The sequence below is a fragment of the Vigna angularis genome, chromosome 7, assembly GCF_016808095.1.
Source record: "Vigna angularis cultivar LongXiaoDou No.4 chromosome 7, ASM1680809v1, whole genome shotgun sequence".
NCBI lineage: Eukaryota > Viridiplantae > Streptophyta > Magnoliopsida > Fabales > Fabaceae > Vigna > Vigna angularis.
In genome coordinates, this window is record NC_068976.1 from 21503732 (window position 1) to 21647910 (window position 144179).

At 31.6% G+C, this 144179-nt stretch overlaps 10 protein-coding genes and 2 non-coding genes across 33 annotated transcripts; 6 read left to right on the forward strand and 6 right to left on the reverse strand.

The window, feature by feature from the left end:
* Positions 1–4100: 4100 nt before the first annotated feature.
* Positions 4101–22811, forward strand: LOC108337997 (protein CHROMATIN REMODELING 5). The gene is made up of 31 exons (XM_017574602.2): positions 4101–4505; positions 5400–6268; positions 6390–6448; positions 6595–7032; positions 8785–9009; positions 9224–9307; positions 9483–9542; positions 9629–9732; positions 9949–10000; positions 10919–10985; positions 11836–11929; positions 12011–12098; positions 12175–12309; positions 14157–14348; positions 14438–14505; positions 15033–15126; positions 15223–15347; positions 15447–15510; positions 15966–16178; positions 17137–17379; positions 17452–17562; positions 17760–17849; positions 17987–18169; positions 18318–18398; positions 18527–18763; positions 19648–19803; positions 19908–20085; positions 20172–20353; positions 21082–21423; positions 21502–21595; positions 21771–22811. Exons 2-31 carry the CDS (start codon positions 5521–5523, stop codon positions 22244–22246), a joined length of 5283 nt encoding a protein of 1760 aa, XP_017430091.1. The 5' UTR covers positions 4101–4505; positions 5400–5520; the 3' UTR covers positions 22247–22811.
* A 1754-nt stretch (positions 22812–24565) lies between these two features.
* On the forward strand, positions 24566–30074 carry LOC108338098 (probable magnesium transporter NIPA6). 3 transcript variants are annotated; one of them, XM_052880023.1, is made up of 9 exons: positions 24567–24850; positions 24957–25013; positions 25342–25423; positions 25529–25689; positions 25768–25895; positions 26187–26324; positions 28981–29073; positions 29180–29300; positions 29401–30074. In XM_052880023.1, the coding sequence occupies exons 1-9, from the start codon at positions 24718–24720 to the stop codon at positions 29529–29531; spliced, it is 1044 nt and encodes a 347-aa protein (XP_052735983.1). In that variant the 5' UTR covers positions 24567–24717; the 3' UTR covers positions 29532–30074. The 3 variants fall into 3 exon arrangements, with proteins under 3 accessions (XP_052735984.1, XP_052735983.1, XP_017430290.1); XM_017574801.2 differs by having other exon boundaries at positions 24568–24850; positions 25333–25423; XM_052880024.1 differs by lacking the exon at positions 28981–29073 and having other exon boundaries at positions 24566–24850; positions 25333–25423.
* A 770-nt stretch (positions 30075–30844) lies between these two features.
* LOC108338099 (mitochondrial fission 1 protein A-like) lies at positions 30845–33043 on the forward strand. 2 transcript variants are annotated; one of them, XM_017574802.2, is made up of 5 exons: positions 30845–31146; positions 31258–31396; positions 31753–31874; positions 32438–32501; positions 32623–33043. In XM_017574802.2, exons 1-5 carry the CDS (start codon positions 31045–31047, stop codon positions 32706–32708), a joined length of 513 nt encoding a protein of 170 aa, XP_017430291.1. In that variant the 5' UTR covers positions 30845–31044; the 3' UTR covers positions 32709–33043. The 2 variants fall into 2 exon arrangements, with proteins under 2 accessions (XP_017430291.1, XP_052735985.1); XM_052880025.1 differs by lacking the exon at positions 32623–33043 and having other exon boundaries at positions 30851–31146; positions 32438–32615.
* Positions 33044–34523: 1480 nt separating this feature from the next.
* LOC108338444 (protein PATRONUS 2) lies at positions 34524–39151 on the reverse strand. Of its 2 annotated transcripts, XM_017575331.2 has the most exons (7): positions 39055–39151; positions 37434–37475; positions 37180–37248; positions 36274–36387; positions 35859–36110; positions 35049–35077; positions 34524–34874 (listed from the first exon to the last, which is right to left on the reverse strand). In XM_017575331.2, exons 4-7 carry the CDS (start codon positions 36338–36340, stop codon positions 34677–34679), a joined length of 546 nt encoding a protein of 181 aa, XP_017430820.1. In that variant the 5' UTR covers positions 36341–36387; positions 37180–37248; positions 37434–37475; positions 39055–39151; the 3' UTR covers positions 34524–34676. The 2 variants fall into 2 exon arrangements, with proteins under 2 accessions (XP_017430820.1, XP_017430822.1); XM_017575333.2 differs by lacking the exon at positions 39055–39151 and having other exon boundaries at positions 36274–36399; positions 37434–37624.
* LOC108338443 (GTP-binding protein At3g49725, chloroplastic) lies at positions 39114–44543 on the forward strand. Its single transcript, XM_017575330.2, has 12 exons — positions 39114–39473; positions 39547–39609; positions 39694–39783; positions 39880–39992; positions 41895–41963; positions 42329–42473; positions 42556–42611; positions 42724–42774; positions 42889–42943; positions 43065–43121; positions 43536–43655; positions 43753–44543. Exons 1-12 carry the CDS (start codon positions 39114–39116, stop codon positions 44185–44187), a joined length of 1614 nt encoding a protein of 537 aa, XP_017430819.1. The 3' UTR covers positions 44188–44543.
* Positions 44544–44770: 227 nt separating this feature from the next.
* Positions 44771–44842, reverse strand: TRNAE-UUC (transfer RNA glutamic acid (anticodon UUC)). The gene has a single exon. It is a non-coding gene; the product is annotated as a tRNA-Glu (tRNA).
* A 712-nt stretch (positions 44843–45554) lies between these two features.
* On the reverse strand, positions 45555–45715 carry LOC128193410 (U1 spliceosomal RNA). The gene has a single exon (XR_008244631.1). It is a non-coding gene; the product is annotated as a U1 spliceosomal RNA (small nuclear RNA).
* Positions 45716–47838: 2123 nt separating this feature from the next.
* LOC108338093 (PH, RCC1 and FYVE domains-containing protein 1) lies at positions 47839–56128 on the reverse strand. 4 transcript variants are annotated; one of them, XM_017574796.2, is made up of 10 exons: positions 56051–56128; positions 55409–55924; positions 54433–54519; positions 53470–53559; positions 52905–52985; positions 52572–52766; positions 50345–52477; positions 49450–49596; positions 48741–49129; positions 47839–48392 (listed from the first exon to the last, which is right to left on the reverse strand). In XM_017574796.2, exons 2-10 carry the CDS (start codon positions 55475–55477, stop codon positions 48260–48262), a joined length of 3324 nt encoding a protein of 1107 aa, XP_017430285.1. In that variant the 5' UTR covers positions 55478–55924; positions 56051–56128; the 3' UTR covers positions 47839–48259. The 4 variants fall into 4 exon arrangements, with proteins under 4 accessions (XP_017430285.1, XP_017430286.1, XP_017430284.1 ...); XM_017574797.2 differs by having other exon boundaries at positions 55409–55460; positions 55599–56104; XM_017574795.2 differs by having other exon boundaries at positions 55409–56104.
* A 22964-nt stretch (positions 56129–79092) lies between these two features.
* On the reverse strand, positions 79093–84460 carry LOC108337065 (homeobox-DDT domain protein RLT1). 4 transcript variants are annotated; one of them, XM_017573503.2, is made up of 8 exons: positions 84149–84460; positions 83098–83205; positions 82354–83013; positions 81746–81822; positions 79942–80334; positions 79766–79849; positions 79578–79666; positions 79093–79391 (listed from the first exon to the last, which is right to left on the reverse strand). In XM_017573503.2, exons 1-8 carry the CDS (start codon positions 84153–84155, stop codon positions 79319–79321), a joined length of 1491 nt encoding a protein of 496 aa, XP_017428992.1. In that variant the 5' UTR covers positions 84156–84460; the 3' UTR covers positions 79093–79318. The 4 variants fall into 4 exon arrangements, with proteins under 4 accessions (XP_017428992.1, XP_017428991.1, XP_052735987.1 ...); XM_017573502.2 differs by having other exon boundaries at positions 79942–80424; XM_052880027.1 differs by having other exon boundaries at positions 79942–80424; positions 83098–83266.
* Positions 84461–86355: 1895 nt separating this feature from the next.
* Positions 86356–92319, forward strand: LOC108338611 (pentatricopeptide repeat-containing protein At5g01110). Of its 12 annotated transcripts, none has more exons than XM_052880365.1 (4): positions 86356–88469; positions 88807–89410; positions 90695–90787; positions 91295–92314. In XM_052880365.1, the coding sequence occupies exon 1, from the start codon at positions 86382–86384 to the stop codon at positions 88317–88319; it is 1938 nt and encodes a 645-aa protein (XP_052736325.1). In that variant the 5' UTR covers positions 86356–86381; the 3' UTR covers positions 88320–88469; positions 88807–89410; positions 90695–90787; positions 91295–92314. The 12 variants fall into 12 exon arrangements, with proteins under 12 accessions (XP_052736325.1, XP_052736323.1, XP_052736324.1 ...); XM_052880363.1 differs by having other exon boundaries at positions 88807–89119; positions 89318–89410; positions 90695–92314; XM_052880364.1 differs by having other exon boundaries at positions 91286–92313.
* Positions 92320–104186: 11867 nt separating this feature from the next.
* On the forward strand, positions 104187–104937 carry LOC108337849 (uncharacterized). Its single transcript, XM_017574449.2, has one exon. The coding sequence runs from the start codon at positions 104223–104225 to the stop codon at positions 104847–104849; it is 627 nt and encodes a 208-aa protein (XP_017429938.1). The 5' UTR covers positions 104187–104222; the 3' UTR covers positions 104850–104937.
* Positions 104938–125479: 20542 nt separating this feature from the next.
* LOC128197857 (uncharacterized) lies at positions 125480–133769 on the reverse strand. The gene is made up of 7 exons (XM_052880688.1): positions 133577–133769; positions 128024–128435; positions 127814–127940; positions 127458–127736; positions 126091–126195; positions 125884–126004; positions 125480–125826 (listed from the first exon to the last, which is right to left on the reverse strand). Exons 1-7 carry the CDS (start codon positions 133767–133769, stop codon positions 125480–125482), a joined length of 1584 nt encoding a protein of 527 aa, XP_052736648.1.
* Between the last annotated feature and the right edge of the window lie 10410 nt (positions 133770–144179).

Genomic DNA, 144179 nt, shown 5'->3' on the forward strand with positions numbered 1-144179 from the left:
TTGATACACTTATCAACACAATAAAATGAATAATAAAAATAAATTTATTGTATTTTTTTATACCATAATATATTTTCATTTAATTGTCGTAATTTTTTTAAAAATTTAATTAAATAAAATCATGTATAAAGAATGACATGTTGACTCGAAGATACCAAACACAAAATCTATTGAAAGGTAATAAGTGAACTTTACTTATTGTTTGAATTATATAGAGTAGGATATTAGGTGGTAAAAAATTAATGAAGAATTTGACATCGTTTAAATACGATTTTGATGTATAATTATTTATGCAGTGAACTCATTTTAACCAATTAAATCAAGTTTTATAGATCAAGTGTTCTTAAAACTGAGATATTATTATTTAGTAAAACATGTTTAATAAATATGTTTTGGAAAACTTCCATTCAAAATTTCCCTATTGTATTTATTTGAAGCTCAGCTTTGGATATGGATAAAAGTTATATCAAATGAATCAGGTTAAACAAGTTTTTTTTTACTACAATGTTTTAGTTGTTGTTTCTCATTGTATATATATTTGTAACCTTCAATATTTTAAATTTAGTGTTTTTTTTTCTTATATATTCTTTTATTATGATTGTATAAGAACAAAATATGTTTAAGATTTCACCTATATTCATGTATTTGAAGGGATAAGTATTTTTCTCTTAAATATATATGAAGTATATATAATATAGATGTGTTCCAATTAGTATATAAATAAATAAAATAAAAGATTTTAATCTCTCGTATTATAAGATGAATTTCTAAATTTAATATTTTTATACGAGGGGGATCATTGGATGATAAATTATAATTATCATGACTAATTGATTTATGTTATAATAATGTATAGTGTAAATCAATTAATATATTTAATTATATTTTTAGATGATTGTTATCACCTAAGACTAAATTAAAAACACATTTTGAAGAATATAAAACATTTCATCTATATCTATATACAAAAGAATTTTTTTTGTGTTGTACACGTTTCTCTTCCAAATTTACTTTTTCATTTTTTTAAAATAATCACTTTATCAAATTTATCATTTCTTTAAATGTTACCTTTTTCTTTTCAATTTAACAATATTTTAGAACTTCAAAATTTTCTCATGAAATGATAATATTAGAATATCATATAAGGTTATATAACGAACAAATGGTTTGTTTAACAAGATTACCACTAGGTCTCACATGCTTAAAATGTCTTGAAAAATTATTCAATAAGATTTGTCTTGTTCACCATTATTAAGTTAGGGAATTTTGTGCCTTTAGTCACGCTAATGAAATTATTCTCGCTCAGTGATCACCAGGTCAGTAAATTTCATTATATAATGACTGAAAATTATGTGCTCGTCAATGTTAACTTTGCATTTTTTTATAGATTGAGTGAAATCAATGCTAGAGCATATTATCATTCAGTGATAGCCAAGTCAGTATCTCTTTGATTTTGAGCTCATCTATTGAACATATGCTCGTCCAACAAGTGTGCATAATTTTACAAAAAAAAGACTCTACAACTTTATATTAGATACACATCTTAAATTCAATCTAACACTAATTATAGATGCTAAAACAATCAACAATCATATATCATTCAATTACTTTATTCACTTCAATATAATATCAACCATCCAATATATCAAAATTTCAATGGCATCATGGCTAAAGATAATTCAAAACTCTTAATTCTAAACATGTCATATTTCATCAAACAACTCATTTATAAAAAATCTATTTATACTTTGAACTAATAGAATTCTATAATTCTAAACACTCATTAAATTTTAAAACACATGTTTTTAGACCTTCACACATCAATTTTTTTTTTTATTTCTAGACCTAAAATTTTCAAATACCTATTTGAAGACAATATTAGCTGTCTTTAATTTCCATACCATGTTTTTTTTTTTACTTTACAGATTGTTATGTAAAGTTGATTATAATTAAACATTGGTGTAAGTATATATAATTTGATGTTTTCTAACAATTGAATTTAGTATGAAGTTGTCTCATTGTAAATTAAAATGAATATATACATTGAGAAAGAGACACAAATATTTTAAACAATATTGACTTATTATCAATCTTTAAACTTATAATTATTACTTCGATAAAAAGTCATTAACAATCATGCTATTAATATTATTGTTTTAAAGCTTAATAATATTTTTATCCTTATATTTATAGTAATATTTTTTTATTTAAAGTGATCTTGTAATTTTTAAAAGTGATCCTTTTCTTAGATTAACATTAAAGATATGAACTAATATACGTTAATACAATATCATACTCTTTTTTATGCAGTTATTCTAATATTAAAGATAAAAATGAAAAAAAATAAATAAAAGCTTCATCTAAGTGAAATAACACACTGATTTTTTTATAAATTATATTGAATCAGATATAAATAAAAGAAAAACATAGAAAATAAAAGATGTTAAACTTTTAAATTTCTTAACAACATTATCAATGTTTCAGTTTGACTAAGTGTTACTAGATAGTTAAGAATTATTTTTTAAATATTTCACCAATTACAATTTGACTGAAAATTATGTGTACACATCTTTTTTATAGATTGAGTGAAATCAATGCTAGAACACTGTCATTAATTTGATCAGTTGTTTCGATGATTAATTAATGTCATAATAGAATGCAAAATATCTATCATTCTTTTATTGGTGCATAAAATAAAGAAATATATGGTTTTCATAGTTTGTTATTAAAAGGTTTTGTATAATATCATAGAAAGTGCATATACTCTATCGTTTCGTGTATGTAAAGGATATATTTTGGAATTTCATTTTCAAATTTTGCACTTATCTATATCTAAACAATTGAATTTGAGATATATATTTCAACAATGACAATTATATGATCTTAAAAGTTTGTTATTATAAAATTATGTATATCAATAGAAAGTGGTTATAACATTTTATCATTGAGTATATAAAGATATATCGTGAAAATTCATTCAATTTTGTGCAAAATATATATCTAAACAAATACATTATTTTTTAATATTTAATACTTAACAACAATACCAAATATACGATGCATTACATGAATAATCTCAAAACTACTTCCTCTTAAATTAATTAGTTTATTTTGTGTGAAATCTTCTAGCCAAATCTCTCTCTAAAAATGGAAGAAATATTATGATATAGCTTTACAATATGCTTTATAACTATGATACATATTTTAATAACTTTTCCTGTGATCTTTTAGGAAGAAAATTTAAAAAGAAAAACTATTGTAAATTTTGTATTTACTATCAAAGCCCTCATTTTAATTTGTAAGATGTACATTTATTTTTATAGAATTAAATGACACAATAAATGGTCTAAATTGTATTATAATTAATTTTTTAAAATTATAATTTTATTTATTGATAATTTTATTCATTGATATCTTTTACAATACAATAATTTTACAATCATATAATGCTATTTTTATTTATTGATATATTATTTTAAATAACATTAAAATTTATTTAAAAATAAAGAAAAAATGATAAACAAAAATGATTTCACAACTTAAAAAAAAATTTAGAAAAGCTAGTAATAAGTAAAAAATATATTGATTTCTGATGATTACAAAATAAATCGTAGATTGATTTTGTTAAAATTATTAGATAACAAATTATAATGGTGACTATTAGATCAATTGATTTATATAATAATAATAATAACAATAATATATTGTGAATTGATTTATGTATTTAGTAGTATTTTGAGTTAGATATTATCACCTAAAAATAAATTAAAATATATGAAAAACAATAATTCTTAGAAGTATTTTAATTTTAAGTGTTGTTGTAATTTTTTTGGTGATACATTCTTATTCTTATTCAAATAAAGATTTATTCTTAGAATATTTCATGATTTTATAAATACAAATAAAAAGATAATTATTAATTTAAAATAAATAGTGTAGGCTGATTTACCTCAACCGTTACCTTCAATCAATAAGCAATGCTTTGACACATGGAATAATGTGGTTGGTTGTATGCCATGAAGTCAAATTAAAATAAAAAGCGTAAATAAATAATAAAAAAATTACAAATTTTTCCCTCACATTATTATTAATATCCTTTTCTTTTCTCCGTGTGTCTCTCTCTGAGGAAAAAAAAAGGGCTAACAAAAAGACTCTCTCGTCTTTCATCTGCACACCATCGTCGTTTAATCCCAATTGCTTTGTCGTTTTACTCTCTAAATCGGAAGTTACCACCCGCCGCGGACGCCCCGGCGAATCTCTCCGCCGCCGCTCCATCATTCGAATCTCGCTCGTGATTCCTCCAACACCAATCGATTCCCTTCTTCTTTTTCTTTTGTTTCTTTTCCTTTGATATTCGAAGACGGCGATTCCGTTTCCGGCGTGTCCTTATCGGAGGAGGAGTGCGCACGATTATTAACCTGCGCACTGTCGCACTGTCGCTCGTCGCGGTTCCTTCCGCTTGAACCAAATTGCCGGAACTCCCTTCCGCTCTACCAGGTGGAAAGGTGAGAGTCGCTTGCTCTTGCTTGCATCATCGACGAATGGATTCGGTCATTGCATAGTGATTGGGTTTCGGAATAAGGGTTCTGATTTCGGATTTAGGTAGTTTTTTGTTTGCGAGGTCGCGTTCTCCAAGCCTTAAGGGTTTTAGCGACGAGCTTCGTGGTGTTTGCTTCTCGATCCGTTGCTTTCTCCCTTTAGATTCGGTTATACCGTTTCTGTTTGTAGATTAACTTGTTTTTGATTTGGTGATGATCATTTTGTGCATTGAAGGGTGTTGAAATTCGATTCTGGCTAAATACGAGTCTTAACGGTATTCAGTTTTGACCGTTACACTAGACACTCGTTTTGAAGCAGTGCTTTCACCCCTTGATCAATGTGGTTCGTCCGCGAACTTAGAATAATACATATATGACTGTTTTTAACCTAGAATTTGAAGTTTGAATCGAATTTACCTCACCTTGGTCAAGTTCCACTTGAATTCAACCCGAAACGAGGTTTTCTTTTTCATTTCTATTTGCCCATTACTTGATTGCCAGAAAATCTTTGGAACTAATAATATGTGAATTTTTAACTCACTAATTAACGAGCGGTCTGTGAAGGACTTGCAACTCTATGGAGTCACCACTGGATGAACCCCTGAATCTAACTTGACTACTTAAGAGCTAAGCATGCTTGGTGGTTCTATCAGCATGTATTTGTAAAAGTCTTTCAGAAGATGTAAACTGGTCCTACTATTTTCCTCTACGGACCTTTTTATCATGCTGGGTTGTTGTAATACGGGTTTTCTATTTTGTTATTTAATTCAACTTGCATTCTTCAGTATTATATTTACATTATGTCTGCGCCAACCATCATTAGGTTCCTTCTGACCATAAATCGTTTTCTCTGTTGTTCAGGTTTTGTGGAGTCAGAAGATAACTGAAGGAGCACGTGATATTATTTTTTTATTATGATTAATCACACTTACAGTAAGGAGACTGGAGTAAAGATAATTGTAGGTTAGTCATATGTTATAGGATGGCTTTCTTCAGGAACTTTACAAATGATACAGTCTCACATGGTGTCATGGAAGATAAAAGCCAAGGACAGAATGCAAATAGAACTCATAGATCAGTAGGTAATGAGTGTATTGATGCAACTTCTAGCGAGAAAGAATTTGATATGAACATGGAGGCACAGTATGAGAGTGAAGGCGAACCAAATGGTTCCGGGAGACTGCAAACTGAGGCAACAATGGATGACGGAGATGCTGTGAAAGACTCAAACTTGCAGACTGCTGGTAGTAAAACAGCTACTATGGGAAGGTGGGGTTCAACTTTTTGGAAGGACTGTGGGCAAATGGGCCCTCAAAATGGTTCTGAATCTGGGCAGGAATCAAAAAGTGGTTCAGATTATAGAAATGCTGATGGGTCTGAAGATAATTCATTGGATGGAAGAGCAGAAAGATTAGACTCAGATGATGATGATGGACAAAAGGAGGCAGGAAAAGGTCCCAGAGGTCTCTCAGATGTTCCTGCAGAAGAGATGCTGTCGGATGAGTATTATGAGCAGGATGGGGAAGATCAAAGTGATTCACTGCATTACCGGGGTATGAAAAAGCCATCTGAATCAAATTCATGGCCACAACGGATGTCAACCACTGCAAATAGAACTTTGCATAGGAATTCAAGGTTTTCAGACGATGCTGAAGAAGATGACTATGATGATGGAGATAATGATAACGATGGTGATGACGCTGATTATGAAGAAGAGGATGAAGCAGATGGTGTGTTAAACATTCTCTTGAGTGTGGAATACTGTTTCAAATTAGCCAATATATGGCTCTTGTTATCTAGTTCTAATTTGTGATGAACTTCTGTGATTTTTTTAATTTTAACATCTTGCAGAAGATGACCCTGATGATGCAGACTTTGAGCCTGCCACAATTGGTCATGCTGGAAATAAGGTAATTTATGTGTGCTTGTTGTTGCAATTTATGTAGTCAGGGGTTGCATAAGTCTATTAGAAGCTAAATTTTTCTTTACTGTTAGTTTTGAAGTTAATGTGTCTGGTGGATGTTTCTGAATATCAAATGCTTTAACTGTTACACAGGATAAAGATTGGGAAGGTGAAGGCTCGGATGAAGATGATGACAGTGATGAAAATATAGTTGTCTCAGATGATGATGAGTCTTTCTTTGCAAAACGGCCTAAAGGAAGGCAACGAGGTAAGATTGGACAAAGCATAAAATCTACCAGAGATCGCAAAGCGTATGCTCCATCTGGTCGGCAAAGAAGACTTAAATCATCTTTTGAGGACAATGAGTCAACAACTGAGGATTCTGACAATGACAGTGATGAGGATTTCAAAAGCTCAAAAAAGCGGGGTGTTCATGCTCGCAAAAATAATGGTCGTTCTTCTTCAGTAACAGGTCTTTCTATGCGCAACAGTGAGGTTCGGACATCTAGTAGGACTGTTAGGAAGGTATCATATGTGGAAAGTGAAGAAAGTGAAGAAGTCGATGAAGGGAAAAAGAAAAAATCCCAAAAGGTACAATCTTTACTATACACATCTGAGCATGATTTCTATCTCCTTCTTTTGGGGTGTCTGTAGTTTGGTGTAAATGTCTTGTGGTTTATTTATCTACTAAAATTCCGTAAATGTTGATTGTAATATATGTAAGACTCAAATAATCATGTCACTTCGTATAATGTAAATTCCAAGGGCTGTTTTACTTGCATAGTAAATGACTACTGATTAGACACATTTTTTCTTATTTGAGTAAATAATTTTGGCAGGGTATTCTGAGGAAGTTGTGGGTTTATTTAACAAGGATATGTTTTACATATATTTGACGACAAAACAAGATTTATTAGAAAGAAGACATGGAAATCACATCTCCTTTGAAACAACCATTAGTAGATCTGAGTAATCTATAGAGGAGCCAAAAGCACAATCCTAAATGAAATTAATCTGCAAAGTAGTGAAATACCACTAAAGTTGCAGTGTACATCAGTACATGAATGGGTTGCATAACCTGTACAGGCCTGCAGAATTTTCTCTTACTTTTAACCTTTCTCATTTTGAACCTGACCAAATAAAACTGTTCCAAATTAGGAAAGACCAACAACTACAAAACCTTATTCACTAGGCGAGTTTGGCTACAAATAGATACATAAACAAATAAAAAAAATTATCCCAATAATTTTCGTATCTGTTACTAGTATCTTCTGTCCTTCTAAGATGTTTGTTTTATCATTTTTGAGGGCGGGTGGATGTGGCATTGCATGATTTCTTGTTCAGATTAATATGTTTTGTAGGAAGTTGAAGGTCTGATTGATTCTTGTTGAAATCAGAAAATAATGTATTTCTATTCCTCAGTTTCAGTGTGATATGGAATAAAGTTAGGAAATGGAATTACATGTGTGATGAACTGGTGATTATGAATTTATCTATTATTTTTCTGTTTCTTTTAATTTTCATTATTTTTAGAATGAAATATTGTGCATAAGAGGTAGGATTATTTTATAAGGTGTTTTACTAAGGCGAATTGGTGCAAATCCAATGCTTGTTTTAACTTGGCATTTAGAAAAAAAATTGAGAATTTTTTAGGGATATAGGTAAGGAAGTGACATTTTTAAGTGGGGATTTGGAGAATGTATACTGGCTTGAAATATTGTGCATAAGAGGTAGGATTATTAAATTTATAGGGTGTTTTACTAAGAAGAATTGGTTCAAACCCTGGGCTTGTTTTAATGTGGCATTCAGACAAATTGATGATTTTTTAAGGATATAGGTAAGGAAGTGAAATTTTTAAGTGGGAAATCAGAGAATGAATACTGGTTTGAAGAAAGCTTGTGAATTTGAATATTTTGTCTAAATAGAGTGGTATACAACCACTTCCTTGGTGGAAGATCATTGGTGTTTGTTAGTAATTTGTGTCAGCTGTTTTATTCCTTACATTTGGTGTGGTGGTTGTGGAGAGACCTCAGGTATGAGGTTTTCCGATTGCTTGACAGGATTTATTCCCAAGTGGCAAGATGGTAATTTCAGTAGCATTTGTTTTGACATTTGAGATTTCTCCAAGCTCTCCTTTTCAAGGATAATAGTTTTGTTTGAGTACAGCATAGAAATATGCTGGATCTGTGTGATTTAATCTAGAAATGAGGATTTTGTAATCTAATAACATTTTTATTTATATAGGAAAGGCTTGTTTGTGGGGATTTTATTTAGTTTTGTTATTATGATGCATCCTATTGACTTAACATGTGCTTATATTATGTGATTCTTTGTGTTCTTCAGGAAGAAATTGATGAGGAAGATAGTGACTCCATTGAAAAGGTGCTTTGGCATCAACCAAAGGGCACAGCTGAAGATGCCGAAAGGAATAACCGATCGACAGAGCCTGTTTTAATGAGTCACTTGTTTGATTCGGAAATTGATTGGAATGAGATGGAATTTTTGATAAAATGGAAAGGGCAATCACATTTGCACTGTCAATGGAAATCTTTTGCGGAGCTGCAAAACGTATGATATTTATTGTTATTGTTTATTATGAATTATAATAATTATGCTGTCACTACTTTCTTCTTTCTGTCTCTGTTTTTATCACAATAAACCTGCTTTCTATCGTTTGGTTATTTTAGTCTTCCATGCATTTTTTAGTTTTTTATTTTTATTTTTTATTTTTTTAATTTCTTTCTGGCTGAAATGTAAATCCTGTCTATACGAGAGATTGCAGCTCAGTGGTTTTAAGAAGGTTTTGAATTATACAAAGAAAATAATGGAAGACATGAGGTATAGGAGGTCAATCTCAAGAGAGGAGGTAAATATTTTAGTTCAGCCAGTCAATTTAAATGCTCTGATTCATTTAATAGGGCTGCAGGATATAATTACTGCAGAACTGGAAATTTATTTGGAGTAAATGGTTTATCTGTTAACGAACTTTGATATTATTTGTGTTTTTCAATATTTTTTTGTTTGTCTGATCCTTTATGCAGATTGAGGTCAATGATGTTAGTAAGGAGATGGATTTAGATATTATAAAACAGAACAGTCAGGTTGGCTTTCATTAAGTGCAATATTTTCATTACTCTGTTCTTGTTTGTGTGTTGTATTGTTAATTGAATTGTTATTGTATTTTTAGGTGGAAAGGATAATTGCAGATAGAATCAGCAAAGATAATTCTGGCGATGTTATTCCAGAATACTTGGTCAAGTGGCACGGACTATCTTATGCTGAAGCGACTTGGTAGATTTCTCTAAAAATTTAGCAATGGTGTACTTTATTTTTTATTGATTTTTTATGAATTGTTTTGCTTCATGTTAGAAGCAGGGTGGATTGATCTAGATGAATTGTTGTACACTGCTTTAAACTTTTAGATCTTATAGACATTGTTTTTAACTGTTAATAGACATCTATTGTTTTATTGATACTATGTAAATTGTCACTCTTAATGTACTCTAGGGAAAAGGACACTGATATTGCTTTTGCCCAAAATGCTATTGACGAGTATAAGGTAAGTCTCCTTTTCACTCTATTCCCGTTACAATATTAGTTTTGAAAAGTTCATTACTTGGGTTTAGTAATTCTTGTGGAAGTTATCATCCGACTATCTGTCTTGTATTTGGGCTTGTGCAAATTACGATGGCATGGCTAAAGAGAGATTTTTTGTTGAACGTGAGTATACCTGTAGTTTAGGTATGATACAAAATGGATACCAGGACTTGATTGATTTACAAAAATGGGATAGTATGTGGCAGGGATACAACTAAGTGAACAATTAGACGTTCTTGGTGTTTTTTCATGCCTTGGATATCGGATTTGACTGTTTGCTTTTTTTTATTTTTATGGTCTTGTCATTTGCCATTACTGAGCCAAGTTAAACTATCTTAGCCTGGCAGTGTCCAAAATAAGGAGCTTCAGAAATACAGGGAACATTAACTGTACTACTAGACAACATTTGTATGTGCTGGTTTTGCTCAAGTATCCATGCTTCTTTATATTGACCACTTAATGGCACGTCATCTTGAAATGAATAGATAATTTGGTTAAAACATAGGATACTGTAGAAAAATTTAGTTGGATTTGGATCACTATAGATGTTCCCTTTTTTTTCATTTGATTGAAACTTTCCGTTTTCCTTTTCTGACCTCTGATGTTGGATTTTCCTTTTAATGTTCCTGTCGAATGTGCATTTGTGCCTTCAGTTGGATTAAACTTGTGGTTTTTTGCATGCTTGAGTTTTAGACTTGCAGTAGCCTTAGGAGTTTCACATATCAACCCACTAGAAACAGGACTAGGCTTTGTTGTTGCATTTATGTTTATAAGTGCTGGGTAATGCATGCACGTGGATGAGATTTATATACACTGTTATATGATAATTTGGACACTATCTGTTTATCTTACTAAAACCTTTCTGTTCTGGCATAAACAGGCTCGTGAGGCTGCTATGGCAGCAGTTCAAGGAAAGATGGTGGATTCTCAGCGTAAGAAAAGTAAAGGTTGGTAGACTCAATAAAATTCAGAAGTTTTCCACAAATTCTGTGTATGCACTTGACATGGTTGCTGGTGTGGAAGATTTATGTTATTGTCATTTATCCACCATTATTTTCTATGTTCTAGGCATTTGTAATTTAAATTGCAAATCAAAAGACCTACAATATTTTGAACAATTTTACCAATTTGTCCAGTGTTCCAGAAGTGAATGACAGTTTTGGTAATATCACTAGGAGCTTGTCAGTCTTGGTTTGCTTAATTCTATTTAGTAGAATGTCTTTTCTATTAAACATGGTTGTGAGGAAAATTATTACTTTTTTGGTTTTTCTTCTACTTAGTATATTATTGGCATACTTTTAAATATGCAAAACCTCATTTTTTACTTGTTTACGTTTAGATAAACTGTTTAGTCAGGAAAATTCCCAAGATATAGGTCTAATTTTTTTTTTACTGTTTTATGTGTCACCATTTATTTTACATATATTCTTAATATGTAATTTTAACATTATATTATATTTGCTTAGTGAATTTAACTGATTTTTTTCCCATTTTTTTTCTGTTTCTGGGCAAAACTTATATGGTGTCTGTAGTTTTAACAATAATCAGAAGATCTTTAACAATGGTGCACTTTATCACCACTTAGGCTTAAATTAGAGAAAGTTGGTTAAAGGGGGTTATTTGATTGTTTACTATTTTTTTTGTATTTCCTTACTTCTGAAGCCTATTTCCTTTTATTAGTTCTTTGGTTATTTTAATGCCATACGTAGATGTTTTTGTTCATTATGACATTACAGAATAACATATGCTATATTATCTATGTAAATTCTGATTTTAATATTTGGTTCTGATGCTTAGCAAGTTTGCGGAAGCTTGAGGAACAACCTGAGTGGTTGAAGGGTGGAAAGCTCCGTGATTATCAACTTGAGGGTCTGAATTTTCTTGTTAACAGGTATGCATGCTTGTATTTGTTTGTCTCTCACGTTTTGTTTTAAATTTTTGATGTTCTAAATCTGTCTCTTGCATTTTGCAGTTGGAGAAATGATACAAATGTCATTTTAGCTGATGAAATGGGCCTTGGAAAAACTGTTCAGTCAGTCTCGATGCTTGGTTTTCTACAGGTGTAATATCAGTTGTCTATTTGATTACAATTGCCTTTGCAATTTAATAATACATGCTTTTTTGTTCCTTACACAGAATGCCCAGCAAATCCATGGTCCTTTTCTTGTAGTTGTTCCGCTCTCCACTCTATCAAATTGGGCCAAAGAATTCAGGAAGTGGCTTCCTGATATGAATATTATCATATATGTTGGTACTCGAGCTAGTCGAGAGGTGAGTCATATTGGTTCATGTGCAAATGAAGATCTAAATCTGTTGATATGTAGTACATTTTCAGCGGATTGTCTTACTAGATTGCAGATATGTATGCTGAGTGAGATAAATGCAGGATGTAGTCCGTAATTAGTTACTGCATTAATGCTTAAAATGTTAACCCAGCTTATATGCACAGCATCTCTATGTTTTTTTTATGCTGATGGTAACAGGGTTCTTTTCCATTGTTCATGAACATGTATTGTACCATACAATTAGGTGAATAAATGAATTATTAAAGTATGTAGGGGGGGGGGGGGGGGGGGGGGGGGGTAGTTTAGTTTGGGGTTGTTCTGTGGAAAGCTCTAACTGAATTTTATTTGCTTGTTTAGCTGTGATGATTTTATAATGGTAGAGGGTGTGGGTAATACTTGTTTGGAACGTAGTTGTCATTTTTGGTAATAGAGCGGAGTGTCCTACCCCATAATTGGTATAGCGGGATGACTTCTGTTCTAATCCTAGTCACCATTAATAATAATAACTCAGTACTTGAACAGATATAAAAGTCAAGGAAACAAAGTTTTCATGGCCTTGATTCTGCTAGGCGGAATATAGAAGTGTAAAATCAAAGAATTCATATTGCTGCAGCCAGTGATGAAGGAGAAAATGGAAGAAGGAAAGACAACAGGGAAAACGAAGAAAGGGGGCATAAGATCAAAGAAAGGGGATCATAATATATATATATATAGGCTATAAAGGTTGAGACTTCATTTTCAAAATAAAGGAAAAATGAAGAAAGGATGAGAATATTAAAAGAAGAAAAAGTGATTTTGGCTGGTTGCTGGAAAATGAAGATCACTGGCGAAGAAAGGAAGAAGGTGGAATTGTTGGTTGGGCAGTTGGGGAATAGGACTTGTGCTTGCGTTCTGTTGGGAGAGAGCACTAACTAAAGCTAAAATATAAGAACTATAAAATTCAAAATTACCCTCACTAAATGAAATAGCAAGGGCATTTTTTGGGGTTTCCTCTGAATTGCCGATTGTGAACCCTAAACCACTCCAGAAGTGCAATCATACCACTCCACTCTGATGGGAGAGCGGCTGTGATGGCCATGATTTCAAAGTGACTTAATGATGTCACTGGCGTGCTATATTGTCTCCATGATGACTATTGACGTCCTAGGTTTGTAATATGGACATTAATTCATGGTTGCCCTTGCCCTTTTTCTTCATCTTTGTTATTGTGATTGTTATGAGTTGTTGTCAACTGTGATGATGACTATATTCGTTTTTCATTATTATAACTGTTTTTAATGTTGAACCACCTTTTCTCTTGATGGATATAGAAGTTTTTCTCATGCTCCTTTTCAATTTTTAGGTGTATGTTCATGGTTAACTTTGTTCCGGTATTGTTATTTTTTCAATTTTGTTAGGCACATTGTATTTTTTGTCTTGCATATATTGAAATTACAACTTTGTTTCGTGGAACATATGCTTAAGAAATAGAGATCTGTATGTCTAATTATGAGCAATTAATGGTTGTGATTTTGCTAAAGCTGTCAAGCTTTTTTAATTACTTCTTTCAATGCTTAAACATGTGTTGAGAAACCATGCATCCATTTTTTAGGACCTTTTTGCTTGTCTTTGTTTTGCTCGGTTATTTCTTGCGAAGCTGAATGAATACATAGTGTATGTGGTTTTGATAGTTTTATTTCAATTGAAATTAACTATTTTAAAAAGCCTAGACTCGAATAGTTCTGTATGGTATGCTACCTGCAACGGTGTAACACTCAATGAATGTTGATAACTTCAATCTCTTAATTTTATTTATTTTACATATGGTTTTTTCCTGTTTTTCATTTGTGACAGGTTTGTCAACTGTATGAATTTTATAATGAAAAAAGACCAGGGAAGCCATTAAAATTCAATGCACTTTTGACGACATATGAAGTAGTTTTGAAGGATAAGGCTGTTCTGTCCAAAATCAAATGGAGTTACCTGATGGTGGATGAGGCTCATAGGCTAAAAAATAGTGAGGCACAGTTGTATACGACACTTTCAGTATGTAACATTTCTCTTATTTTATTTTTGTGCAATTATTTATGGTAGAGTTTTAATTTTTATGGTTTGTTTTTATGCTAATCTCCTAGGAATTTAGCACCAAGAACAAGTTGCTTATCACTGGTACTCCTCTACAGAACAGTGTGGAAGAACTATGGTATCATTAACATTTCCGTTCATATTTGACTTGTGAAAAAATAAACTTGTATCTTTTGTGGATATGTTGGATTTCTTAATATTATTGCATGGACAAGTGCTAATAAATTTTATCATAGAAGATTCCTCCTATCTATTGGTGAAGATGCCCAAGAAATTCTTGTAAGGATATACTTAGGTGCTCGATGCATGATGTAGTGAATGATATGTATATCATTGATGTTAACCATTTAAAGTACATTTTACAACATTATGTTCCCCCAGTCTTTATGGTGCTTCTTGTCTTGTTTTTTTTTCTGTCATTAACGTATAATTAGTATGTATATGCATTTTCACAAATACATATTTTTGGGAGACATCCCTGATTGATTGTTTCTTTTCACATAGAATTCCTGGATGTGTGCATAACATGTCCAATAAATTGATTTCTATTTAGGTTATGTGTATGTTGTCTGTTATTTTATTTGCTTTGTTTTTCCTGGTTTGTTTGACAATTCCCCAACCCCATCCTTCCCCCCTGTTTTGTAGGGCCTTGCTTCATTTCCTTGATCCTGATAAGTTCAGGAGCAAAGATGAATTTGTTCAAAACTATAAGAATCTGAGTTCTTTTAATGAAAATGAGGTATAAGTTTTTATTGATACCCTCTGCTTTTTTCTCTACTAATTGATTTTTTTTTTCTGAACTGTAAGTTGAAGTGCATACATTATTTTTTGTTAGCTTGCAAATCTTCACACAGAACTGAGACCTCACATACTTCGAAGAGTTATCAAAGATGTGGAGAAATCATTACCTCCCAAAATTGAGCGTATCCTTCGGGTTGAAATGTCTCCTCTTCAGAAACAGTAAGTGCAATTTTAGGTTCTGAAGTATTTTTCTTTTGAAAAAATGATGTTCTTGTAAGTTCACTTTCTTAATTCCTGTTAATGTATTCCATCATGTAGGTATTATAAGTGGATTTTGGAACGTAATTTTCACAATTTGAACAAAGGAGTTCGTGGGAATCAGGTTAAATTTCTATTCTGTGTTCCTAACAGTCAGTTTTCATAATTACATGGATTGCAAGCTTCCTTCATCATGATTGTTGAAATAGAAATGCCAATAATTGGCTATGAAACTTGGTTTCTTCCCACCTTGCAAACTAAACTTCTTTGTTTGTCAAGAGTAGGAAGCCAGAGATAGTGTGGTTTGTCGTTGGTATTTAAGATTTAATTATTTTTTATTTAGGGGAAAAAATACATTGAGGTAAATTTATGTGCATATCATGAAGCAGAGTTGCATTTCTTTTTCGGTTTTGGTGTGATATTAAATTAGAGGGAGAAGATATTAATAGGAAATGTTGCGTCTGATGAATATCACCTGGACTGACAATTTTGAGAAGTTTGATTTCATAATGTATATTTCTATGTCTTTTGAGTTTTCTTTCAAAAGATGATCACTAATAATTTTGTGCTAATTTTCAGGTTTCTCTTCTAAATATTGTGGTGGAATTAAAGAAGTGCTGCAACCATCCCTTCTTGTTTGAAAGTGCTGATCATGGCTATGGTGGGGACTCGGGGAGTAGTGATAACAGTAAACTAGAGAGAATTGTTTTTAGCAGCGGCAAGCTTGTCATACTTGATAAGCTGCTTGTTAGATTGCATGAAACCAAGCATCGGGTTTTGATTTTCTCTCAGGTTTGTTCTTGAAAATTAAAACTGATATACTGAATGTGCTTCTTAGTGTTTCTTAGTATAATTGGAAGCTTTTAGCTCAAAAATATTTCATCATACTTTTTCTTGAGTAGTGTTGTTTCTTGTTTTAACTCATCCTTGCATGTTTCTATTTAGGGTTACTTATAGCCTTTAAAAATGAAGTTTACTTTTTGGTTGGTTTAAATACTATTTACTTGATGGTAATGTGTTCTTTAGTTGTTTTAAATATTATTCACTTAAATTTATGAATTTTAGTAGACTAGATAATGTAAACTCAGTTTTTGATCTCTTGGTGTTATTAGGCATACTCATTTAGCTGGTATTGTTAGCATATGGTCATATTTCAATTTTCAACAACCCGAACCCCCCAACTAATTGACAAGATGTAATAATAGATATTATGGTTCTTCCCAGTCACCAGATACCCATTAAATATGGTCAGGCTTGGCCTGAGCATGTGTTAGGTACTTTCTTTTTGTTTGATGAAGTATGGGTTTTTGGAGATGAAGATTGAAAAGTAGTGTGGAAAACATTCTAAAACAGCCCAGTGATTTTGTACAATAATTAAAGAAAACAGAAACAAAATTTTGATCAGTATTTTCCTTTAAGATCTCAAATCCCTTTAAGAATCTATGAACTGAAACAAAAAATTCGTTTAATTGATTAGGATAAAATCACTGCTCATGAAAATACTAATTGATCTTTACTGATTTCTGGTTAACAAAGATGATTGCTGATCTCTTTGAAGTCTTAAATCTTTCGCTATTGATTTAGGACTGTGCTTATTGTACAAAGTTCATAAACAGGTGGATGTTAAGATCATAAATAGCTTATTGATGTTGCTTGTGTAAGCATCCTAGTCTGCTTTGATTTTTGTTTGATTGTAATATGCTGTAAGGATTAGTTTATGATATACTAACTTGTCAGAGGTGTATTGCAGATGGTTAGGATGTTGGATATACTGGGAGAATATATGTCACTTCGAGGATTTCAATTTCAGAGGCTTGATGGCAGTACAAAAGCTGAGCTGCGACAGCAGGCAATGGATCATTTCAATGCACCTGGTAGTGATGATTTTTGCTTTCTTCTTTCAACACGGGCAGGAGGTTTGGGTATCAACCTTGCCACAGCCGACACTGTTATAATATTTGATTCTGATTGGAATCCTCAAAATGACCTGCAGGTATTATGCTGATTTAATTTTACTATTAAGCAACAGAATATTTGGTACTTACTGTCACTTCTATGTTTTTAGGCAATGAGTAGAGCTCATAGAATTGGGCAACAAGAAGTTGTTAACATATATAGATTTGTGACAAGTAAAAGTGTTGAGGAAGATATTCTGGAACGTGCTAAGAAGAAAATGGTATGTTATAAGTCACTGGATATCCAGTGACTGTTTTTGTTTCATCCCTTTCTCTCTCTAACTTTGTCGTCTTATATTTTGTATGTATGTTATATGTGTATATATTCTAGAATGTTCGTAATAGACCTTCAATGTCTTAATGACTTGGCTTGAGGTCAATAATTTCTTGTCCTTTTTCATGTGAGTATGTTCCATAGGTTCTGGACCACTTGGTGATTCAAAAATTGAATGCAGAGGGTAGATTGGAGAAGAAAGAAGCCAAAAAAGGAGGCAGTTATTTTGACAAAGTAAGGACATTAGTTTACTTTCATCATACTATATCACGTTTTTGTAGATACTAAAACTCGATTTAGGTTCTGCATACTTTACTTTTTTTACTTAATTGCACAATTACTATACCAATAATTTGCTTCTGAAATGACAGAATGAGCTGTCTGCAATCTTACGATTTGGAGCTGAGGAGCTTTTTAAGGAAGAAAGAAATGATGAAGAAAGCAAGAAACGACTCTTAAGTATGGATATAGATGAAATTCTTGAAAGAGCAGAGAAGGTTGAAGAGAAGGAAGCTGATGGGGAACAGGGAAATGAGTTATTAAGTGCCTTTAAGGTAAGATTGTGCAGATTACCATGAATTTTGTTGTTTATTTTTTTAATCTGCTATTTTGGTAATGTTATTTTTATTTTGGGTTGGCTAAGATATAGTTTTGGATATGATGAGGAAATGCTAATAATTCTCTTTACCTTTTAAATTGTAGGTTGCCAATTTTTGCAATGATGAAGATGATGGGAGTTTCTGGAGCCGATGGATAAAACCTGATTCTGTGTTCCAAGCAGAGGTTTGAACCTGTACTTTATAGATATATTCTTAAATAATTTTCTCTAATGCTGTTGAGTTTCTAAGAATTATGTGTATGTAATGTCTGTTTTAATTGATGCTTTACCTGGCTTATCTTGGTTCTTTTAGGAAGCTCTTGCTCCTCGTTCTGCTAGAAATATAAAAAGCTATGCAGAAGTTGATCCATCTGAAAAAACTAATAAAAGAAAAAAGAAGGAACCTGAACCACCTGAACGAGTTCAGAAACGTCGGAAACCAGATTATTCTGCTCCTGCAGTACCGATGATTGAAGGAGCATGTGTTCAAGTGAGAAGTTGGTCATATGGCAATTTATCTAAAAGAGACGCTCTTCGATTTTCTCGTTCTGTAAGATTCTATTACTTCTAATGATTTTTTTTTTGTTATCTTCCTATACTGGAAACTTTCTAAGCGTTTCCTAGATCAGTATATTGATAGTCTTCATCCCAACCATTCTCATGCTATTTCTCACTTCCGTTCCTGAAAAGTTTAGCTAAATAGGTGATATAGGATCTGTATTTGAACTTTTACTTGTAGTTGGGCAGAAATAAAACAGAGTAGTTAAACATTCATATTGTACTTAGTCTATTATATAGGGTAAATTTTTGGTAAATTTTTCATTTATACATGGACGAATGAAGCCATAAGCTTGAGGTCGCACCAAATTACTAACCGATTTTAAACTTTCTTTTTAACCAATTACGATTTAATATCAAATTATAATTTGTTTCCACATGACTAAAGCAATTAATATTTTTGCATTCTTCAACAACTGTATAAAGCCTAATATGGGCATTTGTGCGCACATTATGGTCTTTGGCTAAGCTTGACTTGCTCTAAAGCTGGCTCAAAGTGGATAGTGGCCTGGAAAAGTGTTTGCTTTATGAAATTTCTCTTTTTTGTTTTAGAAATGACATACTTCTTTTATGGTTTTTTATTTTCTGTTGAAGTAGGGAGTGATCTACTCCTTGCCAGCATCTAATCTCTTCCTTGCTCCTTTTGTTGGATGAAGTTAATTGTTGTACTTCACTTTTGGTCCTAATAGTAAATGGGTGTGTAAACGTTGCATTTTCATCTCTTTTGAGTTCATGTATGACCTATTCTTTTTATTTTTGTTCTTTGGACTTTTCTACTATTATGCCTTGTCAGTTTGTGTGTGGTGTTTGTGCAATGGGTCTTATGTATGCTTCATTTTGTTATTCTATTTGGTAGTAAATAATTTTCTTTACCAGGTTATGAAATATGGCAATGAGAGCCAAATTGACTTAATTGCTGCCGAGGTGGGTGGTGCTGTTGGTGCGGCTCCAACTGGAGCACAGGTTGAACTTTTCAATGCTTTTATTGATGGCTGTACAGAGGCAGTGGAACTTGGAAATTTAGATGTGAAGGTTGGTATAACATTAAGTTCCCTAGAGTATGGGATGAAATGGTTATTAGTATTCTTTTTTCCTTATAATCCTTAGAAGCTTTTCACATTTAATATTGCATCCAGGGGCCTCTGCTGGATTTTTTTGGTGTCCCTGTGAAGGCAAATGATCTACTTACCCGTGTCCAACAACTTCAACTTCTGGCAAGGCGCATTGATCGATATGATGATCCTATTGCACAATTTCGTGTTCTGTCATATCTCAAACCATCAAACTGGTCCAAAGGTTGTGGATGGAATCAAAGTAGGTTTATCCTCTTGTACATTTTGTGTTTATATATTCCTTTTACTTAATTTCTGCTTTGCTAATTTTATTTTACTTTTTTACAGTTGATGATGCTAGATTGCTTCTTGGAATATATTTCCATGGTTTTGGTAATTGGGAAAAGATAAGATTAGATGAAAGACTTGGCCTCACGAAAAAAATTGCACCAGTAGAACTTCAACATCATGAAACTTTCTTACCACGAGCTCCAAATTTAAAAGACCGTGCTAATGCCCTTTTGGAGCAAGTATGCAATTACTTAAATTTTAATTTCATTATGCCTTTTGTTTCTTCTGTATTTACAATTTACAATTCTACTAATGGATCTTTAATCCCTTCTTTTTTCTCTGTTTTTTTTAATGCTTTTACATGCTACCTATTCTTCTACAATTTGTTAATTAGCCTTCATGAGTTTGTTTGGTATTGAATGCTACACACTTATATCCCCAATTACCAAGGTTTTTACTAGCAAGAAGAGAAGAGTTGGAGAAGTTACCGGTAGTAGTTGGGTGGTCATAATGTGAACTGAGGGTAACATACATGCTTATAGTCTGTAGCATAACAAGATATTGAGTTGACAGAGTTATGGGAGAAGGTAGTTTTGTTAAGTGAATGAACAAGGGTGTCATCTCAGACTGATGTAAATAGTAGATTTATGAATTGTTGGCTTTATTTGTCCTTCACCTGATTTTCATTTTAGACTTACATTCACGATGTCCATATTTCTATGGCATGCTGCGTGACGTATGTTGGCATCTTTTTTAACTCTAATTTTGTGTATTCCAGTAGTTTAAGATTATTTGAATTTTGAAGTAATGCCCTGATCCTTTTCATGTTCATGCTAAAATCCCCCCTAGAGCAATTTAAGATCTACTTCGTACTAATTTTATTTTATTTTAACTCTGGGACCCTTATTTGTTGAATCTGTTTTCACTATTTGTCCCTTACCATGGTGTCTTGATTTTTGTTGTGTAGGAACTTGCTGTTCTTGGTGTGAAAAATGCCAATAGCAAAGTCGGACGGAAGCCTTCAAAGAAAGAGCGAGATAATATCATCTCATTGGTACGTGGGCAGGAGAAAAAGAAAAAATCAGGTTCTGTTAATGTCCAAATGAGAAAGGAAAGATTTCAAAAACCCCAGAAGGTTGAATCTATAGTAAAGGAAGAGGGTGAAATGTCTGACAACGAGGAAGTATATGAACAGTTTAAGGAGGTGAAATGGATGGAATGGTGTCAAGATGTAATGGTCGAAGAAATGAAGACTTTGAAACGTCTTCACAGGTTGCAGCAAACTAGTGCCAATCTTCCCAAGGAGAAGGTATGTCTTTTGGCTTTTTTCCTTGTAGTTTGTCTCTTCTTTTTCATGGTTGCATTATTTATATTCCTCCGTGCTCAGGTGCTTTCAAAAATACGCAACTATTTGCAACTTCTCGGGCGAAGGATAGATCAAATTGTGTTGGAACATGAAGAGGAGCCCTATAAGCAAGATAGTAAGTTTTCATTCCACTTGGGAAGGTTTCTGCTTTGTTTGTGTATGGAATTCTTTTGTTTTTGTTGTTTGGCTCATTTTCTTAAAAGGATATGTCAACATTTGTTTTGGTTAATCATTTTTAGGATTCTCTTGTCTCTAGTTCATATTGATTTATTTTGTTTGCTTATTTACAGGAATGACTGTGCGACTGTGGAAATACGTCTCCACTTTTTCCCATCTTTCAGGGGAAAGGCTTCATCAAATATATTCCAAACTTAGACAGGAGCAAGATGAGGCAGGTGTTGGCCCTTCTCACGGCAATGGATCGGTATCTGCTTCATTTACCAGAAATGGAAACCCATTCCGTCGGCATATGGAGAGGCAAAGAGGATTAAAAAATATGAGTACCTATCAAACGCCAGAACCAGTTGATAATAGTGGGAAATCTGAGGCATGGAAACGAAGAAGAAGAGCTGAAAGTGATAATCAATTCCAGGGTCAGCCGCCACCTCAAAGGACCGTAAGTAATGGACTCAGGATTACTGATCCTAACTCACTTGGGATCCTTGGTGCCGGTCCCTCGGATAAACGCTTTGCTAATGAGAAACCTTACAGGACACAACCTGGTGGGTTTGCGTCAAGACAGGGCTTCTCTTCAGGTATAAAGTAACCAGGTTGGTGGAATTTGAGTGGCTGATTATAAGTGTTGGTGGATGGATTTCCCTCTGCATTTATACAGCTTCAGCTATTGTACATTCTGTGGAAATTTTTTCTTCCACCCATGGGAATAAGATCTTGCGGATCCCTTTTTGGTGTCTTTTGGCGGATATGAGACATATCCCTACACTGGGATTCACATCCTTGAACAAAATGGCTGAAGCCGAAAAGATCTATAATGCAAGATGAAAAGCTAGTCTTGCCAATTGTTTCTTTTTCCCTTTTGATTTCTACCCCTTTCTTTGAAGATGACCAAGAAAAGTGACATGGCGAAAATCTTGAAAAGCGAAGAGTTTTACCCACTTGCTATAGACATACTTAGGAAAGTGTACATTGTCAATTCTGCAATTTTATTGGATTTTACTGCTCACTCCATAAAGTATGTTAGCTGATGTAGACAAATGTATTTCATTTTTTGTGGTAATTATAGCTATAATTTCCAAGATTTTGTAGCTCGTTCAACTGAGTTTCATTAGTGAATAGTGAATGGAAAGCGATTTCTCGCCTTCTTGCCCAAAGTTTCTTGCATTTGGTTTAAGTTTTAATTAGGATTCTTAATACGTTTCAAGTAATGCATTTTCCATTAGTATTTTTAATTATTCCCTCACCTTTATATTTTAAGGTTAAATATTTGATTCTAGTGATTCATGTATGGCTTCTGTTCTGCCCTTGATTAGGGTTTTGTGTTGTAGTTAGTCGGACTTTTCTTCTTAAAGTTTTAAGTTATTTTCGTGAATTAAGTATTGTTGAATGATTTTGTATTTGTAAGTAAATCTAATCTACCAAAATAATTATATTTTTAATCAGTTAAGGTTATTGTAAAAAAAATGTTACTATTTGTTAATTTTTTCCCAATCATGCTTCTACATGAATGCTATTTTGCCTTGTTTAATATATTTTTCCATTTTCCGCTCTTTTGTTGGAAAATACAATTGAAGGCTTTATCTGGGTATCAGTAACTCGAACTGAGTTTAGTTTAATCTGGTTTAAGTTTAAGATTCAATGAAATACAGTTAAATTAGGTTGAATTGAACCTAACCTGAAAATGATTTGATTTTAATTGCATTAGTTCGGGTTAGGTAATTCTAAAAACTGTATAAAAAAGAAAAAAGAAAAAGAAAAGGGGAGAAGATCACACGGGAAAGTGAAGTCTTGAGGAAAAATAACAAGATTAAAATAGCTTCTAAAACTTAAAATCCATTTATTTTCAAATTGATTTAAAATGGTGTGAAATTAATTTCAAACTATTTAAACTCCAGTTTATTTAAACAAATATTGTTTTCAAATTTAAATCGGAAATGATAAACTAGAAAAGCACTGGATACTGACTTTCCCTAATTTAATTAAAAAAATTGTCGTATTAAAATTAAAATGATTGGATTTCACTTCCTTAGTTGGTTGCCGACATTGTGCTACGCGACGTTAGGCGCAAGGTATGTGATATCTACATTGAACAAAGCCTCGCCCACCACCCAAAACCAAACACGTGTCCCCACTATTCAAAACGTTGACCCCACCTTCCATTTGGATACATTCATATACTCACATGTGCTTCTTCAACCTTCTCTCTTGCCCATCTCACAACTCAACACGTGTACCCTTCTTTCCATTCCATGCACCACTCCTCACGGTAGCTTCATGTGCACCACTATTGCACTTGTTCAACTCAACAACCCGCAAAAAAAATTCAACGCGCTCTCTTTTTTATATTTTAAACTCTTTTTCCTATAAATAAATGGCACCACTTGTGTAATTTTTTAAAACATAGTTTTATTTTGATGATGTATACCAGGTTGTAAGGGGCCCACTTGTTTTTTCCATTTTGAAATAAAACTTTTATTTTATTGAAAATACTTAAGCCTATACAAAATATTATTACGAAAACAATTTCTCACACAAGAAATGAAAAATCGTGAGGAAAGTAAAAGACAAATGTCAATCATTGTTCGATGGAATAGGATAAAACATTAAAAATGAGCACTTTAAATTAGATTAAAAATGTTTTACTGCATTAATTATTATTTTTGTTAAATAGGAAAGATTACAAGTATTAAACAATGTGACATGTATTTGTGAAAAAGTATAGTAAAATATATACTTAACATTTTGGAATTAGTTTATATGGTTAAATAAATGAGTTGAATTGTCGGAAGGAGAATTGATAGTCAGAACTTGTAAGCGTTATTGTCGGCAATAAATGCATAAGGGTTAAAAATAACAAGTGGGGCCCTCACGGAGGTGTAGGATAATAAGTTTGTGGTTGTTCGCACTCTATCTTTTCCTGCTTTCCATGCCACAATCATGAAACAGGTAATGATGATGATCTGAGGAACCGTGTTTGTCTCGTGTCTCATCCATGAAGAGAAGGAGAAGACGAAGACGAAGAAGAGATTCAAAATCTGAAGAGAACCACGATTTTTCGTGATGATGGGTCTGTCCAAGGAGAATCTGAAAGGTCTCATACTGGCTTTGGTGTCAAGTGGGTTCATTGGGGCAAGTTTCATCATTAAGAAGCAAGGTCTCAGAAGAGCTGCAGCAGCTTCTGGTGTCAGGGCTGGTCAGGGAATTTCTTATTTTTCTTATTTTTCCTTTAACAATTAGAATTTCTATTTGGAAGCTTGTATTTGGTTATGCATGATTTTGTTTTCTTTGTCATTTTGCAGGTTTTGGTGGGTATTATTATCTCTTGGAGCCACTCTGGTGGGTGGGAATGATCACAAGTAAGCTTTCAGTGTTGTTTTAATTTTGTTTTTAACGGGGCTGCTAGATTCTAGATTTTCTTTTACCTTTTGTCTTGTATTAATAATTGGTTTTGATTTTATCAATTAATTGTCTGGAGTTAATTGGATTTTATTTTTAATAAATTTTTTGAATCTGGTAAGTTAGGATCAACTGACTCGTTTTACATTGTGTAGTGGAACCCGGATTTCATGTTTTACATGCTTTATTATTAGCTAGATGCAAATATTTGTTTGTCATGGTCATTTTTTCTTTATCTGATTTCTTGCAGAACCTGTTTCTGTATGGTTTAATGTACAGTGATTGCAGGAGAGGTTGCAAATTTTGTTGCATATGCGTTTGCCCCAGCGGTTCTAGTTACCCCTCTTGGCGCATTAAGTATTATAGTGAGGTATTCCGCTTTGTTTTCTTTCTCAAGTGGGAGTTAAGGCTATATTAACTTCTAACATTGGCAACATGGTTTCTTTTTCAATGATCTTTGCACGGTATTCTCCAGTGCTGTGTTGGCTGACATTATTCTGAAAGAGAAGCTACACCATCTTGGGATATTGGGCTGTGTAATGTGCATTGCTGGTAGTATCATTATTGTTATTCATGCTCCTAAGGAACAACCCATTAAGTCAGTTCAGGAAATATGGGATATGGCTACTCAACCTGGTTAGAATGCACTTTCTTTTCTTAATAATGTTATTCATAGTAGCTCCTTCATTACGAAGGTCTTCTCCGTGCTTGCAGCTTTTCTGGCATATGGGGGCTCAGTAATAGTATTGGTATTCATTCTGGTCTTCCATTTTGCACCAAAATGTGGGCATACAAATGTGCTAGTTTATACTGGCATTTGTTCATTGATGGGTTCCCTCTCTGTAAGTAAATTAAATGTTTTCTCTCCTGTTAAATCTTATGTTTGATGATTGATCTACACTTCATAGTATACAATCCGAGGAACATGATTTCATGTTCAAAGTAATCTGGTCTTTACTATTCACTACTGTGTTCTAGTAATGAATTTCATAAATAGACTTTCAGCTTCCATACGGTTTTTATATATTTTTTACTTGCATAATTATTTCTATAATAATACTTACTGAAAAATGTTTGCTTTTCACTACAATAATACTGAGGCTGATCTACGTTGGATTGCTATAATTTTACAGGTGATGAGTGTTAAGGCCCTCGGGACTTCGTTGAAGTTAACTTTTGAAGGGAAAAATCAGTTAATCTACCCAGAGACATGGTTTTTTATGTTAGTTGTGGCTATATGTGTCATCATGCAAATGAATTATCTTAATAAGGTTTGTTACTTAATGTCTCAAAATTGTCATACTGGCGTTGTCTGTCGTACTCATATTTTTATCAATGACCTCTTGGTGGTAGTTCAAACCTTTGATAAATTCTTAAGCTGGAATATAATACCTTCTCGTTATAATATGTTCATATATAAGGAAAAATTATCTCTTCTCTATTTTTTGTGTTGTATCTATGATATATTGATCCATATGTATTCCACTCGAACTGCTCTTTTTTCGAAAGGGTGGTTAAAAGAAAGATTTATTAAGTGTTAAATATATTATTTGAAAAGACGAAACATATTACAGATTGATTATTACTTTGACAAAGACAAAGTCATTTTCACAAAATATTTACTAGCTTTTGTCATTATTTACATAGTTAGCTTCCACAAACTACTGACTAACATGTTTATTACATCTCTCAAAGGATTTCACACTAATGATATTTGTAACAAGCTTGTCTCATATGATATGTATACTCTATGATTCGATTATGTTACATATATGATTTAATTACAATAAATAAGGATATATGATATGATTTGATAGGGAAATATCTTACCCAATATTTTTCCATTATTGTTGCACCTTTTTTTATTATAAATAAGAATATTTGTGTGTATACATAATACAAGGAATTCATTATATTCCTTCTGGGATTCCTTCTTCTTAACATGGTACCAGGTACGAGGTACCATCTTTCCTGACCTGTTGTGTAACTAATCCTATCAACAGAAAGCATGGGGAAACATTACTATGGAGGAGGATATCATTGGGCCTAAGTTTCAAAAATGAAAATTGCAGCAAAGTTGTCTTTTGTTTGTATATATGAAGGAGAACGCCTTACAAACTCTATATGGGGGTATGGTAGTGACAAGGATGTGAAATTAGGCTCATGAACAAGGGTCTGAGAGATTATGGAAGAAGAAATATACATGTTGTACAGGAGGCAGAACAGGCGAGGAGTGAAACATGGGGATGTGGTGGAAGAAGAGAGAGAAAGAATAACAAAATGTCAAGTGGCAAGAGGATAGAGTGAGGAGAGTGAGAAGGATTATATGAAGGGTGCTGTAATTGAATCCGGGAATGGCGAAATCAGTATCAATATTGGGTAGCCTTGGTGAGGAAGTTGGTTCTTCCTCAGGAAAGGGGTTCTCTAATTTCTTCTATTTGCTTGGTTTCTATTGTCCATCTTGTAAGGAGGTAGTCTCCAGCCATTACCCTAAATTTCTTTTTCATTTTCTTGGGTTAGGTTTATATATCTGATATAGGAGTAGTGGAGTATCAATATTAATTTATACCCAGTGTTCTCGAAAGAAAGTTGGATTGTTGGAGTGAGAACTACAAGTTGGCTAAATGAATCAAAAGTGAGCAAAATAAAGCATCGTAAATCAATTCATGTCTATGGTTTCACATGTATTAGTATAGTTTTTTTTGGTGTCTTGCGATTAAGGATAATGTTGTAGCAATAAGTATTAGGGATAATGTGACGGAAACTTGCCTATGTTGGTTTGCTATCGTGTCGTAAGACTAATAGAAGATCCAAAGTGAAAATGGTATCATGAGGTGGTCTAAGGTCATAAAAATACCTAGAGAAGTGTTTTAAAAACCAATAAGAAAATTATTCTTCTATAAGATTGTACTGAAAACTTAGTTTTTAATAGAGCCTATAGACGTTGATTGATTCATGTAAATGAGCCTAGCTAATGGGATAAGATGGTCTTTGTTTCCTGACCCCTTTGAATTGGTATGCTACAACTTATTAAACTGAAGACAGATGAATATAAATCAGAATGAAAAATCTTAGGAACTGAAATTCCGTTAAAAGATCTGGAATTCTTTTCATGCATCTTTTCATGATTTCTTGAGTTAATCGTATCAGTAAGAGGGGAATCACATTCCATTGGAGGACTCTTTCGGATAAGGTTTGATATCAATAATTCCTGCTATTATTTTACTAGTTTCATTTTCAATCCTCGATCCAATATACAATATTACAACATGCAAATTCCTATGGAACCAGAGCATCGAACAAACCTCAGAACTAAGATTAGTCAATAAAACAAAAGTGAAATCAAGAAAAACAGAAGTAAATGGCTTTGCACCATGCAACAATTAAAGGTTTAGTCTTTGGTACTCTATCATTGCTTACTGATAATCTTATCGGAAACAGTCCTCTATCATTCCTCCATACAGCGTGCAACGTGATTTTACTTCTATTTTATTATGTGATCTCTTCTGAGTTCTGAGGTTTACTGTTATGTTCTCTATGATTTCATATACAAAAGAGATTGGATACAGGAGAATATTAGGCTGACTAAGGTGGCTATGTTTCTGTATCTTTACTTCTGTTAGCTTCTTAGTCAGTTTGAATGAGCTGTTTCTTGATGTAGTGATATGACCTTTTAGAAGTTAGAAATGAAAGAAATATTTAATTTGAAAATGCTGGCATCCCCATTGCTAAATTGCTGGTATTGATAGCTCCTTCCAGTGACGTAGTGATCAATTATATATTTTACGTTTTCTATTCTTATTTCTTCGTTAAATTTATATCAAAATGATGTTCAACTTAAATTCAATTGAAAAAGAAAGCAATTACAGATAATTCAGATTTGAAAATATGAATACATGCATCACTGACATGATGGTAATGTTCCAGGCTCTTGACACCTTCAACACAGCAATTGTATCTCCTATATACTATGTCATGTTCACAACACTTACAATACTAGCCAGTGTAATAATGTTTAAGGTATAATCAACTAGCTTTGGCTTTTAATGGTGAATGCAGTATAAGATGTTTCTGTTGTCTATGAATTGTACAAGAAACTATTTACATTTAAAAACAATGCTTACAGGACTGGGATGGCCAAAGTGGTGGAACTATAGTATCAGAAATCTGTGGCTTCATCGTTGTGCTCTCTGGAACAGTAATGTTACATGCAACCAAGGACTTTGAGAGATGCCCTTCTTTTAGAGGTGTGTGGTAAATTTGATCATACAGCTGAAATCTGCTGCCACTGACTAACCAGATGAATGATGATATTTCATATTTGCATTTGTGTTGAAACAATTGCAGGTACTGGCCCTTCCTCGCCTACACTCTCTACCCGGCTTTATAGTGGAAATGCGGACTTTTTAGTTAAGCAAGATGAGGAAAGTGGATCTCCTGACAGTAATTTCTGCTCAAGAAGGCAAGAATCCTATTAGATGGTTAAAGATCTTAATTCATTTAGCTGTAGAGTGAAGGGTACATTCCCTGAAGAATCTGAATGAGAAGTACATCAGGTACCAATGAAAGCATAGAATGATGGGGGATTTGTGAAACCACTCTTTTATCCTCATAGATTTTAGTTTTGTGAAGCCTTGCAGGGTACATAATGTACATCTTGTGTCATGAATGGTTTGGTTTTGTTCACTTTTTCCAAGTTACTAATCTGCTACAAGTAGTCATTAGATTCATATCAGTAGTTTGTGTGAGGCTCTCTTTACACGAACCAAGAAAGTGAATGGGGATAGAGATAATTAGTTTTTGTGAAAACCATAAGATGGAGATTTTTGTTTTGTTTTTTTTTTTTTTTATTTATTTATTTTGTATGACAATTTGGCTTAGCACTCAGGATTATTTGTGGTTTGTAAGTAATGAAAATGTACAGGGAGCTAAGCATGTTCCTTCAGAATTGTAGTTTGTTATGAACAAGAAATAAATATGTTATCATTCTTAAATGGACAAATACCAACATGTTTGTGTAAGCTCTCAACCTTGTACTTGCATAAGTGAAGTGTTAATAACACATTCTTCATAACCAGAACTTATTAATCCAAATTTTCAGTCAAAAAAAGGGTTTTCAGGAAAATATGTTCCCAAAATTTTTCTTAAGGTTAAACTTCTTTCGAAGAAGCCAAGAAGAGAAGCTCACCTCAAAAAGTTGGTTGTATGTTACCAAGGCACCTTGCAATTTCCCATGCCGACTCTTTAGTCCTTGTCTTGAGAACGATGTTTAAAACGTGTTTTTGCGTGTAAAATAAATAACTATAATAATAAACATCATCTTCTAGTATTTCTAGTATGTAAAAGGAAAACCTTAATGTGCATTTTTAAAAGAAAAATTCTAGATCGTTTCTTGGATTCATAAGCCATTTAGTCAAGGATGACAAATCAATTTGTTTTTTGTAAATATTGTTAGAATTTGTTTTTGTTTTTGAGGAGTTCGGATTGATTGGATATGTGTAATACTAATTTTTTTAATTAGGAATGAAAATGAATATGTATATATATCTCATCATTATCTGTTCTAATATTCATCATATTCTTGTCTTCATCTTCCTTTAAATTATTAAAATATCTGATACCATGAACCCCGTTGGTCAGTTTCCCATCCCTAAAGAAGAGGTGTGAAATTTTAGCAAGTGGATTATTTACTGGCCCCACAAGACACGTGTATGACGTTATCTAGACTTAATTCTTAAGTTTTCAAAACGGGACAATAAATATACATTATTGTACACCAATTGTTTCAATTAAATAGAAAATAAATAATAACTATTATTATTAATATTATAATAATAAATAATAATATATTTATGGGAATAACATACTACTACCAGAAGGCGGTGTTAGCGTGAAATCCAAATGGTCTGAGTTTATCTGAAGAAGGAGCGAGTTTTTGAAGTCAAATAGAGTGAGTTGAATTCGGTTTGAACTCGGTCAGTGTTGCATTCGATGGCAAAGATTGAAGCGAAGCTAGGGATGATCATGGATTCGGTGGGTCAGTTCTTCTCGGGCAAAGACCATCTTCCCTATTGCGATTCTGACATCGTCGCTGTATGTATCTTCTTCTCTCTTAGGGTTTTCATTCCCAATCTCAAAGTTGTTCAATTTGTTCAATTTCATTATATGTTTCTGTGTGTTAAGTGTTTGAGATTGCACTTGCAGGGGTGTGAAAAGGAGGTACTGGAGGCAGAGAAACTATCTTCTGATGAGCATATGCAAGATTGTCTATTGCGTTTATCATGGGCTCTTGTGCACTCCAAACATCCTCAAGATGTGCACCGTGGGATAGCCATGCTTGAAGGTCTCTCTCTTTTACTCTTTTATAATGCTATGCAATTATATTATCTGTATGTATCCGGTACCCGGATCCTTAGGATATTTTACTCTAATATATAAACTGGTAATACTGATTTTAATTTGGATTCACATTATATTAAACATATATTTATTCTGATTTTAAGAATTTTTGTACAATGTTCAATATGCCTAAATATCGTGTTCTATTATTTTAAATAAACATATGGCATATCAGATCACGTATTATATGTGATGCAGGTATGTATATCTGTGCATTATAGATATGTATGTTCTATGTTGATTGATAGTAAAATAATATGTATGTATGCATGCATGTATGTGTTTACATGAAAATGGCAGCATCTTTGCCTTCTACAAAGGACCCACTGCAGCAAAGGGAGAAGCTTTATCTTCTGGCTGTTGGATACTTTAGAAATGGTGACTATTCAAGGAGTAGGGATCTTGTCGACAGGTGCCTCACGGTATGTGTCTGTCCATCCGTCTTATTTATGTTTGTCTGTGTGTTATTTCGTATTTGGCTTCTCTAAAGCAAGTATGGATAAAGTAAGGAATCTCAATCTTGACATTTTAGTCTCCTCTGTAATTTCTTATGCATGAGTTTCACATATCGACTGATATTGCTTACTTTATCTTTGCAAATATTAGAGGAGTCAAATCCTAACTATACAGCATAATGATTTAACCCTTTTTTTTTTGTGTGAAGAACAAACATCACTGACCTGTGTTTTCTGCTATTGATTTCCCTTAATCAGTGTGAGAGAGAGGTTGTGTGTTGTTTTACACTGAAGGAGGTTGTTCTTGACTTGTGTCCGTAGCATAATATCTAACCATGTTTTCTAATGTTGTTTTACCACTTATACTTTTTGAGTTTTGGGAGTTTTATGATATCCCTCTCCAAATCCAACAACAAATTCCAAGCAAGGACAAAACGCATCCTCAAATTTTTATATATGACCGATGATGCAGCATTTTTGCATGTATAGTTTAATGTGACATCGTGGTAATGTTTTGTTTTTTTCCTTAGATTGCACCCGACTGGAGGCAGGCAGTGACACTCAAGAAGGCAATCGAGGATAAGATCACAAAAGGTCACCATCAATTGTTCATGATCTACTTAATTTTTGTGCTGCATTTTCCTCTCTATGCAAGAGGAAATCAGTTTGGTCTTGACTCTCTGATAAAACAATGACACTTTTTTTTTTCATGCAGATGGTGTAATTGGCTTAGGCATTGCTGCTACTGCTGTAGGACTTATAGCAGGTGGGATTGCAGCAGCTGTGTCTAGAAAAAAGTGACAATACTTTCTCTCAAACACATAATCTGATATGTAAGAGGCAAACATATATCATACTGGGAATTTGCTGCATCTTACTGCTTTTATGAAAAAGAATAATGTGTACAAAGCGGTGGATATGATATCTAAGTGCTAGATGAGATTGAGAGATCTAATGCATGTTTTGGCATTGAAAAAATATTGTCATAGTTATAATTTGCTCCTGTTTTTTTTTTATGATTTCGTATCTGTTCATGCCCTCTCCCTTATAATGCAGTCCTGCATTTTAATTACTTTGAATCACGCATTAGAAAATGTATCCAGAATTACCATTGTTAAAGGCTTCACTCATTCAACAAGATAAAGAATGACCAGAATGAAAGTAAGTCTTGTGAGGGATTTGGTGTATTTTTTTGGATTACAGCTAAGAGAGAGACTCAAACTATTTGTACTTCTAAAGCAACCAGAAGATTGTATCAATTTTGGGAGAAATACAGTCCAACAATTCAATTTAAATTTAGTTATCTAAGTCAACATTAGTGAATACTTTGCAAAAAAATGATCATAAATATAGTTATAAGGGCAGAATTCAAATTGCTACTGCAGGATAAATAAGGCGTATTTGACCGTTTTTTCACTCTTTTTTAAGTGTCTTTTGTCTTTTAAAGCATTGTTGTATTTTATTTTTGTCTGTGAAAAATTCTGCTTAACTTTTGATCTTTTGTAAAATTTAATTTTATGGTTGTGATTTGTTTTTTTAGTCTATAAAATGTCCGATATTTTTGTTTTTAATCTCTGTTTCTGTTTATTTAAATTAGTTTTCAAAAAATATAAAATTGACAGGTCCAAAAGCAAATGTTTTACAAATTTTTAGAACAAAAACAAAAAGGACATTTTATGAGGACTAGAATAAAATAATGGAAATCAAAATATGAAAGTGATAAGAACCAAAAAGCGCATATACTTTAGAGGTTAAAAGTAAATATAACTATATTTCAAGATTAAAAACATTTTAATTTTCTTAATTTTTTAAAATAATTCTACAATATTTTCTTAGAAATTGTTTTTTAAACAATTAACAATAAATGTATCATGTATCTATTAAAAGATTCGAATGTTACTTTGAATAGGCAAGTATTTTGAAATGCAAAAGCTAAAATTAGATAGAACAAATATTTTCATCTTCTTAATTTATCATGTTTTAGCTTTCCTTTTATAAAATATTATCAGTTGTTCCTTCAGTTCTTATTTAAGTACAACAAAATAATATTTTTTTTTCTTTGGTTTAACAGTCTGTCTCAGTCTACTATTTAAGATATTTCAACATCATCCCATTATTTTTTAATTAGCTTTCATTTTTCAAAAACAAAATAATCTAGTCGATTTCATCGAACATGATTAAAAAGGTAACAAATGTATTATTGATATGTTATTGTAGGTTGGTTAAACTATGGGTCGTTCATAGTTTGGAGAACAAAATTTAACTCAAAAACAAAATAAACTATGGGTCTTTCATAGAAGTAGAAAGTAGTAGTTTGGCAGAAACAAAGGAAAGAATGAAGGAAACTTACAGGCAACTTCCTACCCCGACAAGGGTAATTAAATGAAGGAAAATTCCCTGCAACTTCCTCCTCACTGAAGAGTACAGACAAACCACAGGAAACAACTATTTCATATTTGGTTGTGTTTAAATATAAAGAGTTTGATTCTTAAGTCAAATAATAAATAAAAATAAGCTTTAGTATACGTTTCTTATTTAATTTTGATAGGCTATGGTATTCTATGTTTTCTATTCAGCACCAAAATCAGGTAACTAATATTGGCTTTGGAGATGGTAGAACTAAGAATTGGTTTGACCCTTGTTTTTTTGTCACTTGTGGAACAAAACTTCTTAAACTGACTTTTCTCCAAGGTTGAGAAGAGAATTAAAAAAAACATGAGGTTTAAACGGTGGAGTTCCATTTGTTCTATTAGATGAAGAAATATTAGGTTACATTTTGGCATCGATTTCTTCCTTCAGAACAAATTCAAATGCTTTATTTTGCCACGCAAGGGGAGATGGTGGAGAGTCCCACCGTGATGGAGACGATGGAGGAGAGCTCCACTGCATCGAATAGTCCAACCAATCAGAAAAATCTGACATTGGCAATTCTACTGGTTCTGGGTAGCATCGAGGGGATTCAGGAACCTAAACAGAGAAGATCACGAAAATGTTAGACAAGGGAAAGATAACAGTAAAGTGTAATCAAACAAATGCGTAAATTTATATAAACTTCTAGTGATAGATTACTGACTGTTGTGTGTGTGACAGTGAAGTAGTTCTCAAAGTATCCTTTCAGCTTATGAAAGATAGCAATAATACCTTTATCTGCTCTAGAATAAACATGGAATCTGCAGACATAAAAGTCGGTTAGGAATTTTATCAATATAATCTCTTAATAATAATAACCATCAACATGATAGACAGGGAGTGGCATCCAAATTTAATTCACCAAAAGTTTGAGTAGGAATGTATTCGGGTATATTAAGGGAACTCAATTTACAAGAAATATTTTTTGTCAAAACTTCCTCGTGCCAAACTTATCTTCATTGTATTCTCCCATAGTGTTATGGATTGGAAGTTGCAGAAAATGGCAAAAAGCCCATAATTTGCTATCATACAGTGGACGGTTGACATACAGTTGAAATCACTAATGGTTTAAATATACGTATAAAAAATTACGTTCTTATGCAAATTATGAACTTGAAAGTTCAAATGGTGGAGGCTCGTCAGAGATGAGAAGAGGACGCAAAACACATGCTGCAACTACAATAACGACAGTGGTCACAATAGCCGAAGGAACGGCAGATCTGAGAAGTTCCACTATGTAGTGCCGAAGGGCTTCTATGGTGGCCATTCAACTACTCTGGTATTCTCTAATACAAGAGAGCTAGAAAATATTTACTTCACTTAAGAACGTATTCATGCCAATATTACCGCACATACAATCTCATCCTAAAACTCAAAACAACAGTTTACTTGTTACTTTAAAGCTAAAACCTAAGACATTGATTTAGTTGATATCAAAATTAGAAGGTAACTGAAAATAAAAAATAATAAATTCTGAATTGCTAAGCACACAATACATTCACCCATTGAATGCTGAAGTAAAATCAAGGTATGAAGGATTACCATCTTTTGGAAGAACTGTCTCCAGATCGAAATTTCTCATTGCAGCTTTTTGGGCCTCAATGCACTTCTTGTGATCATGCAAAAACATTTCCTCCTTTACATTAATATCTTCCTTAGGTAAATTCTTTTTCTTAATTGAGGTTTCAGGGTGCAATGATGCTTTGTTTGTTATATCGTTTAAAGCTTTTCGACTTGCAATCCCTGAACCACCTTTCTTTCCACCTGTCTTGGAATTCTTCGACTTGACACTCTCTACCCAAGCAAACAAAGGATAAACAAAACCCATAATGTTACAGAATGCAAAGACAAATTCTAAACTAGTTGATTCGTTGAAAACTTTTTCATCGGTAATCAATAGAATCCACTCTAGTTGCTGGGAATTGTTATTACAAGCAACATAACATAAAAGGCTTACTTTTGGAATGAATATCCAAGTTTTCATCTTTGATCATCAAGTTTCCAGGGGCAACAAATTTAGCCATTATCCTGATTCACCTCCTTTAGAAAGCAAAGCCTTTGTTACTGGACACTGTAACACAAACTTAAAAAATAAAGTTTATGACGTATGAACGCATGAGTGAACAATGCAATATCGTACATAAGGAGTAAAGGATGAGGCATAAGAATCTAAAAGGAATGAGTTGTGAAAATCTCTTTTAATTGAATAGGGTATGAAAGTCTTTTAACTCAAGCAAGCACTGACTAGTTAGATCGATGTCACCAACATCAAATTTGAATAACTTTTTCAAATGAAACCAGGGATAAAATATTAGTAGCAGTAACAGAGATTTGCATAACTAGGAAGATTTGCATAATGGTTACAGATTGATCAATTTCAAATTCAAATAAGTGCACGGGTTCTTTGGTGAAATGAGAACAAAACAAGAAGTCGAAAAAAGAGCTGTTGAATAACCCACACTTCCCGAAAATGACTTTTAGTCAAATTTCCCACAAAAACATTCCAATGGAGGAGGCAGAAATCTGACTTTTCTGAGTTAAAATAAAACAAAATTATTAAAAAATATCGTATTACTCTTACTAACTCATTTAATGTGATGAAAAAAATAAAGATTTTAGTATAAATAATACATCACTCCAAAGGAACATAATACCTATACTACTGCTAATACTTTCTTTCCCATAGTCAACCCCATGAGGCTTCTAGGTTTACTTGTATGGTTTGAAATTCCATGTATGAATCAAGTACACCAACTCAAGGAAAACAAATTCAAATTCAAAATCATTAAAGAAATCGAATTCAAAAACATTAAAGATATTAAATTCAAACTATAGAGAAGGAAAGCGGAAGCGATAGCCCTACCCCAAAATCGCAGGAAGAAAGGTGAATGAGATGCTGCGGTATCAATTGCGAATAAATTTGAGAAACCAGCTATCAAAAGCAAAAGCAACAATTTAGTGAGATCGATAGCAAGACCAAAAGCCACAAAATAAAAGCAAGATGCAAACGAAAGCGAAAAAACGCAGTAATGAAAAGTGATTAATATTTGCAATTAGGTTTACTAATTATTAAGTTAAATGAAGAAAAATAAATAAAAATATGTAACAGAACAGTACCTGAGAGAATGAGGAGAGGAAGAAGAAGAAAGGCAACGTCACCTATTGTTTTGAAATTCTAGTTAGAGCGCGTTATAATAATAATAATTTCAAGGACAATTACACACATCAAATTTCTTATGCATACTTAAAGGAGAAAATTTCTATAGTCATGACTGATCATTCTACTTCAATTTTGTTAAAATATTTATATTATTCTAAATTTGATTTATTTAATAATTTTCATTATGTAGTAGCGTGTAAATACCAAAGTTTTCTCAGTATATACTATTTTCTGCATTGAACGGAGTTATACTTGGATAAGATAAATAAATTTGATCACTATACATCGATTAAAAAAAAGTGATAGAAATATTATGTTGTTATAAATATAAACATTAAAGATAATAAATATATATATATATATATATTGTTTTTTGTCATTGGGATGTTTTAAGGTTTTTAGTTTGTCCAATTTTATTACTTGTAATGAACTTTTATTTATCACCAATCTAATTATAGTTTAATATGATTACTTGCTGATTTATGTTAATTTGTTTTTAAATTGGTTAGTTTTATTGGGCATTCAAGTGATTCAATTGCGCGCGCTAAACACGACGGATTGACCTATGCATGTTCAAAGAGTATTTTTAGTGTTTAAAGTAATGATGAAATTTCTGAAACAATAAATGATTTACATAAGTGAACAAAGGATTAACACAAACATCAATGACATCTGAGTCAAATCATATAAAGGATTAACACCACTTTGTACAAAAAAACTTTAAGACAATAGATATATGGGTTTTTTCATATTTATATAGTGCTCAACTTTTTCATTTATATCCAACATGAGACTTAGATTTTCAACACTATATTTATATCGATCAATTTTTTTTAAGGTAATAATGTTTACCATTAACATTTCTTCGTCTCAAAAATTTTCTGATTGAGAGTATGTTGATGATGCTAACTCGTCATCATCATTACTCAGGTTATTGTTGGATAATCAGGAATCAATCAAATAGAATGTATCGACAATCAATAACTCAACAAATGTAAATATAGAAGTTGATAACAAGGATAAGATACCAAAGGAATTATATTAATAAAATTTTACCAAGTTCGTATTGATATATTATGATATCTTTCTCTTGCTTTTAGGTCTTATATAATTCTACCAACCAACATGATTCAATATAACATATCGACCTCTATGTATTCAGAACATTTTGTGAGCTTTACCTATCTATGATCATCCTTATTTTATATACATACATATATATAATTGGAATACTAAGCAATAATTACTATGAACAATTTTTGGAATCAACGTAAAAATGTTGAATTTGTGAATGATTCTAATTATTTTGCAATGAATGATTCTGATTAAATAATAGAATACAATTGATGCTGAATAGTTGTTTACCAATTAAAAAATCAACTTTTATATATTATATATGCAATAAAATTAAAAAACGTATTAGTAAATGCAATTTATCTGTCACTTATTATAGTGTCAGAAAAGTCTGTCGTTAAATATGAATTCTGAATTAATAAAATAAAAAAACCACCAAATTATTTTCTTGTACCACATCATAATTTAATTTTAGTTAATTCGAATTAAGGCAGTTTCACATACCAAAAACCCTTATTGGGTTAAGCGAACGTTGAAGAACAAGTTCAGACGGAGAGACAGAAATGTTGAGAAGCTTCTCTTCTGCACTGCGGGGATGTTCCAGAAAGTTCCAAACCTCAATCTCTTGCAAGAAGCTGTACACGAGCGAAGGAGAGGGTGCACGTGAGAGGCCTCCGAAGCTTCTAGTGGTTCAGCCACGCATGCGGCCGGAGAAGCTGTTGCAGGCCAAGCTGAACGAAGCTCTGTGCCTGGCAAACTCCCTCGAGGACCAGCGCGATGGCTATTTCCACACCGATTTCTTCGACAAGCCGTTGCCACCTCACGTGCTCGTTCAGAACCGCGTCCCACGCGTCGACTCCTATTTTGGCCACGGAACGGTCGATAACATCAAGTGTCACGTCAATGCTGCTGCGGAGTCTAAGGTTGTCTTGTCTATTTCGTGTGACTGTTATTCGATCTCAAAATACTGTGAAGTGTGTAACTCGTGTGTTACAGGATGAGGTGGATGCAGTTTTTGTAAATGCGATACTGTCTGGGATTCAGCAACGGAATCTTGAGGTAAGTCTGTGTTGCTTGGTTTGACGTGATTTTTGAGGCATTTTGTTGCATTAAAATGGTGATTGAGGTTTGCGTACATGGCAGAGGGCTTGGGGGAAACCCGTGTTGGACCGTGTGGGACTTATCATTGAGATTTTCAATGCCCATGCGTTTACCAAGGAAGCGAAACTTCAGGTAGGTGATCTTTGATGTGCCCTTCTTCTCCAGGTAAAATGGATTGAATGTTGTGTTGCATTGTTACTGTGTGTTGTATGGCATCTGTGAGTGCAGGCTGAACTCGCTGCTCTGTCCTACAAGAAGACCAGACTTGTTCGTGTTCGTGGCCCTGATGGTCGCTACACGTTTGGTGCTTCTGGAGACGCTGAAGTTGTTAGCGCCCGAGGGTGAGTTTATTTCTTAATTTTCTGCTGTAAGGAGTGCTGCCAATGCTCTCTAACACACTCAATTGTTGCTTAACATTTATTAAGAACTACAAAAAGATGATAGATGCTTATCAAATAAGAGATGAGACCTACACAATCTTGTTATTTTCAACGAATTCCAACCAATTTTAGAGAGTTTCTTCAAAAGAACCTGTTACAGATGTGTTGCTCGGATTTCTCGCTATGCTCTTTGATAACGATGATATACTTTGAATTGGACCGTTTTTTTCTTTATGCATAAGTGATTATAAAAATTTGGGGCCTGGCAGAATGTTGACGCATTTCATAAGTGAGTGATGTTGGCTATGGGCAACACTTCCTGGAATTTGGTGAATTTCTTAGTGGGACAGGCACAGGCACATAGTACATCAGTTAAACATACCTCATTCTTGCATATTATTATATAATGACTTTTGAAACTTAAATTGTTCACAGGAATCCATCTTTTTCTATTTTACATGTTGTTTTAGATCTCCAAATTTTTATTTTCCTTGCTGTTACGAATTATGAACAAGGTTGAAACTGAATTTAGTTTTTCTTTCCACTAATTTATGAACATATACCTGTATGCAGTTGTTGTTCTCTGAATTTGTGTATCCTTTGGCCTAGTCTATTGTATTTGTTGCAGTTGACTCTTCATTACAGTTTTATTTTTTTTTTCTTGTGCATCGCTAGTCGAATTCTTGGAGTAGATATCTTCAGAGATAAGCTGCAAGGTACTTTATTTTTGTCTCAAAAGATTTATATGAAAAAGATTGTGGAAAGGTTTAGAATGTATAAAGCTAAATCAGTGAGCACACCTCTAGCCCATCACATGAAACTCTCAAGGAGTCAAGACATCATGTCTGATGATGATAGGAAGAAGATGGAACCTATTCCTTATGCTTGTGGAGTAGGCAGCATTATGTATGGAATGATTTGCACTAGACCAGATCTTGCACATGATGTTAGTGTTATGAGTAAGTTCATGGCAGAACCTGCACATGCTCATTGAAAAGCTCTGAAGTGGATTCTCAGATATGTGCATGGAACTCTAAACTCACGTCTTCTATATAAGAGAAAGAGTCACTTTAAATCCATCATTGAAGGTTTTGTTGATGCTGACTATGTTGGATGTCCTGATACTAGAAAATCTCTCTCAGGTTATGTGTTTACTCTGTTTGGAACAGCTGTGAGTTGGAAGGCAAATCTCCAATCTGTTGTAGCTTTGTCCACCACAGAAGCAGTATATAATGCTTTGGTTGAAGGGGTAAAAGAAGGTTTATGGCTAAAGGGAATGCTCTTTGAACTTGGATTCAAACAAAATAGTGTACAGATCTTTTGTGATAGCCAAAGTGCTATTCATCTAGCCAATTATCAAATGTATCATTCAAAGACCAAGCATATTGATGTTAAACTTCGTTAGAGATGTGATTGATTCAGGTGCTATTGAAGTGGTGAAGATTGACTCTAGTGACAATCCAGCAAATATGTTAACTATAGTGTTACCTAGAAATAAGTTTGAAAAATGCTTAAGCATGGTGGGTTTTAGTCATGTTTGATTTCATGGGAGTAGTTGTACAAACTGTATTGAAGTGTCAAGGTGGAAAAATGTTGCAGTTGACTCTTCATTACAGTTTTATTTTTTTTCTTGTGCATAACTGCTCAACATTTATGGTTGGTTATTTTCTTTTGTTATGTTTACTGTAATGTAAATGATGTAAGGTGTAGGTTGTTGTGGACAGAATTATAGACATTATTCTGCTTTCCTTTTGTTCTCTCTGCTTTGTATATCTTGTTTAGACTTGTTTGAACCAACGGTATTGTAGTAGTAAACTGATAGCTAGAGTAACATTTTCTAAATTCAATACTTATCAATTTCAGGAGAGGCAGTGGGGGACAAGGTTTTATGAGTGGTGCCGGAGAAACTGAGCTTCAGCTTCAGCGACGAAGGTATGACTGTCATATTAATTTTTTTGCATACTATACTCTTAAGGATGTATTTCTTGTTTTCCCAGTAAATCTCATGGTTTCCTGGTGTTATTTGCATAGGTATTTTTCAATTTCTCATTGCATCACGCCATTACAAATTGTCACTGTAATTTTCTTGATCCAAATAACATTTCAAAGGGGTGAATTATGAGACTTTAATTTACATTGAATTAAAGTTCAATTCTGCTAAGCACAGTTCAAACTGAGTGTCACTATATATATAAATCACAAGTATGGAATATGATCTCTTTATGTGAAATCTAATAGTTTTTATGATGATTTTATGTTGTGCATAATTGAATCACTAAAGTGTAAAATACCTTCAGAATATTAGAGAGGAGAAATTATTTATTATCTCAAATTGAAGAGGTACGCCGCACCAGGGCTTTGCAGCGTGCTGGTCGCAGGAGGCGTGGAGGTTCATCTGGACAAGGCTTAGCCACTGTTGCTGTTGTTGGGTATACAAATGCTGTAAGTGGTCTCAATATTATGTATTTGGTTCTTATTTTAACCAGAAGCTTAACTGCTATGCCTTTCTACATGTTTTTATCAGGGAAAATCTACATTAGTAAGTAGGTTATCAGGCAGTGATCTCTATAGTGACTGTAGGTAAAATAACCTTCACCACTACCCTTGTGCACTTACATCGACTAATTCTAATATAATTTTTAATGCTTTTATTTTCACATTAAATACTTTAATGGCATTACATGAATTGCAGATTGTTTGCCACAGTTGATCCTAGAGTAAGAAGTGCAGTTCTTCCGTCGGGGTAATTTTACCATTTTTTTCTAATCTCAGCTGCAGTACCCTCCATTTTGTACATTGGCTAGTAGTGTTGAATACATATGCTTAACTATCCTAAATTCTTAATTTTTTCTTTCAGAAAGAAAGTGCTTTTCAGTGACACAGTAGGATTCATATCTGACTTGCCTGTACAGGTAACGTCGAAACATGAGCAAATTGTCGTATCAGCCCTGATTATTTTTGTCAATAATATTCTTCGACACTCTTCTGTGACAATATTCTAATTTAACCTTTTTTCTCCTTTAATTTTTGTAGTTGGTGGAAGCATTTCATGCAACTCTAGAAGAAGTGGTGGAAGCAGACCTGCTTGTGGTATGATTTTCAATTCCTTTTAGTTTCTTGAGAACAGAAGTGGTATTAAGCGTGTTTTGCAACTCGTCTGATTTTATTTCTGATACCAGTCTCAAAATTTCACAAATCTCTTCTTTTATCCCTTAAATAAACAAATAGGAGAAAAAGAAAAGGCAAACATTAAAAATGAACGGTAATAAAAAGATGGTGATTGCATTAAAGATTTTCATATTATGAGTTCTTTTTCTACAAGTATCGCTGATATTCATATTCATGGACTGTTACTTTCTGTACAGTGAATGAGTGTGCATTTAAGACTCGTTTTTTGTCTTTATAGTAACTATTGCTCTGAAAATTACAAAAGCAAACTATTTAGAATTTAGTCTTTTATTTAGTAATTGACAAGTCAACTGTTAAATTTATTGTTCCTTGAAGCATGTTGTAGATTCAAGTGCTCCCAATCTTGATGAGCATCGCACAACAGTGTTACAAGTTCTTCGACAAATAGGAGTGTCAGAAGAGAAGCTTCGGAATATGATTGAAGTTTGGAACAAGGTGATACAAGTATATAACTCGTCTACTCATTTACCAAATTGCAAGAAACAACTGTTGACTTTATATCTCTTTTCACTCAATCTCTGAAAATGTTCAGATTGATATGGAAGAAGAATGCATGGACGTTGATGAATATGTTGTTGATGAAGATGAAGAAGGCGTCGAGGTAGAAGATGATGTGAAATCTGAATTATTAGCAGAAAATGAAGGCATGAAGGAGGTTGGTTTTGAGGCCATGGAAGAAAAAGAATATTCTGATGGTTGGTTATATGATGATGATGATGATTTGGGCGATGAAGGGGACCGACAAAATCAGTCCATTGAAAAGCACAGTGGTCTGGACAAAGAATCTGGTCCACATGTGAAAACATCTGCTATCACAGGAGTTGGGTTGCAAGAATTGCTCGAATTAATAGATCAGAAACTTTGTGTTCAGAACAATAAGGGTGCACAGGTGGTTGGAAGAAGCATCTATGAACGAAAATGGAGGCCTTCCCACAATCAGGAGTCTGGCATAGCAGTGGAACAGTAGATAGGATTCTGTACTGTCTTTCCTTGCTTCCTTCCCATGTCCAAGTTTGATCATCAAAAACTAGTGAATTGTGATCGAGGGACACAATATTGCCTCTACAATCCAGATGCTGCTCATGCCACAATCTTCCATTAATTTAGCACTTCAAATTTCAATAAAGTTGATGTAATGAGTTACACAAGTTATACACTTCCTGCCAAAAAGGAAAAATAGGTCCATTGGTGTATAATTGAAGTAATAATAGCAGAATAGTGGTACACAATTAACCATAGTTTCATTCATTTTTTGAAAGGATTGTTACACTGCAATTTTGTATACACAACAGAATCACTGATGTAAACGTCATTGCTTATCACCTTTCGATTAGCTCGATGTCATTTATCTCTGTTTAAAATTCAATTATATTATATTTGATTACGCAATAATAGCAAAGAATGATGGAACAAAAAAAAAAACTGATATATCATTAAAGATTTTTTCATGAAATTAACTGTGATATATATCCTGCAAATTCTGGTATATAAGAGGAATTGACTCTACAAAACACAATGCAATTAAAATATAAAATGAAAAATGAAAAATTTTCCGTTGCCGGGAATCGAACCCGGGTCTCCTGGGTGAAAGCCAGATATCCTAACCGCTGGACGACAACGGATTTTTTATTAAAGTTTGTCCATTAATTTATTTGACCAAGCTGACTATCTTTCAGGATAAATTAAATTTTTTGATAATAAAAATCAATACTAGAGTGAATTTGATATTCATTAATTGACACTAAAATATCCTATTATGATAAAGAACTATATATTAATATAAAGTATAACCTCCCAATTTAATGCCTTATTATTTAAATTTACTACTAACCTAGTAGGATTAGTAGTATAACTAGGTATATGAACACGTTATCAGCAGCATATCAAGATAGAATTACTTTTAAAATTAAATGAAAATATAAGAAACTACACTTAAGCAAATCAGTACGTAGTGAAATTCATATATACGAAATAAAATTTATAATAATTTTAAACTTCATAAAGCACATAAAAGATAATTTTAAACTCTAGAAAAGCACAGAAAAAATAATTTTAAAATTTAGAAAGCACACTAATAATTAATTTTAAACTTCAGAAAGCACACAAAAATAATTTTAAACTTCAAAAAACACATAATAAAATAATTTTAAAATTCACAAAGCACACAAAAAATAATAATTCCATACTTTAGAAAGCACACCAGAAAGAACTTAATCTTCCAGAAAAGTCTTACACTTAGTGAGAGCAGACAAAAAAATTAATTTGAAAACTTGTAAACTAAACTGGGTGTAAAGAAGAAACGGTATCATAAGCAAAAAATTTCAAACTGCACTGGAAGGGGCCGCGCGGACGCAGGCCCCCACTGCCACAAATTATGACGTAGGCTCTGCCACTTGGGCAGACCTTAGACAGGCACCCTTCCTAAGTGCAATGGAAGTCACATGTCTAGGCCATAGACCTTCTTGATCATCCATTGACCCCGTCCAGGTAAGTATGTTGCTACATACCATATGCCTTTGTTTTATAACCCATCAGTGCCACAACTCCAATAGAACTTATCGATGTGGGATATCTTTCTTCTCACTTGCAAACTGAGGAAGGAACACTCTAGTCATAAAACAACATTAACACGAAACTAGAAGTATGCCATATTAAGAGGCATAGCCAGAATGAGGTTCAAAGTGTGAACTCCATAACTTCTGCTTCACCCTGTACTGAGAAAACCTGAAGAAATTAACTTGAGCTTTACATAAATTGAATTAGCACAAAACTGATAGTGAGAAGCTGAATAACACCCTTAAAAGTTTTCTGCCTTAGCAATTGTATTACCAGCCAAAATCAAACAGCACTTTAGCAATCATATCAGAATAGTTAAACTTTTCATTTCATTCTTTTACATCTGATGCATCAAAAAGTTTTCATTTAGCATACATAACATGAAGAATACGAACTCAATTCTAGATTACTATTGAAGCCCAAAGAGAGACTGAAAGAAACAACTTGGGAGGAATTAAAAAACTAATCATCGGTGAATAGTTATTGTGTAATTCATTATGTTGGTCAGTAGTTATTTCCTTTTCTTCTTTCAAACTTTTATGCTCTGTAATAAAATGTGCATTGGTACAAAACTTTACGCTGTGTAAACTATTTGGTGATATATGGCCAATAAGATAAACTCAGAAAGTGCTTATGTACACAAGAAGATGAGGCAAGGAGACAGAATTTGACCCTGACATGATCATCTATGTGGAGTAAACTCTTTACACAGTTGACAGTTCTGAGATATAGAAAAATATACCATAATTAAACACCTTATTATTAAACGAATCCACATATAGATAACCAGTATGAAGGACCACTACACTGTCATATGCCTTGAACATGTCTAATTTTTTCATTTGGAACGTGTATAAATTGATGGCCATAGATTCTAGCCTACCCTTATTTTTTCTATGTAATGGAAACATATGAATGTTACCAGTGTGTTATCTGCAATAAGACTGTTATGAACGAAAGCACTAAATGTCTCTTTCACCTCAGAAAGGGGGGACTTTTTTAGTCTATTTGCTATATACACCGTGGCTAGGTTTAAGAAATATTGCACAAGATAATTGGTCGAAATTCCTTTGTATGTATTGCCTTACTGACTTACGGGATTAATGCACTGAGGGTTTTGTTAACAGGGCTTGGATCTCCTTCTTCATTCAAAATTTGGTTGTCATTTGAATAACTACAGTTTCACAGAACCAGTGATGAAGGAGATGCATTTGCTTCCTCTATCTAAATTATTTTTATGAAAAGTAGGAGAAAAGATGCTTCAGCATCCTAATTCATTTTGTTTCCGACTTCACGAACCACAGTATCTTAAAATAGTGGATCAGAAGATGTGTGAAAAGTCGATAAATAACTTGAAAGTGAAGAAGCCATGGCCTCCTCTAGACTATCTTGGATTCAGACAATTATCTTCCTTTGATTTCTGACATGTTTTCCTATGGAAAAGCTTGGTGTTATTATCTCTTGTACTTGGCCAACCCATTACCTTGTGCCTAGAACATTTCTTCTGTCTCACTGTTCCTGAGCATCATTTATACAGTGAGAATGTAGTCTGAAAATGAAGAACAACAAATCTTTTGTTTACACACAATGAATAACAAGCTTACACATTGACCATGATATTTCGTATCAATGATTACTTCTCAAATATTTTACAACAAATTGAATATTATTTACGTCGAGTGATGGAGAGAGGAATCAAGTTACTGGACATTTCATAACTTCTTCTGAAGTGATAGAAGTTATTATTAAATAAATCAATTCCTGAACTGTTATATTCTATAAAAATTAAACAATGCTCCATGGCACTTATCTAGTTTGACATGTCATGTGAAATTAAAAATGTAGACAAATTTGTGCAGTGTGATATGTCTGCAAAAACCTGGATTACTTAATTCTTCTCATATTCATCGAGAGAAATTGACAATTAAATTTATAAAAATGAACAGGATTTGGCTTCTGATGTTAGCTGATAATACACACACAGGATTAAAAATTGATGAGAAAAAAAAGTGGTGCAAGTGTCTCCGACTTGGAATAACTGCAAGAAGAGGAAAATGAAAAGTAGGCAAATGGCAGGGCCATGTAAATATATTTAGCTAATTAGTGCCGGTGTTCCCATGGCTTAAGGAATTTATATCCCGTGTAGAAGAAAAATTTGCAAATGCATTCGCTTATGAAATTTACACTGCCGCTCCTTTCAACCAGAGCCTGCAACCTACTAAGAATTTACATTTCTCACCCTCAACCCCCACACAAGGTACATATAGGGAAAAAATGGAAAGTGAAATCAAAGAGGAAAAGATGAAGAAGAAAACCAAGAGGAATTACAAATCACAATCAATCCCTATTCTCTCTCCTACTATGCCAAACCCCAGCTTCCCTCGTCGTTTATATTAGATGGAAGCCAAATGAAATTGATCAGTGTGGTCTTGCTCTAATCCCAACCAAAATGATGAAAAACATCTCATTTACAGGTTGTCGTGTCAATGAGCCAGGTCCTCACTCCCAACACCGACAGAAGACTTGTCAATCATGAGCACATTGTACTGTTCATATACTCTTGCACGATTCTCAGCCCACCATTGCTCTGCTTGCTTCTCACTGAACCTCTTCCGACTACATTCACCAATGTTAAGGATAAAAATCAGGTTATAAAATTGCTAATCGTGAAATGCAGTACAGTTATCTGGTTTGTCCCACCAATACCAACTACAGACATTATAGCGGAAAGTAAATCAGAGAAAATATGTAATTGATCACAGGTATATGCAATTAAATTACCATTAGAATGAAAATGTCACTGACGTATGAATAATGCTCGTCAAGGCTTTTAACACCATGTATATTGTATCCTACTTTTTCTTCTATAAAAGTATATCATATTTAACATTAACAAATTTCTCACGTTTAAGTTATGTAAAACGTAAAATGGCGGGAAAACAACGTCTAAAAAACATTGCATACCTGAAGCGAACTCTCTTAAGCTCTATTTTACCTCCTGGAAGGGAGGTGAGCGTAATATAAACACCAGGTTCATCTTGCTCAACCCATTCACTTTCACTACGGGATTCACAGTCTTTTGTTCTGCTCCCATTTCTATTTGTTGAATCAGACTGGCTCATTTTATTGTGACCTGCACTTCGGTTACTAACAGTGCCTGATCCATTTGAAAGTAACTGGTTGTTTGATGCAGTTAATTCTGCCTCTGGACTTAATGCTTGAATATTTAATCGGTCAATGGAAGCATAGTTAACATCATTGGAACAAGGATTAGAACCAAAAGAAGAAGCAAGAGACGGTGATTTCACACTCCTAGCAGGTCCTACAGGTAGCCTCTCAGCCATGTCCTTCAACTGCTCAGGAAAAAAAAGAAATAAATGTTGGATCAATTAGCCTTGCTATCATACATCCAGTGCAAATCTAGAACAGAGCTATAGAAGCTTAAAGATTTTAAGAGATCCGCTATGTTGGGGCATAAAATTGATTCAGGCTTGACTGTAACTCTGCAAATGTAACATTTCATGGCTTTACACTTTTATTTTCCGGTCAGCGATGAGAGCATATTTATTCCCTTATTTAACCTTTAATGTAAAGATTCTTTTTTCGCTTTCTTCATGATTAAGTTTTTTGCGGTAATAGTCTAGTTAGTAATTTAAGAGATTAAAGTTTCAACCTGAGCAGTGAGTGACTTTATTACTTCCTTTGCTGCTTTGCATTTGGCAGTTTCTTCCCCAGCAATTGCTATTGCATCTTTTAGCTGTTTAGTTGTTCTTTCCAGCTCAACTTCTTGAAGTTGGGCCTTCCGAGTCAGGTTTTCCACCTACAGAGGAAAAAATTTATAAGGCACAAACAGACAACCAAGTGATTAAACATCTTTGATGGAAGTTTAGAAAAGTAAATGGGAGAAAGGAATGTGGAAAGAATCAGTTCAAGCCCACCAAAGTATGTTATAGAGATGGGGTATCCTCTATATCAAACAGTCAACCACTTATGAAAGAATAATACTAGATAGGTGAAAAGAAGCTCTCTGTAATTCCAAAACACAAATGGGAAAGAAAGAAAGAAAAAAAAACAGTGTAAAACAATCTACTAATACTAACTGTTAACCTTTCTATGAGATAGAAGTATCACAAACCCTGACTACCTTCAACAGTGAATTGTCACATGTTCTGCATTGGAATAATACATTAAAACTTATATGGAAATGTTTCATATCTAACACACGGAAATTTTATGATCTCCTGGATCTCAAATTGCAATTTATCTCTAGATCATTATAATAAAATACAGAAAGTAATTGGGCAACTCACTGACTTGAATTGAATAAGAATCTTTTTACATGTGTCCGGCCATAATACTATAATATCATAATAGCATGTAAATTCATTCTTGTCTTCATTGTCACACATGTCTAGCTCATTTCATCGGACAAATTCACAAAAATTAGAATAAAAGCAAATGACTAGTTTTAATACAAATACAGAGCCACTGGAATCCATTTTGTCAGAATTATATTACATTTACAGCAAGAAAGTGAATACTGACAGTGAGTGCATAAAGTAAGATACCTGTGATCTTAATTTAATAACCTCCTGACTGAGGCTATCGTTAGTCCTCTTAGCATCATCCACAACTATCTTTGGTGATGTAAGACCTCCTAGCGTTGGGGTCGGTGTAGTTGAACGAGGTGGACTAGGTCGTCTAGATATCGGGGATGTTGCTCGGGAAACAATTCTAGATCCAGGAACAGAAGCTGAGAAAAATTTCTTTGATGATCCAAAAACAGGATTGAAAGATTTAGAAATATTCAATGCTCCCCATTGTGAACCCCCATTTGGAACAGGCGAGACACGACTGCTGTTGAATTCCAATTTCTTGTTTTTCTTTGAAGATCTGCTTTCCACTTGTTTGAAGGATTCAATTGAAGAAAACCTGGCAAGCTGATTTCGAGATCTAGAATCTAATTTGTCATCCTTATCAATTAACTCCAGAGATCCATTATTGACACTTCCTCTTCTGCTCACAGAAGAATGAGACGAAGAATCAGTTTCTACTGTTTTCCTAAGTTTGTTAAAACAATTATCACAGACACGATAAGGTTTGTTCGGGTTTGGTGCCATTGAAGCCTTAAGAGACTTCTTACTGCTACATGAATGGCAAAAAACAAGTCCACAATTATAACAATTGTGGCGTTTTCTTTTGAAATTAAATGGCATTCGACAGCCAGAACACATAGACTGGTCAATACCAGAAACCCACTTATGCAGACATATAGCTGCAGTGAAATTAGTTCCACAAGCAATACTTTTGACATCTTTGTCCTTCAGAGCTTCTACTAATGTTGGGGAATTTCTATCATCTGTATCCCCATGGCCTAAACGGCCATTTGCACCCTTTCCCCATGTGTAAACTTCAGTCCTTGAAGTTAAAACTGCAACGTGATATGCACCACAAGCTATCTCCTCCACAAAACTTTTTGACAATTTCCCTTCAACACGAATTGGTAGCTTCCCATCAGCCTGAGGATTGCCTAATTGGCCATAGACAGGACTGCCCATTGTATAGACATGGCCAGAGGTGGTAAGTGCAACAGTGAGACTATGTCCACAAGCAACTTGGCAAAAATTGTGTTCAATGAGCGCAACACAGGTAGGGACAAGTTTTTCTTCCTTACTACCATGCCCAAGTCGACCTTTGTCTCCATCACCCCAAGTAAACAGCTTCCCTGAAGAGCAGTTGCTGGAACTTGAATTTCCAACCATGACTTCCACAACTGCAGCTGTGTGCCAAACACCACACGCAGCCCGCACAGTACGAAGACCCTTGAGGGATTCTACTTCCCTTGGTAATGAAACACTTTTTCGGTCTCCATGACCCAAAGCACCAAATGTTCCATCACCAAAAGTAAATAATTGACCAGCAGATGTCACAACAGCAGTGTGCCATGGTCCACAGGAAATATATGAAACATGTATGCCTTCCAAGGGACCATTTACTCTCTTTGGTACCCAGTGGCTCACTTGATTTCCATGTCCAAGAAGGCCATAATTGTATGCACCATTACCCCACGTGTAAAGATCACCAGAAAGTGTCACAGCACATGTGTGATATTCCCCACAAGCTACAAGTTCAATATTTGTATTGCTTAGAGCATCAATAAGCTTTGGATGGAGCACATCAGAGTCAACACCATGCCCAAGTCTGCCACCTGATTCCTCCCCCCACGAGAAAATTTCACCTTGTTTGGTCACTAGGGCCGCATGCCGTCCACCACAAGCAATATTCTGCACATCAAGAACTACAGCAGACTCCAAAGCTTTTGGAAATAGAGAATCCATTTTCACACCCGAACAACTCCCAACTCGATGATTCCCACCACCCAGAACACCATCACCTGTGCCTTCCCCCCAAATGAAAACATCCCCTAGAGCATCACCATCATCATGACCAGAACCTTGGCTAGATGTGCTAACGGCACTTGATAGACTAACTCTAAAAGCATCCATCCCCATTGTCTTCATGTGACCATGCATACTGTCTGATCCTCCAGACGACACAGAATGTACTGAAGCACTGGCAGAATCTGGAGGATAGAAAGCCTTTTGAGGGACGGCATATAAAACCACATCCAATGCTTTATCCAAACCATTCTTAGGGGGACTCTCGTATGGGCTATGAAGGCGAAGGTGATCCCCACTATCCTGAATAGAACAAAGAAATATTCTATAAATAAACAATTTCAACTGCCATTGAGAGGGTCAGAAAAGAGAAAGGACATAAACAATATGTTAACACCTTTTTCAGGCTTTCGTTACTGCCAAAGGGAGAATTTAACGGAGAACTTCTTCTTGTGTAGGTTCGAGGACTATTAGCCTCAGATGGAATACCTTCACTTCTTGACTCTGTTCTCCACTTCCGGTGATGGCTACGGGAAATCAATGCTTTCAAACCACTGAACCAGACTTCAGCTTCATCTTTATCCTTGCATATCTAGTAGAAAATAATCAAACCATCAGACTGTTATATAAAATTTATTGATACTGTTCACAAAATCAATAATATCTGTACAAGCAACAGGACTGCTGCAGAAAAAAAATCCAAATGGGAGAGAAATGAAGAAACTCATACCAAGTCCAGTGACCTATCATTGTAGATAAGAGAGAATGACTGGTATTCTTTCTCAGGTCGTGGATATCTTTGAAAGATAGGCTGAAAAGAGTAGGGCCATCTTTTATCAATCATAACAGAGAACCTTATCACTTGAAAAGAATTCACGGTAGACGCTGAAAGTCAAAAAGGCATGAGTAATGTCTTTGGATTTAAATGCCAACTTATTAGAATAGGACACTGAAACGGCAAACATCATGTTCCTCAAAGCAAAACACAATCTAATAGTTACCCCAAACATGTATATTGTAAACTATTCATAATACTAAAGAAACAAAGCATTTTACTGTAGATGGATAATGAAATATATCATATTTAGAAATCTTGACTTCCAGCATATGGTGGTCACTCACACTCACACCACAAGTGCATATAGATATAGGTGACAAACTGTATTAGTCATACAAACATCAAATTGAACAGAAATATCTTATAACTGGTTATCTCAGCATGTTAAGGCACTGTTGGCTAAATCTAAAGAAGCAAAAAGATAAAATGGTTTTTCTTGTCAATTTTGAAATCTTACTGTGCGTTGTCCAGATATAATTCTAGAGACATGACTCAGTTTAAGGTGTTTCTCTTCTTTCCCTGAGAACCATATCAAAACAGATTCATCCTGAAAAAAAAAATAGAGGACTCAAATTTTAACTTTTGGTTACTGGAAAACATCTAAAAAAATAAATTATGAAAATAACGTAAGTAGACCACAAACAAGATTATGGGAATAACAAAACAGTCGTACATACTTAAAACCATCAAATGGCATGAAAGTAATTCTGTAAATGGTATGCACAACCACCAAATACAAGAGTTGATATGGCATGGTGGTCAATAAGGTACCATGGATGCTTACGTTCAAACTCTAGACATGTGGATTAGAGTAATTGCTTTAACAAGATTTGGCATGTTTTCTGAAGGCCATCTTCCAATTTTTAAATGTGCCAAATATTGGCACAATGGATGTCTTAACCAGATAAAATCATTCTCATGTTGACCAGAAGTTGTATCCCACTATACACTACTAAATTTTCTCAGTAAGCCCATTTCCAAGGGTTTCAGTAAAGAAACGTCAAGTTATCATATTTTCAATATGTTGCTGAAATCCATGTTAGGCTCAATACCATAATCATTGTGACTATATCAAAATTTCATGATGTTGTTACTGCAAACCCGCTGAGAAACCTAGTCTTAAGCTAAACTAATTAATGGTGAGCAATTGATTAATCTTTCTTTAATATGTGTAATTTTTCTAGTAGAGCATGAAGTATTCGGATCTCCTAATTTTCACTATCTAATCTGTTTCAAGGTCCCCTACAATCACTTAGAATAAATATTTTCACCACTATTTAACAATAAATAAATACAAAATAAAATGTAGAAGGACCAAGGATTTTACAAATACCAAATACAATTCTTTGAAGAAAAGAAATTTGTTAGCACACTTTAACAAGGATTTGTTTAAATTTACAAAATAAGAGTACAAGCTCACATTGGAAAGACGAAAGGGGCAAAACTTGGGTTTTCCCCTTCTTCCATACTTGAGCAAGCAGGCCCCTTTCTTTAAAGCAGTAATGGCCTGTCAATAAGATCAATAAGAGATTTCAGCCAGCACGTATAGCATATCTGAAGATACGAGAAGACTTAGAACAGAGAAATCACTGAATAAGCATAGCACATGGATAACATTACTGAAAAGCACCAAGAGCAGCCTGCTAAAATCTAAAACCGAACATAAAGAGCAACGACTAACTGAATGCTATCGCAAAATTTACTACAACGAGGCCGTATAAAAGAGCATATCCAACTCTTTTGTCATTTAGTCAATATAATACTCAAACAGCGTCTTTTAGAGCCATATAAACCTTGTCTTCCTATGGCAGAACATGGTAACAAACACCCAAATAATCCATGAAAGTGAACAATGATCAATTAGAAAGGCCCATAAATGGTAATATTAGTGAAACAAATTCAAGAAATAACTAATCTAATAATCACATAGTCAAATATCTAATTATTTAGCCCGCAAAAAAAGTAATCAAAACTCTGAAGACGACACACTTAGCTAACTATCAACACACTCGTTACTCCCAAATTTTAATTAAAAGAAGTAAACTCAGAGTAACAGATCAAAACCACCAAGATTTTTCACTACCAATTATAAACTAGCTTTTCCTGAGGATACAGTTCTAGCTGGCAGTCAAACAAGCGAACCATAGACATTCATCAAAATATCCATAATTATAAGTTCCAAACGAAATGAAGCTAATTTCCTATTCCCTCTCTCATCCCATTTACAATGCCCCTACCAACAGAAAATAAGAACATTGCCACCACTGTACAACGCACGCACAGCACACAGATTAACAAAATCTAAAAGCAAACAGTACTCCAAAATAAAATTCAAAGCACAACGCTACAGAGAAAAGTTTCCAAGGAAATGGACAAAAAAGAAACATATTATATACCTGCTCAATGTCTCTTTCCACAGGACCGGTTCTGCTAAGATCCGAAGCCATTCTACCAGTCCGCGACATCACGCAAAAACAAAACCAAAAAACGCAAAAAGAAAAAAAACACACAAACAGCACTAATTAGAAACTTTCACTTTCTCCTCAAATCCAAACACTAATCTTTTACATTCACCCGTTCTCGTACCCGAACCCTTCCATTCATCAATTCACCCACTCAAACCCTCGCTCCAACAGCTCCAAGCCTCCTCCAGTACGCGAATCCACCATAATTACAGCTCCATCTCGCACTCACCCAATTGAAGCTTTGCTCCGCAACTTCGTGCAGCACAGGAACCACTATAGCGCTCCCCGACGCGGCGATTGGCACCGTGGCAAGGCACTAGGTTGCACCGGAAGAAGGCGATCGAGGAACGACGGCGACACTCGGTGGATTCCGGTGACGGTGAGGTCGGCGAGCTCGCGGCGAGGAAGTGCGCGTAAACGGAATGGGAGAATCTAGGGAAGTATGATCTGCAAAATCAGTTGCAGATGAGAGAGAGAGCAGTGAGAGGGAGCTAGAGAGAGAGAGCTTGAGGTTTTAGAGAGAGAAAGCGAAGGAGAATTATAAAAAAGCATAGAAAAAGAAACACAGTGTACGTCTATGGCTGAGGAATGAGTGAGTGTGTGTGAGAGAGAGAGAGAGAGAGCTCAAAACAGAAGCAAGCTACATTCATTTTTTTTTAAATTGAAATAACTAAAAAGCTAAATAGATCAAAAATCACCCTAAATTTCTCCATAATTTACGACCTTGCCATTACTCTACGCTTTTTCTTTTTACGAAATTCCTTAAAAATTAAAACATTTTTTTTTTGGTTCATTACACTGTCAAGAATATATTGACACAGAAAATTAAAAAATAAATTGAATTTTTTAGTCATTAATTAATATTTTAAAATATATATATATATATGGTCGCGGTTGAGTCAATAGTGTGTGACAATTTAAAATAAATAAATAAATAAATAAAAAGTAGCTTAGGAAGGTGATTTTAATACAATACATGTGAATATAATTGCAGTGCCGAAAATACAGGAATGGCTTTGTCCTGTTTGGGTGGAATAGGATTAATCTTGTAATATTATTATTTATTCTTTTATTATGTATCTGGATAAAACTCACTGTAATACTTTTATTTTTATTTAATGTCTGTCTTCATATTTAATAATTAATGTGAGATCACAGTAATTTTTTAAAATTTAAATGAATTTTAAAATGTGAAATAAATTAAAGTATTTTCGAGAAAATATTTAAATTGTATAGATAATGGTTAAAATAAATTTATGAAGAAAAATAAAAACTGAAACATTAAATAAATTACGTGTTAAAATGAAAAATAGTGAAATATGATAAAAAAAAAGTAATAATAATTTAAATTTAATTTTGAAACTACTAGCCTTGTGGGCAATTTTAAAACTACATTTTTTTTTTGGGAAAGAATTTGACTCATTAAATGTCAACAATTTAAGTTTAGAAATTAAAGTAGTAACTTTAATTGTTAGTAAAGAAAAATAAGTTATCTTAATATAAATAATTATTTTTATTAATGACTAAAATTGTAACCAACCTACTAGAATTGTCATATCAAAAATAATGGCCAACCTACTAGAATTATATGCACATGTACTTATAACCAAAGTTTAAACCAAAATGCAAACAAAAACGCGTATATGAATACAAGTTGAAAATATGTTTTTTTCAAAACATGGATAAGATATTACTCAAATATGTCAACAATTTAATAAAGTTATATTAACTTTAAACATGTAATATTAAAATTATATATATTCTAATATGTACTTTGATATCAAATTCTTTAGTTCATATATGGCAGTTTATGTATACTCAGGAAGTTTATGTATCTCTTAATTTAGAAACATTACAAGAATTTTTATTAATTGTTCATCACCACGATACTCTAATTGATATGATTTAAGTATAATAAAATATTAACATACAATTTTGGATATTTTATGATGAAATACTTAGGTTATACTTGTTCTCCTAACTATCATCTTTCATGTTATTACATCATTAATTTCATCACATACAAGTATAGACATTAATACATTCCCATTTAACATACATATCAATGCTATATGAAGTGAGGTAAATAATTTTCAACACACTAATTATAACCTTTAAATATATAACCAAAATGAAAGAAAAAGCAATATTGAGAATAAACATGCCATTGAGAGAGTTTTACTCATGTTATTACTAAATAAAATTTAAATTCTTTTTGTGGAGATGTTAATTGAGCAAGATATTTTTAAGTTTAAAAAATAACTCAAAGGTTTAAAACAATCTCTTAAATGGAATATCTCTTGAGATAAAATGGATTAATTACTTGGATGATGGTTTATTGAAATTAGTAAATTTGGCTTGAATTAGTCATATTTTGATGAATGATCTCTTAAAATTAGTCTATTTATTACTTGTTTGAACAAGATCCATACGTAAATATATAAATAAGTAAATCATTCTTTTTAAGTGAATGTTATCATGACATATTGCGATTGAGGTATTAAATACAAATAATCTTTAAGAAAATGAAATATCATAATTTTATATTGTTAGTTAAATCATACAGATAAATATATCCTGTGATTAAAATTATATATATATATATATATATATATATATATATATATATATATATATATATATATATATATATATATATATATATTAAATGCATAGAACCAACATTACACATGACATAAAGGAGTCCGTATAGATTTTAATATTGTTTATGATGAATTATTTATTAGTATTTAACCAAACATACTTAATACAAATATTTTGAAAAATATTGATTATAATTAATTATTTTGATTTTAATATTATAAGATACATAATTAAATATTTTTTAATATTTAAATTAGAATATGATCCAATTTATTAAAGGGAATAGTTATGATTTTACACTAGTAGAAAAAATAAATTGTTTTGGTTATTTATCGAAACAAAAAGGTAAGTATTTTGTTTGGTTAAAAAAATGAAATACTAAACCACAAATCAAAAAATGAAAAAAAGAATGTTATTTAGCTTTCAATTCTGATTATAACCATGATCATAAAGACCAAATCTCATTTCGGCTTTGCTTACAAGGATTATTAAAGCTTATTTTTTTTTTAAATTACATTTTTTGAAAAGGTATTTAGCTTATACTATTAGTGAATTGTCAAATATAATTTATATTCCAGTTATCTAGATAATTGAGATCCAATATTGTTTTTTTTTATAGTGTTTGGTTTTAATTATGGTCTGTGAAATCGAACATTCATTTCTACTTCGATTTTGCTATAACTGAAGTTTAATTTTGATATTTTTAAATTTTTTTTTCATCTTACATATTAAACTTGAATAAAAATCAACACAAAAATTCAAAACAAAAATAACATGAACTAGAATCTAGACAGTTGTAAATGTGATAAATACTTACAAAACCTTCAAAATTATGATATTCTTATAACAATTAAATTAAATATTATTGTACATTTCTGTTGAATATTTTGCACAAGTTTTTCTTAAATAATGAATAGACTTATCAGGAATTAATGTAGAATTCTTGAATTTATACACAAAATACAATAACTTTAATTAATATATAAAAGAACAAAGTTGTAAAATATTTGATTGAATGCAATTATTAGCGTTTTCTAGTTATTTGTAATAAATAATTGTTGTCATCCAATGTATTACATAATAATCACACTCCTTTGAATCAGTTTATCTACTACAATACAATATATTAACATAATTATAAATAATTGAGGAATATCGTTAAAATAAAACAATTATAAATATATAAATCGAAATATCAAACCATAAAGGACAATCATGTAAGTTTTTTAGTCTTAGAAGTTGATTTTCCTAATAACATCACATGTTTATGTAATTGAACTATGAAAAATAAAATGTTTTAAAATATACTTATATAACAAAACATTCATAACATTTAAGTTCTCACCTATTAAAATCATGAGAACATAAAAATGAAAAAGACTTGATTAAAACATGGACAATCAAGACAACATCACATAATAATCATGGAAACATGGACAATCAAGACAACATCACATAATAATCATGGAAAATAAAAATGAAGTACAACTAAACCTATTAAAATCAAGGTTGAATATAATGATAAATCCAAATTAATAATTTAAAAAATAGAGAAATATATTTTTATTTTCAAAATTAGTATTAGTATTAGTATTATTATTTATTTAATCTTCACAAGCAATTAGAAAAAAAAGAGAGTTTGATTTTGGTATACCAATAATTAAAAGAATTGTACATTTTCCATTAATTAGAAATTACCATACACATGATTTTTATAACAAGTATTATAAAAGTTAATAATACGTTTTAATTGAATTTCCATGTAATTTTAATTAAGATTTAAAAAAGTCAGTGCAGTTCAAAAGACTAACTATTTGATAAATTATTTAAATTTAAAAATTGTAAAATGCATAAATACTCTATAATTATATGTATAACTAAAAAGTTATTATCACCGTAAATTATTATCTGTGTTCATCCTTCCTTTATCATGTTCTGAAAAATATATTTATTTTTTCTTTCTGTAAAAAAATGTGTGAAGAAGATGCATGTACAATGAACCAGTAACACATTAACACTTGAAACATTGAAACATCATCGTCTAACAAGTAGAGCTATCTGAGATGCAACTATCAATTCCAATTTTCATGTCTCACTTTTGGTGTGACAAACCAAAATTACTAAAATTAATGAATTTTAAATATTTGAAAATTTTAAGGTTGTTGTATTTTATTATTTCTCGTCCTTATCGTGACAGTGCTCTAAATTTTTTGTTATTATTTAAACAATTAAGTCCACATCTTGTTTACTTCTTTCACTTGCTTGATTTTTATTTAGACAAAAAAAAGAGTAGAGAGATTATTATCAAGTTATCTTTTTAATAAATTTTATCATATAGACTTAAAAATCATTTTTTACACACTGATATATACGTGGATAGAGTTTGGAATTTAGATTGAATATTATAATAATTCTTTTCATATACAAAATATGAAAAGAAAATACTGGTATATATTTCTACATTTATATTTAAGTACAAATTTTAATTCTTTTCCGCATACTTTCTAAATACATATGTACTCGTATTTATACTGATTATTCACGCTTTACTTACACGTAAAGTTAATAATTTAATAAATGATATAACTAAATTAAAAGTTTATTCTTACATCGAGTAGCGTTATTGAAGCATAATATGAGTTATTCAAACATAAGTTATAATCAAATAACATCAAAATTTTAATAATTTTACAAAATTATTTTCAAAAGTAACGTTTAATATTTGACTTTTTTAACGATGTCAAATTTAGAGTAAATAAATAATATAATATTTTGAAACAATTTTTCCAACACAGACATACAAACATACACACAACAGACACATATAGAGACACACAAACACACACACGAACACAAACACAAACACACACACGCACACACATAGACACACACAAACACACACAAAGAGACATACGCGTCCACACACACAATTAATTCATATAAAAAAAGGCAAGTAAGATAATTCAATAAATTTACATGTTGATATCACATAATTCAATAAATTTACATGTTGATATCACATGAACTAAAGATGTTTTCTATCTATATATTTTTATTTTTGGTCTCTTGTTTCTAATTCTATCCTTTAAATAATTTTAAATTCAAATAATTATTTTATTCATATTATTTTTTAAGAACCATTTTTTTAACCCAAGTATTTTTTAAATTGTTAGTATTTACACATTTCAATAGTTTTTTTATATGTGACCAATTTTATATGCGTGAAGCTATGCTTAAAAATACAAATTTTAACGTTTTTTTTTTAAAACTTATTAAGTTTTTTATTTAAATACATCGTAAAATGAATAGTAGGAAAAATTATACATTCAAAATGAACTTGATCTGGTGTTCAATAGTTCCAAAGAAGTTGACAATACAGGAAAATTAACAATCAAATAAAAGTTACTTTAAAATTGTTTGTCCTTTTATAACATCAATTGTACCTCTAATACATAAAGTAAAAATGAAGAGTGGACAAAAAATTTATGTTCACTGATCTCAAATGTCTAGAAAGCATGAACCATTGTATTTCGAGCATGTAGACACCTTGCATTCCATATATGATAGTTATTCAACAAAAAAAGAAATGCAATCTAAGGTTAAGTTTGTGCAACAAAGAATAATACTCGTGTTAGAACACTTTTATCCGATTTGTCATTCTAACAATGTCGATGTTGATGATGTCAATGTTGGTGGTCATTGTAAATATAAATGCATTGTTGCTTTGTTGGAATGAGTGAAAAATTATGATCCCTTATCTAACATGATTTGCTTAAAGAACTTAGTTAGTGACATGACGAATACGTAAAATTAATGAGAAGTTATGATCAACTAGAACAACTAAAGAAGTTTTTTATATTTATAAAGAATTGTTTTTTATTATAAAATAAATTTATAGAAACGAGAAATTTTTAAAAGGCACAATTTAATTAAGCAAACTAATTCATCCCCCTATTGGTTTTTGTCTGTCCACGAACGTTGTTTATTTTCTAACAGTCTCATCTCAGATGCCCTCGCATGATCCACACCCAATAGGTCAATGAGAGTTTCCAAAGTTGCTTCAAAGTCTAAGACTTCATTCAAACATAATTGTCCCAATATAGGCAAAGGTAGCAACGTAGTCACATCATCTAGTGTGACAATCATATCACAAAGACATGAAATTTTTTTGTCTCTCTATGACATCTCTCAACGAATATCAATATCAGCGATCGTAAGAAATAATACATCAAGACATCAAACTGAAATTCATCACAAAATTTTGAACACCCAACTTACATGTTCCAAGCATCACAATAAAAAAAAATCAATAACTTTACTAACCTAGCCATGTCCAAATGTGACATGATCAACATAACTTGTCAATGATAATGTATCATGTTGACCTCCACGGAATTCACCTAGTTCATGTTCTTCTCAAACAACATCTTCGTGTTGTTCAATAACATTATGTTGATCCTCGATAACATCTCCTCCTACTCTTTAAGATTATGATGAGTTAATGATGCAACTTCTTCATCATGACGACCCCTTTTGTGAACAAATGTCGTAAGTCTCCTTCTAGCTTCACGTTGTGAATAACTCTAAGTCCATTATGTAGATGTACCTCATGTTATTATCATTTCTATAACAAACAAATTCATAAAAATATTAAAAATCAATACACATGACAAATAATTAATTTAAAGAGAATAAAATAAATAACAACACACAAAATAAATAAAATTAAAAAAATAACAAAATCATAACCAATAAAAATAAATAAAAATAATTTTTTTAAAAATAAAATAATAATTACAAAAAAGTATACAATAATATATATATATATATATATATATATCCTAATCCGTAAACTCGTAATCCCACAACTTTAAGGAAGAACACACAAAATAAATAAAATTAAAAATAAACAAAGTAAATTAAAAGGGAAATGAAAAACTAATTAAAAAAACAATTAAATAAATAATTCTAAAAAAAAAGTCTAAACCCTAAACAAGAGTGCACAATAAACAAAAGCCATTCAAATAAAAATAGAATAAATTTAAATATATATATATATATATATATATATATATATATATATATATATATAGTATCATATTTTAAAATTCAGCTTGTTAACCAAATTTTAAAACTCAATAAACTTTTTAATCAAATTTTAAAATTCAGTAATTAGCTTAAATTTAGTACTCCTTTAACCTGAAATTCAGTGAAATCCTTAAATAGATTTCAAAATTCAATAAAATTCTTAATCAAATTTTAAAATCTGCTAAAAGTTTTAATCAGATTTTAAAATCTACTAAAATTCTTAATCAGATTTTGAAATTGGTAAATTTGTAACCTTATATCTAAATTTTCAATTTCTAAGTTCATCTATACTATACTAGACATTTTAAAAAAAGAAACATAAGAATAATTTTGGTGTTGGGTGGAGAACAAAGCAAGAGTAAAAGGATGGTATAGTGTGGTGTTAGGTTAGAAAAAAACAAAAAGTGAGTGTGAGAGTAAAAATAAGTAGGTGAAGTAATTATAAGAGAGAAAAAAAAATTACTCTAATAAAAGAATAGTTTCAACATTTAGAAAAGTTTGAGGTGAAGAAGAAAACTTGGAAATTAAAAAAAATAAAATCCCCTTTTTAAGCTGTGCCTAAATGTACTGAGCATAAACTGTTTTCAGTCACTTTATATCACAAATTTATATTTTTAATTGGATATATTTTAATATCTATCAACTTAATAAACAATGCTACAATTAGCCTTTAAGGACGTGTAATATTTTCAATTTAAAAATAATAAATTTTATAAAATATGTTTATTGAAATATGTTGACATGGTATAAAATTTATAATTTTAAATTTTAAATAACACTATGAATCATAAAAATAAGAAAGTATTTTAAAATATTAAAAAGTCAAGATTTAAATAAAACTAATAACAAAGTGTAAATTCTATAAAGCTATTTTATTAAAAAAAAATATTAACATTAAATGAAACAATAGACATATATAATGTTTGTATTGGAAAGAAAAGATGATGTGATATAATGAAAGTAACCTAAAATAAAGTATGAGCTTGAGCTTATATAAAGAGTGAAAGCACACTGATGGGTTGTTATCATAAATCTCACCTTGGTCCCATTACTTTTTTCAATTAATTAAGTTTCGGTTGCTTTCATCCTTCTTTCATCAGATCAGGCTCATCTCTGTCAACTTATTAATCTCCACACACAATAAAACCAAAGAAAATATGAAAAATCTTCAATGCTTACATGTAAAAACCCACCATTCACATTCATTTATTAGTACAGAAATAACATTTAACATGGCGTATTTAACATCTAACAAAAGAAAATTCAATGAAAAAAATTTGTGATAATTTTGTAAATAAAACGTCATTGTAGAAGTCAGTTAAATGATCCCGATGTCAAATACAGTATAGACGTCGGCTCCTCCAAGGTCAAACAAATGGTCTACATACATGACTGAAAAGTTACTATTTATTGCCTTTAGACGTCAGTTACGTCACACCGACGTCTAATTGCAATTAAACGTCGGCTTCCTCCTCCACGGATGTAAAAAATATCCAAAAATATCTCATTTTTAAGCATTAATATTATTTTTTTTACGACTTAGACATCGGTCCCCCTACTCACAGACGTCGAAAATATGTGAAATTACCTCATTTTGGGCATCAATATTATTTTTTTTACCACTTAAACTTCGGCTAGGAAGGGAGACCGACATCAAATATCCTGCATTTTCACCTACTCCAGAACGCGAGCACTAGTTACATGTTTTCTCTTTCGCTGCGTTCAACTTCTTCCTCTCTTTCTCTCATACTTCATTAACGTTCAGGTAAATTTTCTTCCACTTTGCACCGTTTAAAATCATTTTGCACCGATTATATTACGTTTGGAACCATTATCTTTCATTTGCACCGATTAAAATTCATTTTCATTAGCTTTTGGTGCAATTCTTGGGCGTGTTCTAAGACAATTGTGACGACGATTTTCGGACCGTTGTTGTGCGTATTGTTTTAAAACCCATAAATTGACGTCTGTTATTCTTACCACATACATCAATCAACGTCTCTTATAAATATAATATATGTTAATTGACAACCGACAATAGACGTCAATTTAATGTCTTTCGCTATGACACCAATCATTTAACTTCCGCTATGACACCAAACATTTAACAAATGTCAAAAGCCTAAAATAGTGACTCAGCAAACGAGTTTGTGGAAAAATTGTCACAAAATTTCTATTGATTTTTCTTTAGTACTTTTCAAATTCTTGTGATACATTCAAGGTTTTTGTATCATTTCATGAAAGAACTTGAAACACTTAAAAACAAATTTAAGAATACAACATTTTATTATTATTTTATTAAAAAATATTCAAATTTTTTGAGATTTTCTTTTTGAAGTATAAGGCAATTGGTATTAAAAAGTTGTTAAAACCTTTTTCCAAAGTCTAAAACAATTAATGCTAAAACAATAATTTTGAGACTTTTTTTTCTTGAGAGCTTTAAACAAAAACTTTACCTGCTTAAGTTTTGAGTCTAGCCTTCATAAAAATTAAGATTAAAAACAATTTATATATATATATATATATATATATTTTTTTTTTTTCTTTTTTCAATCTTTATATTATTTTTTAAAAATAAAATTATAACAGATATTTTAAACTCCAAAACAAATAATATCTCATAGACAATCTATTATTCAAACAAAAAATAATAATAATAATATTTTAATTTACACAATTTTTTTATATTTATTTAATATTATTTTTTCTTTTATAAATAAAAAATTCAGATTCTAATAATTATTTTATTCCTATAATATATCTGAAATAAATGTAAATAAGTATCACAAAAATACTTTACTCAAAAGAAATGAATGTAGAGTGTTGGTAAAAAATTGTGCATGTGCAGCATGGATGGAGTTGAGAAAGAGGCATGATACCCTTGGCAATGGCACTTGTCTCTCCAACCCCTGTGAGTGATTGAGACCAACACCACTGTCCACTCCTCTGCTACACTTTTTTCAAAAGTTGCCCTTAGCCACATCTCAAACTTCATGGTCCCCTATACCTACCTTAAGTGCTTCTAACACCTCTCTTAGATATCACTTTTTCCATCCATTTAATATTCTCCTATCAACACCTTTTTAACCTAATTTATTCTATCCAAATTATTATATTTATAGATATTTATAACAAAACCAAACCACCTATTCCATAAAATAAAATTATTTAACTTTTTTTTTGTTAGAGTAATGTTAAGATAAATATTTTTACATTAATTCGACATGCAATATAAAAATAAAATGATCATAAAAAAAATAAATTTTTATATTAAAAAAGAAAGTAAAAAATAGAAAAAAAAAATAATATCATAGGTAAAATTTTTATGTATGTTATTATATTTTTCTTTGTATTAACTTATATGCTAGAAGTTATTTCTTATTACATTGCAAATCTTACTTTGTTTATATGTAAGTTTATTTTATATGAATTCCAACCCAAAGTTACATGTTCTAATGCTTAAATATAGAAGGAAAGATTTGTCACTTTTTAATTAAAACACTTTCAAGCTTTTCTCTAGTTTGAATAAAATTTCAAGTGGTTTGGACCATCTTGCCTTTAACCACATGAACAAAAGGTTTGCCCACGAAAACTATTATTATGTTTAAAGGATATTAAGTATAGAATTTGAAATGTTTTCATTAGTATATATATATAAAGATCAAATGTTATAATTTGAAATTTTTATATATCTACCTATGTTATTAATTTGATATGGTTAATAACTTTGGTTCGAATATTCACAAGGTCAATTAGTGTATTAAGAACCATAATTAGTAGTGTTAAATGTAACATCCCAAATTCTCACATTAATGTAACAACCCAACTTTTTACATTAATGTAACATCCCAAATTTTCACACTTGATAATTAACATTACATTTACGGTAACATTCCGTAATCTCACCCTTTAAAATTTCCTAGTTAATATAAGTCTATACATGTAAAAAGATTCTAATTATAGTTCTTCTACTCCTCCCTTTCCTTGGCACTATGTGAGGCGACATTCCTTCATCTGCTCCCGTATAACGAATTATACGATCATCGCACATACCCAAACACAAAACACAAACAAGTAGGGTGAGCTAACATGCAACAAATCATTTATAAGACATGCATAATTACTTCGATACAAACATCATATAATAATTATGTCAGACACCCTCATACCATCGTACCACAATTCCTATTGAACACTCGTCCCACAATACCCAATAAACACCAAAATACCCAATAAACACCAAAATACCCAATGGACACTCATTCCATAATACCCAATAAACACTCATTGAACACTCGTCCCACAATACCCAATAAACACCAAAATACCCAATAAACACCAAAATACCCAATAGACACTCATTCCATAATACCCAATAAACACTCATTGAACACTCGTCCCACAATACCCAATAAACACCAAAATACCCAATAAACACCACTATACCCAATAGACACTCATTCCACAATACCCAATAGGCACTTATCCCAACGATATTCAATAGGCACTTATCCCAACGATATTCCATAGGCACTTATCCCAACGATATGTTGATGAGCGATACAACGGAAGGTTTTTCACTTGTGATGTCATTCTTAGTCCCCTTACTATGTCCAAAACCGGCACATAGACCAGGACATTCTGCCCTCCATACCATTCATAATGTTAGTCCCCTCACTATGTCCTAAACCGGCACATAGACCAGGACATTCTGCCCTCCATACCATTCACAAGGTTAGTCCCCTCACTATGTCCTAAACCGGCACATAGACCAGGACCTCCTGCCCCTCTCACCACATAATTCATCATTCTCTACTTGAGACTGATTGATTATTAGAGTATCAGGATAACCTCCAACTTCATGACCCTCAACATCAACATATACGCACATACCATGTCATTACAGAATCTCTCCACGAAACTCATACAATGCTCACATTCCTTAACTCATATTATACCATTACGAAATCTACCCATAATCCTCATACACATACCATGACATTACAGAATCTCTCCGCGAGACTCATACCATACTCACATTCCTCGACTCATATTATACCCTTACGACATTTCCCCATAATACTCATACATGATCAGATGCATAAATTAAAATCAAATAAACTTCAATCATTTCAGAAATCATACAAACTGAATATATTCCAACAAGATATATTACATGATAATTTAACAGTACATAATCTGTACACAAGATTTAAGTTAAAAACTTGTCGAGGAGACTTCCAGGAAAGAGAGGTGCGTCACAATGGACAACTTAAGTACCAAGTCTTTCCTTAGCCAAAGTGTTCCTCAACTAGTTTTTAACAAATTTCTTATTAACAGATTCAAAACAACAGCATATAATATTTACACCGAATATCAATATAGATAAACATACAGTAAGCATTAACGATATTCATACATAATTTCAAGACATGAATAGTAATAAAACAGTACTAAATCATAATATAAAAGCTTAGAAAGATTAGCTCCCCTACCTCTATTCCAGATTCCTCTTGATCTGAATTTATTTCCCCGAAACCCTTCAGAACCTCTACTCTTCTTGCAACTAAAAATTTCTCCCTAGCTCTTTCTTCTCTATTTCTCAAGCTCTCACTTGATTCCTCTTTTCTTGGTGCAAAATACCCTTCCCTCCCATGGCTATTTATAGTTAAAAAAATTTACTATTCAATAATATTTTAATATTATTTATTATTTTAATATTATTTAAAAATAATATTTCAATCATTTTCTCACCAAATCTGATCCTAATTTCTACCTACTACTTACTTCCATGCTAAGGAATCCAAACGCTGAAAATTTATTTTTACTATTTACTATTCACTTTTACTATTCACTTTTTACTATTCACTATTCAATTTTTACTATTCGATTTTTTTAAAAATTTACTAAATAAGTTATCAAAAATTTTAACTTCTCCTTATAAAATTACTATAATTTTATATCCAAAATTTATATTTTTCTATCCATTAAAATTATTATTACTAATAAAATGCTAAAATTTACTATTATAAATTTTTTTCATGGGTTTTACATTCTCCCCAACAACAAAAATTTTCGTCCTCGAAAATTCGAAAATTCGATATAAAAAAATAAAGTTATGATTATTTCACCTTATCTTCTAGTTTCCTTGTAAACTCATTTACTCTACTCATTTTGTGCATAAAATTTCTAGCATCTCAAATTGAAATGTACTCACGAAAAATTTAAAATTATAAACCTTCAAAACACTCTTGTCACTTCTAGCCTCGTCAAAACCACCATTAAACATACCCCACTAGTCTCAAAATAATCCATTAATGTTTTAAAAGAACTCATTACTCATAAACTATTAATCACAAAATTCCAGAAAACTTTTCATTCCTACTATAACCAGAAAGTGATTCTCCTTATAGATCCCTATTTAAGACTTTCATGACCCTATAAAACTCTAAGAATCATTCTTTTTCCGTAACAACCTTCCATTATATTTTCTCAACACAATTTCTACTCCTAGAAATCGTACACCTCTAAAAGCCACTTATGTTTACCAAAATTATACTAGATTGTTCCACCTTACCCTCTACTTCTATTCTCCGTAAAATTTATAATTACTCTGATGATTACACGGAGTCCAAAACACTATTACTAAACAATTCATCCTTTATGTTTTTCTTTTCTATACCCATTTAACAAGAACTTGTCCAAAAATAATACCTATATTGAGTATGCTTTATAACATCCATAGAAACCCTTCCATACTTAAGATCATGCATAATTTCCTTCACTCGTCCTTGATGAACTTATCTGACTCTCGGTAATACTGCCTTCACCCTTAACCACACTTAATGTTCAACAATCAACTCACAATTCTTGAAGACCATAAACTTCTAAAAACATATTGGAACATGACCAAACCATCCTTTCGATCATACCCTAAACTACAATATCTATCCTTCACTTGCATTGATCAGATATCCCTAAAATACTGATCCTCATCCTTTATTTAACCCACACTAAATGTTGAACCACTATTTTTTTTTTACCTGATAAACACTTCTGAAATACTTGACAAAACTAGAATAATCAAACTTCTTTCAAGATTATACTCCAAATTACCTCAACCTTCATCTAATTGTTTTCCTAGCAAACATTACTAGCCTAAGTTAAAACATTCTCCAAGAATTAACTTATAAACTCTAAATCTTAGGAATATAAACCTTGTCCTCAAAATACCTTCCCACATCCTAACCTAACATGAATCCACAAACTTAACGTTGCCTCTAACCCAGAACCTAACAACTGCGTATCTTTGATAAGACTCAGCAGATCACTCAATCAACAATGTTATAAATTCTGAAACCACTTATTTTAATCTTAATAAGGCCGAATTTAAAACTAACTAGCTTCCATATCAGCACTGCACCTACTCATTTAAATAAACCACTTATGCCACATAAGTTAAATCCATCCTATGACATTAAAATATAGTTTAATGGTTAAACTAATTAATCCTCTAATACTTGAAATAATTCCTACAGATATAAAGAATTTATGGGTAATCAAAACATGTCATAGCACAAAACCATTGTGCCAAGTATCCCTTCCCACCACTCTATTCAAGAGCTTTTTCAGGCAAGTATACTCTCCAAACCATTTAACCACCATGTTACTTCCTACCACTCTTCTAGAGATTATCAGGGCAATTGCCACCACTTAAAGAGCTTATTAATGCAATCAACCACAACACAACCTTAATTATAACATGCTTCCCGATATCAAAACCATATCCCCAGGATATTTAGTGTTAACCAAATCTTAAATTTTTATCTTATGCGAACTAAAAGTAAATATAAATAAGTTCACTCACACACATCATTGGTCAGAGATCAAGGTGCGACATATAAATCTTTACCCATCCTTTACATCACCATTGAGGTTTGAATACTACCATATAACTATACCTGATGAAAATTGCTCCAATCACAACCTACAACTTCTTAATTATTCCAAATTCCCTAATCACATTAGTATTGCAACTCTCCTTTTTATCTATTTCCAAACTCTTCTTCTTCCTTATCTTGCCATGTTCATAATATTAATTCAACTTACACTACCTCTACTAACTTTAATATTCCAAAATCAATAAGATTTTCAACCATAAATCAGGACTCTTTAATCCTCTCATAAAAATACCAAAACTTTACATAAGCTGAAAGCCAAAATTTTCGTACTTGGATTTTCTCTACCACTCATCATACCAAAATCACATACTCTCAAATTTTATCTCTAATACATTTACTGGAAAAATCTAACCATCTTTTTTTTTTTTGATCATCCATTTAGCTTAGAATCCATTCAATACCTCATTCTTCTCTAAAGACCTCGTGTTCTCTTAACTTACAAATTTCTCCTCCTATTACACTTTCTCTCAATCCTCTTTATGCCTTATACCACTTCTCTTCTACTCTTCTTCGTCTAATATTTGATTTATCCTTAATCTACTTTAGTATTCCTATCCCTTTTTATTTTAAACTTTATCTTCAAATCTTCCACCATTTTCTTTCTTCAGATTCCAACCATCACTGATACATCGATCCATGTTACCAATCTCACACAATGCCACTCTGTTTCTCACCAACACTTCCCTCACTTCTGACTTCTAACATTACTGATATACTAAACCAAACTGATTTCTCAAACCTTGCTACATTCATGCTTATCCAAAGCTTCTCTTAATCTAGCCTTTGAACTTAACTCCTTTTTGTGAAACGTAAGATATCTAATCTTCTGATTTTGTCCTGCAAACATTTTAAAACATAACTTCTAAACACCAACATCTTCACTTATCCTTTGAAACTCAGATTCTAGTATTATATTTCCCTATGAAGGCTTTAACTAATTCTAATATCTTTCATAAACCTTGAGAATTAAGAAAGGAAAATCATCTCTCGTAAAAGTCATGAGTAGTTAGACACAATACTCTACTATCTAGACTTGGAGAAAATGGTAAGTATACCATTTAGACTCAATTCTTCATAGAGAAGACACAACAGACCCACGACACAAAGGTCATCCTAAGGAGGAACTGCTCTGATACCATTAATGTAACATCCCAAATTCTCACATTAATGTAACAACCCAACTTTTTACATTAATGTAACATCCCAAATTTTCACACTTGATAATTAACATTACATTTACGGTAACATTCCGTAATCTCACCCTTTAAAATTTCCTAGTTAATATAAGTCTATACATGTAAAAAGATTCTAATTATAGTTCTTCTACTCCTCCCTTTCCTTGGCACTATGTGAGGCGACATTCCTTCATCTGCTCCCGTATAACGAATTATACGATCATCGCACATACCCAAACACAAAACACAAACAAGTAGGGTGAGCTAACATGCAACAAATCATTTATAAGACATGCATAATTACTTCGATACAAACATCATATAATAATTATGTCAGACACCCTCATACCATCGTACCACAATTCCTATTGAACACTCGTCCCACAATACCCAATAAACACCAAAATACCCAATGGACACTCATTCCATAATACCCAATAAACACTCATTGAACACTCGTCCCACAATACCCAATAAACACCAAAATACCCAATAAACACCAAAATACCCAATAGACACTCATTCCATAATACCCAATAAACACTCATTGAACACTCGTCCCACAATACCCAATAAACACCAAAATACCCAATAAACACCACTATACCCAATAGACACTCATTCCACAATACCCAATAGGCACTTATCCCAACGATATTCAATAGGCACTTATCCCAACGATATTCCATAGGCACTTATCCCAACGATATGTTGATGAGCGATACAACGGAAGGTTTTTCACTTGTGATGTCATTCTTAGTCCCCTTACTATGTCCAAAACCGGCACATAGACCAGGACATTCTGCCCTCCATACCATTCATAATGTTAGTCCCCTCACTATGTCCTAAACCGGCACATAGACCAGGACATTCTGCCCTCCATACCATTCACAAGGTTAGTCCCTTCACTATGTCCTAAACCGGCACATAGACCAGGACCTCCTGCCCCTCTCACCACATAATTCATCATTCTCTACTTGAGACTGATTGATTATTAGAGTATCAGGATAACCTCCAACTTCATGACCCTCAACATCAACATATACGCACATACCATGTCATTACAGAATCTCTCCACGAAACTCATACAATGCTCACATTCCTTAACTCATATTATACCATTACGAAATCTACCCATAATCCTCATACACATACCATGACATTACAGAATCTCTCCGCGAGACTCATACCATACTCACATTCCTCGACTCATATTATACCCTTACGACATTTCCCCATAATACTCATACATGTTCAGATGCATAAATTCAAATCAAATAAACTTCAATCATTTCAGAAATCATACAAACTGAATATATTCCAACAAGATATATTACATGATAATTTAACAGTACATAATCTGTACACAAGATTTAAGTTAAAAACTTGTCGAGGAGACTTCCAGGAAAGAGAGGTGCGTCACAATGGACAACTTAAGTACCAAGTCTTTCCTTAGCCAAAGTGTTCCTCAACTAGTTTTTAACAAATTTCTTATTAACAGATTCAAAACAACAGCATATAATATTTACACCGAATATCAATATAGATAAACATACAGTAAGCATTAACAATATTCATACATAATTTCAAGACATGAATAGTAATAAAACAGTACTAAATCATAATATAAAAGCTTAGAAAGATTAGCTCCCCTACCTCTATTCCAGATTCCTCTTGATCTGAATTTATTTCCCCGAAACCCTTCAGAACCTCTACTCTTCTTGCAACTAAAAATTTCTCCCTAGCTCTTTCTTCTCTATTTCTCAAGCTCTCACTTGATTCCTCTTTTCTTGGTGCAAAATACCCTTCCCTCCCATGGCTATTTATAGTTAAAAAAATTTACTATTCAATAATATTTTAATATTATTTATTATTTTAATATTATTTAAAAATAATATTTCAATCATTTTCTCACCAAATCTGATCCTAATTTCTACCTACTACTTACTTCCATGCTAAGGAATCCAAACGCTGAAAATTTATTTTTACTATTTACTATTCACTTTTACTATTCACTTTTTACTATTCACTATTCAATTTTTACTATTCGATTTTTTTAAAAATTTACTAAATAAGTTATCAAAAATTTTAACTTCTCCTTATAAAATTACTATAATTTTATATCCAAAATTTATATTTTTCTATCCATTAAAATTATTATTACTAATAAAATGCTAAAATTTACTATTATAAATTTTTTTCATGGGTTTTACATTAAACAACAAAACAATATAAAATAATTAAAAACAATTTTAAAAACTGAAAACCAATTATAATTTATTTTTTTCATAATCAAATTGAAACAACAACTTTTTAAAAAAAATATAAAAATAGATTTAGATTTAAGAAAAGACTTAAACATAAATCGGTTATATATATATATATATATATATAAATCAAAACTTAAAGTTTTTTTTTGAAATATTCGGTTAAAGAATTAAAATATAATTTTTAAAATAACATATGTCAAAATCCTTACTTGTATTAATGTTATATTTATTTTGACTGATTAATTAAAAGTCGAAGTCGAACTGGACCACTAACTATATTTAAATATAATACTATAAATTTAAAATGAATTAACAGCTACTAAATATGTTTTGTAAAAGCTTTTCGTATCATGTAATTATATTTTACTCGTAATGTTTTTATATTTATTAAAATAAGAAAATAAATTTATTTGTAATCTTTAACCACAAAACTGAGTACTCAAGTATACACTTTGTCACTGAAAAAAAAAAACTTGAAAATATCACCGTCTGTAAAAAGAAATTTAAATACATGTATGACCTGTTGAAGAGATTTGGACATTATTAATTTATTACAATTTAATTATATATGCATGTAATGATTAATGAAACAGAAGTTGAATCATGCTATTGCTTTATACCCTATATATAGTATAATACTTTGCACATTATATGGTTTGCAAATTCGATTAAAGTAATTTAATAACCTAATACTAATTCAACTTAATTAGTACAATCTATTTGATTATGATATATAACACTACTGACTAATATTTTTATACATCTTTCCTTGTATAATGAATATTGCTTTCCAAGAGAAAATAAAAATAAAACAAAAGCTATGAAGACTTATAAAATCAAAACATAACACTCTATTTTTTTGTTAATTGAAGTTCACGTGAAAGCAAGGGTTAAATAGAATTAAACCACGATAGAAGTTATTATCATATAACTATATTTTGATGATATATATATATATATATATATATATATATATATATATATATATATATATATATATATATATATATATATGATTATATAAATTTGAAATTGAAGTAATGTTTGAGTTTGCAATTATTTTGTGATGTGGACCAAACTTTTAAAAAGGTTAATTGTGAATTTTGACCTATATGGGAGAGAGAACCTAACATTGATCCAATGTTTGAATTATATATATGGTGCTCTTCTTTTAAGCACAACTATTCTAAGCGGTTATTCTGCATGCCTAACTGTGGTCCTTGCACGCCAATTATTAAAGAGAAACTATCTTTTGGTATAGTTTCATGTTCTAGCTTCACATTCATGGCACCTTGTTATTTTTAAACTTATATTCAATTTCATTCAAGATATATATATCATACATTTTTTAGTAATTTGTAATCTTATCGGAATTTTGAGTGTGGATCTGCGAACAATTGACAAGATTTCATCGATGACTTGAAAATTATTTCTGATAGAAATAAAACTTATTATACTTAGAGACGAGAGATCCACGTACAAAAGATTCTTTAATACTCAAGTTAGTAAGAAGATTTAAAGTGAATATTAAAAAATATTATTTGTATTTATATAATTGATATGGACTATGAACCTATGTTTCAATTAGAATAATACTTACCTTATTCTATAATAACCGTGTAATTGATAATAACAATACTTTATATTTATATATATATATATATATATATATATATATATATATATATATATATATATTATAATAATTATATCAAAATATCGAAATTAATTATGAAATTTGAATATTAATCTAATAGACACAAATTTAAATTGATCGAGAATGAAAAAAATTAGACGGTGTTATTTAATATGTCTGTATATTGGGTCATGTTTATCCTAATTAATTTATATAATACAAACTCAGTTTATTTATATAATATGGTAAATCTTTATTAACCACCAAATACAATTTTTTTCATATCCAACTTGATCAATTTTTTTTTTCAACTCTATCTATCTAATTTTTTTATACGAGTCAAATATTAATAAAATCTGGATCATTTTCTTCATAACCCAACATTCAATGCAGGACCTGAGCATCTTAACATAGTGTTTTCTATGTAGAAATACTTAACTAATAATAATCATAATCTCATTCGTGTATACTTCATCCATTCATCACTTATCATATTTAATAATATTTTAATTAAAAAAAAACAAACAAATAACACAAGAAAAGAAAAAAATAAATTTTAATTGTGTTAACGTTCACTTATATATTATATATGTTTCTAATCCATAGGACATTTGTAACATTAGATCTTTAAAATTATTAAGTTGATATTAATTTTACAAAAAAAAAAAAACAATATATATTCAAAAAAATTTGTTAAATGATTGTTAGATCAACTAATTATTGGGTCATTTCCTAATTAGGACAATAACATAAAAATACGAAAACAGAATTCATTTTTCTCTCGAAACATAAACTAATCTTTGTTCACTAATTAGGTTTAAAGAGTTTTGTATGTATAGATAAATAAAATTATTAAACACGGGATTTTCTATTAAAAATAGATTATTCTTATTCATTGCTCAATCAATCAAATTACGTGAAAACATATAAAACATCCCAATAATATATAATTTAAAAATTTTCTTTCAGACATATTAAGTTACTTAAATCATAAAACAATCATACACGTGGACACAACACAAACTATCTAACTATGCATGCATCGAATCTAGTATATATATTGAGTATAATTTATGAACTGAATTAGCAAATTAGATTTAGGAAATTGTAATAATACTCTACATGAAACCTTTGTTTGATGTGCAAACATCATAGTAGAAAAGAAAACATAGGTTTGTTAAAATTGATGAATGCCCTCTTTCACATGTTGCCTTTCTTACGTGTTCTATTCTGCATTCCTTAATTAATTGACTCATGTTATTCGTATCTTCATGGCTAAAATAAAGAACATGCAAGTACACTACTTTAAACACACATCATTAAAATGTTTCTTAGCCATGTTTCCATGGTACTAGGATTTGGTGATTGGTGCAAAGAAAATCCAAAGGGTGAGAACCAATTAACACAAAACAACATGTACATTTGTACATTGTACTAAATTGATGAACATTTCACGTAAGGATTTATTGGAGTAGTACAACATTATACGAACTCAAATCGAATAAGTTTTACATTTCTTTTAATTCACAACTTTGTAATAAAATTTTATAGGTTTTCTTTCTTCTATTTTCTAATTTTTGTTCAATAGGAAACTTACCCTTACACTTATATTTTTAACATAACATATAATGAATTAATGACACAAATATAACCGAGTTTTATCCATTATTATTTTCTTGTAAAATTTAGAGATTTGATAGTTAAATTAAAACTTTTATCGTATAAGGATATTTTCCAATGTTAACTTCTGGTAATCATTCTAAAATGTTGGCGAAAATTAGAAAATATGTTATGTATTCAATGACACATTTACTTCTAAAATTAACTTTGATTTTGTTTGAGAACCTCAATGATTACAAGATATTTCACTTAAATGAATTTTATGAAAAAAAAAAACTAGAATGCGTAATCAGAGAAGAGATCAATGGTTTATAATTGTTTGGTTACCATAGAGATGTTTTTCTTTATAATATTAATAATGAAAAGTCGTATAATATTTTTAAAATGTAAAAAGTGTGTAGAATGATTATAATTTGTGAAAACATATGGCAGTTAAAACTTTCTATAATATGTGTTTTCTAAAAAAATTCAATGTTTTTCTTCTTTAAAAATGTTAATAAGTTTCTGGATCCGTCACTAATTTAATCTAAAATTTATAAGGGAGTGTCTCTTTCATTATAAAATGATTAATTAAAATATAAAAAATTATATTTGAATTAATAATTTTTATGATAAAAAATAATGTAAAGTGATTTTTATAGAGTGCAAGAAGAAAATAACATTTCTGAGTTGTGATTTTATCGTTTATGTCAGACCAAGGACACTACTAATTCACAAATGAAAAGCCCACAATAAAAAAGACTAACAAAAAATCATCTCCAAACTTACAATGGAATGGTTTCTCTGAATATTAAAAGGTATTTATAAACAGAGAAATGATATTTTAACACACATAATTTTTTTATATTTATTTAACATTAATATTTTTTATTTCTTTTTCTTTTTAAAAATACAAAAAATTACTTTTTTATCACCATGTTATCTTTATAATATTAATATGTCGAAATGAATGTAATTATATTACTTTTACGAATAAAAAAGGATAAATACTATTTACAAGTCACATTAAAGTCATCATAGACTAACTCAAGACCCAATTAATTACAAAGAACTTAAAGAATCAATTAACTAAATTACATCTTTTGAAATTAATACAGAACTAATGAAACAGAGATTGTCAAAGAAAAAAGTAGAAGTTGGCATTTAAACTACCGATCAATGGATCAAATTAGCATATCAAATGCACTACCATCATAATTAAACCAGTAAAAGACAAATAACAAGTATATAATAAGCTGGAATTTAACCAACCACAAGGAGCTTCAGAAAATGAAATTTTACACAAAAAAAATAACATGGGAGGCGTAATTCATTTTTTTTACAAAGGAAAAATAGGCGACCACAAAGAACAGTAAATGGAGTCACTGTTATGGCTGTCAGAAACAGTGGTTTCCATGTTAAAGGAAAACGTATGTGTCGTTTTAGAATGTACATACCCAATGGATTAAGACAAAACCCTCACACTTGTTACCATCTATCAACAGCATTTAATAATCTAGTGAGGAACTGGTTTCAGCAGTTTCATCCTCACTAAAGCTAGAAGGCATCTCTGCAGCAGATCTGCATGATCATACACAATGCCATTAGAAAAACACTACTTTTATGTTTAAAAGCCTTTCTTTCTAGGAAAGTTATTTTAGGCCTAACCTTTGAAGACAAACCCAAAAAAGGTTTAAGCCAAACACTACCTAAACAAACATCATATATTGTCATGGGAGACAAAACCACACATGATGAAATACCCACCTGTGAATTTTCCTTTTCTCCATCTCAGCAACAGGTGATGGTTTCACATGGTATTGTTGAAGCATGTCAACTTTAGCTCTCTTTGCAACCTATACACATAGTAAAGCAAAACATCATATACATGCATGGAAGGAGGGAACTGAACTCATTAGGAAATCAAATAATCACATTCCAGAAGGAAAACTAACCAGAATTTCATTTGAAAGCCTCCCTGCTCCATCTACATCGCGGTATGTATTTTTTGCTTTCTTGTCCACCTTAAACATCTCTTCCTGCACAAAATATTAACCTTTTAAACCATCTGTAAGCAGGAGAGATTGATCATTAGAGATATAACACAGAAAGTGCAAATATATTGATGAACCTTTGCCATCCTAGCAGATAATCCCCTTTCTTCAGTATCTATGGGAACACGGGAATTACGGATTGAACTAGAAGGTTTAGATTTAACATGTCCACTCTTTTGTATTCTCTTTGGATTGATCTTATCATAACCGTGCAGCACCAAGTCTTTCGTCTTAACCGCAAGCTTCTCCTCAAAGTGATCACTGTGGTTAGAAGCAGAATCAGATCGCATCCCCTCAACCCCGTGCTTAGTGCTCATTCTATGATTCTTAGCACTGTTATAGCCAGATGCTTCTCCAGTAGAATCTTCATACAAATCTGGGAAAGGGTTCCTTCCAGAAACATGATTGGTATAACCGTAGTAAGGTTGCCTTTGTTTTATATTCTGACGGGCTTTCTTATCTTGTTTATCCTGGAAATCAGATTCATGCAAGGAGCCAAAGTCAGCTCGTTCCATATGCAAATCTTGGGAATTAAATTTAGTATAATGCGAATCATATCTCTGCAAATGCACAGGTAAAAAGAGAGTAAGAAAGCAGGGAAATATGTATCACATAATCAATGCTATATTTAAAACCAAGATCATTTTTGTTAATAAGCTATTCTATTAGTTCCATTTTGGTCTCACACTACAACAAACACCAACTTTCTAGTTTACTGAGTCACTCCAATCCATTTCTTTATCATTACTAATAATCTAGGAAGTACCAGCACCTCTATGGAATAGTACATTGCCGGCTCCAACACTTTTTTTGACATGAAACTTGTGGGAAAACCTCTGACATATGTTTAACAATCTTCAACTAAGTCACAATTTAAAAAAAAAAATCAGTTCAAATGCCTCTTCGATTTGGTTTGAGTATAAGTAAAGAAAGTAAGCAGACACCCTTTGTTGGCCAAACACTTCCTATACACTACTTGTTGGAAGTCCCACATCGACTAGAGATAAGGCCAAATGATAATATATAAGTGAGGTGCAAACCTCACCTTACAAGCCGGTTTTGTGGGGTTGAGTTAGGCTTAAAAACTCACTACTAATATGGTATCAGAGCCATGGTTAGACTCTATCTTAGCGAGTTCTAAGTGGGCATTCTATTCTTCTCTTCCACCCGTAATCGGGCCGCTATCGGACCACCCAATTTCTACTATCACGCACGAGATGTCTATACCTCGGCGTGAAGGAGGTGTGTTGGAAGTCCCACATCGACTAGAGATAAGGCCAAATGATAATATATAAGTGAGGTGCAAACCTCACCTTACAAGCCGGTTTTGTGGGGTTGTTTCTTATTTAGAATTCTATTTAGAAGGGTGATATCACAGGGAAACTAACAAATATGCTTTTATAGTGTAACTTATATAAATCTTAAATATTAATTGAGATTTTCATCAAGTTGATTAAATATATCAGTGGTGTCGCTGTATCCTATACTTTGGACATTACTTGTGTTCTGGTGTCCCTATCCATGTAGGAGCACCAAAGCCTAAACCATTCCATTTTCCCAGCCACTTTTGAAGAAATCCAAAATGTAAAAAAGAGAGAGATTAAACAGAAAATTCTGGTCAGGAGTGGGTGACAGGATGCTAGACTTGGCAACAAGAGGCACTAATGGCTATCAAATATTCGATATATGGGTATGTATACGACTGTAAATAATTGTTTCAAAGAGAAAAGGTTTTGAATAATGTCTTAAATTTCAATAGTCAAAAAGTCAGAACACAAATAATTATGTCACTGTCTAATCTTCCAAACATGAATTGAATAATTTAAAGAAAAAGTATAATTACTAAACTCATAAAATAAATGCATTAGAAAAGTCACTCACAGAACTAAGATTGTGTTTTTTTGCAGCAGAGATTTCTGGAGAATTCAGAAGCGGAGGATTCGCTACACAAAATGGTTCTGCCATAACACCAATAGATTATAAGGTAGGAATCAATCTATTCTTAAAATGACTCAATGCATTTAGAAAATGGTCAAGAGTTAACCAGAGAAAATAAAACTCCACACCGTAACTAAGATGGAATGTTTCTAGTAAAGCATCCAAAGGAGCAAAAATAAACTATCTTGACCTAAACAAGCAAATAGCACACCGAACACATATTAACATACAAAGGCTCTGTGTTATGAATATTAAATTGCAGCATCAACCTTTACGAACAAGCTTTCCAAATTTCAAATTATTTACTGTTCCAGAAAAATTCATCCCCTACACACCCAAGTCCATCTTCAAGCATTCAATGCCAATGACAAAAAAACAATGCTTCATGCTCCATGTTTTTTCACAATTTGATGTGTAACAGACAACAACACATTCCTTTAACCCAAAATGGAAAATTACACTGTTTCAGTTTCCACACCAAACAATATTCAATCTTACAAAATTAACTGAACGATACATCATTTAAAAAATGGGTAGAATGTGCAACCTACCATTAGCTGGATCTTCAGTTTGACACTCAAAGGCCCCTGGAGGAAGCAGATCAAATTCTATACCAAGTAGTGGACCATCTTCCTCGTAATGCCTTCCTAATTGCTTCTTAACAGCAGTTATAGCTGCATGTTCTATCTCACCCTTCACTTTCAAATATCCTGATGGTTTGTATCCCAGGTTAACTGCACCTTTGGGATTCAGGGGTGGTAGAGCTCCGTTAGGTGTAAGATGTCTAGAAGGCTCCATATCATATGGATCCTGACCTTGAGCAAAAGCCCTTTCTTGCAAAAAGGAGCTGCTCTCAGATGATGTGTCATCCACTACACTAACATTTTCAGGATAATGGTTCATACGTCTGTGTGTCATGTCTGCAACAGATATTTCGTTGTTGTAGAAGTCGTGGCTCTCAACCTCCTTAGCATCCAGATACCTGTAATCGGCATGTTTACTGCTTCCACAAGAATCTTGGCCAAGTCCACTGCCACGATCCTGGATGACACCACTTGAACGATCTTGCCGTCCATTAGCGACGGCTTCGTCTTTCATCAATCTTTTATCCTTTAACCTTCTGTGGCAAAACCACCCAGATATTTGCTTTTCTGTCAATCGTAACTTCTCAGCAAGTTCTACTTTCATTTCCTCTGTGGGGTACTTGTGCTCTGGAAACAAAAAAGGAAATTCCTCATAAATTACCACTTTGCAAAATGCATTAACATATATACTTGACAAAAGAGTATTCTTACCATCATAAAATGTCTCCAAGGCAGAAAGTTGGGATTGTGTTTTCAGCTTTCTTTTCTTATTTTTCTCATTGGAGACTTTATTTTCTTCTGATTGCAGTTTACTTGATTCTGAACACCAACAGAATTCGGGAAGTTTAGTACATGTGTTGTGTTGGAAGGAAAAAAGTAACTACAGTAATATATGCCAGACAAAACAATCACGAAGAATCTTGTGTCATTAACTGCTCAAATTGATTCATAAATGTTATGGAATTAAAACATACAACTATACACTGAAGTGCCGAACAATTATGACCATATGGAAAAGCATGCATACAGTGGGATTGAAGTCATGTTACTCGTGTGAAATGTTGATGAGATTATAAGAATCAGAAGGTTTCTTTCCTCAAAAGTTGAATCAAGAAGTGACTCAAAACCTCTACCATAATATCATTTGTCACATGATACAAGTTTGACACAGCCAGCTCATTTCTCAAAACTGGCCAGTTACCTGCTCCTCATTCTGTTAAAGTTTTCCAAACTTTAATAATTTCAATCAAATTTATAGTCTCAAAGGTCTTTCACAGAGAACCCACGATTTATGCCAATCAAGACCAAGTGCAAGTGAAAGTGAAAGAAGATAAAGAAGAAGAACAACATCGACAAAAAAGCCTAATTCCAAACATTCCACACGGAAAGTAGATCCAACAGTAGACACCAATTCATGGTCATCAAAAGAGGAAAATAAAACTTCTCCAATCCATACAAAAAGAAAACATGGAAGAGAATAATGTACGAATACATCAAGTACTAAATTTCAACTATGATCAAAATCAACCAAACCCCATTTGAACCCTTCAGTTTGACTCACTTTTCCAGACCACAAATACCCCAAATTGAAGAGCTTGGAGGCACCCCCACCATTACATCAACCTAATGCAAAGGACCCAAGTTCCCGGTGCCAACAATCAATTTCGAAAGCATGGAAATTGGAGTAATCTGAGAAAAATGAAGCAGAAAAATCGAAGACCCAAATCTGTGATAAGGTGAAAGTAGAAGAGAAACACAATACCTTTCATTGGGGCGAGGAATTGCGTTGAAGAAGGATCCTCTGTTAAAGTTTAGGGGCGAATTTTGTTGAGTGGCTTGTGAGAAAAGCGAGGGAAAGGAAAAGAGAATGCAAGGACATTAAGAAAAACAAAAACAAAAAACAAAAACGTATGTTGTTTGTAACTGGATACGTTTTCAATTTGACCCCCTAACTCCGCTTAGGAACAGAGAAAGGAGCTTCTGGTGAAGGTGGAAAGACAGAGCGAGAAGAAACAAATTCAATTCGTCTTATGTCGGATTTTCTTTGCTCGCTTCTTCCAATCAATCTTTGCATTCTTCTTACAAAATAAATAAATAAATCAGATTTACCTCACTATATAAAGTAAAATGCATTTCAAACAATTATAAACCATCTTCTTTTAATCATACAGACAATTCAAATTACATACATTTCTATTATTCTTGCTTGTAAGTATAGATATCACAACAAACTTAATGCAAAAAAAGAATAAAAAATTAAAGATATTTATTATTTAGATCAACCCCATCAATATGAAAGAAAAATAAAATTCGATTTTTAACCTGATCAGGTTAAAATGAAAGTAAAAAGAGATTAAATGCAATGATAATGGATTATTGTAGTAAACTTAATCAACAGAACCAATTTAGTGATATATTATTCTTACTACTAAATTTTTATATGAATTTTTGTTGTATGCTTTTTTTTTGTTAAGATTTAGTTGGTGTAAGTTAATTAAACTATAAAATGTGTTTTTTCTAACATCGAAATTATCTACGGATTTGTAGGATAAATTATGTGTTTTTATGATTTTGTAATATGCATACAGAACTGGGTCAAACGATTTTAATCCAATTAATCTGTTCACAGCTTTAACTTGAATTTTGAAGTTTGATTTTTTTATTACTATTTTTTGTTTTGGAAATGAATTCAAACTGATGAAAATTGAAAGGTTCAATTTACTTTTCTCTTAAATTTGATGTGAATACGTTGATGAACCTCATTCCATCAAGGAAGATTAATAGAAAATAGAAAGCATAATTGTTAATTAATAGAAAATAGAAAGCATAATTGTTAATGTATAGTGAAAGAGTAAATTAGATTAATAAAATATGAAAATTATACAGATTTTATTTACTATTGTGATACTGTGATGGATTATTGTTGTAAATGAGTACAAGGTTTGTCATTTTGTTCATTTTTTACGTTATACTTGTGAGAAACATTAGATTCTTTCTATTTTCATCTGTTTTTTTTAATAAAAAGGTATTGAAAACATATTTACAGTTTTATAATTACAAAGTATAAATAAATATAAAACACAAGTAAAAATTCATATTAAGTGTGTATGGAAAAGATAATCTAATCAATTGTATTTAAATTTAATGGGAAATAGAACAGGATAAAATAAATAATTATTTGTCATCTTTTCAATATTGAGGCTATTTAAAACATAAATCGTTATTAAAATTCATCAAGTGGAAATTAGTAGGATAGAAGTAGATGTTACATCTAACCACCATCATTTAATTTGGACCAAACTAGAAAAGAGGCAAAAACATAACATTAACATCAAACTAAAAAACGTTATTGGACTATGAAATTTGATGCAATTCACATGATTATGAAATTTTTTTGGAGAAAGAAGTTAGAGAGTCTTCATATCAATAAATTTATAAATTTATGGAAGAGATTAATAAGTCATTATTAATTGAAATATTATGGTAACATGTTCATCCATCATTTTATTAATTTAAATATTTTTTATTTTATTCAAATTCATTTATGAGATTTTGAATTTATATTGAATTCTTTATTATAATTTTTAATAAATTAATTAAATTTGAAGTCTTGATAAGTTTCGAATTAAGTTCCTAATTAACTGGGATTATGATGTGATTTTTATTATCACTTTATTTAGTTTTTGTCACTAATTTCATAATTTTACAAGCATATCATTTAACAGTTTTGTATTTTTATAATTGATAATTTTACATAAAAGCTTTGATAAAGAAGTCTAGAAAATCAGAGAGAAGAGAGTAGCTGAGATTTCTTTTAAGAAATTGTAAAATTATAAAATTAGATAAGAGAAAAATTAAGTAAAGTAAACACTCAATTTTTTTTTAATTTTTAATGACTTAATAAATCATGAAAACTTAATAAACACTTTTAAAATTTATCAGAGTTTAAAACTATAATACAATAAAATTATGCTGTGACGTTCCCACCTGCATCAATGGCGAAGACAGTGTTGCGGCGGAACCCACTGGCGCGGTTTCTCAGACCTTCTGTGTTGGCAGTTTTTCAATGCCATCGCAACTTCATCCACGCGGGTACCAATCCCACGCTCCACGACCTCCTTCGCACGGGGAACCTTCCAGAAGCTCAGGCTCTCCTCCTCCGAATGATCAGAAAACGCGGCGTTTCACGTCCCCACCTCATCGATTCCCTTCTCGCCCCTTCTTCTCAGTCTCACACAAACGCCATCGTTTTCGATTTACTCATAAGAACCTACGTCCAGGCACGGAAGCTTCGAGAAGCTTCCGAAGCCTTCCGTTTGCTGAGGCAGCGCGGCTTCGCTGTTTCCATCAACGCCTCCAACGCGCTGCTCGGTGCGTTGGTGAAAGTGGGATGGGTCGATTTGGCGTGGACGGTGTACGAGGATGTTGTCGCAAGTGGCACAACGGTTAATGCCTTCACTCTCAACATCATGGTCAATGCTTATTGTAAAGAGGGTAGGTTCGAGGAGGTTAAGGTTTTCTTGTCCCAAATGGAGGGTAGAGGTGTTTTGTCTGATGTTGTCACGTATAATACTCTCATCAACGCGCATTGTCGTCAGGGGAATTTGTGTGAGGCTTTCGAGTTGTTGAACTCAATGTGGGGTGTGGGGTTGAAGCCTGGGGTTTTTACTTATAATGCTATTATTAATGGTTTGTGTAAGAAAGGGGATTATGATAGAGCGAGGAGTGTTTTGGATGAGATGTTGGGGATGAGTTTGAGTCCTGATGCTGCCTCGTTTAATCCCTTGCTCGTGGAAGGTTGTAGGAAGGATGATATTCGTGAGGTTGAGAAGGTATTTGATGAAATGCTGAGGTGTGGTGTTGTTCCTGATTTGATTAGTTTTGGTTCTGTGATTGGGGTGTTCTCTCGAAATGGGCGTTTTGATAAGGCTTTGGACTATTTTAGGAAGATGAAGGATGCTGGGTTGGTTGCCGATACTGTGATTTATACTATTCTTATTGATGGATATTGTAGAAATGGCAATGTGACTGAGGCGTTGAACGTGCGGAACGAGATGGTTGCGCGGGGTTGTGCGATGGATGTAGTTACTTATAATACTCTGTTGAATGGGTTGTGCAAAGGGAAGATGCTCGGTGATGCTGATGAGTTGTTTAAGGAGATGGTGGAGAGGGGAGTTTTTCCGGATTATTACACTCTCACCACTCTCATTCATGGGTATTGTAAAGATGGAAACATGAGTAGGGCACTTGATTTGTTTGAGACGATGACTCAAAGGAGCCTTAAGCCGGATGTTGTGACGTATAATACGTTAATGGATGGCTTTTGCAGGATTGGTGAAATGGAGAGGGCTAAGGAGTTGTGGTGTGATATGGTGAGTAGGGGGATATCGCCCAACCATGTGTCGTTTAGCATTTTGATAAATGGGTTTTGCAGTTTAGGAATTATGGGTGAAGCATTCAGGGTGTGGGATGAAATGGTAGAAAAAGGTGTTAAGCCTACTTTGGTTACTTGCAACACCGTCATTAAGGGTTATTTGAGGACTGGCAATATGTCTAAGGCGAATGACTTCTTCAACAAGATGGTTTTAGAAGGAGTTTCTCCTGACTGCATTACATATAATACTCTAATAAATGGTTTTGTAAAGGAAGAGAGCTTTGACAGAGCTTTTGTCTTGCTTAACAAAATGGAAGAACATGGGTTGCTGCCTGATGTTATCACATATAATGCAATTCTTAGTGGATATTGTAGGCAAGGTAGAATGAGGGAGGCTGAGATGGTATTACGCAAGATGATTGACAGTGGTATAAGTCCCGATAGATCAACGTATACATCATTGATAAATGGTCATGTTTCTCTAGACAATCTGAAAGAGGCATTCCGTTTTCATGATGAAATGCTGCAAAGGGGTTTTGTGCCAGATGACAAATTCTAATATCAACGTACACATCATTGATAAATGGGCATGTGTCTCTAGACAATCTGAAAGAGGCATTCCTTTCCATGATGAAATGCTGCAAAGGGGTTTTGCGCCAGATGACAAATTCTAAGATTTCTACCTTTGCAGCTCTTGTTATCTAAAAAGGTTGGACTTTCTATCATTAGAAAATTTCGCTTCATTCTGTTGTAAGCATTGATGTTGAGGACCATGGTTATGTTTTTCTTCGGTCCTGGTTCGGCATATCAGAGGAAACGCAACCCTGGTGGATGCCTTGTGTGCTCTAACATATAACATTAACGTTCTCACCCTGGTTTGTAACATAATAAAGAGACACTTGTCTTTTATTATTGATAAGTGTAAATGTTAATTAAATTTGAATGAGTTTATACACTTATCTGGATTATAATGATTTAATTTCTCTGAAGATATAGATATAAATATAACTTCTCATGTTATATTTCTTACACTTATTTTTTTGCAGAAGATAAAAGAATTGAAAGGTGAAAGTTTTTGCTTGAGTGCGTGAAACCAAGCTTAAGAGAAGAGAAGTCATCTGTCTCTACATGTTGGTCATTCAAATAGTGAGCTAGCGGTTGAGCGATGCACACCAGTGCTCGAGCCATGAATAACATATTTAAACATGTTTTGGAGCGAGTAAGCACATTTCTTGAGCCATAACAGGATGCTTAAGAGAGGAGCCAAAATTTAATTCAAATATTATAGTGACAATTCTCTTTGCTCAAATCAATGCTCAAACGAGACGAGGAAAGCAACCTTCAGAGCCCAACAAGCAGGTTTCTTAGGCACCCTCATGTGACATTGTTATTTATGGAGAAGCGATCACCTCACTTAAGCATCCAAGCAATGATTAAGTGAATGGTGGCCGCTGGAAAACTGTAAATAGGACTTGTTTATTGTTTTGAAGAGATATACGTGGTTTATAATAGAATTTAGAATATAATCTCTCTCTCTCTCTCCACTTGTTAAATTAGTATTAGGAAGCGCACGTGTTCGGTCTGTGTTGCACGAATATCAAAGGAAGGAAGTGGCAGATGACTTCAGACACGACTCCTCTGCTTATCCTGGTGATTTTATTTTACCATGAGTTCCTATTTAGGGATTAAATATAGTCTTTTTCTTGGTTAATTATTCATGTAGCTTAATGTGATCTTATATTTCATGTTGGTGATTTAATCTGGTCTTAATGTTTGCATATGTCTGATGGATGCATAATTGATCTGAAGTTTCCAAGAAAAAAATATGGAAAGTAATTTTTTGAATTGGACTTAAGATTATTTCGGTTTATTAGCTTGGTAGGAATGGAATTTAATATATTGATTTGTTGTGTTCATTATGCTTGAATTATGAGAAGAGTCCATAGATTAGAGCATGACTTTAAATCCTAAGGAGAGTTCTGAAAAATGATTCTTAGGATTAGATTTGATTAATTTCACTCTACATGTTAAGATACATGGAGTAAATATTGGATATGTTAATTGCTTATAAAATTACTGCATAATGCAGAAATATTTATGTAATATACAAGGAATCCATATTTGATAAATATTCTTAGACCTTATAAGAAAACTTTAGAATCATGTTGCAAGAATATTAGTTAGAAGATACGTTAGGTGAAACCATAGATAATTTAGATTATTTTCAATCTCATATTCATAGATTATTCAGTTTTTTTTTGGCGTCAAACAGTCTATTAACACAAAACAGCAATCAGAACAATTGAATTGGAAGTTTACAATTAATGGAATCTGACGAGTAATTCCCTCTGTATATGATACTCTAATACTTATTCTTTTGAAAACTATAAGACTTTGATAACTTGCCTAGTAAAACAATTATTTGTACCAAAATTTCCTCATTTACTATACATTATGAATGCCTTGTGCTGCTAGTTCCATGCCTATGAACGCATTACAGAATAATAGTTATTAGGTTATCCTTCGTGATTTATATTTCGTTTATGTATTATAAACATTTAGATTCTATCTTCCAAATTTCAATTTGCACAGAAGAATCCTTATAGTTCTGGATGCTTGGAAATGCAACCCATCCATGTTTCTAACTTCTAAGCATGGTTTGCAAGAGCCAGGAGGGGGACTTCACCATCTTTTACGAACTTCAAACTAATGTCTTTTAAGTGTATTTTACCTGGACCCGAGATTTACTTTTGGGAGGCAATGCAATTGGGTAAACAAGGATACTGTGGTGTGGGATTGCTGTTTTAATAGCCAAGCTTTAGCTTTAGTGGTTATATTTATTCAGCAGTCAATTAACCTAAACTTTATTATTGAACGCAATATGCATCACCTTTGTATGGAATTTGTAGTTTCCATTTTATTGAAGCCTTGTAGTCATTGCCATTGTGCAGCGTAGCATGGGAGTTGATGCATTCTTTTTTATAGCTCTCAAGTAGGCATGGGACTGGTCACTGCTCACCACCGAAGGTATGTTTGCAGTTTATTAAATGCAACAGTCACATACCAATGTTTATTTGACAGATATAGCAGAAATGATATGGAATTGGTCAAGGCAGGTTAGTCCATTAGAAAAGCAAGCAGCAAATTATAGAATTTATTTCTTATTTTTGAAGATGTTCCCATATAAAATTGTTTTTCCCCATTTGGAACTCTTTCTGATGTATCCACTGGTTAAGAGGGATATTAATCTTTGAACGCATTAGTTGCATCTGCATTGTTGCCCGAAGGTCACATATATTAAAATCATTAAAACAGTTTACTAAGATCCAATTACAAGTCATGATACTCGAGTCACATATTTTGAGTATGAGATTCTAGTGTGAAATTTATAAGTCACAGAGCTCTCCAAGTGCAACTAGCTTTTTGTGGTGCAGTGCTCCCAATGTTTTCATAATTGGTATTTAGAGCATTTCATTGTATCTCCTTGCTACAAAAGACTGAGAAGTGGTGACACTGGAATTGTAGTTTGTTCAGGACTAGTAAAAGGAGCCACTAAGGCAGGGGCTTTGGAGGTTGATGGGATGTTTGGATCTGATTACAAGGTACGAGACTGAACTCTCATTGTAGGTATAGAATTCTAGTACAAGTTTTATACGGCTCATGTGCGCTACAACTACAATGGATTGCTTTTGTGGTGTGCTAACCACACACAAACTCATCACATTTGATGTCATCGAGATTGGAATTCTGTTTGATGTCCACACTTGGCATAAGGGACTTTAGCAATATGTCATCTTTCCCCAAGTGCCTACCTCTCTTCTTTTTATTTCCATGTGGGCCTCTCGCCTAAAACCTCCACCGTGATGTCGCCATGCCTCCACCTCCCTCCCCATGATGTACTCACCACATTTCCTGTGACTCCTCTGTGAGCATATGAGGGATCTGCAATCAAATTGGACCTACTTGTGTTGTTGTACATTAGAGAGTATAAAGTTTCTTTTTCTGGAAAAATGTATGCTTGATGGTTGTTTTATAAAAAGAACTTATCTTCCAAAAATCTTTGTTTTGGTTTTAGTGCAAAATTTTATAAAAATCAGATACTGTTTTAAGATATCAGTTCTAGATCTTGAATTAAAATAGAGTGAGATTATACTGTGTAATCAACTATGAGTGAGATTATTGGTGCATTCTATTATCTTCTACAGTATATTTTAAACAATTTAGGAGGGTTAAACTATAGTCTATGCATTTCAAGTGCCTACTATCTTTGCATGTCTAAGTTGTTTTATATTTCGGTCCTTATTTCTCTCACCCCCTTTCTCATCTATCTATCCACATGCATGAAAGATAGAAAGATCTTGCTGTTCTGATACAAAATGGTGTGCACCTTTTCATTCACTGATCATGCAGAAAGAGGTCGTAAATAGGGATAATCCCTACCTACTTGGGGATCAATTTGTCATATAAATCCATTGCTAAAGCAAAATAAATTGCTTAATATTTGTTATAAGAATAATTTTTATCAACTATATTATCTTGATGATTATGAATACTCAGATTAGTGTCAATGTAGGCAAAATTGTACCTATAATAATTGTCTACAATAAAATATGCAATTTAAAACCTAAATCACAATAAAAAATGTGTAATATATATATATATATATATATATATAATTTTGTAGGATGAAACACCTCATCTACAATTTTAATGTTAACCACCAAAATTATTGATTGTAGTTATTTTCTTTTAATCCATGCCAGTAAAATAGTATTTTATTGCTTAAAGTTAAATAAATTCTTGAATAGAAATGATCTGAGTTGACAAGTGTAGCGAAGATAATTTGGGCTAGAATTGTGGGCTGAAGTAGAAATTGAATGCATGAAGGGGAGGGACTTAGTAAGAGTGGGGCTGCAAATAGAAAGTAAAACTTCTTTCGTTATCTTTCAATTCTCCACCCTCCTCCTCAAACCCAAAAGCAAACTCTTTTCTCCATCCCTTAGTCATTTTTATTTAGTCTACAAGCAAATTAAGGGAAAATTTAAAGCATCAATTTACATAACAATGACCAACATTAGGGATTTCTAATTTCTTGGATTGATGCATCTTTGGTAGTCCACTTAGATGGATTTTTGTTTATACATATAATTTTATTTTATTACAGTAATACTATTAAGATCCTTATAAATAAGATGAGAAGTTTTATTGGAGGTGGATTCACTTTGTAACAACAAAATTTAATAGAATTGGATTTAGTAAATAACAGGATGGATTCAACTACTATATCAAATCAATTAAAATTAGTCATTTTCATTATTAAAATATTGACCCTAAACGTATAAAATATATTCAATTGATTATTAACTTTTTAAAATTTCTTGTAAATAAAAAAAAAGGATGAATTTGACTCAACAATCATTAAATTAAGTTGAGTAAAAAAACTTAATTTGTGAAAAATTAGAGCCAAATTGAAACTCTACTTCCTATTTAAGAAAATAATATTGTTTTTATTGGCTTTTAATTCCTTTTTCTGGCTTCCATTATGCATATATATTTTTTTGTAGTAATGACCTAATCTTGTTTTAAAGAATGGATCAATTCACCTTTGCCTTCCTCTTGAAGTCTAAACAACCCAAAATCATATTCCATTTTACACAACACACTATCGCAGACAACCAACTTTCTATTATTAATCAAATTAAGAATGGAAAGATCAATGTCAGATTTTCATCATTATGTCCCTTTGAATGCTGAGATTCTTACCCAAATCATGCTCCTCAATGTATATATATCATGACGATTAGTGGGATGATATCATGATGATTCAAGTCTTCAAAAGCCTTCAAATTAGAAGAAACCATAATATCAAAATGGTTTATGACCAAATGAATCATCTGATCCATTCACCTTAATGTGCTTACTTTTCGATGGTATAACCATTATTATATGTCTTTTAAATGGCTTAATATATATAAAGTTTTATTTAAAATTTCAAATAATGAATATATTATTTAAATTTTAATAGTTTGATTTAATTATTAAATCTAAAAAAATACGTACATCAGCAATTACATTAACATATTAAACAAAATATATTAGAAAAACAAAGATCATTATGCTAATCAAACACAATATATATATGAAATCAAATTTCCAAACACAAACCACCACCGTTGAACCATCCACGAAAAGATGTTTTATGTGATGAAGAAGGTGCTAAGAACAATCCATAGTTTGGCTACAGGGATTTTAGTCTTTCAATCCAACGACATCATTATTGCAATGTCTAAAGATGGCATACTAAATCAAGAAAATTGTTTCCAATTGACTTTTTTTGGCATTGGAAACATTGAATGTGGTCCCAATTAAGAACAATTTTAATCCACCAAATTGCTCAATAAGACAAATTCAATTTTGCCCAAGCAAGTTAAAACTTTAATCATATATATATAAAATTCAACCCACATGCCACTTTTTTTTTTCTTCCATAAATATGTTACAAGAGAACCAGAAACTGCGGCTGCACATGATGTTTACAATAACGGCTGAGAGGTTGAGACTAATGATGAAATTGACAATGATGTTAATGATGTTCATTGGATGAACATTTTGAGAGTTTCAACTTTTTCAATTAAAGGGGAAAATGTCAATAGCTTGATCATGGCGTAGAACTATTACACACACAAACATATATATATATATATATATATATATATATATATATATATATATATATATATATATATATATATATATATATATATATATATATATATATATATATATACTGTGGAAATGGATAGACATGTATCTAGTCACACTAAGTTATTATCTTTAATTTTTTCATTAACTTTCCCTATCTTTGACTCAATATTTTAACTATTAAAGTTGATCATATATAAAAAGTTAAAAACCACTCTAAAAAGAAACCTGACAAAACAGTATGCACAATCTATGACATGTTTTTACCATTCATAGTAATTAAAAATTTATATTTGTGGCAGCAATTATTGTGGCTTCGACAACTACTACTGGTATTGAATTTTGTTCATATTATGTGTTTTGACCATTGCTTTTAGCAGAGTTGTTAACTGAGAAAGTTGAAAACAACTGCTACATTTGACAACAAAACCAGACAACATGAGAAGTGCCTCGTTGTTGATAGTTACAAGAATGCAAGAACAATATCTTAAGTATGTTGTCATTTCACAAAAAGATTAATTATTGAAGTTAAAATGACAGTGTATAATATATAATATCATAACATGTTCTTTTAGTTCTTTTTCTTCCATTTGACTAATGCAGATTGTTTATAACTCCCTGCTTCAAGCTGTAAATTTTAAATGCCACTCTTCAACTAATGCATAATCAAAAATTCCAAAATCAAAGTATATTATTCTACGAATGACATAGATCATATCGTTGATTTAGATAACAAGATCTCTACCATTTATATTAAGAAAAATTGAATTCAAAAGAAGATATAATACAATAATAGTCATTAACTAAAACTCAGTATTGTATATGAACTTGATTTTATCATAACTTTTGATCACTCATTTTTTAGTAACCGTTATAAATGTTTTTATTTTTTTAAATGTATCTCTTAAAAGGGTCAAATATGTATTATATACATAGTTTAATATTTTAGTTCTTGAAAAATAAACAAATCATAATATATATATATATATATAGTTTAATATTTTAGTTCTTTATTGATAAACAATATTTTAAGAGTGGATTTTAAATTTAATTGAATTTTATAAAATCAGTTTATAAGATAAAATTTATACTCTTTTATCATCTTATATTTAGTCCAGGTAAGATTTTCAATACATTCTCCATATCAAAATATATATCTCAAACCTGATATTAAATATTATCAGTGGTTCAATAGTAAATAATACTATAAATTTAACAAAAAGTTAAATTGATATCTGAAGTAATAAAATTTACACCTAATTATATATTATAAATTTATCAATTATCATAGGATTTTTAATATAACAAATATTATTATAGTTATGAGTCAGAGTGGTTGAGAGTAGTATATATGTTGATGTCAGCTCAACTATTTTTTGTTTGGTTTTGTTTAGAAATTTATTGTCTTTTGAGTTTTGATGACAAATCTTATGCATATAATCGTACTAAGATTAGATATAGTCTTGTTTGAAGTTATGTCACTGATTTGATTAGATTAATTCCACCGACTGAAGAAGAAATTAAGTAGACATCACAATCAACAACCAAAGTGTATAGTTGAGGAAATTGCGCAAATCAAATTTTTCAATAATTTTTTCAAGACCAAAATCTATGTCCATATTCAGTTTTTGGTTGATTAAGTATTAAAAGAGACTCTTTTTTTTTATAAATATGGTTGATTATCGCAAATGCTAGAGGTCACAATTCTAGGGTTTTTCTTTTCTCTTCTATTTTTCTTAATCATGGTGACATGATCACAATGACTATTGTAGATTGAAGGAGAAAAAAAACAACATTGATATTAGTAAATTACACTAATAACGTTTTCTTTGAAAGCAAAATTTTTATTGCAACTAGTCCAGAAATCTAGAAACATAAAGAAACTTTAAACAGTGATGAAAAGCCAATTCAAGAATTATGGTTCAGCTAACCTTAACACTTTTATTACTGGTTTTACAAGATATCTACTAGAAGAATATATATTCTCTTTTCAAAACTACTTAGATTTTATCATTCCTTTGTGGTCAAAGTTCTTAAGCAAGACATATCCAATTGATTTTGGTAGCTGTTGATCAATTAATTGGTTTTTTCACAAACACAAATTATAATTATAATTTTTAATTATTAATCTATTAAAAAAAACTTGATTAGTCATTTCTAATAATAACAAAAAAACTTGATTAGCCATTACTAATAAAGTTGTTTTCATATTTTTTTAATATTTCACGATTAAGTATGTAGTATTTTTTATAATCGCAGTACTTATATTTCACATTAACAATCAAAAAGAAAATATTTTGGGGTTAAATATGTTTTTGTCCCTTAATTTTCAGTGAATATTGGAATTAGTCCTTATTCAAAACTTTGGCCTAATTTAGTCCGCAAACTTTAGAAATATGTGAATTTAGTCCTTTTAACTAAATTTTATTAAGTTTATTTGATGTTTCAAGTACGTTTCGTGATAACATTTGAGTTATTTACACCGTTTGACACGTTTTTGCTTCAATGTTAACTAAGAAACGCGTTTGAAACATCAAATAAAGTTAACAAAATTTAGTTAAAATGACTAAATTCACACATTTTTAAAGTTTGGAGACTAAATTGGTCTAAAGTTTCAAAGATGGACTAATTCCAATTTTCAATGAAAGTTAAGGGACCAAAAACATATTTAACCTAACATTTTAACAAGGTCTTTCTGTACTTATGAATTTTATTAGACCCAAAAATAATATATTGGAAGAATCATTTGAGTCTTCCAATATCAATAGGTTGATGATTGTTTGTTCTTGTATCTTTCAAAAGAAGAAAAACTCTATGAGAACTTTTTCCTAAATCCGAAAGAAAGTATTCGAATTTTTCCAATAACTAAAAAGTATATAAAAATTATGTGAGAGATCGTTAAAAATTTAAGTAAAGTGTGTATTGAAAGTTTTACATCAAGTAAAAATAAAAAAAAGTTGTATAATATTCTATACATAATTTTGATTTTTGATACATAAATTAAGGAAGAACAAATTTGTTAGCGTAAAAGTAAATATATATATTTTTTTTAATTTCAATTTAAACATTCATCTCGTATTTTTTTTGGGGCATATTAGTTTGACAAAACAATCTATGTATCAGTAAGAAAAGAGTGACTAAATAATCAGCATGTTGTTCTAAACATTTCTCAACATGCATTTAGTAATACATTTTAGAAATGTCAAAACTAAAACCACATACAATTTGATAATAAACAATTACGAAAAATGAACTAGTCCACCTTCGAACGATAGTTCCATAAACACGAACAGTTTTTGTTTAATCTCATTTATGATGTTTAAAACATGAATTTGGTTTATTGTTTGGCGAAAAGTATTTAAAATCTGTGAGGTGCAATATTATATAATAATCAATTTGTATTTTCGTTCTATAACATAATGTTGAATTAAGATCTTCAAATGAAAAGTAAACCACATTGATATTTCTTAAATGTTTTTCAAATCACTATTGCATTGTTTCTATAATTACAATGATCTTCTTTAAATGGGCATTGGTAAGTAAAAAAGAGATGATTTGAAGATGTACGTGGTAAAAGGAAATAATGTAATGTTTTTAAAATAAAAGAGCGACATGTGTAGAATTTTAAAAAATCTGGAGTGTCAGTATGCGATTCAAAAGTAACAATTCTTTTTCAATATTTTAATAACTAATTGATTTCAATGTTCACATATACAAATGTGATACCAAACATTAAATATGGTATTTCTTTTATTGGTAATATACGAAGATTTTGTTTGAGGAAAATAAGTTGATTAAAATTAGAGTTAGATTATAATATATAAATAAGATACAATCTTTTCTTTACAAATTAACTTTTTAAAACTGAGTTAGATAAAAATTTATTATATATAAGTTAATCACATGTCTATTTCTAAAAATGGTTTATACAAATTATAATTTTACTTCTTTCATAAACTGGTTTTAATTTATATACAATTTTAACTAATGAAATATTCGGAGTTACATAAATTAGAGTTAGAGTTGTCAAAACAGGTAACCCGACTTGACTCGACCTGACCCACCATAGGTTAGTCACTTAGTGAATCAACCCAGTCCGACTCACTTATTAGTGAGCTGAAAATATTCGAACCTGGTTCGACCTACTACGAGTTGGTGGGTTAAACGGGTTGACTCACTAGTTCACTTAATTATAAGTTTTTTTAAAATAAAAAAATTATAATTTTTTTAATTTCAAATCTAAATAAATTTCACTCTGAAATGATGTTAAACTCCAAAGAGAATTCAAAAAAAAAATCATACAATACAAGCATAATAAAAACAATAAGCAAAAAAAACGAACAAATAAGTTTTTAATATTGATAATTTTTGTATCACTTGTCCATTTATAACATTAGAGTCATGAATATTTATAATATCTATAACGAACAAATATCTATAATATTTTTTTCTCTTAAAACATCTTTTCTTTTAATCCCCATCTACAATATAATAAAAAAAATACTAATTAATAATATTGAAACACAAAATAATAAATAATTAAATTAAATTAGGTGGGTTGGTGAGGCAACCTGACTCACCACAAATTCAACCCGGATGAGTCGAGTTATAAGTGAGCTGGGTTAACTCGCGAGTCACAGTCCATCTTAACAATACTAATTATAATAATAGATACAAGGAACATAAGATTTGTGTAATTACAATAAAACAATTAAAATTAAGGGTATATTGTATTAACACATTCGAGACTTTCTGAAATTATACGCAAGTTTACCTTTAGGGTTTGCAGTGATTTTCTCTATTAGGCACATGATATAATATTTCTCAAACAGGTAAAACCGATTAATATAATATATAACGGATGTGAATGTAATTTTTTTAATAATTTAAAAACGATTAGTGATATATATGTTTTTTAGAAAAACAATTAGAAAGATTGGGTACACTCCATTATATTGTATACTATATTATATATTATATATTGATACATATTTGAATTGGCTACCTGTATGTGTGAAGATGCCTAAAAATATAATAACTGCGTAAGTATGAATGTTCATACATTTAACCTAGTTTACGAGTGTCATTAGCGCGCGCGTGGCACTTGCGGTTTGCTAACGTGCATACGTCTATTTTTTAATTGGTATATTTTAGTAATGTGTATCGAGTTTTAGTAGACAAAAATATCCTTATATATCATGGATTCTAAGTTTTAGGGTTAAGGATATTTTAATAATTTCATTCTCAAAACTAAAAAAACAAGAAACTCTCAAACTCTTAATCATCTCCCTCGTTCCTCTCAACCCTTTCTTTTTCATTTCTCTTACTCTAACATTTTCTCTGTCACCCTACTATAGCCTCAAGTGAAAAAATAAAAAACATTCATCGTTAAACAATTTGTCTTTGTAAAGAGTTGAGTCATTGGCATATTCATCTTCAAGCAAAGGTTCATTAAAGATCTCTTCAATTTCATCATCTTCACTAATCTCTCTAATTTCATCATCTGCAGATGTTGAATCATTATCTCTAAAAAAATCCTCTAGGCCAATTACCAATTCTTTCATATGTAATTATGCTTGTGAAAATTAGATAAGACAAATTATAAAATAAAAACTCATTATAAAATCATTTTTTTTGTAAAAAATTGTTTAACAGCGAGTGCTTCTGATTTTTTTTTCAGTTGGGGCTATGACAGAGAAAATGTTGGAATGAGAGAGATGAAAGAGAGATGGTTGAAAAGAATGAGAGAGGTGAAAATCATTAAAATCCCTTTAACCTTAAAACTTAGAATCCATGATATATAAGAGTATTTTTGTCTACTAAAATCCGATACACATTGCTAAAATGTACCAACTGAAAAAAAAAAAAAAAAAAAAAAAAAATATATATATATATATATATATATATATATATATATATATATATATATATATATATATATATATATATATATATATATATATATATATATATATATATATATATATATATATACACTATTAATTTAAAAGCTGACTGATATGTTAAAATAGAAGGTCCATTGTAATAACAATAATTTAATATGTTACTTATTATTTGAAGAGATCCCTTAATATATTATCTATATTAAAACTCAAATGATTTATAAATACACTCATTTATCATAAAAGAATACTTACTCAATATTAATATTTTTATGTACTCTTGAAGATATTTCACCACAAAGATTTTTCACGAATTTTCGAGATATATATATATATATATATATATATATATATATATATTATTGTTTATAAAAATAATAAAACTATTATTTTTTTCCTAAACCTTAAAAAGAAAGTATGAACTGGAGAAGGGAGTCAAAGGATACATTTGTCCTGTAAATGGATTTTAAAGTTTCATGGAATATTCAACCATTTAAGAACAATGATTAATGGTCAACAAAATAAATTTATCATGTGTCGAAATCCTGAATTGAAAAATAGAAAAAATAAATGTGGTTCTGAAATTTATAATGCAAAAGAAAAGGCCACCAGCACTACAACTAGTCTACACTCGTCACCTGTCTTAATAAAATAATAAAGTTTCCAACTGCTACGATGTTAGAAATCACATGCCCCAATATGCATCCAAAACCACACTATGATAGGATTGTTTTCTGCAACAATTAAGATTTTATAGGAATATGTATACACAAATATAAATTTGTATTATGCCTTTTATTTTTCATAAACATTTTCCACCGTTACAAATTTAAATAACTTTAAATTTTCATTATTAATTCTCATTTACTGTACAATCATCCAAAAATCCAGAATGTCAATTATAAATTTGATGGTTAACCAGGGAGTATGACTAGTTGTGTATATTTGAATCGCAAACTAGTAAATTTGGTCGAAATGTCAAATAGGCTAACAAATCATACACCAGTGAGATGAATGTCATATAGCTCGAAGTTCATGTCATACATTTTGGAGTGCAAGTCATCGAAATTGGTCAATTATCGAATAAGTCGATCGATCATGTACTGAATAGTTAATCACTAGTTCGATGATTAGGATAACAAGCTTGATTGAGCACCAAACATACTGGTTAACCATGAAATAGATTAAATATATTAACCTTAAAGTTGATCAACTTAAAAATAAAATATAATTACTCACAATTGAATTATAATTAGGTCAATCTTAATAAAAAATGTACCACGAAACTTATAAATAAAAATTTGAGGTAAGGAGGGAGATTAAATGTATTTACTGTTACATTAATTACTAACTATTCAACATTAAGCTAAATTTGGTATTAGAATACGTTCTACAAATACCCTCTGAACAATTTAGACAAACGAGAACTTACTTTCAATAACATTTGAACTTCAACGATGCAACGCAACATAAATATTTTAACTTTAATTGAGAATTGAAAATGTATACATTAAATTAAGAAAATTTTAATTTTAGGTTTAATAGCATGTTTACAATTATATTATGTTTCTATTCTCAATCAGTAAATTTTCAAGGTGGCACAGAACAATGATGTGATAACTTAGTTATATTTTTAGTCCTTCATTAAGTGACTAAGTATAATTAAGACATCAATAAATGTGTCAAACAATTAATATTACTATATCATTAATATGTCATATTTCAGTGTTAAATAGTGAATAAAAAATTGATAAAGAGGCCAAATTTTTCAATACTATAGAATATACCAATTTAAAACTTGGGACACTACAACATTTTTGACCTTAGGTTAAGATTACAACGTTACAATAAAAACCAAAAATACAACAAAGCATTTGACATTTATTTTTATTATTTTGGCTTAATATGGGTTCTCTTGACCTAGTTTTATTTCCGTGGCTATATTTTTCTTATGACCAAGAAATTCATTTTAATCTCTTTATGAAATAGCTAGTGGTACTCCTTTTTATCTTTTCTCTTCTTAAACATGGAGTTTTATTTCTTCTTCCCTCCTACAAGTTATAGTCAATGAAGAAAGAACATCATTTCTTCTTTAAAAACATCTATGTATGTGTAACCATTGTTGTTTTTCAGCTGTTCTATATATTGACATTGTAAAAGTCAGCTGTTTATATGTGTATCATATGCAACTTTTGAACATTTCTCCATATTAACTAGTTCCCACATTTCTTTTTCATACTTCAAACAACAAAACCATTTCAAAATTCATAATCACATGCGTATATATTAAATGTTCTCCTTTCTTTAAGAAATAAGGCATTTATTAATAGCTATATATATTAATATTACATTATTTTTTAATTTTGTATCTGAGAGAAACAATCACATTATCTAAAAACAATCAAATTATATCTTAATTTATAGAAGACACAAATATATAAGATTGGTACACGAATCACGAATAATATTTGACTTTCAATGTAATAAAAAAAGCAACAAATTGACACGTGAAAGTCACAAGAATGGTCATAAACCGACAACTTGGTTTGGGTTGGAATAATACGAAGGGAAGTTGAGGCTTTGAGTGACATACACTATTTCCCAGAAAAAAATAAACCAAACCAATTTGAAATATTAGTCACTCCATAAAAATTAAGAATATTAAATTAATTAGTTGGGTTAATTAATACATCAAATCAATAAATTTTTAATTCGGGTTAGATAGAATCAAAAAATTCAAACTTAGGAGCCTCGTGGAAGATTTCTATTTGGTGGGTTCATATTTTCTATGACGTTGGCACAAATCATAGAGATTAGGTGATTAATTTTATACAAAAATAAATAAATTAAAAAAAAAATTGCTGACTGGAGCTTACTTGGTCGTCGGATAATGATTAAATTTCTGTACATGTTACGTGTTACTTTAGTTTTAAGTAGTGAGATAAAGAAGAAAATTTAGGTTTTTGATTATTTAATTAAACTGCTTTACTTATCAACTAGTATTTTAATTAGTTTCTGCAAATGATCAATATTGATTTTCATAATAAAAATACATAATTTTTTTTAACAAAAAAAACACACGTCTTGAAATTATGAAAATTATTAGTATTTAATTATGCAAAGTACTCTCTGGCCCCCGCGCTGGACCGTACGTACACAGTATTCAAACGCATTTAATTACATAAAAGCGAGTTTTTCTTTTTCTGTATTTATTTTAGGTCTTCATTAAGAGAAATTGTTAGCCTTACACTAACTATACTCTCTATAAATATCTATATGCCATCAAGCATAATCAATTTTCCGTAAAATATAAAATATTGTTTAAAACTATATATTATGTAAATAATAGTTTATTTAGATAATCCAATATTTTTGATTAAAAAAATAAAAAAAGTACGTGACCTAATGTTTACGCCAAAAGGGGAAATTAAAAGCCAAAATACTCCATGCTATGATATTGATGCATGAAGAAAAAGGTAAGCAACTTTTTAGGTTTGAATCTAACAGTAGTACAAAGAAGAGACAGAAGAAGGTCTAGGGTTAATTAACGTTGTGAAGTTCGTGTGTGGGTTGGCAACACAAGAGTGTGTGTGTGTGTGTGTTCTTAAAGCGCCCCACATCGATCACGCTGGAAAGTGAATTTTTCAAAGCCGGCATGGCTGACCAGACCTTCGACCCCATCAAACTTATTTTTAGTTCTTCCAAAAACATTAAACTAAATAAAGAAAGGACCACATTATTTTATCCAAAGTCAACATTATCAATTTCTCTATATATAATCAACCTCACCACGCAACCTTCTTCTTCTCTAAACCACTTGTCTCTCTTTCTCTCTCTCTTTCTGTTTCTGTGTTCAGATGGGAAATGCAATGAAGACTCCATGCTTTCACCCCAACAACAATTGTTCATCGAAGAAAACGGTGAAACTGGTATTCTGGGAGGGCACGTCAAGATCCCTGAAGGGGAAACACATAGCTGGTGAGATCATGTTTGAGTTCCCTGAAATGATGGTGTGCCATGCAGACTCTTTCTTCATCGGACACCCTATCCCTGCTCTCTCCATTGATGATGAACTCATGCCAGGCCAAACCTACTTTGTTCTTCCCATTGATCGTTTTGCATACACCACCCTCTCCGTGGCCTCCATTTCAGCCTTTGGATCTTGCCCTAACAAGTCCCCCATCAAGTTTGGGGGTTGTCCTTTTCAGTACTTACAGGGTTCTGATGGAAGGAAGGTGATCAAGGTGATGCCGGAGTTCATCACCAGGCTCATAACTGGTGCCGACAAAGAGAGTATCGGTCCTTCCAGTTTCCTCTGCAGCACTCCTGAGTTGCAGAAACATTATGAACAGCTTGTGAAGTCCAAGGATCAGGTCTGGTCTCCTAAGCTCGAAACCATTTCAGAATACAGGATTAGGTTTTCGCCATGCAGATTCATCGAGTGGAAAGAAAAAGAAAAGCCTGTCGAAATTCTTACTAGATAGTTCATTCTTAATCGCTACCAACCACACATAACATCAATTTGTACACTGATTTATAGACCGTAATATACACATTACTCATCTTTCTGCTCCTGATTTCTAATTTTACAGTTTTGAGAAATGATATTATGGAAATCAATACTTTCTTTCCACTTTTTCTGTTAACTTTTCTTCATCTACATAACAAAGAAGCTTGAACTTTGCAATATTCTATAGATTGTGTACTATATTATAGCTATTTCTATGTTACATATAAGCATACATATAAACGAATCAAAAGAAAATGTTTCCATTACTGATTACTGGTGTGAGTGGAAGCAACAAGGTAAGACATGAATGTGCCTAATGTTATTAATTAAAGCAATAAATAGGGAGAAAAAGTCTCTTTTTGTAAATCAAAGGCTTAAATAGCAGTCTACCTCAGAATAGGGTCCAAAATAATAAATATCTGAAAGGAACTTATGCCCTATAAGAACTTTTAGATATTTTTTTCTCTTTAATTAACCATTGTTACAGGCTAACAGAAACTTAATTTTGACAACCAATTTCGGAGCAACCAAAGAGGTGCTGAATATGTATGTAAAAGGGTCTCCTAGTTTGGTTCTTAATTAATACTGTTATCTTCTTCATTTTGGCCTTTTAGACTTAAACCTATTGTAATGTTAAGTTTTGGCCACTGCTTATACGTGTCCTCAATGCTATCTTTCTTTGCTTATCATAACACAAAACCTATTAATTCCTTTATCGTCCATGATATACCCTTAATTTTGATTTTACTTAAATTGGTTTCTAGTTACTGGTTGTGATGATAAAAAGGTGGACTTTGAAACTTGCTTAGATTATATTTAATGAACAAACATTTAGTTTATTAATGTAGAGTTATTCAATATCCTTAGTTTTTACTTAAATTAATTATTTGTATTAATTTAGGCATCTTAGTTTAAAATAAAATTTCATTCAACTCAAATGTACAATTTTAATCAAATTAAAGTAATGTTTGTAGTTTCATTCGGATAATTGTTTCCATTTTTTGTTTATTTTAAAATAATTATGAAGCATTTTCTTACAAAATGAAAATTTGTGAAACAGAGAAATATGTTGCAAATTATTGTCATTATATTCATAGTTTTAATTTTTGTTATATCTATAAATAAATTATATAATTTTATAGTTGAAAGTTATAATAGAAATTAACTCTTTTTTTCATAAGTATGAAATTAGTGTAAATAAAATAAAACCACAAAACAACCTTTAAAGGATATACTCAGGTAGGTTTGGTAATGGTTATAATTAACTTTAAATATATAATATTATATTTATTTATATAACAAGTTATATTTGCTTTATTCTTGATTTTTAACCTAAAATTTAAGTCAAATTATTTGATTTAGGTAAGTAAATTAAACAAATTAAAGAAAATTTGGAATTTAAGATTTTTTAATAAGTTTCTAGTGAACTGTTTATCGGTTTTGAACACCCCATACTCACAATATTTAAGTTTAGTGAAGTTTATTTAAATTTTCATAGCCAAAAATATAATACTATGAGATCATAAAGCTTTTTCTCTTCATAAAATAAGAGTGAAAGGGATTCTTAAACCAGTTCTAATGTTATATTGTGCATTTATATAATATCTAAATTATTTACATTTCATAATTATCAAAATTGTACCATGTGAACAATTCAATTATAATATTGGTTAATTATGAATTCTAACAAAAAACACATGCTTCAAAATCTAGGATAAGGGTGTAAACCAGCAAAACGTTTATAACTTATATTTAAACATAAATAAAACAAAAGAAGACTTATAGATGTTACATATAAAGACTCCAATATTCAGTTCATATAGGTTACAAAAGATAGCTAATGACATTAATTTCGTCTTTCTATCGGTTAACAAAGATGTCAAATACATTGTTTTTATGTTGTTTTCTTTTTTAAAATATTTCAAACAGAGAATGAAGGAAAAATAACCTGGACGATAATGTAATACTGTTCTATACTTTTATATTACAAAAAAGTAATTACTTTCTTATATAAAAATGTCCTATAATTATAACAAGGCAGATATCTATTGGAACTTCTAATAGTTATATCGTGAAAGAAGATTCAGTGAATAATTAAATTTGCATTATCCTACAAATTATTTTGTACTTTCCACATATTTTCATTGTGTATAAAAGCGTTAAATATTTTTTAAGAAACTAAGAAGAAAATTATGAGCCTGAAAAGTCAAAGCTCATAACACATTGATTGAATCTCATTTTAGTTTTTTTTTTTTGTTTGACAACATTTGATTTTGCAAATTGGACTTAAGGGCCCAATTTGTAATCTGTTAAGAAAAGCAACTCAATTTAATCAAAGCCCAGTAGAGTGTCTGAGTCTAAAAAACAAAAGTAGTATAATAATGAAAATATTGAAGTTTGTATGGAGTTTGAGCAACTGAAATGTACTTTAGTTCAGTGTTGGAGTTCCCCATCACGAACACGTCCAAAACAATTGAAGTACAAGTGACACTGTCAATTTTACCATTATCAAAAAAGGTTTTTTAATGATGAACTCAGGACCAAAATACAACTAAAAATAGTTTTTTATTTTTCAGAATTTAGGAGGAGACAACCTTTTTCCTTGTCTTTTTTTAGTTTTAGAGAAATTACTTTTAGATGCTGCATGATGAGAAACAACCAATACCTACAAGAAACATTAAAGTTTAAGATTAGGTTAAACTAAATTCCAAAATCTAGTTACTAAGTAGGGATATTTTTCTTGTAACATAAAGATTTTATACTTTTTAAAGCACGTTGTTTACATCACTCGGTAATGATATAATAAACTTAGTTATAAATATTAGAGTAAATTTTGATATCACATATAATATATGTATAAAGTCTTTAGTTAAGACATTTATTCATTTTAAAATGTAAAACTTCTTCGTCATTTTGTTAAAGAAAGTCAAAATAAGAATGTATATTTAAAATGTGTTTAAGTTTGACTTTTAAATAAGATTAGATACACATAAAAATATATTATATACAGATTAAATATATTGTTCGTCTTAAAATTTAAATATAAAATTACAATTAATTTTATTTTTAATTTTGAAATATTTTAATCTTCAAATTTAACAAATAAATAAATATAATTATTTTAGTATAATAATATTAATTTTTTTAGTTTGTTAAATAATATTTTAAATTAATATTTAAAAAGTCATATTAAAATAATATAAACAACTCAAATTTTATTTTAATATATAAAAATAAAATTAACATAATACACTTAAGAATAAGAATAGATTCCAATTTTGTGTTAAAATTTAAAGATTAAAATTGAATAATGCAATGCTTTCAAATACTTTTAAGTTATTAAATAAGAAAGAAGGTATATAGTTTATTTTTCATTATCTGGTAAAGTTGTAGGAAAGTTTGTAGATAGATACATACATAATAGAATTGGGCAGTGTTAATAAGAAAATTAAAAAAATGGATAAGGTTTAGTTTGAGAAGAATTGAAGAATGACAGTAAAATTACACAGTATAATGATAGTTTAACAATTATTTTTCGACAATATATCACCTACGTGTCATCTTGTTTACGTGTTATACTATTGATTTAAAATTATTTTATAATTAATAATAATAATTATAAACAATAACATATCCAATATATATAAATGATATTAAAATATTATAAAATATCATTGTTCAATCGTATAAAAGAGAGAGACAGCAGAAGAAGTGTGTGTAGGGGTCTGGACTGAGTTAACTGAGTCAGGCAAACAAGGCCAGCCTTTTTGTCTGCAACATTTATGTTAGGGACCACTCTACAAACCAAACCACACTTTATAGAGCGGAGCACTGTACACTGTAGCTCATTAATGCATTTCATTCTCTTCTTCTATTGCCTTTGCCATTGCCATAACCCAACCACATCTTCTGTTTCCCCAACAAAACATCCTTATCTTAATGTACAATAATGTAATTGTACATACAAATTCTTTATTGTTAGGCTACATATTCATTTTGGTACGTTTTAAGGGAAACCACTACCTTTTTCTCATTTGCTTTCAGATATACACAATTTCTTCATGTCTTTATGTCTTTCCCTTGCTTTTTAAATACTAACATGCCTCTCTAAATATGGTATAAGTATAACAGGGACAAATTAAATTATATCTTTTTAAGGACACCAATTTATTAATTTAATTCTTCAATTATCACTATTTTTTATTGTTTTTCTGAAAATTTTATCATTTAGTTTTCAACTATGTAAATTTTTTTAGCTTTCTATAAATTTTTAAATCTGATAATACTATTATATATATGTGTGTGTGAGTATGCATATCCATATATGTAGAATTGTTTGTGTTGTGAAATGGATAGGATTTTACATATTCTTCTATAATTCCTCCCTTTAATATATCTTGTTTGTTAATTTAATATTTAATTTGTAAAACATAAATATTATAAAGATATCAAATTCTATGAAATCCACATTCAACAAAGTGTAAAACTTTACTTTATAAATATTTAAAAAATATATAATTAGTTTGAAAGATTTAGAAAAAATAATGAAAAAAAAGTTGTAAATTCAATTTTTTCATTAATAAAAACAAACAACAAATAATTGTCCATGTTTCGGTTATGGGGCTGAGTCACCAAACTCTCTCACAATTTTGTCTTCTTGCCGTCCGGTCTCGCTCCAAGCTCCATTGTCTTGCTCTTCCGTCTGGGAGGGAACCTGTCAAAGATCCTCCGATGCCAAAGTCAGTATACGAACCGTTTGGCAATTCAATAGAACAGTAATAAATGTGCAGTAAATGCAACCTATCTACCACTTACCTTTGATCTGTATTTATAGTTTTCGTCATGGGTTTGGGATTAGTGAAAAGTTAATCACGGTTCAATTCTAACCCAATGACTCTAATCGATATTTACCTTAAACCTGGTCTTAATGACCCAGAGAACCTACCAACCGGTTTAGTGTAACTGTCCGGTTATGTCAACTCAGCGTTGTCTTCTTTGGACCGTCCGGTCAGTATGGTACAGTCCATAAAAAATATTAATATTTTTTCGTAAGTAAATAAAATGTTTTATATTAGAAATTATCCAATTATATATTATGAAACGAATTAACACGGGTGGTAGTAATTTGTTACAGCAACAATTCTTTGGCTTGTTTCTTAGCTTGCTTTTCTTCTCTTTTTGTTACATTGAGAGTGTTGCAACACTTCTATTTATAGCAAAATTTGCCATGTTTTCATTTCCTTTCCATTTGAACCCTAATTCTTGTAATTTTATTCCAAATGAATTGGAAGTTCAATTTAATGGTTTGTTTGCACGAGATATACACATGTGATGACAGGATAAGATTTCCAAGTAATTCTTAAAATCACGTGATTCTGTAAATTATTTTTTGGAATAGTTAAGAAAAAGAATTTAATCAAGCTAAGAGTAAAAATTTCTTTTTATTTTATCCGAGTAAATGAATTTATGTGAGAAAAAATTTGAGTTGAGATGAATTTCTTTAAAATAGAAGACAATAAATTTATAAGTCATCTTTTTTTATTTGAGACTTAACTTTGTCGTATTTATTTAATATGAAATATAGACTTTCAATTTAGATTTTCAATAAATTTATGGATTTATAATATACAAATTTTGCAAATTAGTTTGCTTAAATCTTAGATAGTCTTATATTAATTTAATTGGTTCCATGGTAGATGTCTTTAAACACTGAGTCAAACATGCTTACTCAAGATTTATATACAAGCTTTATATTTTCGTAACTTATCTAATGATATATTAGGAAGATGCTTCATAATATTAAAGGAAGAAAGTATATTTAAATCATCTTTGATTTTGGTTCCTAAATAATATTATACTATTACCTATTAGAACGTGCTCCTAAGTTGAGAGATGAGAGAGTTTTTGTTTTCACAGGTTATGTCTTCAACTAAGATGACTTTCTTATAATCAATTATTGCATTGAATTGTTCACTTTAGAACCTGAAAGTCTTATTACGATTTTGTTATTTCAAAAAATTAATAATATATTTAAATTGTTATTATTCTTAAATGTTAAGTATTGTGAGACAATCAAATGTATAAAAAAATCTAATAATAACAATGTGATTGAAAACATCGTATTGAAAATAAAGTACTATGTTGTATAAAGTTATGATTAACATAGAAAATTATAGTTTAAGCGAAAGTATTATGTCGTATAAAGTCATGATCGACGTAGAAAATTATAGTTTAAGCGTTTATTTGGTTATCTACATGGTAGAATATATTATTTTAGTGTAGTTTATATATTATTTCGTGATTAGTAACTTGGTTTTAATTAATATCCATATGTTTATCCTTTGCATACGTGTAGTGAAAAAAAGTTATGTATAAATAATAATTTGATATTTTCGATCTTTAGTAGAAAAACTAATAAATGCACATTCTATTACATGGATTTACTAAAATAATATGAACATATCATTTCAATAGTTTTTAATTAATAGAATTACATGAACTACATATTATGAACAACTGAATGATTTAGAAAAATAAAAAAAGACGAAGTTATGAAAAATATAAGAACTTATGTAGTGAGCTATCCTTGCTCAAACCACGAACACGAATTGCATCCAGATGCTATTCAAACTATTAGAATCATGGAAGACTTGCATCAAGATTTGGAAACACTGATGGAAACTCATGTCATTCAAAAGAGAATTAGATAAGTGAGGAGTTGACATTTTAGTTACTCGTCATAAATAAACTCTCATTCGTTAACGAATCTAAGTGTGAGTCCAAGTCACGTTTGATAAAAATGAAAAAGTAGAGCAGTATATAAAGGTGAAAGACTCATTAACCCATTGTTTTATAGTCTTGTAAAGAGTGATGTCGATCTCTTATATAATTGACTCAGATGTTATTGGTGTTTTTGTAACCCACACGAAACCTCTTCTTCAATAAACCCAACATCACTAAGAATCATTCTAAGTTGCACTTGAACATAGTTTTTCTCTCTTATTCTTTAAAATATGTTAATGTATGTACACAACCCTCTATTTATAGAATATAAATGACTTTTATTTAACACACTACTTATCTACTAATCATTATTAAAAACAACTTATCATGTAAGCCACTCTAATAATTAGCATGTAGAAGAAGCAAGCAATATGAAAGTGTACTCCAAACTTCAACTCCCTGCAATCAATGTATTACAATGAGTTTTTTTTTTCAAGTTAGCTTAGAATCACATATATTGACGTTGAGAAAAAAAAAATGAACACAAGGTTGACTAATATTTTATATTCTTAAATTAATGTTACTTTATTTTTATATATTATTTTATAATTAATAACTTTTATGAAGGTTTTAATTAATATATATATTTATATATTTGTAGTTAAACAATTATGCATAAATAATAATTTGATGTTTTAGATCTTTAATAAAAAAACTAATAAATAAATAAAAATTAATAACAAGAGTAGAGTATCTTCGATGCTATTCACATATAAAAATACAAAATACAACATTCACACACATGAAATAACAGAATTAACAAGATAAAAAAAAGTTAATGTTTATATATATATATATATATATATATATATATATATATATATATATATATATATATATATATATATATATATATTCCAAACATAACAAATTAATAATAAATATATATATTGTTTCCATAATCATCAACATCGAAATCAGTGAGGTCTCTCTATGATGCATCTTTATTTATTTAATTTATTTTCTACTTGATCAGTCAGATTTTCAAGGAGAATGTAATACAAGGGTAAAGAATTTGAATCCCAAGAGTTAAACAATATTCCCAGATCTTGAAGGAAGGAAGAAAAGATTGATTGCATCTGCATGCATTATGGAAGAAAAGACCCATGACAGGTGTTGAATTGTTTAAGCTTTCTACTATGTGCATGTGTATCTTACCAGTAGTAGTATACTAACTATTATTTCAATACAATATTATGATAATATAAAAATAAAAAATTGATGAATGTTGTAAGAAGAAGGAGCAGTGAATAGACAAGTGTAAGGGTAGGAAAAGAAAGGGAGAGATGAAGGACACGCGCGGGTGAGTGTGGTGTGCATAAATTGATATGCATGGCGTGACTGTTGAAATGAAGAGTGGGACCCGCAGGGAATGAAAAAGAGGAACAAAAGCGCGTGAGGAAATGAAAAACACGACAAGAACAAGAACAGTAAGAGGAACATAGAACAAGAAGTACCCAGATTGAGATTTGGATTGAATTGTGAGTAGTGTGACCTTTGCAGGGCTCGAGGCAGCGTTGTGTTAGTGTACCTCGTCATCTGTGTTACCTATCCTTTTCTTTTCTCCACAACCACCACTATACATTTATTTATTTATTTATAAACACTTATTCTATTCTGTTTACTGTTTAACCTACTCTATCCTACTCTACCTACTTTACCTTAGCTTAGCTTCGGTGGTTTCCACTACACATCCCACACCATTCCCATAACTAACTCATTAAACCTAACTAATAAAACAAATCATTTTTTTTCTCTATGTAGTTTCAATTTATATTTCTTTATTGTTATTATGTTATCACTATCAATTTTTTTTATTAATAATCTTTTTTTGTTCAAAATCTTGTCTAACTTTATTCAATTTAATTTGAATCAACTATTAATTGTTAATGGCATATGCATATGCACATTTATAGCAAAAAACAAGTTTTACTTTTTGGTTTTCTTTCATTATCTAGGTGTAATTTCTATTTACTTTTATATTTTTTGTATGCTGTGACAGAGATCATAAGAGGATGAGAAAGAAGTAACTAATATAAAAAAATGGTAAGATGATTTGTGATGAACTATATGCACCAGAAAAGAGAAAGTATATAATATATATATATATATAATTTAAAAGAAAAAAAAAACTAGTAATAGACAGGATGAGTTCCAAGATTATGGATAAAAACGTTGTTGAATATAGACTAAGTTTGATATGCATTATAATAATGTTATGTGTGGCCCACAACTAATTATTAAAGTGTTTTTTCAATTAGTTGTAAGTGAAATTGGATATAATCTTAATGTATTTCATGTGTTTTATATACTTGCTAATTGTTTAATGATTTTTTTTTTGTTATTTTTAAAAATTTAAAGATAATATATCTTTTTTATTACACTTTTAATTTGATTAGCAGCAGGAGAGGTGAAATATGTTTAAGACTTATCTCATGTACTAGAGGTGGAGGATGTGTAAGTTAGAGATGATCTTTCAGTGGATGTTGAGCCTATTGAGAACCAAACAAAACAACTTAGAGGAAAAATTATCAGTCTAATAATATTTTGATGGATGTTTAGTGGTTTCATATAATTGTCCCCTATGTTTATATGAAGTTATATATGTGTGAATGAAAGGTGTGAAAAAGAGTTTCAAGGAGAAATTTCTTACTGGTGGCTTCAAGTATTGTTGGTATAAATATGTAGCTTATTTCTAGGGTTATCTTGACACTTTAATGATCATCCAACTCAAATAGAGATATATGAGTCAAGTGGTTAGAGTAGCAGGAGATCCTAGTCTGGAAGTCTTTCTCTAATTGGCAAAGGATGTTTTAACGAACTAACTTTGTGTGGTAGCTTTAAGTAGGTCAATTGTTCCATCACAAAAGTGTAGAATATATCATAATTCTATGTTTATATTATATCCGGATAGTCCAATCTAAGTATTGTCATGAGTAAGATGTTTGGATTGCTTTATGTGAAATATGACTCATATATGAAATATTAATGTATATTATGATTTGTTTTGTATCGTTAACTTATCCTTCTGTTTGTGGCTTGTTGATTTGTTCTTATATGTTGTTGTGTTGATTATGATCATTTGATGGGTATAAATAGAAGAAAATGATATAACTATGGAGCAAGCACTAGGTGGAGAAGGCTCAAATGTGCAATAGTTTTAGTAGTTAAATTCCTTTTACTTTTGTTTCGCTTTGTTTGATTAGAGGACCATTCCTGTACATAGTTTTAATACTTGTATGTAATATGTAATATATAAAATTAGTGTTTATGGTTAAATTAGATGACTGTAAAAGTAATTTTATATTCTTATTTTTTAACTCATATATTTTATTAATTATCTTATAGTTTCTTTATAGTTTTAATACTATATAATTTGGATGTTATATTTAATGTATATAACAAAGTAACATTTAAATTGTTTGCATTAATTTAACCAGTTTTAAGTCAAATAGTACTTTGAAATCTTATTTAACAAATTTTAAAAAAATTAAAAAATATATATATAAAATAAATTTCAATGTTATTCATATTTAAAAATTAAAAACAAATTTAACCATTATTAATTTAAACAATAATGTACTAGTAAATGTCAACTTACTTAAACACATTTGATACTAATATTCACCATTATTCTTTATAGATACTTTAATTATTCTACATTTATTTTAAAAAATATTGTAGCCACAAAAACTATTACTTACAAAATTAATACACGTTATTACTACATTTTCATAATTACTAGAAAGAGTAGTTTTTCTAAAAACAATAGTTTTTTTTTATTGGGTTAAATATGTTTTTAGTCCCTAAACTATCAAGCGAAATTGTGTTTAGTCCCTCTTTCAAACTAAGCTACATTTTGGTCCTTATCCTTAAAGAAACCTTAATTTTTCGCCTCCCCCAAATCAACGGCGTTAAAAAAAAGCTAAGCTGGCTAACGGTGTGTGCTAGGTCATTTTTTTTCTAACACTGCGTAATTTTTTGCCTCCCTCATCCCGCGCTTCTCCACTTCCCCCTCCGCCATTCATGGCCTCCTCTTCAGCCACGTCACCCACTTTCCCACCATACCCTCCGACGACTCTTCCTCCGTCGTTCCCACCCTCTTCACCATCGTCATTGGCTTCCTCTACTCCCCCTCTTTCCATGAATCCTTAGGCGCTGTCATCCCCTCCGCCCTCCACCCTCACTCTTCCGTCCTCGGGTGAAATAAAAATATTGATAGCAAAACACACAGTTACTACTATCACACATCCCTTCTACTAATCTATAGGTAAATTATGAGTTCAAGAACTCTACATACATCACATGAAACAATAGACTCAACTGGAAATGCAAACATCTATAACTCAAATGTACACAAGAACGATGATGTTCCTAGTGTGAAGTCCGAACACATTTAGCCGTCAATGAACTGTTTTGTATAAACACCGTGTCGCCGCTCCCTTGAAGAGATGACCCAGACATCAAAGACAACATTACAGCATCAGATACCAAAATTAATCCAATATAAATCAATTCACTATTTGTCTGCAGGCCAGGACAGTGATCGTTGTTGATGTCTGTGAATGTTTTCCGCACAAAAGTGATCATAGAATAGGATTGAGATCATCCTCGCTCTTCGATTCCGAAATTCGCCACCGCAGGTTTTGCTTTTGTGGCTGCAGGTTCTAAAAAAGCGAGTTAGGGTTTTGATGCGATCGATCTCGTTAGGTTGTCGGCGATGATGGCGGATGAGGGATTCGGTTACGCATGCTTCTTGGATTGTGACGGTAGCGCCATCGATGACGACAAGTTTTGCATCGATCTGGAAACCGTTATAAGCGTTCTCGACGAGGATAACGATCGCTCTGAGGTACAATTTTGTGTTTGCAACGAGAGTGTGAGCGCGCCCCAACGATTTCTCCCAATTTTTCAATGTTGTGAGGGGAAATTATTGTGAATTTCGATTGGATCGACGGCGAGCGGAGAACCACCCGAGGACGGAGTAGTGAGGGTGGAGGGCGGAGGGGATGACAACGCCTGAGGATTCATGGAAAGAGGGGGAGCAGAGGAAGTCGATGACGGTGGCGAGGAGGTTGGGGACAAGGAGGAAGAGTCGTCGAACGGTGTGGTGGGAAGGTGGGTGACGTGGCCGAAGAGGAGGCCGTGGATGGCAGAAGGGGAAGTGGAGAAGCGCTGGACGAGGGAGGCAAAAAATTACTCATAAATAAAAATGACGTGGCACACACTGTTAGTCAGCTCAGCTTTTTTTTAACGCCGTTGGTTTTGGAGGACGAAAAATTAAGATTTCCTTACGGAGAAGGACTAAAATGTAGGTTAGTTTGAAAGAGGGATTAAAAACAATTTCGCTTGATAGTATAAGCACTAAAAACACTAGTTGAAAATTTAATGATTAAAGAACCGTAAAAAAACACGGTAAAATTACGTTTAAAATTACAATGGAAGTATGCGGTTACTATTTTCTTGTAAATATATTTCACTTTTAATTCAAATGCATGAGGGGAACTTGTTATTGTTTTCATAAATTACCAATGTTTATTTTTTCTTTTACCAGTCTTCCAAAAAAACCAATGATGGAATAGTAATAAGTATTTTCATGATATAAATTAAAAAATTACAATATATGTTATGTTGATTAAATTATATTTTAGATTTCTGAAGTATTAAATACTTATAATGTTTTGTTTGATATCAGTGTTTCCTTTATAAATATATTAAAAACATATTAATAAAAATATATGTGAGTAAGGTAAAGCAAAATAGTAAAATAGTGTAGAAATATTATTAGTATGATAATATTGCAAAAAAATTTGTGCACAATATGTTTCAACTATTTTCTGACGGGTTATTGAGAAACAGGGCCCAATTTTTCTAATGAGAAAACAGGCCAAAGCCCGTTTGGCTCATACTTAGAAAAACTTAGTAATGTATATTTTTAATTTTATTTTCTGTATCATTTTTCATAATTATAGTGATGGTTGATTGGATGATTAATTTTTTGCATGTGACTATATTTGATCTTGTTTACAATTGATTGAAGGTTTGATTTTGAGCTTGTTATCGCATTTTAGATGGTTAGAATTATAAAACAAAAGAGTTCCTTGAATGTTTTGATGTCTCTTCTTCAATCTTTGGACTCCTTAGTATAACAAAAACTAAGGTAAAAAAAAGTTAGTTTTATTTCTACACTACAATTTTGGAATAAGAAAAAGTGTGCTTGTTTGCTGGAATGTAACATTTAAAAATAATGGATATTTATCTTTAATTACGCATTGATATCATTTTAATAAGCTTAAAAACACTTTTTACATAGGATTTTTTAATTTTAGAAAATTGACATTTTTAACATATTTCAATTCATATTCATGAGAGGTAATATGTATAAGTTACTATATCATGCAATGACTTCTTAATATTACTTCAAGCAAAACATAATAATGATAATAATAAAACTTAATATATATATATATATATATATATATATATATATATATATATTAGGTGTTTTATTTTTTTTACAATAACAATCAAATTATTTCATTCAATCAATTTATGATATTTGAAAAAAAAGTAACAACTTATAAGTACAATAAATAAGACAACTTGATAAATAAGACAACTTCTAAAAGTTTAGTTTTTAAAGTTGTAAAAGTGAGACAAATTATTCTATAAATTATTAATTTTAATCACACAAATGTTATCTTCAACATTTATAAAACTGTTAAACTTTAGGAGTCAAGAAACAAAACGTTGCAATTAAATTTCAATTAATCTTGAATTGGACTAATAACTAAATTTTAAAAACAAATATATTAATAATAAAAAGTTTTGGCACCATTTCTTTATTTGATTTATTTCAATATCCAACTTGAGTCCATATTGATGTACAATGTCGAAAATATTTTCTATGTTATCATTTCAACATATTTTATCTTAAGAGATAGTATTAAACTATAAGAGAGTTATGGCATAATTAATATAACTAGAACAATCAATAAGACAAGAAAATATAAAGTTATTTATAATCATCTAACATAACTATAAAAACAAACTTTATATACAAGCTATCTAAAAAAAAATAAAACTATAAACATATAACTAATCTCACAAGAGAGCTAAACATTTGTTGGTTTTCCTTCCAAAGCTTGCTCTACAGTCACCTCTTTACTCTCTTCTCACACCCATCAGATTATCATAGTTAAGACCAAAGCATAAGAACATACAAACAAAATGGTAAGCTGGAGATGCAAAACATTTCATAATATACTTAAACTTTTCACACATAATTAATATTTCACACCAAACCAACCAAAACATGCCAAGACTTTGATTACACTATCCAGATTAGTATGAATATCGAGCTATGATGGTTAATACCCTTAAGTGATAGCTGGCCCACCCCAAGCTAACACAAGGGGTTAGTCCGTTAACACTCGCCTAAGGCCAAGGTAAAGCCCATAGACTAAGATCTCATGCTACTCTCACCACATGCCTCACCCCTCTCTACTTGAGAATGGATGACCGTTAGAGTGATGAATCCCAAGACTGAGCTTCTTATATTCATACTTACAATACTTGAAACCATCACCATGAAGGTCCTCCTTGGAAATCATTTCCACAACTTTCCATTCCATACATATACATACACACAGAACTTTATGTATCATAATTGAACCCAAATTAAACCACTTCACATACATCAAAAGATTCAAAATAGTGCATCAGAAAACACATGACAGACCAAAACTGAAGAACCCAAAAACTGGCTAAGGGACGCTCAGCCCCCAAAAAGGGACGCTGAAGCGCCAAACTCACTTGAAAAAGGGGCACTCAAGCCCAAAGCTTGCACAAAAAAGGGCGCCCAGGAGGCACTCAATGTCGCACCAAAACCTAAAATACCTTTAATCTGATAAGTTCTACCCTTTATACAAGTTCAACTAGTTATTAGGACATTCTAGACATAAAGGAACAACTGGAAACACACTTCCAACTCAAATTAGCTACCTGAAACCCAACTTATCGACTCCAAACTTACCCAATCTCAAATCTATCTATTCTAACACCAAATTCTGCAAACTGAATGCTTGAACAAGTCATAAATGACTCAACCACCAACCTCAAACCATCCCTTTTTGCACAGAACTCTTAGTTTAGAATCCCACCATTCAAAACCTCTAAAATTTGGGTTTAAAACCTTCTAAAACCTCTCTACTAGCTAACACCTATTTATAACTCATAAATTTAACTATCTATAATGTCTACATGTTTTAAATGACATGAAATCATATCTGAAATATTATATTACCCATTCCAATCATTTTCTTACAATTTTGCTTATTAAGACCTCTATTTCAAATACAAAACCATTTTTTTGGATACTTGTATTTCTTGGGTCTTACAATGCTCACTACCCCTTACCCATTTTAGCCAATTCCAATTATTCATACAACATCACATATGTTATTCACAACATCAACAACATCAGATCCACAACATACTACTTACTCAAATAATTACTCTACCAAATCAACATTATCCAATCTCAAGTAAAACTAGAACGCATATCACAATTACAATTTCATTATCATATCATCCAACCAAATACAAATTATACGATATAAATTAAATGTAGGACTAGAACACTAGCTTCCCTTACCATATACAAAAACAACGAAGTTCTATAAAAATTGAACCCTTGCTTAGAGCTCAAGGAACTCTATAAATGCCTACAAATCGTCGAATTGAAAACGAAATGAGTCCTTAGGTTCTCAGAGTACCCAAGAACTAGGGAAAGAAGCCATAAAATGCATACGACGAAGAATCATTTTGCGTAAATTTCAAATTAAGAACGAAAAAAAAAAGTCGAAACTTGTTGTATATTAGAAATTGATCGGATAGAAGTAGATATTACTCCGCCGGGACCTCCTAAGAAGTTTCTAATTGTCAAACAGATAATCGATGAATTATAATTTTTAGAGAGAAGCGAAAGAAAGTTAAGAGAAAGAGTTTTAGAGAGGTGATTTGTGTTTTAAGTAATGAGACAAATTTAAGATATTCTATTTATTTTATTAAATTATTTTAATTTTAAAACATTTGTTCTTATTATTTTAAAACATTTATCAATTCTAGTATTGTATTTTGTAGATTCTTACATATTTTCTCACGAATTATTATAAATTTAAAAACTAAATCAACATTGATTATGAAATTTGAAAAAGAAAACATTTCATAAAATTTGATTGGGTTAAATATATTTTTGATCCCTTAACTTTCACCGAAAATTGGAATTAGTCCCTCTTCAAAACTTTGAACTAATTTAGTCCCCAAACTTTAGAAATGTGTGAATTTAGTCCTTTTAACCAAATTTTGTTAACTTTATTTGATGTTTTAAACGCATTTCTCAGTGAACATTAAAGCAAAAATGTGTCAAACGGTGTAAACAACTCAAATACTATCATGAAAAGCACTTGAAACATCAAATAAACCTAACAAAATTTAGTTAAAAGGACTAAATTCACACATTTTTAAAGTTTGGGGACTAAATTAGGCCAAAGTTTTGAAGAAGGACTAATTCCAATTTTCGCTAAAAGTTAAGGGATCAAAAACATATTTAACCCAATTTGATTAATATATATACCTCCCAACAAGTTCTCTATCATTTTTAATAAGAAACATTCAGAATTTTTTCATGGATGGATTAAAGTATTAGTTAGAAGGTCCACTCGTATATATATTTTATATATAAAAGTAGAGTAGTTTTGTTTTGAAGTGGCATATGATATGATATGATATGATATTATATGATATGAATGTGTAGAAATCATGAATAATAATTGACATTGTGGCTTAAGAAGTGCAAGTTGTATAAAAGGTTCATCTTTTTCTTTACTTTGAGATTTGGCATCAATAATATAATCGATTTTCTAAATCTTCACATGCATCAGAGTCATACATTTTCATTATTACTACGTTCTTTAAGAATCTTCTTGAGCTCATAACCATGTCCAAATCATGTTCCATTTTCGAACGCAATAAAACACACTCCGCCGTTCAAATATTCTTTTTAATTCCATTTTCCCACTTAATTAATACATCCCTAATATTATTTTATCATAACATTATCACTTAAAAAAAATCTCATAATTAATATTATTACCGTTACTATTTTTACCACCACTATTGCATTACAGGTTAGCCTAGTATTTGCTAAAGTCTATTCAAAACAAAACACAAACACTTTATAAATAATATAATAACAAAGTTTACGTATGAAGGTTTAATATATAAATATATAGATGTTTAATTACTGTTTCATGGACCGATTGACCAATATATCTTTTGATCCATTGTGAAACGTTTAATTGGTTAGTCAATCATACTATAAACAAGATTAATAATAATAATAAGTATGTTAATTCTAATCCAAATTATTATTATAATGAATCATAGGCCGACACTAATTAATAACTCATTCGAAAATCTATAAATACATGATTTTTCAGATAATTATTGTTACAATAAAAAAATGACTCAAAACAAAACTTTAACTTAAACTTAAAACTTGAAAATTCTTCATAAAAAAACACTTAACATTGACTCTATATATAGAAACAGTATACTTAAATTAATAAATATTTAAATAAATTTATAAACCATTAGAGTGACTTTTACTGTACCAAGTAAAATAAACCAACATGCATGAATAAGTTAAGAAATAATATTTAAACTTTTTTTTCCCGAATATTTTGAATATATTACAATTTTACATTTTAAAAAAATAAAACAACTATACAAAAAGATGCTAGGTTAAAAATATGAGAGTTTACGAAAGTGATTTTATGAAATAAAGTATATGTTTAGTATTTGGTGTTGCTATCATTCTCTGAATTCAACATAGGGAAAAGGCAAAAACATTATTTTTGTGAGGAAAATGAAATGATATGAAGTAAGGTTTAAATTGAAAGTTTGTCGTGACCTTGACTTTTGATATGAAGACGAAAAGTTTTGATGAAAACATTGAGATGAAGTTATTAGTGTCTATGGTTTGGTAGTGAAGACAAAATGTCATATTAATGCACAACAACACAAACGTGTATGAGAGGACATAATAGACATGAAAGTTAGGGCATGCACGCTAGGTAATTATAAAATGAATAAAATCAATTATTTTAAAATTAGAATGCGTGGACACAATTCTTTAATCTAGGGTTAACTCAATCCCATGTGATTCAGTTGACAATACACACTCAAATTATTGCAAAAATATCAATGCATTGATATATATTTTTTGCAAAAATATCAATATATCATGTTGAAATTTGAAATGAAAAAAATAAAAAAAATTAAGTGCATATAAATTTCAAATTAAATATTTAGTCTCTTCACATCTACAAAAGCTTGTTAGGATCTCGCGGGGTGACTTTGAAAAACTCAAAACCCTAATTACAATGGTTTAAAAGAGGATTAGAAAATATTAACAAAAAAAAAATGAAAAATTAAACTTTCTTCTTTATATCTAAGACTGAGAAACATAAAGAAGACAGTTTTCCTTGTAGGAGTCAAATAAGAAAAATTTCCTTTCTCGATGATCAATAGGAGGTTGTTCGGCGATTTTTTTTTGGAATTAAATATTTTAATATAAAAGTAAAGAAATAATGAATAGTTTTACGTTAAAAAAGAAACAATATAGCAAAAAGTTAAATTGAACATCTTTTCAATATAACTTATTTATTTTCGTTAATTGTTGTATTTACTTAATAGAGAAGAAATTTTTGCATTTCCCTATCCAAACATCTAGAACATCCTTTGTTTATATAAAAAATTAGAATAATTAACAGTGAATTAAACAAGCTAAGATTCAATGTAGCTAACTCATCTAGAATTCTACAGTGAATTGGACTTTTGAACTGGACCATTAATAATAATCTTTATCATAAAAAACTTCCCAACATCAATGGTCTTCCCTATCTTGTCTAATAAAACGAAGATATAAAAAATAAAAAAACAGAAGCACTCATGAGGACACAAATCTAGATTTTTGAAGTATAATTATGAAATATGGAATTTATACTTAATTTAATCTCATATAATGAACATCACATAATGAAAACATCTCATCACTATAAAAAAAAATAATTATTATCGACAATCAAAATATGTCGACAACGTCCAAAATCTATTGGTAATGTCATTTTTCCGACGGCTTACCAACAGAGTTTTGTTCGTCGATGATAACGTTGTCGGTAATATTTATCAAGGGATTATTATGACCGTCGGTAATTACCGAAGGTCAAATCCGTCGGTAATTATCACAAAAATTCGTTGATAAGTCTGTCGGTAAATATTTCGATCTGGTTCATCTTCTTTCTCTTTCCCCTTCTTCAGTTTCCTCAGATTTTATTTTATTTTATCAAACTTGCTTCATTCCTAAATCAAAACAACAATCCAATTCATTCTAAAAGCAAAATCAAAGGCTCTACTGAGGTTCTCCAATTGTTTTAGAAACCCTAAAATTGGGAAAAATCCCCAATTAGTTTTTGAGCATCCCGACGGTAGCACTACTCCGCATGGTTCTCCGATGGCAGTGATTCTTCCACGGCAGTGGTGGCGTTCTCCCATGGCAACGGTGGCGCTCCCCAACGACAGTAGTGGCGCTCTCCAACGGCAGCGGTGACACTTTCCAACGGCAACGGTGGTAGTGTGGGAAGATGGTTGCACGAGAGAGAAAAATGGTTGCAGAGAAGGTGAGAAATGGTCTTGAGATGAGAGGAAAGAAAAAATGAAGAAAGTGTTTTGTGAGATAGAAAAATATAGTCTTCTTCGCACAGAGAGAGAAAAAATGGGCCGAAATTTTGCCATTCTTTTTACCGACGGATTTACCGACGAAACTTGTTCCTCGGTAATTATCGAAAGCTTTACCGACGAATTTTGGCCGTCGGTAACTAAAATATGTATTATCAACGAAATTACCAACGAATTTTGTCCGTCGATAATTACCAAAGACTTTACCGACAGATTTTGTCCATTGATAATTACTGAAGGACACATATCTGTCGGTAATTACATTTTTACATCCGTCGATAATGCATCATTTACCGACAAAAATAATTTTATCGGTGAAATTTTATCGGTAATTCCATGTATTTTTGTAGTGCATGATGAAAACATCACACATATATGAATTTGTTTTATTTTTAATTAAATATTATTTTTATTCCTATTTTTATTGAATTTATTTATTTATTTTTATGTCCAACAAACTCGTAATTATTTTAATAATATTTAAATCGTTAATACAAGACAAACACTACAAAAAAGTAGGGTATTACCGAAGGCCAGAAGCCCTCGGAAAATGCCAAAGGCCGTCGATAATGGGTGTTTACCGAAGGCTTATCGACGGCCAAAAATCCTTCGGTAAATCTCTTGTCGCTAACAATTACCGAGGGCTTCTGCCCTTCGGTAATTACCGAAGGGCAGAAGCCTTCGGTAATTACCGAAGGGCAGAAGCCTTCGGTAATTACCGAAGGGCAGAAGCCCTCGGTAAAGCCTTCGGTACGGTGCAGAGAAATATCTGTATTAATTGTTTTGCTGTTCTACCACACATACCTGCATATCATATTCACAACACACAGACCTGTATAACAGTTTCAATTTACAAACAAGCAGACCTGCATATATATATTGTCCATCCCAAAATTTTATATTCATTGATGGAAAAGCATAAAGTACTATAACATTATTATCATAATGTACTAACATCAATTATATTCTAACAATATCATAATAACATTTAAATGTACTATGATCAATAACAAAATGAAACTAAAAATCTACATAGTCTTCAGAAAGATGTTCATCCTCCTGGTCATCTGTAGATGGCTGGACTGGTGTGGGCTGGACTTGTGTGGGCTGATGAGGGACGGCGGGTGACGGGGAGGGTCGTGGCTGGGTCGGAGGGACAATGGAAGGAGTGTCTGAAGTTTGAGGCAGCGCTCTCATGACCAGGGCCTTGAAGCTTGAGAACTCATCTCTCAAGTCACTGTATTCTTCTCTCAATGCACGGTTTTCGTGGTCACGTTGGTCCAGTAGCTGTGTCAAGCGCTGGATGGCCTCGTCAGCAGAAGAGGTGGAAGAAGAAGGTTGATGCTTCAGTGTACCTCCTTTCGATGCTGTATAGTTTGCAGCAAGTTGTCCTGCACCGTAGACTCGTCCCTTTTTCTTCCTACCAACGACATCGACCCAGCACTGTGTCCTACGGATGTCGTCATCTGTATTACTCGTATCATCCGGTGTAGGAGCTGACCCATGTTCGGATCTAACCTGTGAAAGTCTCGTAGAAAAATCTTCCTATTCAAACAATAAAAGCAATGTCAGAGAATGATACAATAACATAATCATGTGGATTACTAATACTAGGAGTGCTATTTGCTTACATGAGTCTTGCGAGACCTTTCATCAACGAATTCATTAGTGCCCTTCCGAACATGGGTCTGTGCAAAGACCTCGTCAACATGGACCGCTCGTCCAAGAGCTTGTGCCTGTAACATAATTTAGACTTAACATGGAATCTAATAATGTGGAAACCAAAGGAGATAAACCCAGCTTTTTCCAATCCAAATTCCAAATTTAACTGTGACTAAAAACCAAACAGCAACTAAAATGTACACTGCAGCAGCAAAATGAGTAGAAAAATGATGGTTTCAGTGGTAAAAATGAGTGGCAGTGGTTTTAGGGATCAAATGACACCTAAAGGAAGTTTATATCATCATATTGAACATGTAGAAGCAGTGAAACAAGCAAGAAAAAATCTACTGCAGAATTTCAGTTGTGCACTTGCTAAAAGTGACCAAAATTTGGTGATGTAGCAAGTATATTTCGGTTTGGCTCAAAATTGACCATATGAACAATAGAAAACAACTTTCAATTCACCAAAAATGACTCCATAAGCAATGAAACACAACCATAACAGTCAAGCTCTCAATATGAGGTGTGCACTTGCAAATTTAAGGCAAAAGTGATGGTTCAAAAGGTGATTTGGTACATTGGCTGGAGAAAGACCAAATGAACAGTGCTAACAACTTTAAACCATCAAATTGAAAATGTTTAAGCACTAAGACAGTCAAGGGACACAATGCAGCAGAAAATCACAAGTTCACTTCCACATTTAGGCAAAATTTGGTGGTTTAATGGGTCATTCTGCATAAACACGTTTGGAAACATTATTTGATGGTTGGGGCAACTTTTATCATCAATTTGAACATGTTTAGACACTAAGACAGCAAAGAATCACACTGCACTAGAAAATCACTACTTCACTTCCAAAATAAGGCAAAATTGATGGTTTAGGAAGTGATTTTGCATATGAGCTCAAATTTGACCAAATGAACAGTGCATACATGTTTCAAATGGTAAAATACACTTGCACAAATGTGTAAAATGCACTGAAATGGACAGATTCAACAAAACACCCCTGCTGTAGCCAATTATGCAGCACTTTTTACTAAAAAAATTGCACTAGAATTCAAGGAAACACTGCAATCATGTTTATCATCATCAAATAAATTTGTTCAAAGTTGTAGATGCAAAAAAAATCTGAACAAAACAGATTGCACATGTCAAACCAGAGAAGTATTTTTATGCAGATTTTTAAATAAGTTTATGATGAACTCAACCACTCATTTTGCAATTAAGTGATTAATATGAGTTGCTACACCTTTAGCAATGCTTATCAACATCAAACATACTTGCACGATGCTTAAGAGACAAGAAAATCTGGACAGAAACAACTTGAAGAGATTACCATACGAATGGCATGCTCGTGAATCGTGATCGACCCACCAGTATGCAAGGCACCACCCCTTTCAGACGATCTGTTCTTCTGGGCTGTAGCAGACTTCTTACGAAACTCTACTGTGTTCCAATGTGCAAGCAAAGAGTTCCAAATAATTTCGCCCATCCAGTCAGGGCGCTCCCCTGCAATCCTGGCATCCCTAAACATCTCTGAGAGCCGATGAGATGCTTTCATGTGAAAATTTCTATGAATTTGACTTTCATGCTCAGCTTTCCACTGCACCTTCTTCTGTAATGATGAACAAAACAAAAATTGATTAAGACATGGTAAGATATGAATGATAATTAATTTAAAGTGTTCTTGACCTTAAAACGCTCCCAGAATGGATTTCTGTCGTCTATAGGTATGACTCCCCAAGTAGGCCATGGAGTCAAATACTGTTGCTTAATTGAACGTGTTATGGCCTGGGAAGCAACTCTGGAGGGAATAAACCTTCATATAAATAAATAAAAGTCATTTCAGTAAAGAAAGTTTAAAACATCAATCAAAGTTAAAACTGGGATTAAAGTATTTACCCTTTTCCATATGGCTCAATCCATGGTCGATCATGGAAAGGCGGGTCAACATCTTCAGCATCACCAGCTGAAGGCGGTGTAGAAGATGAGGAAGCTATAGAAGTAGGGTCAGGGGGAGGAGTGGGGGTAATAACCTCAGGGGGAGGAGTGGGAATAATAATCACAGGGGGAGGCAGAGGCTCTTCTGCATGGGTAGGAGCAGGAGGGTGTACAACAGGGGTAGGAGGAGGAGGATGTACTGCAGGGGTAGGAGAAGGAGGGTGTACTGCAGGAGTAGAGGGAGATTGTACTGTAGGGGTAGGTAGTGTACTAGGCACCCTAAGTACATACTTTGGGGCCTTCCGTTGCCTTTTTTTAGGCCTGGCTACCCCTTTTCCTTTATCAGGTTTATCTGAACCTTGTCCTGTCATTGCTGCATTTGAAATGTTTACACATAAAGTGAAACAATAGAAAAGAATAAGAAAGGATCACTATAAATTAAAGTGAATTTAAAATTACTACATGCATGACAATAATGAAGGATGACTACAAATGAAATATTGTAACCATTCATGTCTCTATTGAAATGATAGTTCAATTTGCTACAATATTTAAGATAGTCGAAATTCAATCATCGTCATCATGATCTTCATCTTCATCTTCATCTTCTTCATCATCATCTTCATCTTCTTCATCATCTTCATCATCATCATCATCATCTTCTTCTTCTTCTTCTTCTTCTTCTTCTTCTGCTTCATCATCATCATCATCTTCTTCTTCTTCTCCTTCATCATCATCATCATCATCACCACCACCTTGTGCAGGTGCTTCTAATTCATCTCCATCACCATCAGGGTCGCGCAATGCGGTTATAGGTTCAACTTCAATAATTTGTTGTGGTTGTGACATTTGGTCAAGTTGGTAGGCAACATCCTCCTCAACCTCATTTGAGTCAATGCGACCTCTAGGCTTGGTTTGTACTGCTACAGCCCAACCACGCTTGTCTATACTGCGGAATGGTGGATATGGCACGTAATAAGCCTGTCTGACATTAGTTGGAAGAATGAAAGGATCAAACGGTCTATATTTGTTTCTCAAGTGGAGTTCGACAATGTTAAACCTAGGATCCACTCTAGTACAAGCTCTAGAAGGATCAAACCATTCACAATAAAAAAGTACAACTCTGTTTGGAGAAGTAGTGCTGTTGTACTCTAGCTCATATATTTTTTGAATGATGCCATAGAAATCATCATAACAACCCTCTGTAAGGCCCTTGACGTACACACCACAATTTATTGTTTTCTTTCCTTTAGACCATTCATGTGTATGGAATTTGTAACCATTGATGAAGTAAGTGTGCCATTCTTTCACACATTTCATTGGCCAATTGGAGAGATGTCTTAACTCTTGAACCGTTGGAGTCAATGCCTGATTAAAAACCTACAAAGATACCAAATTCATTTTTAAAGCAAGCGTCAAATTAACCTTGCTCAAAACATAGGAAAAAGTATGGACCTGATTTCTAAACCATTGGGGAAACTCTGAGTGTATTCTAGCAGAAGCATTTCCTTCTACGACTTCCTCAGCCACAAGAAATGAGCTGGTACAAATGAAATGAATTAGTGTATAACAATGTAACCATTGCAAAGGTAAGAGTTGAATGATAACATACTCAAGGTACGGTTTAACTTCACTGCAATTGATTAAGACATGGACATGAGCAGAGTTGAATTCAGCATCACTTAACCAATGAGTGAATTCTTTCCCGGCATGACGGCCTAATTGTCGAAAAACTGATAATGAACCTTGACGTTGTTCAACTTGCCATTGCATTTCGTTTCTGACATTAGTGGGGGACAACAAGAAGTTTTTGAAATAATGTGAACAAAAATAAGTTGTCTCTCTGTGCAAGTAAGCTGCACAAATTGAGCCTTCTACTCTAGCTTTATTTTTAACAGAACGTTTGGATTCTCCCATAAACCTTTCAAAGGGATACATCCACCTGTATTGCACAGGTCCCCCAAGCCAAGCTTCATATGAAAGATGGATTGGAAGATGCTCCATTGAATCAAAGAATGCAGGAGGGAATACTCTTTCTAATTTGCAGAGGATAATTGGAATATTTTCGTCCATCTTTCTTAAGCAGTTTTCCTGTAGTGTCGTGCAGCACAGATTTTTAAAGAAGTTACTGATTTCTATCAGTGGATGTATCACGTGCTGTGGCAAACAACTAAAGTCAAGAGGGATTAAAGTCTCCATGAATACATGACAATCATGACTCTTCAACCCTTGAATAGTACCATTTTGAACATTGGCACATCTGGACAAGTTAGAAGAATATCCATCTGGCATTCTAAGCTCTTTGACCCATCCACACACTATTCTTGCCTCATCTTTTGACATGACGTAGCTGGCCTTTGGTTTCAAGAATCGACCGTTACCTTGCGCCTTCAACTCTAAGTCTTTTCGTGCACAATACAGAGGTAAATCTTTTCTGGCTTTGTCATTATCTTTTGTCTTACCAATAACATTCATAATTGTGTTGAAGATGTTGTCAAAGAAATTTTTTTCTATGTGCATGACATCCAGGTTATGTCTTAGCAAGTTGTCTTTCCAATAGGGAAGATCCCAAAATATGCTTCTTTTAGTCCAATTATGCCATTCTCCAAACCCTTCTATCCTATTGTGTCCAGATTCAGTGACTTTTGGATAGTCTTTCACTCTTCTCCAAACATGTGATCCACTCAACTTTGGCGGGGGCATATCCGTTTCAACTTGCCCTTTGCGAAATGCCTTTTTGTTTCTTCTAAAGGGGTGATCAATGAGCAAGAACCGCCGATGACAATCAAACCAACAACATTTTCGACCATTAGTCAATTGGAATGACTTTGTATGTTCCATGCATTGTGGACAAGCTAATCGACCATGGGTGCTCCAACCAGATAACATGCCATAGGCTGGAAAGTCATTAATAGTCCACATCAAAGCTGCCCTCATAAGGAAATTTTGCTTCCTTGAAACATCATACGTCCAAACACCATTCCATAGCTTTTTCAGATCATCAATCAAAGGCTCCAAATAAACATCAATCCCTGATTTGGGATTAGATGGACCTGGTATTATACACGTTAAAAACATATAAGGCTTTGTCATACACATCTCAGGTGGCAGATTGTATGGGGTAACTATGACGGGCCAACATGAATAAGGTGATGCAGACGCCTGAATGTACGGCGTAAATCCATCAGAGCATAGACCAAGTCTGACGTTACGCGGTTCACTAGAAAAGGACGGATGTTTACGATTGAAGTGCTTCCAAGCTTCACCGTCAGAAGGATGACGCAAAACTCCTGCAGTTTTCTTACCATCATGCCATGTCATGTGTTGTGATGTTTGCATTGAAGTGAACATTCTTTGTAATCTTGGAATAATGGGCAAGTAGAACATTGTCTTTAAGGGAATTGCTTTTTTCTGCCTCCGTCCTGCATGCATCGTATGATATCGAGGAGAGCCACAAAACTTGCATTCAACCAACAAAGCATCATTTTTGCCACTATCATTGTCATAGAATAACATACATCCATTAACACAACAATCAATCTTCTTGGCTTCCAATCCCAACATTGAAACACATCTTTTGGCTTGATAACAATTCTTCGGAATAGAATTGTTTGGTGGTGTCAGATCTAAAATCAATTTTGTATAATGATCCACTGCTTGATTGGGAACGTTCCAATTAGATTTACCAGCCAACAGTCTGATGGACACTGACAATTTTGACTCAGATGAACCTTCAAATACAGGTAGATTTGCCTCTGTCAGTAATTTGTAAAACCTCTGAGTGGCTTCATTTGGAGACTCTTCAGAATGACTACCGTTTGCTTCTTGTTCGTCATGTCGATGAAGACCATTGTTGACCATCTCTTGCATATAGGCAAATTGATCTATCTCAGATGTATGTACAACAGTATTCGAACCTGATGCAAGCCGATTTTGAACTCTATAGGAGGTCGAAGGATTTTCTTCACCATGAAATGTCCAAACCGTGTAATTAGGCATGAACCCTTTTTGGTATAGGTGAACTTTAATCTCTTCATCTTTCAAAATCCTTGTACATTCGCACTTCATGCATGGGCATCGAATCCCTCCATCAATGGCATAATAATGACTGCGTCGAGCCGTCTCCACAAACTCTTGAACTCCGATGACAAAAGATTCCTTCAAACCTCTCCTTCCGCTATAACAACGGTCGTACATCCATGCACGATGGTTGAGAAAATAGGCCATGTTCTGTGACAAGCCAAAAAAAAAAAATCATTGTCAAAACAGCAACACTCCATGCGACATAAGTAATAAACCTATTACTATTCAAGTCGAACATGGAAGGCAATTTGAACACTTCGGTTACTTTAGGTGAATTCCCAATTTCTCACCTATTAGTACACTTTTTTAGGTTTTACTTTAGAATAGTTTAAGACTAATTCTACTTAGTGTAGTTAGTGGAGTTTAGCCTAACTCATTCTTCAAAGTTTGTTTATGCTATTTTAGTTTAATTCAATTGGTGTGAAGTTATTTTCTTTAGTTCACTTTGGTGGAAGTTGATTGGTTAAAGTGATTTTCCTTTCAGCTATAAAATGGTCCCTATGTGGGCACATTCCTACACCTCCTACAAAGAGTGTGATGGGTGTGAGGGTTTTGGGTTTCTCTTCTTCGAAGTGGAAGAGAAGGTGGAATGAGTGAGGGTTGTGGGTTTTGTCTTATTTGGTTTGATCACATTTAGGGTAAAAAAAGTCAACCTCAGCAATCAAGCATGATCAATTTGAAAAATATTCTAACTCTAAAACAATGATATCATTAGCTTGGGAACTTAGAATGTCAATAATTGATACAAGTAAGAAATAACAGTTATGAAACACATAGGGAGTCAAAAGGAACGTAAGATATGTGCTAGAATAGATTTCAAAATGCAAGAACTGGTTATCACTGAATTTTCACATTAAAATTGGCGTAGTGCAATGCCTTTGATGCAACAATCAAAATAAGCTTTCTATATCACAAATCTGCAACTATACCACAAAAAATACTGAAATATTGGTGGTTTGAATGGTCATTTTGCACAAAAGTGTTTATAATCATAATTTTATGATTTTAGCAACTTTTCTTTATGAAATATGACTTGTACAAGCTGCCAGCACATGCTAAATATGATTAAATCAAAATATCACTGTTTCAATTGCTCTTTAACACCAACTTTAACCATTTTCACCAACCAAATTCAAGCATAAGAATCAAATTGGATTGTAATCATGTAATCTGACTCTAAGACAACAATTGAGATGTGAATAACACTCTAGGAGTGAATTCAAAGATGTCCAGAGGTGAGTTCTAAGCTGGATACATGAGAAAGAGACAAGATTGGCAAAATTACTTTTAAGCACGAGAATAGGGGACAAGAAAGTAGAAACCAAGAAACCTATAACATGCTACCTAGGCCTCAGAACAATGAGGTTATGGACTTCTAATACTTTAGCAAGTCATGAATAAGATTAAGTTATCATGACAAATTCAGTAAACCATTGTTCTTGCAGCAACAGCCCAAGTTTATGGCTATTGGTGTCAAATTTGCTTGAAATATGGTCACACTGCCACAGTCAGAGGCTTTGACTTCATTGACAGAATAAAGACCCTTGTTGAGTCTGAATGCCCTGGCGTGGTCTCTTGTGCTGAAGTATAAGCAGTAAACCATTGATGTCACCATAGACACCATTGTAGCCACAGTAAGAGCTTAATCTTTATCAAGAAAGCTGAAGTATAAGCACAAAACAGTTCTGCTTAGTCTCTATCTTGACACTTTGATTTTGATAACAAAAAAATACTCATAATGGAGGAAAGTTCCGACAGGTTGAAGAGATGGGGTAGTCTCTATCTTGGAGGAAGCCAGAAATAACATTCCTGCTCCATTTGACAACATCACCACCCTGCAAACATTGTTTGCCAACCAAGGACTTGATTTGAAGGACTTGATTCTGCATCTGCAGTCACTGTACTCTATTTTATACTTTTATTTCAAAAGTTCAGACATTTCAAAGTTTGCTTCCATATCCTCAACACCATTATTATTTTAATAGACATCCATGTGCTTAGAAACTTGAATTAGTTTGACTTATAAATAGATTGTTGTTGGGTACTGTGGAAGACAAGAGGATGAAGTGTTTCTATGGTGTTGAACAACTATAAGCTACTGCTAATAGGGCAACTTGGTTTAGAAAATTTAAACAAGGAAACTGATGAAATCTACTTGAGATTCCAGGTCAGTGTTTGACTATACCAACCCTCCAAGTGGTGAAATCTACTTGAGATTCCAGGTCAGTGGCAGTGCAGGGATTTATTGGGTTCAGTCCAGGAATGCTATCTCTAGTGATTGGACGGCCAGAGCAACATATGACACTATGGTGCAGCTTAATTATGAACAAAAAAACACTTCAAGATTCCAGGAACATATTCAAATTCATCTGGCATTCTAGTATTCAATTTGTTTCTGTTTAGTTACTGTCATCAATAGGAATGTTTGTGTGTACTGCTGTATGTGTCTCTATTGTTGGGGACTAAAATAATGGGAATTCATGTACTTTTCCATCTTAGATAACATGAATTTGGATAAAATAAATGTATCATCTCCTTTCTCCTTTATTGGTATCTCATATCTCATCTTTAATTTTCTCTGTTATCTCTTTTTTATTTTGCTCAATTACCAAGAGAAATGAAACAGGCGAGATTAGAATGGAAAAGTAGAAACTCTACTCTTCTTTTGTTGATAAAACTAATTTGTATTAGTAAACAAGGCATAGTACGAGGCTTACGTTCCATAATGGCTGCTCATAGTGGAAGATTTCACTCACACTCATACACTATAATTTGTTCTTACATGGGATTTCCAACACTTTTTTCTAGGTTCTAAGTCTAAAAACTCTTACATATTTGACAATCAAATTCAAACAATTCAAAACAAAGTTAGACAAAACTCAATGTATACAGTATCATAAACTCCATTCAACATAACTTAACATTCAAAGTGGACATTCACAACATTTTATAACAACATCAAATTCATGAAACAAGAATGAAAATAACATATCACATATAATCATGCAATTTTAGTTTAGGTGACCATACCTTCGCCTTTGTTATCCTTTCCTGCTCAAGTCTTCTTTGTAGACTCTCTTCCTCCCCTTCTGACCACAATTGCTTTAAAAACTCACCTAAGACATCAAATAGAAGTGTATTTAAGGTTATTCATTAGATATTGTTCCATTAATTTAATAACCACAGCAACAGTTTAAGCATTACCTAATAGTATCCAAAAAGGTATTTAAACACACAGCTCAATGTTCAACCAACTTTGTTTGATGATTTTATTTGTGTTTAAACTCTAAAATGAGTTATAAACAGATTGCAGCTCAAAATCACTACTCCGCTTCCAATTTAACTCAAAAATTGATGGTTTAGAAAGAAAATCTTAATATAAACCTAACTATGACCCAATGAGGTGCATAAGACTTTACTTTTAATTCTTTCTTCGTTTTTTAAACTTTTCCAAAGTGTGAACAATTAAAAATAAGAAAACAAAGTCCTGTAGACTTGTTTGATCAGGCCATCTTGAACATAAATAATATTTTCGTAATGAACTTCCTAACAACTATAAAAAGAAAATGAAAGTGATTTAAACAAAGAAAGAAGAAAAGTGTGTTAAGGATGAAAGACTTATCAAAGAAAGATGGAGCTGTGCCACTAATTACGTAACAAATCATTCTAAAACAGAGCTTGTGCCAGTTAAACAACCCTGCTTTAGTATAATGACAAAGCTTAACACCCATCCATCCTTTTATTTTTTTCCCCTTTTCTGGAACCTTTTTAATCATTTCACATTTACTTTGATCAACCGCTAAAGAACTCTCTCAACCATGAAAAAACAAAGGATGCAAATTAACACAGGAGATAAGGCAGCTGCATTTGGTTTTGGACATCTCACTCATATCATTTCTCGTACTAAAACATCACCAAACATCACCAAACATCACCAAACAAATTTATCATACTGCACCAGAATTGAACAAACCAATTTCTTTAAATTTTGACAACTTGTGGCCAAAGAAAATAATCAAAAAGTAGCATGACAAAAAATTCTCCACTACATAAAGTCCCTTGTTGTGTTATTTCATACTAAAACTAGTATGGAACAGATTTAAACACACAAATGAATGTTCAAGCAACTTTGTTTGATGATTTTAATTGTGTTTAAACTCTAAAATGAGTTATAAACAGCCTGCAACTCAATATCACTACTCCACTTCCATTTGAACTCAAAAAGTGATGCTTTAAAACCAAAATACTTTAACAGATATAATAGTTTCCTAATGAACTTCCTAACAAAAAACAGTACTGATTTGTACATTGGTTTTCCATAACACATTATGGCAAATTTTCAATCAACTAAAATCACATGCAAAGCATCCTCACATTGCCACAACAAACTTTTCCATAACACATTGCCACACCTACTCTTCCCTTTTCAGAAACTCATCTGCTTCAAATTATTTAGTATTTCTTAATTAATATTGGTTCAAGAATATTACTTTTTAATGATTATTAGAGAGATTACTACAACTATAAAAAGTCAAAGACCCCATAAAAATTGGATTACAGGTCTCTGTTCATTATAAGTACAACAACTAAAGTTACTCTAAGTTGACAGTTATCAGTTCCATATGTTCTCTAAACTGCATAAAAGACTGCATGTGCTACATCTTGGGAATATTACATCAATTAACTAATTGATTCTGATTACAATTTTCTCTGAAAATTTTACATTTCACACATGCTTATAACAAAATAAAAATAAAAGTATTCAACATCAATATTAAGGAGAAAATTTGTTTCCTGTATCAAGGATACAAAATATACCTATTACTGTTATCATTTTAACCATAATTTATGTAGTTGTTCAACTTTCAAACTGCAATACTTTGAATACAATGTAAAAAGTAATTAAAAGAACTTATCCATTCATCTAGAATAAACTAAAAACATTCTCTAATTTATTTAACAGTTCAATTTTCTTCCAACTAAAGATTGAATCTCACTCTACAAAAGTAGGTTTTATTTTGTCTATAAGTATACAACATTAGCTCGTCATTTGGCACTCAAAATCTGTATACCAATTTCCAAACTTTTTTTCCCCTTCTGCCAGTTTGTTCCTTTCTGACAACACAAACAGAAACATCAAAATGTTTCCTCAAACATCAACTATTTCACTTTTCATTACCCTCTCTTCATTAATCTTATGTAATGGTTATTACATACAGTATCCACTTTACAAAACAAACTACAAACACTAATCTATGCATCATGGCAGATTCATTAACGGAAAACATGAACATTTTGGTCTTATAACAAGGACTAATAGACTTCACCCTGATGGAACAATTAATGTTGATCATTTCATTTTCGAATAGAACGAGACACTTACCAAGTTTGCGAAGGATCCTCTACCAGTCAATAGTTGTGCCTCTACGCGTGAGGGAAGGAGATGGACGCTCTGGTAATACCCTCCAACAAACCCTTGGTCTCAAACAAACCCTCCAACCAGGCGCCCCTGTGCGAATGAAGTGACGATGGTCAGCCCTTGCAACCTCAGACCGAACTGCCACTGAAGACGGCGTCTGCAAATGGCTGTGCCAAGGATGGAGACGGTGTTCGTCAATGAAAGTGAGCGAATGAGCTTCGAAGCAACCAATTTGGGGGAAAACTGACAACGGTTCACTACGTCGAAGAAGAAAGCAAATTTTTTTGGCTCGAAAAATGAAACATGGGTGAGGGAAACCCAATTTGGGGTTTACTAATAACGCATCTTACCGAAGGCCAAATATCCTTCGGTAACTTAATTCACCAAGTCAATACCGACGGCCAAGACCCTCGGTATTTAAAATGAGCACTTAATTACCGAGCGCCTCCAAGACCTTCGGTAATACACTAAATGACCGTCGGTAAAACACTTTTACCGAAGGCCTTGAGGCCGTCTGTAAATACCCTTCGGTAAAACACCAATTTCTAGCAGTGAAACCTATATGTCATATATGATTTTTTTAATATTTTTCTTAATTTAAAATTTTTTGTTTACATGTAAAATTAATATTGTGCTATGTGAAGTTACAATAATATTACGTGTCAAATCAATATAAATATTTTAAATCAATATAAATAGTGTAATGATATATTTTTTTTATCAAAATTCATAGTTTTAGTTTTTAAGCCGTTTAATTTCATACAACAAAATTAGTTTTATTAGTAGAGAATATTTGTTATATAAAATTTGTTTCTCATACACTAGTACCTTTTTTTCTATCTTTTAATGCAATTAAAAAAAGTTAACAATTATGACTTATATATCTAGTTTTTAAATCACCAAGTCAGTAGTCTTATTTCTCTGTTAAGCATCGTTCCAAGCTACCCATAATTTTATACAGAGGATAGAAATATATTTACTAGTAGGTGAAACTCTTTCATCCTTATTAATGTTTACGCATTTCTTTTCAAGTTCAAACTCCTATCATATACTTCAAATCTTTATTTATTTTTATACAAGCAAATTAAAAATGATTTTCATAATGTGTTATATATTGCATTAAAATTTACAATTACTATATATATATATTATATAAAATTCAATTTATTTGTTAAAAATTATATTATCAAATTAAATGAAGAAATACATAGATTAAAATAAACAATACAAAATAAAATTTTGCATAATATTTATATAAAATTAAATTTAGTCTCTTTAAGAGACACAAAATTCTTTATTTTAAACAAAATTGGGATTAAATTAAATAAAATTAATTAAATTTGATATTAGATGGAATATAAATCATTATCAGACGATTGAATTGATATGTGGATAAATATTTTTAAATTAAGAAAAAAATTAAAAACTTGAATTTTCCTTTAAAATATTAAAAGAATAAAAAATAACGAATTATCATGTGATAAACATTATTCACATTTCCCTTAACAATTTAAACAAAAAAAAATGACAAAATTAAAACTATATTAAACATGTAAAAGAAAAAGAAACTATATTGAATAAATCTTACAAAAATAGAAAGAGTATTATTTAAGCTAAAACACAAAATATTAACTATGATTGACTTAATTTTATGTTATTATATAAAATGAAAGAGAAACAGTAAACCTTTTTGAAAGTAAAGCTACTCGAAATATTTGTGAGTTTGGGGAGGGAAAATGACAACTGCATGCAAGTTTTAGGGTTAGTTGAGAGGTTTGGAGAACTACATATGTAGGCATGTAGAGTCAAAGTATAGGGAGGATAGCAGTCAAATTTTGCACAGAGATATGAGTTTGTACTTTGCAGAAGAAGAATCAATAACATAGCTAGATTTCATAATTAAGCACTCATAAAAGAGTTAAAAGTTTCTTTTTCTTTATATATATATATATATATATATATATATTAGCATATATAACATCAGGATAAACTCTCACCCACTTGTTCATGTTTTTAATAGGATAATGATATTTTGATAACATTTTTTTACAACATTTTAACATGTATCATTATGTGATTGATAACATAATTTATGTTGATGTTTATAATTATTATTATTATTATTGTGTAGTAATTTTGGACCAATCATAAAATAATATGTAAATGATGTTAGTATAATTATTTTTTTATATTTTTAAGAAAAAAGTATTTCAAAACTAATTGAAAAAGTGATCTGAATATGATGTTGTCGAAATCCACAAAAGCATTGCATGGCACCAAATGCAAAATGTGTTCAGAACATCCATTAACCTATTATGTGTAGCTCCATTCTTTCAGCTCTATCATCCAACCAAACACACCTTTACATGAGGCTTACGTGGACACACACTTACAAACCTTAAACCAACAAATATTATTCATATTAGTGAAAATTCTAGTGTTCATAATTATGTTACCAAATCTAATGCTATGTGTTTGAGTTGTTAGATATTTCATGAGTTGTATATTATGATTATTATATTGCATTTATTTTTTACTTATGTTACATTCAATATTCATTATAAATTACTTAAACTTAAAGATATCTATCTCAATCTTCAAATTCCACCTAATATAATATAACCTCATCTTTATCCAGATATGTATCCTATACACAATATTTTACTTAAATCCAACCTATAAAACGATTTATTTAATATTAACTTAGAAGATTTAATTTGATTAATCTCTCTTATCTGAAAGTTAAATTAATTAGAAATACAATGATACAAAAGTCTAAACTTAAGTTATTGAATTTCTATAAAGTTTTAGTCCAATATTCAACATGTTTTCTTAAGTAGAATACAAAATTAAGAAAAAAATGAGTTGAATTAGTGGCAAGAAACCAAAATTTTACTTTAATAAAACATTTATTTGCATTATCTTGATTCATTAAGTGCTATTTTCTTATTAATATTTTTTTTTATGGAAACAATTAACTGCTTAGAATTATAGAGAAACTCTAGAGAGAAAATAAACAATGTTTTACTAAATTCTCCTGAAATAAAATAAAAAATGAATTGTTATATATATATATATATATATTTATTTATTTTAATCTATTTAAATATAATAAAATTAAAAAAAAATCTCTCTGCTTTCTATTTTGAAATATATTAAAAAATTCAAAATATTCAATTCTTAATATTCATAAATTAACAACAGTATGGAAAAACAGAAACATAGACCAAAATATTGAGGATTTCATGGTTCTTGTATTGAAGAAGTTCAATGATGGAGAATTTGGCATGCTGTCTACCATAGGCAAAGGAAATTATGTTGAGCATTGAGCCCACTCTCTGACCTTCCTCCCACCATTTGAGAAACCAAAATCTCCAACAAATTTCATTTACAACGTTAGGACAAAATCCTAGATTCTGCAACTTTGTTCCAATAACCGTATTATGCTTTCTACATAACCATCACAATATTGTTTTCTTATAACAATCATGCTAATTACTATAATACAACTACATTTTGGGAGTAATTTATTTTTTCATTTAAATGAAAAATATTTTAAAAATCTCACGTCTAAATGTAAGATCAATTTATAATATATAAGTGAGTGTAAATCTTACTTTTTGTAGTAAAAGTGAGTGCAAACCTTACCTTTTGTAGTAAAGTTGAGTTAGGCTTAAAGTCCACCTCTTAAAATAATATAAAACCAGTTTGTAGGATGAGGTTTGCACCCACTTATAAATATAAATTGACCATATCTCTAGTCAATTTGTGATCCTTCACGTAGGATTAGACATTTTTAATGAATGATCCAATAGCGGGTGAAACAATATGCTCAGCAAGCAATAAATATCGCTAGGATAGATTCTAACCATGATTTTGATACTATATAAAAATGGATTTTAAAGTACGAATTAGTCTTATCTATAATGGATACGAGACTTCCAACAAATTCACTTCTAAATATATTAAAAAAAATAGAAATAAGTAAACTGGGTTGAGAAACAAAGATTTTTTTTATTTGATTTATGAAAATGTGTCCTACCAGTTCCAGGAATTGAGGTGAATTTGTCCTTCCATAGGTTTTATTAATTGAAATTTGTTGGATTTAATATATTTGATTTATTAATGTTGGGGTTGTACTGCCACTGCTGCTTTTTTTTCTCAGTCATTCATTGATTTCATTCGTAATTTGTGGCACACTGTTTCAGGGTCAACGGTGCGTATGGGATTGGACGGTGATGCGACTTTTGTTGACATTTTTGGACTTTACTTTTGATGTGACTCACTTTCTTTCTTCACCTATCTGTCTTCCATTCTCCCTTTTTCTTCTGTTTGGGAATTTCTTAATAAAAAAATTATGTTTTTATGTTTTAGTTTATGATTGATCCCTTTTATTTTCAAAACAAATAACAAAATCATATGAAAGGAACAAATTTTAGACAAGGAAAACTAAGTAGTTTTGAAAATACATTATTAAATCAAATTTCATCAAAAATATAAGAATCAAACCACATTTTTTCAATGATTAATCACTGCAAATTTTCCACTGTTGTAATTATTAGTGATGTGTGTCTCTAAACCTATGCCACTCATAATAAATGTAATTTTATCGATAAAATATTATACAATAGGGAGTTATAATTTTATCTTAAAAAATTGTATAAAAGTCTGTAATTTTTGTTTAAAAAATAATAATATATTTATTGAGTATTCTAAACGTGAGATTTAATACGTCGAATTAGTTAAATTTATTGTGTAGGTATAAGATTTAAGATGTCAAATTAGTTAAATTTATTGTATATTTTTACTTAAGTTTTTTGTTTTTATTCACATGTGTTTCTCTTTGACAACATTATTTTCTTATCATATAAAGAAATTATTTTCTTTATTATGTGATTTTCAAACATGTGGTAAAATTGATAATTTTGATCTGTATAATACAATTTGTTTACTTGACATAAATTAAACATTTATTATTATAATATTATTATAAATGTATAGTGTATTTATATGAATGGAATATAATATACACATGTTTAATTTTTAAAATAAAATATGTGAATTAAGTCTATATGATGATATTGAGAATTTTATTGAATCATCAATTTTACATGTTTTCATAGGGAGAGTATCACCGTCGAAATCTTATTAGAATCATAAACCATAAATTAATATTATCTAGAATAAATTTTCATACAACAATTATCATCTTTCTTTAAATATTGAAGATACGTATAATTACAAACACTTAACTTTGAAAGAAATCTAATAAACACTTCATTATCGTGCAAATGTCTTTTGTCTATGTAACAGTCTTATAATTTTTTCTACCTTATAAATTAAGATTTTGGATGCATGAATATATTCACCTCCCACATAAGTTTAAACACTAAAAAGACTTCTTTTGAGAATAATCGTGTTAAGCTAAATTCACCCAAAATTAACACTTAACTCACACTAATATATAATGGATTACAAACCATAACTTTATGTAATTAGGATAGTTCATTCTAGCCACACTAAAACATCTAAAGTAAGAAAATGATAAAAAAAAATACAGAAACCAAGAAAAGTCACTACAAGAAATTCAGGCATTACCGAAGGGTTTTTACAGACGGCCTTTTGCCCTTCAGTAAAATTGAGTTTCCGACGGTCACAAAGATGATTACCGAAGACCATGGTGAAATGCACTCATTATTGAAGGTTTTTTTTCCGAAGGTCTTTGGGCCGTCGGTATTGGCTTTAGTAACTTACCGAAGGATATATGACCCTCGGTAAGGTGCTCATGTAATTAACCCCAGCGGACTTGGTTTCCCTCTCTAACTTTCATTTTTCGAGCCAAAATATTGCGTTTCTTTCTTCGAACCCTCACCAGCATTCCCCCTTTGTCGGAGACATCAAACCCTCACCATCTTTCTCGTTTCTTCCAGCCATCAAACCGTCACCAACATTGCCCAAATTTGGGAGGTTTTGTTGTCGGAGGTCGTCTCAGTCACCAACATTCCCCAACGTTCCGTGGTTGCAGGGGCTGCGTCACAAATTTGTTGTGGGTGCGTCAGGAGGGCTTCGTGGAGAAGGGCACAACGGTGAGGAGGGGCTTCGTGGTGCGTGGAAGAGGCAACAATCGAAGAAAACCCAGCTGCTGGACTTGTCTGGCGTCGATATGTAAGTCTCTTTACTCCTCATTTTTGCTATTTTTCATATTGTTTTCACTGTTTTGCTTAAATTTTTAGCTTTGTGAATTTGTTCTGAACTTGTTCTAAACCATTTAACCATGGAAAATATTAGTTGGATGTCATATTTTAAAATTTTACTGTTCTTCCTATTTTTAGCTTTAATTCTGCTCATATGTTGTCTGTAAATGGTAGACATTGAAATAGTAATTATGGTCATATGTTGTGTGTAAAACAAACACTTGAAATAGTAATTTCATTCAGCTAATAGGACCCTTGCACCCTAGCATACCTAAGTTGTTTCCTTGTTAGGTTCTTTGCTTTGACATCCATAAAGATACATTACCCTATTATACCAATTGGAAGATGAATTCACCTTCCCCAATGTTCTTTGACTTGGTTTGAACTGTTTTTTTATGGAGATGAAGGTTGTTGAGAGTAA

Bases quoted from the DNA above. Each gene is read 5' to 3' on its own strand.
- LOC128197857 (XM_052880688.1), bottom strand. From the start codon at position 133,769: ATGGTGTCTATGGTGACATCAATGGTTTACTGCTTATACTTCAGCACA. The intron at 127,737-127,813 runs GTCAAGAACACT...TCATCATTACAG, and splicing joins CATTCTGGGAGCGTTTTAAG to AAGAAGGTGCAGTGGAAAGC. The intron at 126,196-127,457 runs GTAATCTCTTCA...ATTATGTTACAG, and splicing joins ACGAGCATGCCATTCGTATG to GCACAAGCTCTTGGACGAGC.
- LOC108338098 (XM_017574801.2), top strand. From the start codon at position 24,718: ATGATGGGTCTGTCCAAGGAGAATCTGAAAGGTCTCATACTGGCTTTG. The intron at 25,690-25,767 runs GTTAGAATGCAC...CCGTGCTTGCAG, and splicing joins GGATATGGCTACTCAACCTG to CTTTTCTGGCATATGGGGGC. The intron at 25,896-26,186 runs GTAAGTAAATTA...ATAATTTTACAG, and splicing joins CATTGATGGGTTCCCTCTCT to GTGATGAGTGTTAAGGCCCT.
- LOC108338093 (XM_017574796.2), bottom strand. From the start codon at position 55,477: ATGTCGCGGACTGGTAGAATGGCTTCGGATCTTAGCAGAACCGGTCCT. The intron at 53,560-54,432 runs GTGAGCTTGTAC...TTTTTTTTTCAG, and splicing joins GCCCCTTTCGTCTTTCCAAT to GATGAATCTGTTTTGATATG. The intron at 52,767-52,904 runs GTATGAGTTTCT...ATTTTCTACTAG, and splicing joins ATGATAGGTCACTGGACTTG to ATATGCAAGGATAAAGATGA.
- LOC108337065 (XM_017573502.2), bottom strand. The intron at 83,014-83,097 runs GTAAGAATACTC...TTTTGTTTCCAG, and splicing joins CTTGGAGACATTTTATGATG to AGCACAAGTACCCCACAGAG. The intron at 81,823-82,353 runs GTAGGTTGCACA...GTGTTATGGCAG, and splicing joins AACTGAAGATCCAGCTAATG to AACCATTTTGTGTAGCGAAT.
- LOC108338443 (XM_017575330.2), top strand. From the start codon at position 39,114: ATGTTGAGAAGCTTCTCTTCTGCACTGCGGGGATGTTCCAGAAAGTTC. The intron at 39,474-39,546 runs GTTGTCTTGTCT...CGTGTGTTACAG, and splicing joins ATGCTGCTGCGGAGTCTAAG to GATGAGGTGGATGCAGTTTT. The intron at 42,775-42,888 runs GTAATTTTACCA...TTTTTCTTTCAG, and splicing joins AGTGCAGTTCTTCCGTCGGG to AAAGAAAGTGCTTTTCAGTG.
- LOC108337997 (XM_017574602.2), top strand. From the start codon at position 5,521: ATGGCTTTCTTCAGGAACTTTACAAATGATACAGTCTCACATGGTGTC. The intron at 9,308-9,482 runs GTAAATATTTTA...TCCTTTATGCAG, and splicing joins GGTCAATCTCAAGAGAGGAG to ATTGAGGTCAATGATGTTAG. The intron at 21,596-21,770 runs GTAAGTTTTCAT...GCTTATTTACAG, and splicing joins GGAGCCCTATAAGCAAGATA to GAATGACTGTGCGACTGTGG.
- LOC108338444 (XM_017575331.2), bottom strand. From the start codon at position 36,340: ATGGCTAAATTTGTTGCCCCTGGAAACTTGATGATCAAAGATGAAAAC. The intron at 36,111-36,273 runs GTAAGCCTTTTA...TTGCTTGGGTAG, and splicing joins CTTGGATATTCATTCCAAAA to AGAGTGTCAAGTCGAAGAAT. The intron at 35,078-35,858 runs GTAATCCTTCAT...TTATGTCTGCAG, and splicing joins GACAGTTCTTCCAAAAGATG to ATTCCATGTTTATTCTAGAG.
- LOC108337849 (XM_017574449.2), top strand. From the start codon at position 104,223: ATGGGAAATGCAATGAAGACTCCATGCTTTCACCCCAACAACAATTGT.
- LOC108338099 (XM_052880025.1), top strand. From the start codon at position 31,045: ATGGCAAAGATTGAAGCGAAGCTAGGGATGATCATGGATTCGGTGGGT. The intron at 31,147-31,257 runs GTATGTATCTTC...TTGCACTTGCAG, and splicing joins GCGATTCTGACATCGTCGCT to GGGTGTGAAAAGGAGGTACT. The intron at 31,875-32,437 runs GTATGTGTCTGT...TTTTTTCCTTAG, and splicing joins TTGTCGACAGGTGCCTCACG to ATTGCACCCGACTGGAGGCA.
- LOC108338611 (XM_052880361.1), top strand. From the start codon at position 86,382: ATGGCGAAGACAGTGTTGCGGCGGAACCCACTGGCGCGGTTTCTCAGA.